This window comes from Electrophorus electricus, chromosome 14 (genome assembly GCF_041902795.1).
Source record: "Electrophorus electricus isolate QZ-2024a chromosome 14, ASM4190279v1, whole genome shotgun sequence".
Taxonomy (NCBI): Eukaryota; Metazoa; Chordata; class Actinopteri; order Gymnotiformes; family Gymnotidae; genus Electrophorus; species Electrophorus electricus.
This window is the reverse complement of record NC_137510.1, coordinates 13,416,902-13,530,070: the sequence shown is the minus strand read 5'-3', so window position 1 is coordinate 13,530,070 and position 113,169 is coordinate 13,416,902. Positions and strand designations below refer to the sequence as shown.

Sequence of the window (113,169 nt, the reverse complement as noted above, 5' to 3'; positions counted from 1 at the left end):
TGGCATGAGAATGGAACATATCCTAACAGGACTGTCCAAACTGCAGACACAGGGAGGAGGCTGACCAGCAATATTGCATTAGTCAGTGTGTGTCATGGTCAGTCCTTGTATGTTTTAAGAGAGAGAGGGTGAGGATATACAACACAAACACACACACACACACACCCACACACACACCCTTCTCTGATGTAACAACAACACAGCTCATGTCTGCCACAGGCAGAGGGGGAAGAGAGAAGTGTTAAATGCAAGTGGCAGACTGAAGCAGTACAAAGGGAAAGTGGATTAACGGGAGCAAGATGTTATTGCGAGCACCTTAGCAACACACTCTCAGTGTGGGCACACACAGAGCTGCTGCACAATGTCCCCAGTATGATGACATTGATGTGTACTTTAGTGGTTTCCTCAGTGCAACTCACCTTGGCTGCAGTTACCCAAACACCATCATTCCCATTTACCCTCACTGCTCATGAGAGACCTAGAATACATGGTGTCCTGAACTAAAGCTATATTTCTGAATTGTCAAAATTTACTTGATCTTATAGCCAGTTTATTTGACAGGTGTGAGTCTGGCTGTTCCACCTATCTGAACACAGCATGTAATGGGCAGGACTAGACTGACCTGTTATCTGCTACATTCTCTCACACAGACTTGGGGAAGAACTGTACTGATGGGTTGTGATAGGAAACAGCATGAAACAGCCTCCAGACTGAATTATAGATGGCTTCCATCTGCTGACAGAGGGCTGGTCTGTCAGGCCTCCTCAGTGTCACCACTCTGTGTGCTAAGTGATCTGGCCTTGTTCGCTGTCACCACCCCAGGAAAAGGAGATCCCCTCCTCTGTGACATCTCTCTGTCCTATCCAAACAGAAGTTACAGGTATATATACAGATGCCATGTGCCAGTGCAGTTTAGCTCACAATAAAGTGACATTGATTTACACCATGGAATTTACACCATGTAAAATCATAACAAACCAACTATTTTACTGTTTTTTCTTCTTCTGTGTAGTTCTCCATCAGCCAGGATTAATTAAATTAAATGACTAATTTAAAGCTCTTAATTGGCACCCTATAATCATATCCACTGGAACTTCTCTTACACTCAAGTGGAAAGTTTATTTTCAGTAATACAGTCTACACTTCCTAGAGGAGAGCCCTTTATATATATATATATATATATATATATATATATATATATATATATATATATATATATATATATATATATGGCTCTATCAGCTGAATCTGAAATTATTTCAATAGGGGACAATCGCACAGGATGAGTCACACATTTAATTAAATAATTAAATATGGCTACTAGAAGTTAGAATTTGCATGGCTTGCCATTTTCCACTTACATTTTCCCTAGAAGCCTCTAGCTTTTGTGACTTTCCTTAGTGTTGTGTTAAATAAAGAGCATTAAATTAATTTTGAGTCTCTTGCCTTGCTTGTTTGGCATTACAATAGCCAAAGCACCTTAAACTTTAGATCAGAACAGGAAAACTGATTTGGAGATATAACTTTTTTTCTCACAGTAGCAACAAAAGGGTAATGGAACAGTGAACTAATGTGAAGCCATCTCGCCGCAGTGGTGAGTGGACTTTAGAGGTAATACTGTAAAGCAGGGTGCTTCAGTGCCATTACTCCTACTCCCCCAGAGTAATCACTTACACAACTGCATACTACACTGCTAGCCTTGAGAAGACAGCCTGGACAAAAGAGACAAATTATAATCTATAACAAAAACAGAACCACTCAGGTAGGTGAGGCGAGTGCTTACATAGGGCTTTTTCTGAAAGTGTGGATCGTGCAGAGTTTCATGTTTTATCACCAGTGCTCTGACAGAGCAGCAGACCTGTGGGCCCGATTATATGCCATAATAAAGTGCAGGTAATGAAACGTAATGGCCCATACTCTGTTCAGAATAATGAGTGGAACAAAACTGTACAGATTATCCCTGCCTGCTCTCAGGAGCTACCTGGGTATTGGTTTAATGTAAAACACCTACTTATGCTGCAAAGAAATCATCCCACATTATCTGCATTACATCAACCTACAGAATGTTCCATCTTACATCTACAACCATGCAGAGATATCTCTCTCTCTTAGGAATACATAGCTAACAGTGGATAAAATTGGCTGTGGATAAAGAACTGCTCAGAATGTCTAATTCTTGTCAAGTATCCGAATCTCCTGTGACCTTCCACCTTCTCAATGCAGGTTATAGTGCCCAGCACCTTTTTTATCCATACTTTGAATCTGTTGCTGTGACATGTAGGAGCAATGTTTATTAAGGTTAAAGCTATAATCAGAAGGCATAGTCCAGTCCAAGGTCAAAGAGCCAGAATCTCGCTAATCAAAACCGGAAATCATAAAGACATGGAGAAGATTACAACAGTGGAAACTCTGGAAACTGCAAAGGGGCTTACAACAACAAAGACTGACAAACTAAGGCAGGAAAATGAGGGTTATATAGGATACAGGGTGATTAGTGGAAAGGAGACACAGGTGGACACAAGCAAGGGTGGAAATATGCAAATCACCAGACAAGGGCAGGGACAAAACCGAAGCACTAACAAAAAACAAAATCACACGGCGCATGGAGCTTGGCGACATGGGAATGACAATGCCCAAGGGGGGAGTCCATGACAATTTCTTCTGATTTTAAAACCACATGAGCTGTGAAGAATGTTCATCTGTGACTATCATACTTCTGAATGGTTTCTTAACATAAAAAAAAAATGTATATAGTTATGGTGAATCTAGAGGGGTTGCTGAATAAAATCCTGAATAAAGCACTATTGAATGTTCTTTAGCCTCCTTTCAGTAAATAATGAAACACTTAATGACACACCTGGATTTTAATTTACTCACTATATGCAAACTTGACCAGATGCATTTTACATATTATATATGACCAGAGTAGTGTGTCATATACTATGTCATATCATCTATACACTCATGCCTTTTGCTTTGTCAGTGCTTTGAACCCAGGGAGTCTTCTATTTTGCATTTCAGCTTGGCTGTGAACTATGTTTATTTATGTTCATTTGTGAAAAACCTGAGGTTTGGAGTGAGTTTGCAAAAATATAATAAATTGGGGCAAATTGTAGCTACAAAGTCAAATTTGGGTAGCTACAAAGCCAAATTGGCTTTTGTAGCTCAGTGGTTAAGGTACTTACCTTGTAATTGGATGCTAGCTGGCTCAAGCCCCACCACTGCCAAGTTGCCACTGTTGGGCCCCTGGGCACTGAGCACAAGTTGCCACTGTTGGGCCCTTAAGACTGAGTTGCATAAGTTGTATTCAGTCATAATTGGAAGTTGCTTTGGATAAAAGCATCAGATAAATGTAAAGTAAAATAGTTAAGACTATACAACATTAGTTTTGCTGAAAGTGGATTGCATGATTATAGCATTATTGCATGTATATAGATCACCAAAATCCATGAGATTGAATAGCTTTCTCACTGTCTCACTGGGCATCAGGCTATACAAAATATCAGAAAGACTGGGTGATGTGTTGAAGCAACTAAATCTGAACTTCCATCTAGTAAACTTTCAGCTCACTATTTAGTAATCATATTACTATTACATATTATTCATAAACCTCTGATTCATTACCTTCTTTGAACCTAATATGAGCAGTATGGTTATGTGAGTGAGAAATGAGAGACTGCACTCACTGGTGGGTTCTGAAGGTTTAAGAGCTTAAAAGTGTGTATGCATTTGATGCTTGTTCAAAAAAACAGTTGACACTAATGCTAACATACTGTGTTTGAACAAAAAAAAAAAGGTATTTTAAGAATAAGCCTAAAAATACTTCAGAATACTTCCAAACAGGACCAAATCTCTATCAAAACCAAATAATGAAAAAGAAAACTTAAAGCACAAACAAAAGAATCATACTTTTTTTTCCAGGTGGTAAAATATGAAAATAATTTTTAAAATTCTGATTTGCATTCACCAAAGTCTTAGGAATGTTTCCTTTTTTTTTTTCCTTGCAGTTTAAAAATGAGGTTATTAATATGAAATTCTATTGTTATCCATCATTACAAGATAAATGTGTGTGTGTATAATGGGGGGATTTTTTTTTTTGTTGTTGTTGTTTTTAAAGATCTTAAACACAACTAGTATACTTTTGGAGTTTATTCCAAATGGTTGTATCACATGCTGGGAGCCAAGCAACAGCAGTTTTAAACAGCTCCCTACTGACAATGCCTCTCCTTTGTGTTTCAATCAGCAGCCAGGTCAGATGTTCCCACTGGCAGCCATTACACATTGTGATTTTCTTAACAGAATGCTGACACAATTAGGAAATGGGAACAGGAATTAGATGACGTTAATTAAAGTAAATGAAATGGACTCAGCATAGCTCTGGACAAGGGTGCCAAAGGTGGGAGTGTAATTTACATGACATGAGGACTTGAGTGTTAAATGCGAAGGACTGGCTGAAATGCTGGGCTCCTTTTTTTCCTCTCAGCAAACAGCCCAGGCTGCAGCGCTGGAGCTACTTTAATATTTCTGTGGGACTTAGATAATGGATAAATTCCAGTGAAGGGCCAGGAGGGAATTTCACTGAGAGACAAATGAGGTGACATGCAGGGTTTCAGGGTGGGGGAATTATTTTCAGATTCTATGTGCAGTGCAGGATGTGTTTATGTGTGTGTGTGCACATTGTTTTTTTTTTTTTGTCTCCAACTTGCATTAAGTGATGGAAAATGAAACTTTTATGAATCTTGCATGCTTCAAGATGCTTCTAATAATAAATAAGTTAAATTTTCTGCCTAAACTTTTATTTCCTTTTCTTCCATTTGATGCTGCTCTGAAATTGATAAATTCACATGCCACAGATTACAATATAATTTCTCACCAAGACAGAAGTGCACTGAAAATCTCTTACAGGCCATTTTCCATGGCTCACTTCAGCATATATGCAGCCCACATTCAGAGAAAATGTTCAGCACCTTACTGTATTACTGAACGCTTCCCAGAGAAGGCTCTTTCCACTAACACTGTAACAACATTTGGCTTATACTCAGAACTGTGTATAGAATTGAGTAAGCCTTAATTAATGTGCTTGAAAAGTTCTGGAATATTTTCAGCTCACATTATATATTACTGTTTTTACTTACCATATTAGACACTTCCTTGCCTTTACACCATGAAACACCATAATTAGGTTGTATATACTTTAATGTAAATAGCATTGTCTTCATCAGGTAAACATGTATATTAGGTCATTACTTGCATCCTGTTTTACCACTAAAGAAAGCCAGTAATGGTAGATGTTTCGTTCTGGTGGGTAGGTGTGGGGGATTAAAGATGTATTCTGGAGTATGATGTGAGCATGATTGATCTAAGCAGGCATACAAACCATCAGAACAAAGCTGGTAAGCAGTTGGTTCCCAATAATGATAAATTTATCACATTTTCAGGAGTGAAATGTTTTGAGTACCATCTGTGACAGAGCTTATGTGAATGATCTCACCAGTAAACTGAATTATTTTGATCAAAGGGTCACCGAAAGGCCATATGCATGCCGGCTTATATAAGCATATCTAAAAATATACATTTAAATACACACAGACACACAGAGGTACTCTATTCTGAAAGCACCCATTCATACTCATAAAACTCATTCAAAGAAAAGCATGGAGAATCCCATGCTTAGCTCTACTGGAGAAGGCTGCAAGCAGGAAATGCAGATATGAACAATGTAAGTACGCTGAAATCCAACTGGTTTATTAATTGGGGATGCTACCTGAGTGCTGAGGCACGCTTCCTGTGTTTAGTCAATGATGTTTAGTCCTCATGCAGCAGAGCATTCTCAACAAGACAGAAAACTTCAGTAACCTCTGAATGAATTAAAGTTGTAATTCATACCAATAATGCTGTGTATTTTCTGAGTAATGGCTTGCATTTTGAGGTAAACGTCACACTGCTGACTTGTATATTCATTTTAACCCATTGTACACATCATATGTAAAAGAAATTATAAATGTTTCTGTATTTTTAAAAAATCGTTTTGAACATATCAGTATAGAGAATACTAGTGTTTTACAAAAGAACCATACTTTTATTTGTTAGACTTTATTTCTATTATTATCTAGTGAAAAGTCTTAAAATTAATTCAGGGCAATATCTTTCATCTCCAGATTGTCATCTACTGACTTCAACATCATTGACATCTGTTATAACATTGCAAAAAGTCCACCAAAAATACTAATTATCTATATTTACTCCATCATTTTATTACTGCCAGTGAGTCATCAGACAGAAAGATATACATTCTGATATGTCCTTTGGCTTGCTCATTAGCAGTCTAGACCTGCTTACTGTAAAGCTGCTTTGAGACAATATCTGTTGTCAAGTGCTATATGTAAATAAGAATGAAATGGAATTGAATATTGTGTGACCTTTTATAATGGAATGGGTCTGCATTCATTCCATAATCTCTTGTTCATTCCCTGCTGATTAAGTGCATTATTTTTAGTTACAACTCTGGGTTCTGGAACATGGATGAAAGCTTCTTCTGGGTTCTACCTTACTTATACATACATTTGTGACCAGAAAACTAGCAAAAATTCTGGTTTTCACAAAGTTTGCTGCTTCAGTTATGGTGGCAATTTGCATTAACTCTAGATTGTGAAGAGTGATCAGATTCCTTGCCATGAAAATTAACTTAATAACAAAAATTACTGCATTCCAGCCACTACATTTCAGCCCTGCAACAAAATGGCTTGCTAACATAATTTCAGTGATCTTCTCATTAGCTCAGGAGATAGTGTTAACGAGGACAAGGCAACTGATATCAATCTGTCATGCTGATTAGAAAAGGAGACTAGTTGCTTTAAAAGGGTGGTGGTGCTTTAGGTTTTCTACTGTTAACCATGGTTACCTCCAAGAAAACATGTGCAGTCATCGTTTCATCAAAAGGGCTTCACAGGCAAGGACATTGCTCCTTGTATGATACCAAAATCAACCATTTATTGAATCATCAAGAACTTAAAGGAGAGATGTTCAATTGCAGTAAAGAAGGCTTCAGAGCGCCCAAGAACGTCAAGCAAGCACCAGAACAGTCTCCTAAAGAGGATCGGGTCAACAACCAGTGCGAAGCTTGCTCAGGAATGGCAGAAGTCAGGTGTGAGTGCATCTCCATGCACAGTGAGGCGAAGGCTTTTGGAGGATGGCTTGGTGTCAAGAATGGCAGCAAAGAAGCCACTTCTCTCCAAGAAAAACATCAAGGACAGACTGACATTCTGCAGGAAGTATAGGAATTGGACTGCAGAGGACTGGGGTAAAGTTATTTTCTCTGATGAAGCCCCTTCAGACTGTTTGGGACATCTGGACAAATGATTGTCTGGAGAAGAAAAGGTGAGCACTACCATGAGTCTGTGTCATGCCAACAGTGAGGCATCCTGAGACCATTCATGTGTGGGGTTGCTTCTCATATAAGGGAGTAGGTTTGTTAAAAAGTTTGCCTAAGAACACTGCTATGAATAAGGAATAGCATCAAAACGTTCTCCAAGAGCAACAATGGAACAATGCTTTTTCCAGCATGATGGCGCACCATGTCACAAGGCAAAAGTGATAACCAAATGGCTCTGTGAACAAAACATTGAATTTTGGGTCCATGTCCAGGAAACTCCCCAGATCTCAATCCCATTGAGGACCTGTGGTTAAGCCTCAAAAAGAGGGTGGACAAACACAGAAACTGATCAACTCCAAACACTGATTTGGCAAAAATGGTTTGCCCAAAAAATTGCCCAGAAGCTGATATCCAGCATACTAAAGCGAATTGCAGAAGTCTTAAAAAAGAGGGGTCAACATTATAAACATTAAGTCTTTGCTTAAACTGGATGTATTTTTCAACAAAAAGTTATATGTTTATAATTGCACTTCACTATACCATATAAACATCTGACAAAAGGATCTAAAAAAAAACTGAGGCAGTAAACTTTGTGAAAACCAACTTTTGGCCATGACTGTACATTGAGACAATGTTTGAGTTTCTGTGCCTAATCATAAGAATATTCTGTTTTCTATTTTGGCAATTTTATAAAATTGATCACTATGTGACTGGACAGTAAACATTCATAGTTTGAAATGTTATATACATTTAGTATGTAACATAGCACTGTCATGGTTGCCCCCCATCTGACAATGAGGTTCCCATGTCGACGACTACCATGTGTTCCCTTATTTTGGTTTTGGTCTTGTTTAACCCCATGGCTCATTTCTCCGCCCCTTATTGGTAATGCTGGTGTCTCATTATTCCGCATTAAGTTGTGTATTTAAACCCTGCATTTTTCTTAGCTTGGTTGTCAAGTCTTTGTATGTGCTCCTTGTCATTGTCCTCTGAAGTTTTCATCTTTCTAGCCTACTGATTGTTTTCATGTTTTTTTTTTACCTTTTTATCTGTTTTGTTCTTGGTTTTCTGTTAGTTTGTCTCCCCTTTTTGGTTCTCCAGTTATCAGTGCTTGCTTTCTTTGTCACTCTGTTGGTTTAGTTATTATGTATACCCTTTGTAATATTAAAGAACTGCATGTCTCAATGTTACAAGTACAGAATGACCAAACTGTCTTAGTCAGAGAATAACATGACATTAAGTGAGAATTCAGCCAGAGCTTAATGGTACCAGTAGGGGTTGACAACACACAGGTTGGAATATCTGTACTGATTACAGTAGTTCATATTGTTTGTGAACAAGAATATGTTTATTATTAGACAGGTTTGTGTGTGTATTCATTCTCATTCATATATATATATATATATATATATATCTATCTATCTATCCACTGGAACTGTGCACACCACTGTGTCACGTCCGCAGACCTGAACGTTCTCCATTTCCCTATCAACTGATTCACTTCCGTGTCTCCTCCCCTTTGTGTATGGCTGTTCTGAGTTTGTCCCTAATTGCATTCCTATGTAAACCCTGGTCCTGCATCTCTTGTTCATCAGTCATTCTTTGTCATTCAGTGTCTCTCATTGTTTTTGCTAAGATGTCGCTCGTCCATGCGCCGCGCTCATATGTTTGTCCAAGCCCCTAGCTCCTGTGTCTCTCATTAGATTTTGTTTGTTCTCGCTCCTCGCTCCTATATAGCTTGTATATTCCTGTTTAATCTCGCATCTTGTTTCCAATTCCTGTTCCCGGCCCTTCCTGATCCAATTCCTGTTCCCGGCGTGGAGGAAGCCACCCATCCTGATCCAGTTCCTGTTCCCGGCCTGAGAGAGGCCACCCATTCTGTTACCAGGTCTGTTCCTGTGGTCGCGCCTCCGGACCCGCCGCCGCTGGACAACGTAGCCGCGCCTCCAGACCTCCCAGACCCGCTGCTGGATGCTGCAGCCATGCCCCTGGAACTTCCCGACACGCCGCTGAACGCTGCAGCCTCGCCTCCGGACCCCCTGGATCCGCCCCTGGTCACCACAGCCATGCCCACGGACCTACAACTGACTGCTGCACTCCTGTATCTGCCATATAATGTTGGAGTAGCACCTCCAGTCCAGCCAGGTCCTGCTTCAGGTGCTACAGACACCTCACTGCCTGGTCCTCCTCATGGATTGGATGTAGCCAGGCCATTTCCCATGCCTCATGTTGGTCTTAGCACCATGGTTAATCCTTCTTTTGACTCTCCTGTGCCAAATAAGGCTGCTACAGGTGGACTCCCTGAGATACCTAGGACTCCTCTGCTCCTAGAGGCTATTTTGTCTGCCCCAGTGATTGCTTCTCCTGTTATTACCTCAGCTCCTGTTCCTGGTTTCATCTATGTTCACATCTGCAGACCTGTCAGTTTCCATGGTTTCTCCTCCCCTTTGTGTCCAGCTGTTCTGAGTTTGTCCCTAATTGCATTCCTGTGTAAACCCCATTCCTGTCTTGTTTGTCAGTCATTCATTGTCTCTGCTAAGATCTTGCTCATCCATGCTCCGCACTCATATGTTTGTCCTAGCTCCTGTTTGTATCTCATTAGATTTTGTTTGTTCTCACTCCTTATTCATATGTAGTTTGTATATTCCTATTTAACCTCGCATCTTGTTCCTCACCCCACGTCTGTTTTCTCCTCACGCTCCCTGCTTAGTTACGCTCACTGTCTATGTGTAATGTTTAAGCAGGGACGAGGGGAAAGGTAGAACGCAAAGGCAAGAGGCTATTAAATAAGCAAGGTTAACAAAAAACACAGGAAGCTAACATACAGAGACAAAGGGAAAACACTGAGGCAAGTAAAACGAACTAAGTATACAAATAAATCAATTGCAATAAACAGCAACTTTACATGAACAAACTTACCAAAATAACCAAACTAGAAGACAAAACACAGGGCTTAAATAACCAAGACAAAATCAGGCACTAACCAGACTCAGGTGAACATGGGAACAGGGGGAACCAAAACACAGACTGGAACGAAGGAACAGACGAGGGGCAGCCAAAACAAAACCAAGGAGCGGAACAAGGAAGAGAAGGAAAAGCAAAGACAAAATAGAGAAATCATAAAACAGGGACACCAGGAGAGTGGCCGATCATCACAGAACCCCCCACCGAAGCGTGCAACACTGGAGCATGCAAAAGAAACCCAAAACAAAAACACAGAACCAGGATATGACACAGACAAGCAGAATGGGTAAGATGTGGAGCAGGGACAAGACCCAGAAACAGAGGCAGGAGGTCAGTAAAGAGCAGGAACAAAAGGGCTGTACAAGGCAGAGACAGGGCCAAAAGGATGAGGAGACAGGATAGGAGACCGACGGGGGGGGACACGCAGAGCAAACAAAGAAGCGGAAGCTGGGCTAGGGGCAGGACTACAGACAGGGACCATATACGTGATACAAGGCCAAACCCTGGACAGGTGCAGGAATCAGGGCAGATTGAGGGATGTAAGTAGGACAGGGAAGGGGAGGGGAGTCGGACCGGCAATGTGGCTGGAACAGGAGGCGGGCACAGAGTCAGGAGAGGAGACATGCTGGTAGCGGGAACAGTTTTAGGAACAGAAGCAAGAACAGAGAAGTATATTCAGGACAACAGACACGGGAACAAAATATACAATTGGCATGGATACAGGTACTGGGATGGGCAGGGTAACTTTGATGCCACATCAAACCCCCGGTGGGTACAGGGGGTCCGGAGGCGTGGCTGTGGCAGTCAGCGGTGCTGCAGGGATATGTGAAGGGCGCACCTACAGGTACAGACTTGACACATGGAACAGGAACAGGCTGAGAGACCTCTTTGGTGGCAAAAACAGGCCAGGCAGCCACCACTAGGCCAAGAACAGGAACAGAACTGGTGGCATCCACTATGCCAGGAACATGACTTGCGGCATCTCTCGTGCTGGGGACTGGAACAGGATCAGGACGGGCGGCATCTCTCTCGCTGGAGGTGGGGACTGCTGGTTGGTTTCCTTCACACCAGAGACAGGGACTGATAGGGAGTCTGGCAGCTACAGCAGGCTATTTTGGTGGAGCAAATCGTGTAGAGAGAACCCTCTGTCAACTCTCTGGAGAAAATCCACCGTTATAGCCTCCTGAGCCCTGTGCTGGAGTTTTATTTCAGCCCATGCAAGCGCTTTACCCTGGAGAAATGTTTTCAAAAACACTATCTTCATAAACTCCGTGGGATTAGGGCACGTCAAGTGTTGAAAGTAAATGCGGCATTGCATGACATAATGTTACTATAGACTTACCCTCCCCATTACACTCACTGTGTGTGGCCATAAGCGAGGGTAGAGCCAAAGGTTTCATCTCTCTAAGCGTAGAGAGCAGGGCCCCGATGTAATCTATGTCCCCTTTCGGTAGTAAACCATTGTGCGGTGGTGGCTGAGCTGACGCGGACGGAACACGACGTTACTTAGAGAGGTCCTCCTGCTGCATTCTTGTGGTTGGTTATTCTTTAATGTTTTAGCAGGGACAAGGCGAGAGACAGAATGCAAATGCATGAGGCTATTAAATGAGCGAGATTAACAAAAACACGGGAGGCTAACAAACAGAGACAAAGGGGAAAACACTAAGGCAAGTAACACACGAACTAAGTGTACAAATAAAACAACTGCGATAACGGCATCTTCACACATGAACAAACTTACCAAAATAACCAATAAACTCGAAGACAAAACAGGGCTTAAATAACCAATACAATCAGGCACTAACCAGACTCAGGTGAAAATGGGAACAGGGGGAACCAAAACACGGACTGAAATGAAGGAACAGACAAGGGGCGGAGAAAACGAAACCAAGGAGCGGAACAAGAAAGAGAAGGAAAAACAAAGACACAACGGAGAAATTATAAAACCGGGATGCCGGGAGGGTGGCCAATCGTCACACTATGTTTCCTTGTTTAGTTCTCTGCTGTTCCCTCGTCTGTAATATTTTCTCTGTATGCTTTAGTTAACGTTATTTTGTCTAACTTAGTCTCGCCCTAACCCTATTAGCATGTTATTGTTCTGTTAGCCTGTTCCTCTTATGTTTGTCTGTTTTTTCTTTTTTTTTCTAGTCGGTATTGTTAGTCTGTGTCTGTTAATAAATACATTTACTTATTCTATCCCATCCATCCCTTATATTATGGCTTCCCTAGTTAGTTCAGTTTCACATAACATCCAACGCGCACTTCGCAAGTGTATTCGCTCTCCACCCCTCCCGCGTTACACACTGCCCCAACCCAACTTTCTTAATTTTATTTTACAGCATTTTGACAAGGTACTATATTCTCAATTTTCTACTTTTTTCTCAGTTACTACTTTTGTCAGTAACTCAATATCTCATTTTAATTTCTACGTTAGATTAAACTAAACCCATCTTTAAAATGATATGTAACCCAAGATTAGAATTAATCTGTGTCCAGAAAAATGGTAATACCAACATTCATTCCTCATCATCATGTATATGAGTAGAACATTATACCTTTATGTCTTTGTTCCTAAGCATGCCATCTCTGTGATAGCTCAGTAATCAATTCTGAGAATAATTACACTGGACTGACACAGGAAAAGAATCATTGCCTGAAAATGGAGCATCAATATTGTTTTAATTAATTAAATTGGCAATGGAGAAAGTGGACATGGCCCTAGCTCTAATGAAACTAATTGAGGGTTATCCTTGAGAGTCAAATAAACCTGCACCCACTATAAACTAGGTCAGCACCCTTTTTATCATACTAAACAGCAGAGTCATGCATTTATTTAACTCTTCACTCACTCATGACTACAACAGCCAGGCTACAACAGCCTTCAATGCCAGAAGCAAATGGAAAGTGGATATAAAAAACAGAAGAATTAATCTCTATAATTCCCAAATGATATAACTCAAAGTGCGAAGAACAGGACCATAGTTTTGAACTAATTGTAGTTAGTGGAACTATATCATAAACCTATTCATTTGAGACACCTGTTCTTGTGGTGTTTTAGATGGTTTTTGCTGAGGTTATGGCTAATTTATTCCAAAGTTATGATCTTAGTGATGTAGTTATAACTTTGCATAAACATTAGTGGGGACTCGATTATCAGGCTTATTTATTAGTGTCATGTCCACAGACCGGAGCGTTCCCCGTTCTGGTTCGATCTCGTTTATTCTCGGTGCTTCTGGTTCGATCTCGTTTGTTCTTGGTGTTTTTGGTCTGATCTCTTTTTTCTCTGTGTTTAGTCCGATCTCGTTTGTTCTCTGTGTTTAGTTCGATCTTGTTTGTTCTCTGTGTTTGGTTACCTTTGCTGCATGTTGCCTTCCTTGTTTAGCTCTGTATCTTCGTCATCAATATTGTTTGTTCATGTTACATTGCCAGGTTCTGTGTTGTTCCCGTTTGTCTGTCTTTATGCTCACCATTATGTTTTATTATTGTTGTTCTCCGTTAGTCTTTCCTTAATGTTTTGTTCCCTTGTTGCCCATTTCTTGCCATTACCCTGTTATCATATTATTTTTCTGTTAGCCTGTTTGTTCTTCATTCTATTCTGTATTGTTAGTCTGTGTCAATTATTAAACTTATTATTTGTTTATTTTAGTAAATCAGTTTGGTTTGTTATGGAGTTACTTCACAGAGTGTGTTCACTTTCCACCCCCTCCCGCATTACAGAATGACCAACCCACTAACACCACAGCGAGTGCATGCCTCTCCGGTCAGTGGTCACTTTGCTGTGAGTTTTCAGAGCAGGACCACCCCGGGCAGAATAACACCCCTGGCACTGAGGGGACAAGGAGTTCTCGACGTAAGTCCAAGAAGTCTGCCAAGGGTAAGCAAACCTGTTTAAACATTAAGGAAGTCGAGACTCCCGGCAAGTGCTCACAACCTTCTGATCATGCTATCGTTAATGATAAGCTTACTGCAGAAGTCTCCAGCAGTGTTCATGTGGCACTTGAATGGACAATTGGACTATGGATTTGAGGATTTGATGAACCGTCTGCAAACTGGGCAGCCTTGGTATCTCCCTTCTATTATGGGCCCTCCACATGAGTACAATGGGGAGGGTTCCTTAAAGGGATTCATTTTACAGAGTAAGAACTATTTCAATTATCTCCTCTATCCAGATCCTCCAGAATTCCTGAAAGTACGTTTTTTATTGTGATTTTAAGAGGGTAAGGCCTTACAATGGGCAGACCTACTCATGACGCATGGACCAAAACAAACAAGTACCTTAGACGAATTTTTTGACCAGTTAAGGGCCAGGTTTTCAAAACCTAAACCCACTGCCATCGTTGACCAGCTCTGTACCCCATCACCCATTACAGCCGCCCAGCTGGTCCCTGCTTCTGGTGTGAAAGATGCTGCCAAGCCTGATCCGGTCCCTGCCTCTGGCGTGAGAGACGCTCCCTGTCCTGATCCCGAGCCTGTTCCCGGCGCGAGAGACGCCGTCCGTCTTGAGCTTGTTCTGGTACCCGGCATAGTGGATGCCGCCAGTTCTGTCCACGCCTTCGGACCCCCTGGACCCGCCGCCACCACTGATGGCTGCAGCCTTGCCTCTGGACCCCCCAGACCTGCCGCCGCTGATCGCCACAGCTGAGCCAGAGGATCTGTCGCTGATTTCTATGTACCCGGACCCGCCGCCGGTTGCCGCAACCGCACCCGAGGACCCGTTGCTGACTGCTGCACACCTGGACCTGACGCCGGTTGCCACAGCCGCACCTGAACACCCGTAGCTTACTACTGCGCCCCCAGGCCCACCACTGCCCGGCACAGCTGTGCCTCCAGACCTGCTGCTGTTGACCACCGCAGCCACACCTCTGGACCCTGCAGCACCACTGAGCAGCACAGCCCCATCTTCGGGCCTCCCGGACCTGTCGCTGGCCAGCACAGCCACACCTCCGAACCTGCTGCCGACTACCTTAGCTGTGTCTCTGGACCTCCCTGCAATGCTGCTGACAGCCACAGCCATGCCTCGGGACCTCCTGGACTCGCCACTGAATACCACAGCCATGCCCTTAGGCCCACCACCGCTGAACATCGCGTCACTGGACCCAGTTGTTCTTAGAGTGGAGCAGGCCACAAGTCCCAGCGCCATGTGCCAGGCCTGTCCCAGCACCACGTGCCAGGCCTGTCCCCATGGTCGCTCTTTGAAACTCCCCTGTGGCTCCTGTAGCTGCTACAGGTGTGCCTCTATTTGGGACTCCCTTAGTCACGCCTCATGGCGAGCCAGTGACCCTTGAGGTCCCTCTGTCAATCACCTGGATGCATATTAACTCCTTGTTTATGCTGGGTGTCGCTCCTCAGCTCCCTGAGGCTGCTGCGCCAGCACCCAGTAATGTGCCCTTGTCTGCTTCGGTGTCTCCAGTTCCTGTGTTGCCTAATCCTGTTCCTGGTTTCATCTATGTTCCTGTTCATGTATCCATGCCTGTTTGTGTTTCTGTGCTTAAACCTGTTACCCTGCCTTGTGACATCAGTCACCCTACCTGTCCCTGTTCCTGTATCCATGCCTGCTGTATGTTTTGTTCCGGTGCCCTTATCTGTCATAGTTCATGTGATCTCCCCTGTCTTTGCTTCTGTCCCGGTCCCCAGTTTCGTAGCTATGCCCCAGACCAGCAGTTCTCCTCTCTCTTCCTCTCATGTCTCCATGCCTATCTGCAGTCACAACCACGTCTTCAGTCCCACTCCTTTCCACGCTTACCACGACCCCAGTTCCTGCCCAGGGTTTGGTCCTAAGTCCCATGCGTGCCCCATATCTTGTCAAGAGCCCTACCCAGAGTCTTGCCCCTGGACCCATCCCTACTCCTGTACCTCCTTCTCACATTGTCTCTACCCCTGTGTCTCCTACTAATGTCGGTCCTTCATTTGTCCCTTGTTGTTTTTCGGTTTCTGGTTCTTCTTGTCCTTCTTTGGTTGGTTTCGTGCTTCCAGAGTCGCACGTTAAGGGGGGGGGGGGGGGGGGGGGGGTACTGTCACATCCACAGACCAGAGTGTTCCCTGTTTCCCGGGCAACCTAGTTACTTCCGGGTTTACGTCAGTGTCTGTGGTTACCTGTATCCTCCCCTTAGTCCCCAGCTGTTTTGAGTTTGTCCCTAATTGTAGTGTTATAAAAACCCCGTCCCTAGGTATCTTGTTTGTTGGTCATTGTCTTTGTCCTAGAGTGTCTCTATCATTGTGTTTCTGGTTCGATCTCGTTTGTTCTCGGTGTTTAGTCCGATATCGTTTGTTATCAGTGTTTAGTCCAATCTCGTTTGTTCTCTGTGTTTAGTCCAATCTCGTTTGTTCTCTGTGTTTAGTCCAATCTCGTTTGTTCTCTGTGTTTAGTCAATGCTCGTTTGTTCTCTGTGTTTGGTTACCCTTGCTGCATGTTGCCTTCCTTGTTTAGTTCTGTATCTTCATCGTTAATATTGTTTGTTCATCTTAGCCAGGTTCTGTGTTGTTCCCATTTGTCTGTCTTTATGCTCACCATTGTTTTATTATTGTTGTTCTCCATTAGTCTTTCCTTAATGTTTTGTTCCCTTGTTGCCCATTTCTTGCCATTACCCTGTTATCATATTATTTTTCTGTTAGCCTGTTTGTTCTTCATTCTATTCTGTATTGTTAGTCTGTGTCGATTATTAAACTTATTACCTTTTATTCTAGTCAATCGGTTTGGTTCGTTATGGCGTTGTCACTTCGCAAGTCTGTTTGCTCTCCACCCTCTCCCGCGTTACAATTAGCTCCAGTAATATGCTTGCATTTGACATTAAGCAGAGGTCCATGTCTTAAGTAAGGAATTAACAAGCAGAGAGCTTGTGTTTGTGTGTGTAATGAATGAGATTAGAATGGATATCTAGCACTTTGGCAAAGGTATAGCACCCCACCACCACCTTTTTAATGCCACTTTCAAATGTTTTCCAGAGCAACTTAAAAATCTGTTTCCCACTTCACTTCCCCATTCAAAAAATATTCATCTTACTATTATTTCTGTGTTTTGTGTATCGATTTTCTGCTTGCTGCTTGTACTGTGGCCAGGCTGAAGGGGACCTTCAGAGCAGAGTAAACTGACCAGTCTTTGCTGCCTCATTATCCTGGACATTGTCAGGGATTTGTTGCTCCTGCTACCATGAAGCAGGAAGTGGCTTTTTTTGCTTTCTGAGCTGCTCTCCCAGATGAAAAAAAAGTTCATCTGCATACTAAACCTTCCACCCCCCATAGTAGCCTCTGTAAACACATTATTTTTCACACAGATATTCTTCATTGGGAACAAAATTGTTGACATCTCATCACACCAGTCCAGCCTGAAAAAGAAAAGACCAGGAATGCAAATCTTTAGGAATTTTTAGAGAAAGATTTTTGTAGGAATTACTGTGAATTATCATGGAATAATGGCAAATTAATGGTAATAATTAATAATTCATTAATATATTACTTCTTTTTTTAACATTTCTTTTATCTCAATAGTATGTGTTGGTCTTCTCACAGGCATACCATACAACACAGCTGACTACAGATAGAAAAGAAGTCTTCATAAATGACTTCTTGATAAAATCAAAAATAAGTAATTTGTTCATAGGACAGAACTTACAACCATCAGGATGGATCTGTCATTAAAAACATGGACCTCATGAGCCAGACAGGTTTGTATTATAATTATTGTACAAGATGACCAATGGCGTCACTGTAAATTATGTGATGTAGCCTATACTTCTGGCACCCATGGAGCAGTTCCTGGCAATAGTTTGATAAGTATCAATCTTCTATTCCGACAGTGAAGCCCCCATTGAGAAATGTCAGCTGCTGTCCATGGTGCTTAATCCTACAGCCGCTGGATCAGCCCTATAGCTATGGACAGCACACGAGATCATTGCCAGTGTGCACTCCCAAAAAGTCAGCACAAACTGCTTCCTTGTGAGCTTCCATACCACCATGGCTGACACACCTCAGCACACCCATTACACACTAATTTTACCAACCTTCCTGTAAGTGGTGTTTTTGTTAATCCTTCCTTATGTGGCATATTCAAATTACTCAAATGGGATGTGCTATTATATTTGTCACAACTAGTTATTATAATTGTGTTAAATAATATAGCATTTGAAATTACGATATAATTTAAATTTTGAAACCCAAGACCTAAACATTACATGTGCTATCTGGAGACACCTAGACAATGCAATAAACAAACTATCTTAAAGTAGCCTATCATGTTAGATAGCTAGCCAAATCTCTACTTGGCCTTTTTAAAATTATATAATCAATTTGTTTTCATAATTCAATCTTTAAAATGTTTTTTTAAATTGTATTTAATTGACCTACTTGTGAGAGATGAAAATAAACTCCACTTATAAACAAATACTGGAATTCGTCTTAATAACCATCAGATGGGGTGTTTCCAGAATTTGCAAAATTTCTAAGAATTTCCAGAAATGTTTCAGAAATTTGCCCTCTGCAACCTAGAGGACACCTGTGAGTACTGTTTGATACAGCAGTGCATAGCAGTTACAGCATGTGAGGGAGAGTGGGTGTCTGATTGATGAGCCAGTAGGTGTGGGACAGAGGTGATCAGAGACCAGTTTGCACATCCCATGGCCTCTGACAGGTGCCACAGGCCAAGGGATCGATACCTCCTATGTGCAGCTAACAAGCGGCTATATTTAGCCCCCAGACAACTGTCAGAGCATAGCTGTGTGGGCCCCCACCTGCAGAGAGAAACAATGCCTATCATATTTTGCTTCCTCTCTAGGGCAGACGCAAATAGGGACAGATCCATTGGGGGTGCGGCACTCTGTCACAATGAGAGAATGTAAAGCAGCACTTTAATTTCAGCTGTCATATTGCCTCTTTGTTAATTTAATTTAGTTCACTTAGAAATGGCTGGTCACATTGAAAGTAAAGCTAATTTATAAAGCCTTTATACGTTAGTTCACAATGTAAAATATAAATATAAGCTAAACACGGAGTGAAACCAGCATGAATGTAAGTTGTTATTATGTTACACAAACCAATGTCTTCCAGTTTCCATCCCAAAGGACCTTCTGCATCAAACCATAAAGTGTATGGGTCCTGGACACTGGTGAGAGATAGTTGGTTTCCAGTAGACAGAGAGAAAAATTATTTTCAGTACTTCCACCATTTACAAATTCTAGTGGCAGGCTTATGTTATATATTGTAGAATCCTGTCAATAATGAACCAATGATGTTTGACATTTTCTAAAATAATGTTGTTATGTGACAGTTAAATATAATAAGAGAGACATATATTTAGCATTCTTAAAAATGTGGCAGGCATGGCCTATGATCATAATGTTGCCATCAGCCCCTGTATTCTATTCACTTTCATTTACAAAGCTTAAATGTAGTCAGAAGTCTTCTTTCATTATATTACACATGCTTATCTAATGTTTGTCATCCCTTAGATCATGTTACTTATCTGGCAGTGACAAATAGGCTTACCCTTCATGCTGCATGACATTCAATTGTAAACTTCAGTACATCAGTGTAAAACAAAACATATATAAAAAAATATTTTATATATAAATATTATTTATATATAATATATATATATATATAAATTGTATAATGTTGCTTAATGTGTCCTGATTTTAAAATATATGTTAAATCCACATTTGAGATCATTTGATGACATGTAAAAAATTATAAAACTACTACTAATGCACTGACTCAGAATGTCTATCTATGGGTCTGTGTATGCATGTCTCTATGTGTACGTGCATGTAAGAGTGTGTGTTAGCATGTGTATCTTTTGTATGAACATAAGCATATATAATCACTTGGTATAGCTCCATTTCTAGCTCCTGTGACTAAGAGGAGGAGTCATTTGAAGAGATGGGGTGAAGGAGGGGGTGTCAGCTGGCCTGCTCTCTACTTCCTGCTTGGTGTGGAATCCGCCCACCTGGGGATCTAGATCTTGCCGGAATACTTGAGATCGGGGAAGACTGTCATGGAGCATTGGCTCCTGTGTTCTGGAACAGCCTGTCTGCTATAATGGTGAAATCTCAGGTTAATCAGCAACACTGTTTAAAACCCAATAGTGGGCTTGGTTTGCTTTACATAAATGCAACAACTGGAAAGCCTTATAATGTACACATTGGGATGTATATTAACATTACAATAGACTATTACATTTCAGTGCACTCTTGTTAGGCAAGACTTTAGTGTCTAATTCCATTATTACTCTTGATAATCTGGACAAAGATCATTAAGTAAAAGTAGTATAACTACTATAAAATCCCTGGTTTTCTTTCACCGGTCATATTTCTACAAATATCTATGCAAAACTCTCAACTTATGACCTTAGTTGTCTGTCAATGTTATTCAAGCACTGTGTGTATTTTACCCCAACAGCAAAAAGGTAGCAGATGGAACAGAAATAAGACTGAATTAAACCTGTCAGTCCTTACAGCAACCATGATCATAAATGTGTAAAACACCCCAGGATTCTGCAAAACAGCATGTGTGTCATACATGAAAGAGAGATTAGTTGAAAAATTGATGGTAGCTTTGAATGTCTTGAATGCTCTGGGCAACAGGGTTTAAATGGATGTTTCTGTTGTCAAGATGTATATATGACTATTAAGCAGAGGAGTGGATGATCTAGACGCCAAGCCAGACTAGTGGTAATTTACAAATTGCACAGGGAGGTGACATGACACAGAACTTTTTTTTCTTTTTTTAGTTTATAAAATGAACCTTCATCAACAATGTTCCAGTTTAGCATTTAAAAAATGCAACTGTCCAATGTTTGTGTGTGCATATGTGTGTGAGAAATGAGCATATGAGAACATTGCTGTCAGCATGAGGGCCATCTCAGCCTTTCGATGGCCTTGGTGAAATGTAAAGCCAAAGGTCTTTTCACTGAATCAGCATGGTTGTAATTACATGCGACAGAAATGGATTTCCTGCCACTCCTGAGGTTTATGATGAGAAGCTGGGGAGCCTCTCCAGCTTTCCCTTTCACAGCAGTGTGTGTGAACATAAAGGCCTACACCTCTCTGCAGACTATCAACTCAAACACTGTACATCCGATCGATGTGCATTAAACTTCCCTTTATTCTGGTTAATTCATTCCTTCCTACAGAGTAACATAAATGCGCCATCTTAGATGGGCATGAACAAACAAGAGTGCAAGGTCGAATGTTTCATTGCTGCACTGGGAGATTAAATGTTCTACCTGTAATTGTTGCTATTTTTTACAGTAACCAACAATTTTAGAAACTCCTACCAAGTACCTACATTCACTGTGCACTTTTTTAGTTACACATATCATAGAACCATTTTATTTCCACATCAAGTTAACACTAACACAGTAGGTTAGAAGACTCCAATACTGTTGAAGAGTGGAAGTTTAACAGGTACTGCTTAGATTTTTACTCATACGTGTCATTACTGAGTTGATAGTCGTCCATCACCCCAAAAATCCACCATAATATGTAGATGAGCTACATATTATTATTATTATTATTATTATTATTATTATTATTATTATTATTATTATTATATGTTTACAAAATAAGGGCATATGATGATGTAATAGGCAGCTGGTTTAAGCCTTTCTTGGCTCTGTTTTTTGATGAACTCAGCATCTCAAAGTCACATTCAGAAGGTTATAATGATGCAGACCTATGCAGCCAAAATCAGTAGAAAGAATTTTTAGTTAATCCAAAAAACAACAAAAAAAGAAAAATCTAAAGCTGGGAACACTGTAAAGATTTAGTGATAGTATCTCTCATTTCCATTCTTTCAAGAGTAGATAATTTGGTTATCTACAAATCCAATTTTTTAAATTAAGGATTTATTTGTGTTGTTATATACTTTTCAAAAGTCTTTATTGGATTAAATGTTTAAATTACTTATAAAAAAGAAATCAAGATGCATTAGCTACCAAGATAAACAAGAAAATAATAATAAAAAGAATGATATACCAAGACATTAGTATTAGTAAACATATAAAAACCTTTCATGTAAATTTTAAATATTTTTAGTCAGTGATGTGTCCTTGGTTGCAAATAGACTGCAATAATTTGATTTTTATTTATTCATTTATGTTGATTTTTGTAAACAATTTATTTAATTCTGGATTTTTTAACCTTTCTGTTCTGACATTAAACGGCATTCCTGTACATTTGTGTACTGGTAACAGCTAATGAGCATCTGGTGATAGCATGCCCATAAATCCACTAGGTAAAAAGAAAAACACATTTAAACATTTTAGTCCTTCTAAGCATTGCCTGTGACCTAGACAGAGATCAAATTACCATTTAAATATTATTTTTCATTTAAAACAAAAATGTCAGTGTCTAGAGTGAGACTACAAGTAGGTATTATTGTACAGATTAGAATTTATAGAGAAATTATAGCCTGGCTTGAGTTTACTCTGATATTGTTTTTGTCTCTGTCTATCAGAAATTGGTGAACTCAGATGTCTGTAACTGGCCTTTAAGCCTCGATTGAGTTTACATATATATATATATATATATATATATATATATATATATATATATATATATATATATATATATATATATATATATATATATATATATACATACATACACACACACACACACACACACACACACACACACACACACACACACACACACACACACACAATGTACTCAAGGTTTCATATATACATGTAATTACTTTTATAACAAAGGAATTCTTTTTGTCTTAACAACCGATTGTTTATAGGTTAATGCGTCCACTCTCCTAACAGGTAAAACACGAGCAAAGGCATCATCTACAAAACCCACAGTTTCCTAAAAATAATGATAGGAATGCGCAGGGCTCTATTAAAAGAAAGTTAATCTTAGACCAGTGTTCAACAATTCAGTTGAGTAAATCTAATGGATTTTTTATTTATTTGTTTTGTTCATTGTCATTATCAGTACTGTAACAGAACTAAACACTGGATACAAGCTGTGACTTATTCTTATCCATGCTGTCTCGCTCTTTATCTTTCCCTGCCTTTGTCTTTCTCTCTCTCTCTCTCTCTCTCTCTCTCTCTCTCTCTCTCTCTCTCTCTCTCTCTCTTTCTCTCCATCTGTGGGTGTTGAGTGCCTCTGAAGTATTTTTTCACTTGGCTACTTATGACACATGTGAACATCACTAGGGATTCTCAGTCTGTGTCTCTATTGTACATGTCTTTTTTTTCTCTAAAATTTCAGCTTTGCTGTGTTACTGTGCACTGTGAATCTCAGTGGCTGCACTCTGCCTTTGTCACAACATGCTTGAGTTTGATCCAGCATCAGCCAGAGGAGATAGGAAACAAGGGAATCAGCCATCGTTCTATGTGTCTGTCTTTACAAGCACCCACCCACATATCTGAATATATATACACAATCACACAGCATGCTATTGTAGTGTGAAGCAGTGCTTTACAAAATCTAGGTACTGTACCATCACAAAATAGTTATAGATTGGCCCACTTATGAAAAAAAGAATAATAATTGGTGAATTAAAACAAATAGAGAAGTGAAGTATATCTATAATCAGCCCTCAGATGTGGGATTTGGGGCAAAGCCCTTTTTTTTAGTTGTGCAAACCTCACTATTTAATAAAAGTCATGATTTTGGATTATTTTAGATGATTAAGAAAAGTGAATTCTTTAATTTCTCATTAGGTGACAGTGTCATTGTGAAGAAAAATAGAAGGCTGGGATTGCAGGAGGGAGAGAAACTGGAACTTTCTCCGCCACCACCTCTCTGTTGCTCCTTCTGACATATCATCCTCCTCTCCGGCTCTTTCTTCTCCATGTGTTGTTAGTCCAAAACAAGCACACTTTTAATCTGGGGCTTTGTTGTTTGGGTTGATGCTAGGATGTCTCAGCATTAATCTTTGAGCAGTTTAGACTGTCATGTGCTAAATAATGCAATATGAGGTCTAACTCTCCCCAGGCGTCTTCACCTTGCCTGAATGGATGATCTCTCAAACTGGCCCCACTTGTCATTTAATGCAGGAACAGGAAAGGGTCTCTGAAATAAAGTGTGTGTGTGTGTGTATGTGTGTGTGTGTGTGTGTGTGTGCGTGTGTGTGTGTGTGTGTACTGACCCAAGCGTTGACCTCTTGCAAACATAATTTTCATACATCAAAACCAAGAGAAGTGTCATCTACAATGTCAGGTCATGGAAATGAACACAGAGATAATTTCTCCTGAAAGATTAGAAGGACAAACTCCTCTTTCCAAATCTTTTTAAAATTATGAATCTGATTAGGACACAGTCCACCATTCAAAAATTAACTGCTCATTTAAGTTTTTGATGGTATATGAATTAATATATGATGACAACAGCAAACTGTGGGCTCTGAAGAACTGGGAAATATATGAATAAGTATAAATAATCCATGAGTTGTTATTTAGAGATGAACATTCTAATTTGTGTGATTAGTTACAAAGAAATTTTAAAATAAGTTATTTTCGGCATTTCATGTTCCCATTCTGTTATTCAACATCCTTTACAACAACATGGCCAGGTTCTATGGTCAGCATAGGATCAATATAGTTAGTTTTCAGTAATCCATTAATTGAGACAGGGTTTTATAGGATGAGGTAGGTGTTCAGTAGGGAATTAGCCACTAAAGAATTTGATAGACTAAGTTTGAGTTCAGAATGAGTTCAGAATTAGCTGAATTAATGTTTAGGAGGTAAAGTTAGAGTTCAGCAGCCATGCAAATCTGTGTTCAGTTTTCATTAGAATATGGCCAATCAGCCTGAGATAATCAGGAATATTTGCATGAAATTCTGTAATCTCAATAAATGATCATCCTAGCCTATAGTAATAAAGACAATTGATTTAAAAAAAAGACAAATATTAGGTAGAGTTTTCCATTGCAGAAGTGTAAGGAATATATACTCCTGGGGCTACACCTATTATGTGTTCGCTCTGCTTTAAAAGACAAAGTGCTGTTAGCCATGGTTCCATTGGGCCTCAATGACTGCCAGTAAAGGCAGTGATGGTGCCTAGCAAACAGCACGGCAGTTACTGCAGCTCAAATGTATTTTCATGGTCAAGCTCTGCTACCTCTCGCTGGTAAATGCATCCCATCTCAGGATACAATCTATAAAGCCCATAGTTTAACTAAATATAAAGGATGCTTTCTATTTCCCAGAGGTTTCACTGAAAAGAAGATGCTCAGAATGTTTGTTTTAACAATAATGGTTACACTTTTAGGGTAACATCCAGTAATGTGTGCAGTAGGCTTGATTACTGGCTAATAATACCATGACTCATGACAGTTCTGTATACTGTATATGTTTTACTTTATATGTTTTATACTGTATACTTTTCTTTTGTACTGACTATCGTAAGCATCTTTGGGTCCTTGAAAAGCGCTATGTATATATATATATATATATATATATATATATATATATATATATATATATATATATATATTTATATATATTTATATATATATATTTTTATATATATATATATAAAACGCTTTTCACACACACACACACACACACACACACACACACATATATAACTCCTTTGTTATAAAAGTAATTACATGTATATATGAAACCTTGAGTACCTTGTGTGTGTGTGTGTGTGTGTGTGTGAGTGTGTGTGTGTGTGTGTGTGTGTGTGTGTATATATATATATATATATATATAAAATGTACAATACATTATTTTTTTTTATTATTATTATAATGTATTAGCTTTTTATCTATAATGTATAGTATAATATATTATTATACTATTAGCATTTTTGATATTTGTTTTTTGCTGTTGTTTAAATTACTAGTATTACTATTTTACACCAAAATTGTTTTTTTTTAAATGATACTATTCTTCACCCCACGTGTTCCAAACAGATAGGGGACACTTCTCAAATTACACTTATGGGGAACCTCTAGTGTTCAAAAGTATTGTAACCATTTTCATTATAGCAAAGAGGATTCTACACGTTCTTCTGCTAAAGTGTGGCATGATGGGAATGACTGATGTGGTATAGTAGTAAATGTGCTTTCTTTCCTTGCTCCTTTCCTCTCCTTTTATTCCACTTAGCTCTCACAAATCCCCACCATTTGCCCCTCATCTACCTGTAGCTTTTAATTAGAATGGTAGGTGATTAGGATTATCTTAGAGAGAGTTTATTCTAAACACCTTTATTTAAACCCTTGTATTGATCCACCCAAATGAGGCCCTGATGCATGGCAGTAGCAGTGTTTTTTCTAAATTCTAGCTTTTGTCAATACCCAGATGTAGACATATGATGATAGTGAAACTGAATGTGACTATAAAACAATTACAGCACAATATTCTTATCTGTGTATTTGGACAATTCCTTATCAAGTTCTTTATACCCTTCTAACACACTCACAGACAGGTGGTATTTCCCTGTGTTAGCGCAGTTAAAATTTAATTCACTGAATATTCGTAAACCGTCAGCACCTCTAATCAATGTCAGACCTTAACTCATATTGTGAGAGGCAATCCTTTTATTTCATTCTTGATCCTTTCTTTATGATGAACATGCTCATTTTAAAAATCCATTTAAATACAGCTGTATTTATAAATAAAATATTTTGACATTCCATATTTTATGTTATTTATTTGTCTGTCTGGATTACTTGTTCCACCTGGATCTGGAAGTATTGTTGAACCCTTTGAGGTTCTTCTCATTTGGACCTGGGCCAAACCTTATTCCTTGCAGACCCCTGTAAGCACACAGGTCCAATAGTTAGGCCTATCTCTGCAAAAAAAACAGACTGTCAGACTGTCCTACAGTTAACACCTGAAAGCCACATGCAGGTTTAAATAAAGGTGTTAAATGTAATAAACTCTCTCTAAGATAATCCGTATCACTTACACTAACTATATGGTATGATATAATCATCTGCACCAAGGTTAGTGGTTGGACAAAAATAATTGTAATTAAAACTAGTAACTATTTGCAAAATCTAAAATATTCATTATCATAAACTATCATTTTACATGTCAAAAAAATACTCAAAATAAAAAAAAAAATACTTTGGTACAGTTATTCCCCTATAATTGTTAGTGCAGTCCGTGAGACCATCTTCCTGATAGTACTTATACACTTGGTTTTGCCTCTCAGCATATTCTGTTATTGCATGAATTTCACATCTTGAAGCAGAGTGCTGAACTCTTTCAGTGCCTTCTTTGCACAGCCTGTACCTTGGGTCTTGTCTGATATGGTACACACCTGTTTCTAGTACTAAGTGATGGTTTTGGGTTGCCTCTGTGCTGTCTTTGTGTCCTGCCTTTTCCAGCTTTTGATAGGATGTCAGCCATTTCAGATATCTGTTGCTAGAGAGGTACATCCTGTCATGCCACATCTGATTGCACACTATCCTATTAGTTGCTTGAGGCATTCTCTTAGCAGCGCATCCTTGGGAACTTGTGACTTAGATATTCTCATGAATGTTTTATGTCTCATTTAGCACAACAGACTTTTTTTTGTGTTTTTTGAACTAGTGTAAAGTTTCTTGATGCTGGGTTTTAAGTGAAGTACTCAATAAATGGTGAAACATTACCAGATCTTAATAGCAGCAGCTTCCACTTCCTCTCTTCACCAGCTAACAGGGTATGTGAAACTGGCTGGGCACAAGTGTTGATGGAATTGATCTTGTTAGTCGAATTGAGGTGATTCTTCATGGATTGTCTTGCTCTGTCGAGGTATCTGAATGTCAGCAATTCCAAGAAGACACAAGATACAACAACAATCCATTTAATTAGGTGAGACGATACAGATCATAGTTCATCACTTTCTGTACAGTTTGTTAACCACCCTCTGCCCCTTTCAACAGTTTCTGACTACAGGTCCATTGATGACTGTATGGAAAAGCAAAGGTGTTTTAGTTATGTGTTGTTCCATATGAAACTGCTAAAGTAACCTAATTTCCCCCCTAGAATAAGTTCCACAAGTTTCTGAAACTTTACTGGAAAATGGAGAATCCTTCTTCAAAAAGATATTCCCTCGACTGATGTTTTGATTGATGCTGCCTAACATGTTGGTCCAAAATCTCCTATAGGTGGTCATTTGGATTGAGATTTGGTAACTGTGAAGGCCATTGAATATGACATCATTTTCATGCACATCATCAATGTCCCTTAAAGTCCTATGGATACTGTCTCTGTGAAAAGTCCACTCCATCAGGATAGAAATGTCAATCAAACAGAATAACTCAATATTGATTTGTAGAGACACTTCCCTGCTTGAAGCCAAGGGGTCCCAAACCCAGTAATCAGGATCTTGCTGATTCAAGCCCCACCTTAGTCAGGTTACCACTGTTGGGCCCCTGAAGAAGGCCTTTAACCCTCAATTACTCAGAATTGTACTTGGTCACAACTGTAAGTCACATTGGATAAAAGCATCTGCTAAATGCCATAAATGTAAATGTAAATTATGCCAGCAAAATGCCTTCTAACATAATAACAGAGCAACGAGACTTCCTCACTGTGGAAGTCAAGCATATGGGCCTATACTGTTCTCAAGGTACTTGCCTCATTCACTTGTCAACAATATGGGGCAGACTTATCCAACCATATCACCTTTTTCCACAGCTCTGTAGACCTCCGGTTTCTACAGTTTTTGCACCAACTCTCAAATGTACATACATCTTTGTACTGAGGGAGCTATGCTTTATGACCCTTTTATAATACCCTTTCTATATAGTTGTTGATAGACTGTTCTTGAAGACAAAATTCTACCCTGACATTCTCATTCACCTTAAGAACAGCTGCTCTTCTGTTTTTCTTTACAATTCTCAACTAATGCACTAGTGTCACATTTACTGAATGGTGCTTTCAGCTACAGTTTTCAACCATATATACAGTCTTTCACCTAGATTTAAATGCAAATGTCACTTTAGTCACTGTGCTTATTGAACCACTAGCCAGTAGAGATGTATTTGTGACTGAAGCTCCTGCAATCCTTCCAATAATAAACACTCATTCAATGTCACTTATTTTCCTCTAAGCATCTTGAACCCAAACCAAATTCAACTGGGCATGTTCATCTTTTTAAAAACTGTATTATGAATTTCACCTCTCTGGAAGAATCTGCAATCCAATTAATGTTTCTCTTTGTATTTATTCAGGTTTTTAATACAAATGAGAGGTATATGTAAGATTCCTGGGAATAACTGCAGTGAACTGTATTAAATATGAAGAGATAGTAAAACATACAGTGAAGTACACAATTCCAGAGCAAATCTGTACTTACTATATATTTTCTTACAATACACACACACACACACACACACACACACACACACACACACACACACACACACACACACACACACACACCTGTAATAAAGGCATATTAATCTAATGGATTATTCTTAAATTTGTTTCTAAAACAAATATAATTTGGGGAATGTGCTAGCCTATATGAATTCATTTTCAAAACACCTAAACACACGCACACACACAAACCCATAAACACAACATTTTATATGCACCTCAGCAAATAGTTTTCTTTCAGAACTTTAGTTTCTCACTTTACAAGTGCTCTGCTTATGTGAGAATGTTTTCAAGACTGATGGAAAAGCATCATACGTGGCTGCCTCATGACGCTGGTTAAGAGAACACCAACTTTGAAGAATCTAGTAACTTTGAAGAATTTAAAATCTAAGGTAGTCAATATCTATTACAATACAAGCACAAAGAAGTTATTTCGTTGGTTGAATACCTTCCCCTTTTTTAATGCAGAAAATAGTAAAAATAAACAAAGAGTAGGTGCATCCAGGTGACTTGTATGGATACATTAACAGAATTTAGCTGACACATTTATCCAAAGCAACTTACAATTCTGACTGAACACAGCTTGAGCAACTGAGGGTTAAGAGCCTTGCTCAGGGGTCCAACAGTGGCAACCCGACTACAGTGCGACTTCAACTGGCAGCCACCTGATTACTAATCAAGCACCTTAACCACTAAGCCAAAACCGCCAGATACTGGTCATGGAGCAATCATCAGCAACCAGTTCAGAGAGTAGACACACTGACCTACCAACTACAAGCGACAACAAGACTTCCTTTGGTGCTGACTTATCAACCTACAAATAAAACTGGCTAATATTATACTTAAACAAGAGACCACATCCCTTTTTAACGATCCTCCACTAATCTCCTACAAATGAGAGAAAAACATCAAAGACATGCTCATGAAGTGAGATAAATGAGCATTCAAATAATAAATGCAGGACTGTGGCTTGGAGAAACCAACAGTCTTGCTGATCGATTTGTTGAACACCTTCGGACCATCAGATTTCAGGATTTGTTATTTCCAATGGCAAGGGATTTTAATATCAATGGACTTTGCATTAATGATATATTTGAATTAATGTTATGACTTTTTTATGACTTTTTTCTAATATAAACTGGTTCCTCCTACAAATTCAGAAACACTTATATATAAAATATTTATTTATTTATTTATTTATTTTTTTCCCAAGCCCTGGAAGTGTGGAATCAAAGCTGACAGTTATCATATTATGGATCGTAGAACAGGAATGAAGATCAGCTAAGGATCTGAAATTCGACTCGCATTATTATTACATGCCAAATCATGTAACTGTCACATAGCCTGCCAGTTACACTTAATGCACATGCAAACATGAGGTCATCTGTTATATTTTGTGGCTGTGTAACTGTAATGGAAAGTAATAAAAAGAACATTACAGTTTTTTGCTGGGTATTTATAACAGCAAATTATAATGGAAAATTTTCAGATAGGGCATAATTTGTATTTCAAATAAATTGGTGAAATGATGAAGTATATAAGTAATATACACATATTGAAAAATGTAATTGTTATTGACATGTTTTTGATACATAAAACAAACCATAGAACAAAAGTAAATTTATATATATATATTTTGCCCAGTGTTATGAGACCGATTCTAAAATGTTCGCTGTGTATTTTGGAACTAAGCAGTTCATAACAACAATTAAACTGTTGAAGATTTATAATAAAAGTATAAAAAATGTGGAGGTGCTTTATTTTCTTAAACATGATTTTGGTAGGATTCTAATTTTACATGTCTGATTTATGTTAGGGGCTACAAAAAATGGAGTAAATGAGAAAATCTTTCTTGATGAATAAATTGTTTGTCCTCCTTTCTCCCCAGGTGTCTAAGGTACATCTAAGGGCCATCAATTTCCATTATGCTATCCAATAAAAGTGATATCACCTATATTTTAACAATGTGCTCACTCCAAGAGGCAAGGTTTGGTGTCATATCAGTGCCCCAGCAAATCCTCTCTTTGGAAATGAAAGCTATTGAATGATTAAAATGCTTGTGCTTGTATTGCTGTCTGGTCCAGAGTGTTGCTACTGGCTAACAGTTGGTGAAGGCAGTCACACTTGCCTGATTGAGAATGTCCTAAATTTTTATATCTTCTTCTAAATTGGAATTTTTACATTGTGCACATCAGTGAATATATTTCAAGTGTGCTCTTTCGTTCATTCACAGTATTCATAAAACCACATAGCATGCATAACGTTGATTACACATTCCTCTTCCTACATGAAATGCAATGCTTTTACAGTGAAGTTAGATGTATTGGAATTTTAGTTGAGAATTCTTTTGTTTATTAATTTTATAGCAAACTTTGACTTTAGACTTACTATAGAAGCTGGATATTTCATAAATATAGATGTGTCAAATATCAACACACCAGATGTTCAGGTTATTGCCGACAGCCTATAAATGCAAGATAAGTGCTGTCAACAGCTGTTTTGCTCTATCAGTAAATGCTCACTGAACAAAAAGTCAACACTGACCACAGAGCAAGCTTCAGCTGGGTCTGAGCAAACATGTGTCTTGGAGAGGGATAGCTTCTCCTTGTAGGCCACACTTTGGTGGATTGCTATTTAATTAAGCTCATTCATAGTCAAGGAGGGTCCATAAATCCTACTTTCGAATGTAGAATTTCAGAAAAAAATCCGCCACCACTTACAGTGGCCTCTGTAAATCAGTTAATAAAATAAATAAAACCCAGGCCCCTGAGATTGCTTCACTGATGCCTATAACGGTTAAGAGATGCTATCTGCTGCTTTTCAAAATCCTTGCAATACAGCTATTTTGACATCATCTAAAAAAATTGTAAATAGCTGCCACACTAAGCGTTTGAAGTTATTGCTTTTTTTCTTTTCTTCAGTAATTTTTCATTTAATCTTATGTGTTCTGCACTTCTAGGCATCAGCATTGCTCTATGTAGTTCAACAGTATTCTAGTTCAATGGTATATTCAACTCTAACCTACCATACTGGCTAGGATACATTCTGTGAGCAAATGACAAAGCACTTCTGTAATATGCTCTGCATAAGAGCATCTGTCAAATGCTGTAAATGTAAAATGTAAATGTAATCTCTAGTATGAAATCAACACAAATGTGTTAAACAATCTCTACAGTTACATATCCTGAAAACGTGTATTTTATGCTCACTATGTTACGTGAACATGAGAATTGGAGTTAAAGTTGTACAAAGCAGGTGAAGATGAGCAAATAAGGGTTAACATATTTAAGTTTTAAAGAACTTCTAAGCTTAAATCTTATGTCATGCCACACCATTAGGGATGAGCCCACACCTGGACTTTGCTATGATTCCCATAAACCTTCACACATTCCCCACCTACGTTTTTCTCTCTCTCTCTCTCTCTCTCTCTCTCTCTCACACACACACACACACACACACACACACACACACACACACACACACACACAGCTGTCACCACTTCACCACTTTTCATATGTTTAAAACCTCTGTTCACATTCCTGGTGTTTCATGTTAGCCCTTTGTATAACTCTACTGGAGATATCACATCTTAAAAGTCAAAATTCAAGGATTCTTCTTTGACTATAATATAAAGGGACATGTGAAACAAACATACTTATCCACCCATTAACATGGGGAACATCAGACAATATCCAAATGAAATGATACATCAGGTTGTTGACCTTTATAAATCAGGGATAAAATAATTAAGAAATTAAATTATACAGCTGGAGGTATATTGTGTACTTTGGTCCCATGAAATTCCAGCTTTTCTGACCTAAATGCCACTAAAAGCCTGTTGTGAGCTAAAGAAGAGAGTCGACAGGTGAGGACCATTGACGTTGCAGGAGGTGGTGAGATTTTGCATTAAGTGATCTCAGATCACTTTATGTATTCTTCCTACCTCATGAAACTTTATAAAATGAGATGCAACTTGGTGATTATTTTGTTGACATGATTCTACTTTTTTTTCTTTCAGTTACTTGTGAACTTGACAACACTGCTAAACTTTGTCTTGGAGTGTGCACTTGTGGAGCTAAACCCAACAATGCAATAACACCTTCAGTTAAGAAACACTAAGAACTGAGTGATAAGGATTTTTTTTTGTTGTTCAACTGGCAAAGTTTCCTACTGCCACATTCACTCATTTTTATAACAAGTGATGCAGTTTGTTGATTATTTTGTTAACATTTATCTGACACTTTTATCCAAAGCAATTTACAATTATGACTGCGTACAACTTGAGCAATTGAGAATTAAGGGCCTTGCTCAGGGGCCCAACAGTGGCAACTTGGTAGTGGTAGGACTTTTACAGCAACCTTCCAATTAAAAGTCACATACCTTAACCACTGAGCTACCAGTGTCCATTTTGTTGACATGCTTCTTCTTAAATTTGTGCAGCCTTTTAATGTCAGCTTAGTATGACCCAAAATGATATTAAAATATGTCAACATAAAAGTCCCCATTTTTGGAGAGTTTACAACCCTTTGGCGCAAGGGAAAAAAATGTATTGTACAGAACTTCTTTGAAAATGTGATATTTAAAATAATATGGTATTTCCAGCAGTATGTTTGGCCAAAGTCTCTGGTAACTAATAACATATTGAGAAGTTCTACATAACAGTACAAGAAAGGGTGAAATGCTAAATCCACTTTTATGTCGTCATTCAATGCATTTAAGGCATTATAGAGAAAAAAAACCCTAAAAACTATTACTGAAAAATTCTGGTTACTTGATAATTATTGTATTTATGACTTCTAATAGATCTGTGTTAAATCTTTGTATAACATTTCTGAATGTCCACCAGAACAAAACTTGAATGTAGATTTTATTGAATTTACTATTCTGTGTTTGTTTACTTTCTCATACCTTGTCATAGCTACTCCAGTAATATTGGCACCACTGATAAATTCTTGCAAGCATATATGCTAAAAAGGTTCTTGGCTATTGGTACATTAAATGCTGCCCATGTCCATTATTTTATATCTGTAATGGGATTTCCAGCAGGATTGAACCGTGTAGATGACACAACACCACACGACAGAACTTGTTGAATGTTTTGGCACTGTAAAACTGTAACATTCTCTAATACAAATGCACTTTTAGGGTCAATGTGCATCTAAAGATATTATTGTCAAATGGGAATTATACTGAACACCTCATCTTACTTGTAAATATTATGTCAAATTATGATTCAAAAATTGTATTAGCCTATAGACTCTTTACATGTTTACAGATGTATTTAGGTAATTAAATGCTGAATTTGACAACATACAAAACTAACACATACAACTTCATGACCATATACTATGCATTACATTTGTGTGCTTTTGTAAAAGGTGTTAACACAGCTGAACCTTGCTCCATTAACTCACCTGGTGAGTTTAGGACAGATCATTGCATATCATCAAAGGCTTTGCTTTTTTGCCAAACAATGCTATGCAGTTGCTGAACTCGCTACATAAAATTCTAAATACATGTCCTGTTCTAAAACTTATTATAGGCAGTTTTTTAAAGGGCATAATTTGTATTCTACACAGTTATTAATATTTCAGTAGCACATTTATAGTGGTTTGGTCATGTATTGAATAAATCATAGCTGCTAATGGTTAGTAATGCATATAACGCAAGCTCTGAAAAAATGTGCTGCTCTTAGCCTTTACTTGAGCCCCAGTTGTCAGACTTTGTACACCATGTGCTCACTCCCAGTCATCTTGGGGCCTGAGAGAAGCAAAAGACCAAGGCTGTAGCAAGATGAAGTACAGCAATGTGGAAGATAAAAAAAAAACTTCAGAATCTGAACCCTGAAAAAATCTTAAATACTTATGGTATGCATTTGGTACTAAAATAGTACTCAAATAGTAATCCACATTAGAGTTCTGTGTGTAATGTGGTTTATAGTAAGCATATCTTTTATAATACAATTAAAAACTCATGTCACTTTAAAATGGGTGGTCATATCTATATTTTTCACAGTCTGGCCTGCAGGGGCCAGGACGTTTGAGGGTGTGGCACAGTATTTTGGCTATTCCTAGGCTTGTACTCTTCTGGAATGAGTAATTCCTGGGATTTGTTGGAGCCTCTCCTTCAGTTTAGGGTTTATAGCCCCAAGTAAGTGTGTGTGTGTGTGTGTGTGTGTGTGTGTGTGTGTGTGTGTGTGTGTGTGTGTGTGTGTGTGTGTGTGTCATGTTTTGCTGGCAGTGCACACCCTTGAAGACTTGAGATGTTGGTGAAAAGAACCTGTGTGGTTGGTTTGAGCCGAAAGTGAAGTATGGTTTAGCCTCTGTCACAAGGTTGGGCTTTGTACCTATTTCTGGTATGGAGAACTGTTTATGTTGTTTCGTTGGTTTAGCTGTTTCTAGAGAAGCTTCACCCCAGCTATATAACCTTCCACTGCCAGAGTAGTTTTACCCAAGTTGTAGATAATTCCAGACCAAATGTGCTCTGAAAATGCACTATCAGCCAGTAGTAAATCTAATTTATGAAGAAGCCGCAGAAAGCTAAAGCTTTCTCCTTAGAATTTGATTACACATAAAAATAAATAAATAATAACTTGCAGATTTTACCTGGCAATATATCACAACTGAATTTATATTGTCATCATCTAAACAGGTGTGTGTGAAGTATTTGTGTTTGTGTGTCTGTGGGCATGTGTGTGTGCGCGCGTGTGTGTGTGTGTGTGTGTGTGTGTGTGTGTGTGTGTGTGTGTGTGTGTGTGTGTGTGTGTGTGCATGTGTGTGTGTGTGTGTGTGAGAGAGAGTGAGAGAGAGAGAGAGAGAGAGAGAGAGAGAGAGAGAGAGAGAGAGAGAGTGTGTGTGTGTGTGTGTGTGTGTGTGTGTGTGTGTGTGTGTTCTCAGATCTGCCCAGGTTGGAGATCAGAGGATTTCCTCAGCGGTGAGGCTTGGGCCACGGGCAGAACCTAAATAAATAGAACAATGAGCTTGAACATAATGGCAGACTTGCTATCGAAAGCATGCGTGCGCAATAAACACGGGACAGAAGTGGTGAAAGATATTACAGATGCCGTGGAGAACTTACGGTTCCATTAGATGTCAGAATGGAATACATGCGTTGAAACCATGGAGTAGGTGCAAAACTGCAATGAAGCGCAAGACACCAAGTTATGAGCACACACGTATACGGAGGCTTCTACTCCTGAGAGTGTTTCGTCAAGTAGTTGAAGATTCTAACTTCGAAACGCATGTAAACACCTTCCCCTATGTTCAATTCCAAATGGTATTGGTTGTTAATGTAGTCATCACCCACGCATAAGCAAAGCGCGCCGACATAACCGCACAGACAACTTGATACAGGCTTCATGACGACAGGAGCTTTGCGTAATGTTGCTCACCCGTTTCTGGCACAGTTCGACCGTTTCCATGAGGAACAGCTTTAAATTCAGAAGCCTCCCACGCCCACCCTGGAACAAGAGAGCCCTGTCAACGCGCAGCTAGCAGGTGGCCGCCCACGTGAAGAACGCGGGAAGAGCTGCGGGATGTCAGAGCTTACAGCAGTATTGTTTTGCTTTATTATCGTCGACACTTTATTAACACACGAAGCTTAAATTACCCCGACCCATATAAAACTGTTTAGTCTTCTTCAACCTAACGATAAAACTTGCTCCAATCGACAACTGTGGCCTCTGTTCTTGAAGAATTTATAATATGGTAATTGTCTAAAAACCTATTTATAAATGTATTCCCATAACACTTAAGTACACGTATTTGCTGTGTAATATATATTTATACTCAAATGCATATTTATAATAACAAAGTCAGCGGTGAGAACAAACACGATAAATATTAGTTTGACGTAACCTATGAATGTACTGTGAAATGTTCATAAATGTTTGTCCCTGAAAGACCATTTTCCTTGCTTCAAACAAGTGCCTCCATGTGTTCTCTCTCTCTCCCCCCTCTCTTTCCGAGTGTCTCGTTCATGACCCACGCGTTGCTCCAGCTCCACAAGGGGGGGCTGCAGGATATATGCTTTTGTGACGAACTCCCTGGTTTCAAAGACTGAATCCAGTTTCTGCGGACAGACCGACGGGCAAGGACATCCTAAAGCCGCGAGGAACTCTCCCACTGCCCTAGTCCGCACAGAGAAAACAAATCAACGAGCGAGCTTGCGCCACTGTTCGCGCGCCTCCCTTGAGCCTCGACTCTGCTTATGCACTTTTTGTGCAAGAACAGGATAATAGCAACGATACTTTGCTGTTCCGAGGTCTGGATTTATTACAGACATTTTGGTGAAAGATAAAGAACATAACAAGGACATGTTACAACAGTAATGAACATTTGAACTGGGTGGGAGTTATATTTTGCTCCGAATTCATGGATGCTTGTGGCTTGTTTGGGGTTCCCTAAAATCCATGGAAGAAAACTAATCTCTTGTTGTGTTATTGTTAAAACAGATAAAAGCCTGTTGTATGACTTATTTAGACCTACTTAGAATGTAGGACTTATTTTGGACAAGATCGATGGGTGGTAGAGTGCTTTTGGAAAGGCTTTTGAACGAAAACACCGCAAATGGAAATGCCAACTTTCCGGAGGTAAATCCCAGGTTTCATTCATGCCTCTTATAAACATATGATGACGATATTACGAAGTGGACTTCGCATACTAGTCTGTTGTGGTGACTCCATCAATTGTAAGTTTAAAATATATGTTTGGTGAAATGACTTTAAACATCTCTAAATACTAATAATACACTGGTGTTGAATATTCGTATAGTTTAGTGTTTTTCATTGAGCGCCCCGCACGGGATTCTCTGCTTTTAGAATTAGCCACCTCACTACCAAGAGTAGCTTGGGAATTATTTTGTCCTTTGCCTTTCTCCTATACCGTATGTTATAGTTTTCAACGAAAAGAACTCAGCATAACAATATGAGCTGTTATTAGAGTTAATATTGCAAATCCATCTTAAACTTTGTTTAATAGTTACATTGCTCATATGGTTTTGCAAATGGGACCAATGGTCGATAGCTGTCCAAGCTAACCGAAGGTTTAGCCTTCTGGGCAAGTTCTTTACATTTAAGATGCCATTTTTAATTTTATCACGCGTGGAATTAATTTTTTTTTTAACATGTCGGGAATGCATGTCTCTCTAAGAATGATAACGCCCATTTAATTTTTACTTCACAATGTGCGCCACAGTTAATTCCTTTCGTATCTCCCTCGTGATGATCAGAGTAGCTACCTTTTATCTGCACGAAGTCTTCTGTTAATCTCACAGTAGGTTGATTTTCCTCTAGCATAGTACATGAGTGACGGGTTATTTTTGAATGACCACATATGCACAATTTAACAATTCAGTTGTTTTGAATATTTTAAGACATTAATCTGTCCAGTTTTTACTCACAAGATCGGAGTTATTTTAGGCAAAAAAATTAAAAAAAAAATACAAAAATGCAGCTACACTTGCAGTTATTGTGCATTTTGAATGTTGCGAGTAAACTGTAACTACAGTATTTTTGCATGAACCGGTTGCGGACAAAACCGTAGTTGTACGTGGTGAGTTGATGATCTATGATTCATTTTTATCTCTTTTTTGCGTGAAACACCGTTATAGAGATTTTATGTTTTGTACATATTTAAAGCGTGGTTAAACGACAATGACGTGCTTACCAGTTTTTATGTAAAAATTCCCCAGTGCCCGGTATGAACATGTTAAGACTTCTGTTTGGGAAGTAAATGAAGCATTCAGTTGCCTTTCGATTGAAAGAGAGGCGGAAGGCCGAGATGACTCGCGTTTAGCCCGGCTCAGTGGTTACATGAGTTACAAGAGTTATCAAGGATGATAACTCTTTTATAGAATAACAACAAGTAAAATCTCTCTCTCTCTCTCTCTCTCTCTCTCTCTCTCTCTCTCTCTCTCTCTCTCTCTCTGTCTCTCTGTGCGTGTGTGTGGCAAATATCAACTGTTATAATTGACATAACAGTCTATATTGCACTCAATATTTTGACAACAAATGAGCATGCATATGCTGCAGTGAAAATGACTGCGAATTCAGGGAAAATCGCCAAACGTTATATTGCACTTACGCTGGGAATTCACGCAGGACTTGGACGTGAAAGTTCCGTGATTGTACGGTAGGGGGGACTATGTAAGCGCTCAATTCCCTCTACTTGAATACGCGAATGAAACGAGTCGGGGCGAGAAATGCCTCACTGCGCACCCGGGAAGAGTCTACCTTGTCCGCTTAAAGTAGCACCTGGACCCACCTGAATCGGAGCACACACGGCATTATTAGATATTGCTAGATAATAACAGATTCAAAACAAAAAATGATCACTTTTCTATATTTTATGGAAATAATAATTATAATAATAAGAATACTACTACTACTTCTACTACTTCTTCTTCTACTACTACTACTACTACTACTAATAATAATAATATAATAATTATAATATAATATCTATTATAATATAATATAATATATATTATAATAATAATATAATAAATATTGTCATTATTATTATTTCCATAAAATATCGAAAAGTGTTCATTTTATTTTCGTATAGTTCGTTTTCATTTTCAGTGTAGCTTCTGCACCTCTTTTACCAACATGGTTCACTGGATTATTTTTCATTTGAAGAGGTGGTACATAGTGCTTTCCCTTTGGTTTAAGAAATTTGGCACTTTGTTTTCTTTTTTTTATCCAAAGCAAGAGGAAAGAGTGATGCATTAGAAGTTAAAATAAGCCATGCCAAAGCAGCCTGGCAGCACGGTTTTAATCACCAAAGGGGATGAGACAGGCCACAACGACACACCGTTTGCTTTTGGAGGGCAGCCATTCGTATCTTCCAGCCTAGATGTCCTGCTTTGTTTTTACCTGTGCTGCCTCCTTAGAATGCTTGCTCACTCCCTCTTTCTCACCTCTTCTCTCTTATCTTCCCAACGTTCGCCATGTTCAGTCTTCAGTGCTTAGGGAGAATCCAGGTTGCTTCGCCCCCGCTGTAAGATGCTTATGCGCAGAACAAGAGAACAGCCCTACTGCCTCTCATATATATATATATATATATATATATATATATATATATATATATATATATATATATATATATATTCTCATGAAACATGCCCCCCCACACACAAACACACTCTCACACCCCTTTCTCATCCTCTATTTTGATCATCACTTTGTTTGCATGCACCTGACACATAGTTACAAAGGTGTTTGAGGTGTTTCCCTTCTTTACCATTTTCTGCAAATGATGTCAGCTCAATTCACACTGGTAAGGCTGTGAGGAAGAACCTCACTGTACCACAGTGCATGACTTAAAATGAGCTAATACCACCATATTTAACCACAATAGACCCCTTGGGTTTAAGACTTACAAAATTGTTGTCCTGTACAATCAAAAGACAGTTTGTTCTCATTATATTAGCTGAGCTTGGAGTCTCAGGTGTCTCACAGATAACGTAGGCTACTCTTGATGACTTTGACTTCTTGCTGAGGTGGCAAGGGTCAGTATAGAGAAAGGACAGGGAGCGTGTGGGAGGGGCGATGGATCCGTGGTTTTGTACCGTAGTAATGGGTTGATTATAAGACTGCAGAGAGAGCTTCATGGCCTGTGGCTACCCTATGTGAGTTCAGTGATCAGGGTTTGACTGGATCGCTAATTAGGGTGTAAATCAGGGTCTGTGGTCCTCTCTAATGAAGCTCAGCAGTTGTGTGGGGGGATGCAAAGATCATCCTAGGTTTAAAGAGGGAAGGAAAGATAGAGAGCATTAGTTGTCCTGTGTCCCTGTCCAAGTCCCACATCTCATCAAAGAACATGATGACTTTCTGCTCAGCTGTCATACGGAGAGGCTGAGATGGATATAAGACCATTTTGTGTGTGAGTGTGTGTTTGCATGTTTGTGTGTGTATGTGCATGTGTGTGTCTTTTTAATACAGCCTGTGGGTGGCTTACTTTATGAAATATTCTTCTTGCCATCTTGCCACATTCCCTTGCTATCCTTTAAAGAGAATATGGTGAATAGAACCAGAGTGGACTAGACCCCAATTAGAAAGGACACTGAAGCTGTTTCTACTTGCATGTGATTTTCCATTAACACAGCTGTTCACACATTTCCTTGTAGTTACTCAACCCCAAGATGAGGACCATTGAAAACTGATGAAGCCATTTGAACATGACTGAGCTAAAAGCCAGTCAGGCATCTTTGAGCTCTGAAGAACAGAGAGGGCCAAAAATAAAGCTGTGAGGATCTCAGGGAAGAGAGCATACCTCTATCACACACTGTTTTCACTCTCATTAAGCAGTGTAACCTCACAAGAGATAGAGAGGGAGATTTCACATCTATAGGCAACAATTATAGGCGAGGGGAGTCGCCAACTATACTTAGCTGCTTATGAGTGATAGAACCAGAATGGGTAATGATAGTGGGGATGCTATTTGCCATTTACCATTGAACATTTTTAAGTGTTTGTCAGTTTGTCTTTGTGCGTGTGTTTGTGTGTATTTGTGTGTGTGTGTGTGTGTGTGTGTGTGTGTGTGTGTGTGTGTGTGTGTGTGTGTGTGTGTGTGTGTGTGTGTGTGTGTGTGAGATTGTGTCTCCTTTTCAACCAGTGGATTCTGTTTGTTGGCGGGTAAATGGGAGGACTGCTGATGGCAGAGATAACAAAGCAGGGCAGTGAACAAGGCCACCACTAAGATCAGGCTCGCTCACTCTCTTTGTTCTCTGTGCGGCTGCCTGTTCAACACATGCAGTCGATAAGCACTGATAACTCACTGCTATTAATGAGATGAAAATGAGCTCTGGAGGCATTTGTTCAAATCAACTCCTGGCTTATATTGATGAGAAGCAACATGCAGGAATTAAGCAGGTTACAGTTTCTTCCATCTATGAAACATCTATTGTAATTAACTTTGCAATATGAGGTCACCTAATAACTGGGGCATTTCCGAAGTGAAGCAATTTTTTTATTTGTCCACAACTGTAGTTTGTCTCAGTGGAATATTTTGTCTGAAAAAAAATGGCACTAAAGTTTTTCATTTTGCACCTCAAGAATTATTCTTTCAGGCCTTACAACCATGCACACACTCAGAGAGTGAACGAAGCAGAGAGAGACAGAAAGAAGGAGAGTAAAAGTAGGATATACTGGAGACTTAAGATGAGTAATCTTTTTCTGTCATTTATCTTTTAAGGGTTTCTGACTCTCCATTTGCACACAGAGTTCTTTAGAAAATCAGCACTACAAACTGGATCACTTTTCTATCTTGTACAGTATATTTAATTACTTCTCCATATGTTAGTCACCTGTTAAATGGACAGGAAATTATTCATGCTATCAATGTTTTCAAAATGATGGTCTCTCTCGACTACCATTCATGCTAAATCATTACATATTGGAGTGCCTACACTATTTTATACAATAAAACAAAGCCTTCCTTATGATTCCCTTGTTCTGCAGTGCCAGTATAAGACCACCTTGTGTACAAAATTCAATCACAGCAGCTGTAATAGGATATGAATGAAACATAGACATTCTTTTCACACAGTGTTCTCTTGCGAGAACAAGAGTGGCTTTGATCTTAAGTGCGTGCATAATCCTCACTATCTGACATGACCATCTCCTTCTGCACATAAATCCCAAAAGATCTCAGAAGGTCGCTACCTCCAGAGTGTCATTGTTCACTCTTCTGTTGCGTAGGTGCAGCAGCTGTGATGTCAAACTGAATGGCTAGCTGTCAGAGCTAACGTGACATGGTGATATATTTAAGCCTTTGTCACAATATAATTGTGTTATGGAGGGCCATTTTGGTGGCATTGGAATTAATTCATGTCATTAGCTTATTCTCCCTTACTAAGGTTTTGTTGTTTATTCTGTGTTTATTGATTTCCTTATTTTCGAGCTCATATGGTGCTTTTCCCCTGTTATGCCAACTATTGTTGCTCTCCTGTGCTGCTTTTCATGTGTTGCAGAAGAACAGATGTACCCTAATATCGTTCATCTGGGAATCTATCCTTCTCTAACATGCCAGTATAAAAATAGACTTTTAAACCGAATACATCTGCCAGTAAATAGGCTTGAATTCATCTCCTTGTTTTCCATAAATATATTTTGCATGTTTTTCCTTCAATAAAAGCGAAAAGGAAAAAAAATCAAAGAGGAAAGTGAAAGCAGCTGGTTGCAAAAATGCAGCCTGTCTAATCTGGTGCTGTCAGCGTTTTGTGCTTCACTTGTCTGAGCCAGTGCGACCTCTGTCTTTCCATCCCATTAAGTCTCAAATTCTGCACAAATGTTGTTTTTCTTCAGGCAAACTGCAGCTGCATGTTATTGTTTACTGTGCACATTTGATGCTGTGTCTGAATGTGTGCGGGTGAAAACAATTGGAAGTAAGACACTGTGTCTTTTCTGATCTGATGCCACTGGCTCCCAGGACCCAAGAGTTGAACACACTTCACCACTAACAAGTTAGAGACTCTCTATATCTCTTGCTTCTCTCTCGCTCTCTGTATATATATATATATATATATATATATATATATATATATATAGAAAGAGAGAGAGAGAGCGATCTCTCTCTCTCTCTCTCTCTCTCTCTCTCTCTCTCTCTGTCTCTCTCTCTTTCTCTCTTAGGACTGGACAGTTTGATGGATAGTATTGGTCGTCCCTCAGTTGTTGACAGTGATACCCTGACTATCAGCCCACAGATACTGCTACAGTTCTTACCCGTCCTTCTCACCCATATACCAATGCTGAGGTGACACCCCTGTCATTGGCGCAGACATTTGACAGACAGGGAAACATGACATCTTAGCTAATTTTTCCTGATCTTGTGATGAGTTAAGGATATGGAGCTGATATAAGGATAAGCAGGCCATAGGTGCATGCTCCAATCCTTCAGAGACCTTGCTATAAAGTGGTTGTGTGGAGAAGTAATTGTTGACACTGGGTAATTGTGCCCTGCAGGCCTGTCGTTTTTTATTCTGCTTTGTGACGAGCAATTGCATCAAACCCTTCCATCTGCCTGAGGCAGAATGTAGACAGACAGAGAAAGAATTAACGTGGTTGTCCTTTGAAGTTTTACACCACTGGTTGAGGAATACATGTATGGCTAAGCATTTAATACTTTGTGACCCAAAGCATCTTTAAAATTGCCTACACTTTAATTGATCCTTTTGAGGATGCAACACATGACCTAAAGTAGCCCAGTCTCCTACAAAGGCTCCTAGTGTTGCCTTCTTATCTGCTGCTACAGTTCTGCACTGAACACACATCCCTTCTTATTTATGCATTCATTTATTCCAGCCTGTATCATTAGAAGCCGTTAGCCCATTGATGCAGTGTGTAAATTTCCCCTATTGATTACTAGTAGATATGGATTTTCCTACTCTTTGTATAGCGGCGGGCTAAAATCGGCTTTGTTTGGTGGGCTGGGCTCATGTAAATCTGCCTGTGACATTTTGATAGCAGGCCGATGCGCCAAGGAAAAGCAAATATCATTAGCGGAGGGCAGGATTAAAAACTGTCACTCAAAGTAAGCGTTATCAGGCAAGCAAGAGCACCACAGTCAGAGAGTGTGTAAGACAAGTCACGTGTGTTAGAGAAAAAATGAAGGAGAGGGAGAGAAAGAAATAAACTGGAGAAAGAAAGTGGTGAACCCATGGTCTTGTCAGTCGGGGTCTCTTTTGGTAAACAGCGAGTCGTAAATATTTTAGCCGTCATGGCAGAGTGTCGACAGCTGTTCCCATCTGCATGTTAACGAGGGCAGAGGCGCAGAGCCCGGACTCAATGGCCTCCTTCAGCTCCGCTTTCCCAGAGTTGCTCTCCTGCTCTCGCTTGCCCTCTCCCTTTCTCTCTGTTCCCCGTCCACACTCTCTGCTTCTGTCACACTCTCACGTCTCTCTCGCTCTCTCTCTCCGTTTCTTAGTCCCCTCTTCTGTCTCCCCGTGTCTCCCACAGAGCTCGCACTGAGCTGGCATTGTGCTCCCGGCACCCCCCGGACCCCTCACACCCACACACTTGAACACTTGTTTTGTGCCGAGCTGCAGGGAGGTCACTGGTGCTCCTTCAGGAGAGACAGGTGCTACTGGAGGGGCTGGAGAGCAACTCTGAGCCCGAGGTCAAGTGAAGGTGAGTTTATGATAGTGTTTTCTTATGATTTCTGGGCTGAGAAATTCCCAAAAGCTGGTGGTAGCCTCTGTGAAGATGAAACAGCTGAGGTCAGCACAATTTAATAGTCATGTTAAAGTGAACACTGCCCTAGCAAACTGAGGAAATAAAAAGTGTGTTTGTATTCACTGACTACTAAATTTTATTTTTGTGTGTGTGTGTGTGTGTGTGTGTGTGTGTGTTGAGGTAACTGGGGAAGGGAAAGATGAACAAGCTCTCTCTCTCTGTTGAACCCCACTGTTGTTAAAAGCTGATGTAAGATCACGGATGTCCGTGAGGGTTCCTCAACTGGTGCGGTCAAGCTCTCAAAGATCAGTGTGTGCAAACACACAAAGATTCACATAACAGATATTATCATAGTACTGAATGATTATCAATGTAAACAAGTTTTTATAAGGGGTTTTATGCACAACATAACATCTAGTTGTATGAATCCAATGGCAAAAATGTTGTCTTCAGAATGGCTGATATTATGATTGGATCATAGTTTGTGGCATACTGGCACATCTTAAGATTGTCTTCTTGGCCTAACTTGCTATTTAATGTGAGATGGCAGTGATTTGCCACAGATGTACTCTAGGGAGCAGAGGGTACAGCAGCAGCACACAATACCCTGGAGTCCTAATCCTTTCCTCTGCTTTTATAAATGAAATGAGCTTCCTGGCTCATTTGATCTGAATGTGATATGGTTTGATTTGATTTGCTATCCAGTGCAATTCCCTCTCATATGTATACGACCAGGCTGTGGCACAAAGCACTCATTATCTGTGGTGTAATTTCTGATGGAGAGAAAGGATTTGTTTTGACAGTCTCCTCGCCATCTGTAACATCCCCTTTTGCAAGATGTATGAATTATGAGCAATTAGCCATTTCATCTTCAAAACTCTCCCCAATTCAGAGACACACACACACACACACACAGACACACACACACACACACACACACACACACACACACACACACACACACACTCCCAATGTGTGTCTAAATCGCATTGCCTTTTCTGCTACCCTTGATACTTTGTTATCAGACAGATAAACTCAGCAGAAAGCATCCCTGTTTTCTAAGTGGCCATGGCTAAACACCCCTGCAATGAATCTGTTTGTCATTAATAGCCCATAAAAATGTTTGCGAGGCCACTTCTGTAATCTGCTTTGTGCAGTTCCACAACAATCCAAGTTGCAGATAAATTCTGCTGGCATGAAACCCAATTAGGGTTGTATTAAATGTTGCATCCATTTCAAGCCTCATGAGGGTGTATTATGCAGGAGATAATTGCTTTCATTCCTGTGAAGAGACAGTGCCACTGAGCGTCTTCCACAAATGGTTGGACAATACAGGCCCAGATGCCGGGCAAGGATAGAAGGATGTATTCACTTAATGAACTGGTGGTTCACACATGTAATCAATCAGCTAAGGTAATGAAGGGGACACAGTATCAAATCTGTTTGTTGTAGCTGCTCATGAGAAGAGCTGAAAGGAGACTCGTTAAGCACACTGTCTCACAGTAGAGAGACGCTTATGAGAAGCTTCCTACTGAATAAGGTGGTGAGACCATATGGGTCTATTTTCTGTTTGAGGTGATTATCATGAAAAGACTTGAAAAACACCTTTGAGCACCATAAAAGCTATATATTTAAACATATATTAAAAACAATTAAATTAAACATCAATTAAATACAAAGAATAAATGGAGAAATAATAAATAATGATAGATAGATAGATAGATAGATAGATAGATAGATAGATAGATAGATAGATAGATAGATAGATAGATAGATAGATAGATAGATAGATAGATAGATATAGATGTGTGTGTGTGTGTGTGTGTGTGTGTGTGTGTGATATTTCTCTTGAGAATATATATTTGTGTTGCATGTGTAATTAAGGTGAATTTTGCTACCTCTTTTTGCAATAGTATATATATATATATATATATATATATATATATATATATATATATATATATATATATATATAGTAATTTGTCTTGTAACTATGTTTTTACTGATACACAGAGAAGAGTAAGACCGAAGAGATGAACACAGATCAGTGCACCATGACTGGTCCCTGGAGTAGAAGTGTGGCGGTGTAGAGAGGCCACCTCCCAGTAGTATCTCCCCAACACTATCCATTTCTTCAGACAGTTAGACATCTAATTGAAATTAACGTCAGGTAAACAGCCGTCTGGGTTGTTCATGACAGCGAAAACAAACTGAGCTGGGTTGCGTGTGCTGAGGGGGAGGATGCGTGCAGATACAAACTGTTAGATCATTTCAGAAACAGATGTGAAGATCCCTCATCTCTCCTCCCATCCCTTCCAGCCTGTCTGTCCAACTCCCCATTTACCACTTGCCTCTCTCTCTTTTTCTAAACTCTCTCTCTACTTCTTCACTCTTCTCTGTGGTTCTTGTTTGTATATGAACTGTTGCATCTGCTCAGTGGAAATTAAAAATGACTGAACTATTCATGCACTAGGCCAATCTACATAATCATACCTATGATATAGACAGATTGCAGACAGTGTATTACAAAGCAATGGTGATAGAGCAAGTGTGGATTTCTGATCAATAGGTCTTTCAGATTATTTACCTCTGCCCTGTAAAATGAGGTCAAGGCATAGAGCATGCAAAGAATAGTGCCAAGTGCAGAATACCAAGATGGAAGCCTTACATCTGGCTCCATTTGGTTGATTTTATTTAGGCTAAATTTCAACAATGTGCACTCCAGAAATAGATTGATACCTATTTCAAACACTGCTCATTCTCCAGAGAAGAATGATGGCAAGAGACTGGCAGAGGTTGGCTAAATTCAGAACAGCAACTATTCTATCCTCACAATCACAACTGTGAACACAACCAAAGGAAGAATATGGGTGTGAACGTCCTGCAGTTTAATTTCACAAACATATTCCTGTGGAATGGCGAACAGGCGAGTCAAAAGAGCAGGCAGTGCAGCAAAGAAACAGCTTCCACACATGACACAAGACAGACTGTGACACCTTTCTATAAGTTTAGCAAAACTGACCCCTGGCATGTGCAGGCCATCACACTGATATGGAGAGGGCACACCATACTGGGAAACAATATGGAAATATGCCTGAAGCTGTCATCTAAATTATTAAAATTCATAAGATAAACAGAGCATCCTCTAAAGGAGAATGATACCAGTGAACTGTTACAGGGAATCCCTTCAGCCCTACCCAGGATTTCTCTAGGGAAATATCACTTATGTTAGGAGAATGTTGCTCCAGTCAGTCCACAAGTCTTTCTCTAGCTGTTTTCACTCTTACCTGAAGGTGATAAAAGAAAATAGGAAATTCTCCTGTGGCACTTTGGAGAAAATGGAGTGTGTGCCAGCCTGCCACAAAACACTGACCTGTAAGATGTGAGGTTGGCTGAACACCACAATTGTGCGGATGTCATTTGTCATGTTAAGAAGTTGAAGTTCACATGCATTAAAAGTAACTGTACATTGGCACAATGAACTGCATTCATCTCTCTCATAGTGCAATCATATTGGGAGATATCCCACCCCCCCAAAAAAGTGCAAATCTAGTGATGTTGTGGCAAAAGTTGTCTGTACAACCATATATAACAGAGTAGAATATCCACTCAGTATATATCAATACATGTATATATATATAGTCACATATATGTTCACAATATATATTCCTGATTTTTAGTTTAACATGATCAGTTTTAATTTTAGATATTTGTGTCCCAATTGTTAATTTTTAAAGTAGGTGATAATGCCAGTGTTTAGGTGTAGGCCCTCAGAAGCACTGGCAGTAGCTGCTTACCAGACCTGGGAAATAAAGCCAATAGCAATTAAGTGCTCTAAACACTCAGTCACCTTGTTTGATTACATCCTCCTTTTACTCCCAACTGCCTCTTCTATTCCTAAAGTGTTAAGCTTTTTTTTTTTTTTTAAACATAGCCTATTATCATGGAGAAGTCAGAGAAATCTATACCACATCCATGAATACTGGGACCTAAAACATTTCCCTTTGGACATTTTATTTGCTCCTACCACACTTGTATTAAAATTAGGCTAGGAAGGCATATTGTGATTGGTTTGGCTAATATTGCCCATTAATTTTCTTCACTCTCTGTTTTTCCCACTAATTTCTGTTGGACCACTTGGCAGTGTTCTTGTGTCCTCCATATTAATTGAGCCTAAGTAATGTTACTGAGTCAGATGTGAGATATACCAGACTGGATAGATGATAAATATTTTATTCCTGGAAGAAAAATGAGGCAGCATTCGTTAAGCTGTTGTGGATATCCTCTTTGTATCTATTCTCACCCATTAACCTCAGCATTGTTGTAAGTTACTCTTTTGGAACACCTACTAAAACACTAAAATATGCTAAAATCACTGCATTCACTTCATCACTATCCATTTTGTGCACCCCACCATTATCACTGGGGGACAACTATTACCGAAAATTATTTCAGAGGCATACATACACTACATTAGATGATCTGTCTAATGAATCTGTGTAATGCAACTGGTTTGCGCTTATTTCAGTTTGTTTGAGTTTTTCTACATATTATATTATGTTTATATATAGTTTGTGTGAGTTTTTCTACATATTATGTTTATATATAACATAATATGTAGTGGAATAGCAGGTATCTAGTGTTAGATATCTAGTGTGCTGTGTGGTCTTTGTGACATTTTTTTTTTTCTTTTAATGGTCCACTGTAATGTTCCCTCGCGTGCTTACTTTTGAATGGCTTAATAGTTCTCATTCACTCACAGGGGCACACATAAATATATTCCAGATCTGTATTTATTCTTTAGATTGAAAACTTTTGATTATGGCTCTTCATGAAAGATTATCTACTAGATATAGTCAGAGAGGCTATGCTATGATCACCAGAGTGTGGATTATTATAATCGATCACACTGTAATACATACTGAAAAAGAAACTTCACAAAAAATGTTCTGAAGATCCTTCAAAGGGACCTTTGTTTTACAATTCATATGTTGACCAATACAACTACCATTACACAATCTGAGATTCAGTTATGAATCATGTAGTTGACACAAGAAGGTTGACACTTGGACTTAATGGCTTTTTAAAAATCACGAGTCTGACATACAGCACGTACGTGTGTATTGTAATGTATTTTAGCCTAGGAGGGAGTAGGAGTACTTTTTCAGCTGATGAAAAAGCCCTGGCATTTAGCACTGTAAACACATTCATCACCAGAGACAGATAATTATCTCTTTAATTCCACAGCCGTGTGAGGCCTCCCATACTGGTTGTCATAGGCAGTACATTGCAGATAGACAAGAATGTGAATTGTCTTGAAAAGGGGCATGTGGCTTCTTGCTTTCTGTTTGTTCAAATAACCTTGCTCACTGGAGTTGTCACTGGAGTTCTTTAATTAAGAAAGGAATATAAAGAATGAACAGGATTAAGTTCAGAAAAGAAGATGATGAATGAGAGAGAGCACCCAAGGGAAACAGCTGACAGGTGTGTTACTTAGTTCTGAATTCCTCCCTCCTACCTATAGTCTATCTCTTACACAGACACACAGACGCACACACACACACACACACACACACACACACACACACACACACACACACACACACACTTTCTTTCATTCTGGTTTGATTGCTGTTGATTTTGACATGAAAGCTAACAGCAAGCACCACTGGGGATACAGAAAGGGGCATGCTTTTCCAGCTACATGCTGAGAAGCCTCATGGAACATTTCATAACCAAATCCTTTGGTCCTCAGATCTGCAGATCTCAAGAACATGATTATTTCCCTTCTCTGTTTGCCTCACGAATATGGATAGCAACCCCATTGTAACTGCTCTAATCATGATTCCAAATAGGACTTTGTGACGTGAAACCCTTAGAGATGTCACACACACATACACACACACACACACACACACACACACACACATGCTGACTGAGTCAGTGTGAAAGCAGAGGCAGGTGAAGAGCACCACATCTCTGCAGTGACTGAGCTATTGCTAAGGGATACGCAGAGAGCTGTGGTGACTAACATCCTGGGAATGTGTGTGACTCAACCTGCCATTTTCTCATGCCAAAGTGTTGTAGCTTTGGTTTTGTATAATCTGTATAGAGTTTAGAACTTTTGTTTGAACAGAGGTTGTGAAGTCAGGGACATTCAGTCACTCTTCTTTCTGTTCACCTTCAGCCTCCAACATGCATGACTCAGATGTAGACACTGGTGGCCTGTTAGGAGAGAGTGTTGCCTGGGTGTCCTCAAGAACTATATACTGCAGAGCAGGATAGAACAGTAAGGCAGTTAACATGTGACATAGCATTCTCTGATCTTTATTATGATTCACTTAATAGCAAAACATTGAGATTACTTTACATTTTTTCAGCCTGATGTTATACCCCTTAATCAATCTTCGAGCTTTGAGAACTTTTTCATACTCTTACAGTTTGACACAAAGCATAAAGAAGTGGTTTAGAGGAAGTGGATAGCTGCTCTTACTGAGCCACGCCTGATCCATAAACACTCCACTCAGTGATGAGTCAAACATCATATAGTGTCAAAAACCCAACCAGACCACGATGGGATTGCAGCTTCCACAAGGGATCACAGGCTGGCTCTTTGGACACTACTGTAAGTCTGTCATCCCATTAGATGCACATAAATGTTCATGTTGACAGAGATGTCTGGTGCTAGGGGTTGTCATTTCCTACAGATGCCAGTGGCTCCAGTCTCTGCTAACTCATGTCCAAGCTTCAGAAGACTATCTGCAGCTTTAGTGTAGGGATGTCTTATACTGTACTGTGTGTGTAAAGCATGAGGTGGTTTTCTTCCTTCACCTACTCATTTGCCCACAAGCCTCCACAGTGAGCACACAGAGCTCAGCTCCGGCAGGACTTGGCTGAGCCACAGCACTGTGTGTGAGGGGGTGTATGTGGACAGGTGCTGGAAGCCATGCTTTAGTGCCAGTGGTACTGAGGTGTTTTACATTCTGCGCTCTATTAAAGCTCCCTGGGAGACATAGCCACTAACGAAGCAAGGCAAGCCAAGAAGCAGTGCTCCTGCTCAGGCACCTTCAGCATCGCTGGAGCTGCGGCCCCCAAAGCTTCTGCCCATGCTGTGTCCCCTCCGCTGCACATGGGCATGGGCTCCCAGGAGCCTGCTTGCCCTGCCCCGTGTTCATAGTTGACTGAGGTACGCACTGCATGGCTGAGGCCTGGGGCTCAACTTCCCAGACCTGCTTCTTGCTTATCTGGGTAGGGACCTAGCTTCATCACTGCATTCAAAAATATTATTGCTTTCTTGTGTGTATTCACACTCAGTATATTTTCATAATTTCAATTTATTACATCCCATAGATGACCACCAAGGAATCCCACTTGTCAAATGATTTAAAATGTTCATTGATAAACAGTCAAATAACAAAGAACACATCACTCAACTGTGAGTCTTCTCATCCTTCTTTGTCCTTTCCAACAATGCCCTTTTCTTTAATGCGTTCAAAGCTGCATAATGCAGTTCCTTCTTTTCTCTCTGCCTATCTCTGTTCCACTCAGCTCTGCACACACTGAGGGAGTAGGGAGGGAACGTAAAGCTTTTAGATAAGGCTGATTAATCTGGAATGGAAACCCACGTGGTGTTCGATGACAATAGCTCCTCACATGCTTGCTGGCTTGCAGACAGTGGCTCTTTGGATATCTGGCCCTTGTCCCTGCATGCTCACAGCTAGTATGGTCTCCATTACATCTGCCTACCTCACTCTGTTGTTACTCATCATACATCATATTGAATTGTCAATGGAAACAATGGTACAGAGGCGTGGAGAGCAAGTATGTTTGCTTTTAGCTTAATGATTCACTAAAATGGAGGCTATTGATCATTTTTTCAAGCAGAAAATGCACTGGTATAATGAATGACTGCAGGTGTTCACATTTTTGTAATTAATTGCCCTTTAATTGGACAAATTGTCAGACTAAGATAAAATATGAGAAAACGTGTCTGATCTGTAGGAAAAAAGAATTCTCATAAATAACTAATATGCTGACATTGTTGCTCTATACAGAAGTGTGTTTCACATTACACTTTTTTTTTTTAATTACTATCTGTACTTTCTGCAATAACCCTGTGGCCGTATCATAGTGAAATGATCATGTTTCAGGCCAGGTTTGTCTGGTCTTTTCTAAGTGGTAATTTCACTGCAGTTTTCCTGTTTGGCTCATGTGACTTCTCTTGTGTGCTCTGATCTTGCAGATCTTTCTGAGGGCCTGAATTGTCATGGGCATCAATCTGGATCAATGAATCAAAACCTTTTCTCAACTGGTGCACTACGTTCAGCAGGCTCCAGCACGCTTCAGAGGAGCTCCAGTTAGCATTAGGAAGAGGCAGTTGACCTCAAACCCAAAAGGAGTTGGAAATAGAAATAGAGAAATAGAGCTTGCTCTTCAGTCCTTTGGAATAGCCTTTATGACCATGATATCCAGCATCATAAGGACCTGTACATCTTCAGTCCAGCTTGTGCCTCTCCTGTTGCTGTTGTGGATGGCTGGGCTCAGTGCGGCCCCCTCTGGCCCAGAGTCAGACACGTGCTCCACACTTGTCCAGAACCGCTTTTTTGGCTTCTTTTTCTCCTCCTTTGTCTTTCCCAGTTCCCCCTGTTCCTGGACCCTTCAGAACCCAGACCCCAGACGATACACCATCTTCATCAAAGTCACTAAGCCCTCGGAGGACTGCATGCCCCACCAACACCGCACCTTCCAGTACGACTCCTTCCTGGAGACCACCCGCACCTACCTGGGTATGGAGAGCTTCGACGAGGTGGTGAAGCTGTGTGACCCCTCCACCCACATGGCCTTCTTGGAAGCAGGCAAACAGTTCTTACAGATACGGAAGGGGCCACTCAGGGTGGGCTCTGACAATGGGGAGGGGAGCGAGGAGTTTAAGGTTGAGTATTTAGTGGTGGGCAAGCGAAACCCTAGCATGGCTGCCTGCCAAATGCTGTGCCAGTGGTTGGAGGACTGCCTAACCTACAGCAACTCCAACCGGCCTTGTGGCATCATGCAGACACCCTGCCAGTGCTGGGACCCCCCTACACTTGATAAAGAGGTGAGCGGCTGCTACCGAGATGGAATCTTCCTGGAAAACTGCCTTCCCACCATGAACGAGCCAACATTTGACACAGACAACAATGGTGAGTTGTCAGCTTTTAATGACTATTGTGCCTCTTTAGTGTGGCACAGTGGCCATTAAGGTATTTCTCACCTCCATGTGCCCTTTGAAAGACATTATCAAAAGAAGGCAGTGTGTAGGTTCATTTATTAATACTCTGGAGTTGAATGAGATATGACATTGCAAACCAGTTTCTTTTCCATGTAGATGCATTTTAATGCAGTCTTGATTTTGTAAGGATATATTACCAGAAGTGTCAGATACACACCCCTTGATTTCCACTAAGTGCTGAAGAAAGTGCCAGTGAGTTGAATAATAAGCAATCTGGTCAATAGGTGGTCTTCTAATAGAAGGCCAGCATCTTTGAGCTTTGGTCTTCCATTACTGCAGTGTTGGAGATAATGTTATGCATTATGTTAGTTATGGTGATAATGTTATATAATGTTATGCATAATGTTACAGATGTTATGATGTTACAGATGTTATACAAGACATCATCATAGACCATATTAGCAGAGTTCAACTACTAAGAACAAAAGTAAAAACAATTTTTTATATATCAGATGTATCATATTTACATATAATTCTTAAGTATAAGAGCAGGAATTTACACACTTAGCAATACCTAAACGTTTTTAAGACAAAAGGCTTTGGTACTGACTAAAAAGATATTTAATCACATTTCACATGCACAGGTCTATTATGAATAATATAAAATACATATACTGTGTCGAGTTCAAAACAGGTATTTTCTTGATACAGACTATTGTGAATGCGGAATGCCAAACAAGACAATTTTTTTTTTCTTTTGAGTCGCAAGTATTGTTTTTCATTCTTGTGAAAGTGGCCCCTTTTGTTTAGAAATAAAATGAGCTATTGTCCAACTAAAGGGGAAGACAGAAGTCAGATAAGTGCTCTGAGGTGGAGAGAGGGAGTGAGTGAGAGTGAGTGATAGAGAGGTTTTAGATTTCAGCTGATGTGTCCTGACTGGGTGACCTTGGCTGCTTGGCGCCATGCGCTGCCTAGCATGGGTTCCGCTGGGGATATCGGGTGGACCTGTGGGAGGATCCAAGCAGACAGCGTTCTAGACTGATCTGGGATGGGGATGTGGTTGCACTGCGGGATTTAGAGATGGGAAGGCAGGGCTTGTCACTGAATCCTTCGCTATGCTCTGATTTCTCCTAAGAGAATGGACACGGTCTGGAAACCCAATCTTTTAGTTTATGCTGCTATCAAGATCATGGAGGATAGCTGCCCTCTGTGACCTCCTGGGGAGATGTTTTATTTCCTTCTCATGTCATCTTATCTCTCTATTTATGTATACTGTTCAAAAATGAAGAGCTTAATGGGTCAAACCTTTTAACTAAGCTTTTATTATATTATTGTGTGTGAAATAAGATAAGTAAGTTGAATGATCTAGGATGGATGGATAGATGGATGGATGGATGGAGTCAGAGAGAGAGATGGAGAAAGAGCATAAAAGAAAGAGACAATGAAATAATACATTGATTAATTGTGACTATGGGTGGAAAGCCATAAGGGTTTTTCGTAATGAGGGGCTGCAAGAGCCTGGGTGATGACAGGCGAATCCTGTATGTCAGGAAAGTGCAACCCCTTGGCCCTTATGTGCAGCAGGTTTGCTTAGTTGAAGAAGGAGCAGAAGCTGAAAGGAGTAAGGGAGTGCTATGGTTTTTACAATGGAAAAAGTGTGTGCATCGCATGAGTGTGACCTACTGCTCAGAGGAGAGGCATCGGGATGACGAGTAAACTCCTTCTGCACTCATCAGTTCATAGCAGAGACAGATTGTTGCTTATGTTTGAGAGGCTGTATAGGGGAAACATGGGTTTGTGGGGTGGAGGGTGAAGCTGGAAGAATGAAATGGGAAGTGATGATAGGTCTTTTCATCTGTATTCTGTTCAGAAGTCTTTGTAAAGGATGAGGGATTATGTGGTGCTGATGTGTTTGTGGGGCAGGGTGAACTTGGCTTGGGTCTATATGGCTGAGCCTTGGGTTTGAAAGGATTTAAAATAACTGTCCCTAAAGAGCTGAAGCTTTAGCATTGCACCTACACACACACAAACAAATGCACACACATACACACGCACACACACACACACACACACACAAATTTGTGCATGCATGCACATACACATTGAGCCATTTCAGTGTAGGTGGCACAAAATGGTTAAGAGGGCATCACTCAGTCTGGAGGTGTACGTTGTGTACGTGTTCAGCCAACGGGGGCACTCTGTGGGCTCCATCAGTGCAAAGCTTGGACAGCACGCCGCCGCCTCCTCAAAAAGGAATGAGTCCAGCGCTTATCTCTGCTTAATGGAGAGCTTCTCCCCCTTCTATCACTCAGAGCAGGACAGTATTCTGAAAGAAGATGCCTCTGTATTAACTTGCTATCTCATTGGACTTTCTCCAAACCCCAGGGCTGATTAAAAATTCATGTTTTAATTAAGTGATTTTACTGCTGCTTCTTTACATCTGATAATCAAAGCCACAGGTCTACTATGTGTGTATTGCATGTGTGTGAGGGACTGAGAGTGTTCATGTCTGTGCGTTCTGTGTGTATTATCAAGGAAGCTATTAATTTTCATCCATAAATAATCATTGGACAAGGAAAACAGAGATTTAACTCCTTCAGATGTTCCTCTTACTGTAGGAGCTCATATTCATCTGTGGTTGGAGGATAATAAGCTGGTAGATCTGTGCTTAAATGCTTGCTTGAGGAAATGGATGATGATTTCTCTCCCTGATTAGTAGCTCATCACTGTTTATGGCTCTCTTCCTCTTTCTCTCTTGCTCTCTCTGTCTCTTTTGTTCTTTCATATGGTTTCACACCATCATTTCAAGTTTCTCGTTAAATTCTCAAATTCACAAGCTCTTCCACAGGACATTGTCATGAAAGTAGCGTCATGTCACGTACATTCTATGTGTTAGTTTCTGTACACGTATTCATTACTGCATTATCAACACTAAGTCATTATAAGCAAAACCTTATAGTTGTCACGGTATGGTCCATCCTCCCAGACATCTCAGTGTGTGTGTGGGTGTGTTCGTTTGTATGGCCACGCCCTCCCCGTGTATCACACCCTTTCCTACACATGTATTTAAGGGCTCGTCTAATTGTCTAACGTTAGTCTGTGTGCCACATTTTCATATGTTGTGTGTAAATAAACGTCACTGTATGGCTCGCCTTTGCATCCTACCTAGAATCCCAGTATTACAATAGTATACAGGTCATCACTGCATTCAAAACGGCCTCCTTGTGTTAATGGCAGGGTCTACTAGTGGTGCTTTGAAGCATCTCAAAACCTCCCTGTGGGCTGTGCCTTATCTACCCAGCCATTTTCTGCCATTTGTTTTCTTATTTACATCATGACTTGTGAAAAATAGCCCGTGGACTCTTAGCAGTGCATGACTGTGACCTCAGCCTGATTCTGAAGAAAATAAAATACTTGGTGATGTGGTGCAGCATAAAAACCTCGGTTTTTGGGAAAAGCGGGGAAGAAGCTGAATCTTTAGAGCTCAGCAAAGAGGCTGGAAGACAAGGGTGCACTAGTTCACAAGGCTTGGTCTCACCCCTGATTAAAAGGCAGAATAAAGTCCTGCTGCAATAGCATGTCCTCACTTCCCATCGATAGATGAATGTTGACAAATTGTCAGTATCTGCCAGTGGATAAATCAAGCCACAGTAAAAGTGCTCTCTTCTCCTGCGGAATAACAGTCAGAAAAGCGAGCCCAGTCAGAGGAGCCTGCTGCACACACATACACACACACAAAAAGAAACAAATACAAAGAAACACACACACACACACACACACACGCATGCTACTGCAGCAGCACTTAAGCCTGGCTGAACTCTACTAAACTGGCCCTAGAGAGCAGCTCATTACTGGACACATGCCCCCTCCCTTCTCCCAGATTGTCCTGCAGTAAAAGCTTGCTGTGTGATTGTGTATGTGTGTACATTTCTTTATTCTAGTGTGTGTGTGTGTGTGTGTGTGTGGTATGCAGTTGTATATATTTTCTGTGCACATGTGTATATGTCTGTGTGTCTGTGTTACATGTGTATGTGAAGTTGGGAAAGATGGCAGAGCTCTCAGGGCACCTAGCATGGGTGTGTGACCTCGGCATGAGTCACAGCTCTTACCGCAGTCTAGAGGAAAGTCATGTTTTGCACACACACACACACACACACACACACACACACACACACACACAAACACACACACACACACACACACACTGCTCAGAGCCCTAAGAACAAGAGAGAGAGACAGCAAAAGAGACAGTGTGAAAGACAGAGGGGTCAATACAGGGTGGGTCAGGGATATTTGTTTGTTAACACCAGAAACGCTATGCAAATTGGCATATAGGAGTGTTGCAACTATCATATCTCTGAAACATACAAACAGAGCCCCAGTGGTTTCCATAGGAACACTATTTTTACAGGTATCATAGAGGATATAGACATTGAAATCTATAAAATTTGGTCAACCTTACCACACAAGTGACATTGTATCAGGTTTTCTTGTCCTTTTTGTTTATTTTCTCTGACTGTGTGACCATGTGATTGTGTCTCTCTCCACCTTACACACACACACACACACACACACACACACACACACACACACACACACACACAAACACACACACACACACACACACACACATGCGTACAGCATACACATTTGGACTCTCAGCTCAGTCTCCCTTCAGGTGCATATGAAGTCATTTGGATTCAAGCCATTATGGCTTCCACAATGATGTCTGGATTAGGTACAGTTTTAGTATGGAATTAAATGGAGCAAGTCTGATTGGTTGTGCACAGCATGCATAACAAATAACAACAGAAGAAGGTGTGACTCAGACCAAATATTAGTGGTGGACTGGTTCTAGAGGGATCAGCTTGACCGTTCAGGTCATAAGGAAAGCACCAGGAAATCATGGCTACCTACTGAATAACTGATTACCAATTTGCAGATATGTATGCACAGTATTTTTATGGCGTGTATAGCAACATAGGGAAGTGTTTTGCCACCAACCCTATTTTCTGTATCATTTTGTGGTAGTACATCTTCACTTTAAGTGCATTTGTGGTCTTGATATTACATGGTTCTTTCAAGAGAAATTCTTTCATGGGGTACAGTTTATATTTTTGTGACAATATTGAAGTGGATTAATAATTAGGTGTTTTTATAGTTCTACATACTTATTTTTCACCCTAATGTATGAATTGTTTATGATTGCAATTTATAAGTGTCTAAAAATATTGATCTTGAACATGCCACAACTAAGTATTTGCTGTAGATGCAATTTGGAGAGGGGGGGTTGTTGTTTTTTTACCATGACGTGACAATGATGATGATTATTCTTATTAATTATAATGAGTATTAATTATTATTAGTAGTAGTAGTAGCAGCAGGGTATTACCTTTAAAACCTGTTTATTATTAATGGTCATTAAAGTTTCTTGCAGTCCCCTTACTTGTCACTAAAAAGCACAATATGGCATTTAGATCCTCTGCTGTGTCAATTAACAATAAGAACTCAGGCAGGAAACCAGGCAGCACTGAAATGCTAATCTCAGCAGTCATTAGATTTGTCATCCAAGCAACTCCTGGCACAAAAATACATAGTGGTCTAGGTTAGCTAAAGAGGATCCATTAGAGAGTGTTTAAGGTGTATTTATCAGCAAATATTTCTCTGCTGAAGATTGAAATGTGTGGAGAAAAAAACAAAACTGTTATTTTGCTACTCATCTCTGGAGCATGGAATGGAGTAGCCCTGCCTGATCCCTTTAGTGAAGGTGCTTTTGATTTCAGCTGATTTTTCCTTTTCATTCCTGCCGAAGAGAGGCATCCATCTTCGAAATTGAAATGTCGACTTGCCTGACCCACACCTGCAACCAAAGAATGCTTCACCAAACACCTGCTTTTTATTGCCATTTTACTTTTTATCTGTTTGCCACAAATTTTGTAATAAAAAGTGAGGCAGAATATTTTTAAAAGCAACTCATTCATGAACTCCATTGATGAGTTTGATAATATATTTCTACAAAGATCTTCAAAGCGGAAAATATTGATTACTTTTAGGGGAAAGTATTCATACATCTTTGTATTTATATTATAGTATTGTAAACTAAATCCAAGCCATAGCACACAGGACACACTGAAGTCTACAGCCCAGGAGTAAACTCACTAAAAGCACATGCATTTTGATTTATATGTTTGCCTGCAAGCTAAGAAATAGACTTGCATGATCTGACATGGCAGTTGAACAAACCAAAGAGTTGAGGGAAGCGCTCGGACTGGCCTGCCTTTAAAATGAGCAGGCAGTCTACAGCGGGCCTGCAGTGTTTAAGGAAGCTGCAGAGGGAGGCAGAGGGCAAGGAGAGGGCGAAGAGAGGCCAGGGAGCAAGGAGAACAGACCCGAGCCGTGGTTCCTGCCCCTGGAGGGAGATTAATCGATGGCATGCGATTGTGTGAGTGCAGCTGTTCAAATATTTATCCTGAGCAGGATAGAGACTGTGGGCACACACACAGGGAAAACAGTGGATTAGAGTGCTGAGATTTTGCCAATGGAGTCTGAGAGAGAGAGAGAGCGCAAGCGCTTAGGTCTTAAAGTGAAATGCAGTGTAGTTTAGATACTTCCAATGAGAGATTTAAAAAAAAAAAAAAGAAGAAAAGAATTGATTTTGTTTGTTATTTTTTTTGTTGCAAAATAGGAAAAAGCTCTTGAAGGAATTTCACATAGACGTATGCTGGCATGGTTGCAATAGATTGTGTTTGATGTATTCATTTTATTTTGTCTATTGCTTCCCATTATAATTCATTCTCCCTTTTCCTTTCCCCTCATTTCTTGCTCTCACTTAACCACCTTCTACACCCTTCTCCTCTCCTTGTGTGCATGGTGTCTCTTTCCTTGGCAACAGCATGTGTGCAGTAGACTCCTACTGTCCTCTTGGTGTCAGCACTAGCCGTGTGATGGAGCGACTCCCACTCCTTGTCTCACACCCCCCACTCTACCCACACTGTGCACACACAGGCATTTGCATAGACACACCCGGAAAAAATTAGTTGTCATCACATGCTGCAGCGAAGGCAGGGGTTGGCTGGTGAACAGCACTCTGCTGAAGTGTGCTGGGCGCAGGGGGGTGGAGGGGGCCAGGCAGGCACATGCACTTGGGGAGGGTATGAGTGAGGATGGAGCCAGTGCAGTCCGTAAGCTGAGCTTTAGCCGGAGTATTCAGGCATACTCTGCCAGACGCCATACGGGAAGCAGAGGTGACTTTGACAAGGAGGTAACTCTCAGCAGGATGGACACACATGCACACACTTGCACAGGCACATGAAAACCATGAGCAGAATGGCCCACACTTCTCACAACATACAATGAAAATGCTTGAGAAAAGAAAGAGGGAAGGTTGACATTAGAGAGGAACAATGGGGCAGAACATAAGTTTTTAAAGATGATGAAATATCCATTCCACATAGCCTTAATTTGCAAGAGTTACTACAGCACAAATGACACACAGTGAATTATTGAAAGTATTATAAAGTGTCCTTGCAGTGAAAGAAAATGTTTCATTCTTCTTCCTTCTGATTACTAAGTCAGAAAAAAGTTCATACTCACTGGCCGTTTTTCACGCGAGGAGAGAATCTTATCTCCAAATGGATTTTTTCTCTCCCTTTTCTCCCAAGAGCTTTCATTTGACAGAAGGCCTTCCCCTCCTCGTCCCTGCTATATTCGCTGGCTCTCTCTTATTCTATTCATAAAGCCTATTTGTTTTAAATAAGTCTGAAATCACTTAGGAGAGAAGCTGAAGGTTATTTCACTTTTACTTCATTAGAGCTCCCTGTGGCGATGTGACAGCCTTAAGAATGTGCTCTCTAATCCACATGTGATTGGCCAATCTTACTGCTTATTCTCTAGGCCATTGGTTAATGGAACTGTCAGACTTTGGGTGTGGCTCATGGATGGTGCTAATCAAGGCAGCAGCTGGGAGTTGTCTGGGTTCATTTTTGCTTGTAATTGTCACTGGCTGTATGGATTAGATGTTTTGTTGTGCATTCAAGGCTGGGTCACTTTATAGATTGGGATCAATTATAGGGTGTGGCAGGTGAATTTGCCTGCAGCGAACGCAATTTGAGCATCATGAGTAAACAGCATGCCTTTAATCACTCCTCCTGTGCAAACAAATAGATATTGATGCTGCTTGTCAATGCATGTTTAACAGCCAGAGGCCAGTTTTCCCAAAGCATCATAGCATAAAGAGCATCTGCAGAACATAGTCAAGTGAGTATCACTTTCTTTATTAGATGAGATGCTATAAATATTTCCCTGTTTTTGCAAGACTGGACCTAGATAAGCATCAGTTCTTAGTGCGTATCTTTCATATTCATTTCAAGAATCTCTTAATAACAGTTTAGCATGGTTACTTTCAATAACTGATCTGTAAATCTAAACTTTACACACATTATCACACACACATTCTCTCTATTTCTTTCTCTTTCTCTCTTTCTGTCTCTGTCTCTTTGCTTTCTCTTTATGGACAATGAAGGTGTATTAGAAAATCAGCCCCCATCCTCCCACACAATTGATTTGTGTGTAATTAAAAATGTCCATGCCTGGACATGGGCCAGCTTCATGTTCTATTCATGCAGATTAATACATATTTGTCGGGGCCTATGGGAGCAGACAGGCGGCAGTGTCTGCTATTAAACATTCATGAGGGTGGAGGACACAGAGAGTCACATTCTGCTGGTATTTATGGGTCCATTCTCACATCCTTATGCTATCATAATGGCTCACAAAATGGGAAACATCATTACTAAACAGGGATGTTTAAATCACAGTGTGATTTCATTCATGTAAATTAGAAAAAGAAAAAAAGAAAAATTAATGATTGCTATGCAAAGACCTTAATAAGCTGCTAAGTGTAGTGTGTGTGTGTGTGTGTGTGTGTGTGTGTGTGTGTGTGGGTTTTATCACAGGAGGCTGGAGTAGCTGGGGAAACTGGGCTGCATGCAGCAGTGAGTGTGGGGGTGGGGTTCAGACCCGTACGCGCATGTGTCAGTCTCCTCCAGAGGAGGCCTACCTGTGTGACGGGGTACTGGAGGAGGGCCGACCCTGCAATTCCCAAACCTGCATCGGTGAGCTCTGCTGCGTGTGCGTGCGCGCGCACGCGTGTGTGTGTGTGTGTGTGTGTGTGTGTGTGTGTGTGTGTGTGTGCATGTGTGTGTGCTGGAGTGATTACAGATGATTGTTTGTTTTTCTTTGTTTTTTCTTTTTACCTCCATTTCTCTGTCTCTCCATTTCTCTTGTTTTCATTTATCTCTCTCATACTTTCTGACATGCCTCATCCCTTGTCTCCTTCATACTTCATATTAAAATAAAGGGTTTTTGCCTGCTGGAAGCTGAGATAGAATGATAGCAGGAGTTTCTCTGTGTCCCTCTCATTTAACTTGTAGGCTACAGCCAGTACTCCTTTAAAGGAAAGGTTTTAAACATTTTGAAATATAATGGGATGGAGGACACCAAACTTGGTAAGGAGAATATGGGTGAGTCACTATGAATGTGGCTCTAGTGCTAAGATCCACACTTCATTGTGAATGTAAGGCTATGGATTGATGGACATCTCCATGGTGCAGATCTTCATTTATGACTGTTCTGCATGATCTGACATCCATTGCTCACCTCATTTGACCCCCTTCCCCTAGCCTTCCTATACACCACTGTGCCTTTGAATCAGGTCCTTCTCAGATTATGACTGTACACTCTGCTAATCACATAAATACACACGAACACACACACACTCACAGAAGGAGAGTTAGACAGAGAGAACAATGGTGAAGAGCAAATGCTCTGATAGCTATATAATGCAATATATTTTTTAGAATGGATACAGTTCATGTCCCAGTTATCATCCCTGTAGCATCTCTTCATGAACCAGTTAGCATCTCCGTGTCCTTCTGAGTCTCAAAACCCCAAGCATGGCTGATGCTGAAGAGCCCAGCTCACTCACAGCTCTCTTCAGTAGAACGTTCAGTCTATTCGCTAACCCCGCCGCATCCTGCAGGCAAAGGCCGGCATGGCTCACGCAGCCAATCGCTGCGATCGGTGGATAGCCGCAAACGAGAGGACGTGGACAAGGAACCTAGTGGACAGCAGTCTTCTCAGACAGGTAAGAACATAGGCATCAGCCTCCTGTACAGCTTGGGCTCACACACACACATACTTGCACTACTTGCACTACTCATACCTACAATCACTGGACATGCAACTGTATTGGACAAAGACACACACCCACACACACCCACATGCACACTTACACACACATACACACACACACACACACACACACACACACACACACACACACACACACACACACACACACACACACACACACACACACACAGGGGTGTAGATTGGAAGTGCATGTGGCTATGGCTTCATCCTGTAATGTTTTGTGAATGTGAGTGGGATGTGTGTGTCCTGTGATGTGATGTGTCTTGGCATCATTCACAGTGGGATGTCAGTTTGTGTATGAATCATGGACTTCACGCCTCAACACATATGAATATTGTAGGTAATTTGAGAGGCTGTTAAGCCAACAGTCCTACTCCAAAACTAAGAAGCCAACAGAAAACATGCATACCTTACAATGTTCTCCTTGGTCTTCACATTATTAGAAAATATAGATTATAAAATTTGGAGTTTCTGTCACATTGGTGGTAATTCCGTTGGAAGTGTCTTCATGTGTTCCAAATGGTCTTTTGTGTATTAAATGCACTTAAATACACAGATTTATGTATTAAATAAATTAAATACTAAGATTTTGTTTCTTTTTTTTCTTTCTTTATAACCATGTCAGACAGAATGGGTGCATGACAGCAACAAACTTTAAATTCATCATAAATGCATTATGCTATGATGATGTGGTGATAATTTTAAAAATACTGAGATTTTGATATGAAATGGTTGAAGCAGAAGTTTATTTATTTATTTATTTTATTTATTAATTTAACTCACTTCAAATCCCGATGACCATTCAGGAGACTTCATTTAGAAACTGGATTATTCCCTTTCCAAGAGTTGCTTTCTTGCTAGTTTTCTGACAGCCCATCTCTTCCTGTTGGACAGCCGTGACACCCCAGTTCTTCAAACTGGATGGTCATGACAGTCCAACATTTCCTACTGAATTCCCATGAAAGCCCCTATTTCTGCTCTACACTCTTACAATCCATCTGTGCTTATTGGACATGGAGATAACAGTCTGGGGCTGCTTTATTGAACAGTCAAGACTGTTTACTCTTTTGCATGTGATTACTTTGATTTTCTTGCTTCTCCAAGTAGACTCTGTCAGGCCTGCTTTTCATCCTGGCTAAAAGCCACAGCTGTCTCACTGTTCTACTGGATAGCCAAGTTAATTCACCATTTGCCTATCTTGAATAGAAACCTGATGTTCTATATGATATGGAACCAGGCCTGAGAGTGTTGACGCTCCTCCCTGTTAGCACAGAAAGCTCTTCCTGCATGCTAAATAGTTTTGGACTTTTTCCTGCCCACCCCTTCCAAACCCTGCTTGCTCCACCATGCCCCTTCCCTCTGACTCCGTCAATAGACTCTCCATCAGGTGAGGAGTGGTCTCCATGGAGCGTGTGTTCGGCCACGTGTGGCGAGGGCTGGCAGAGTCGCACACGCTTCTGCGTCTCCGTCTCATACAGCACACAGTGCAGCGGCCCGCTACGTGAGCAGAGGCCCTGCAACAACACCGCCGTGTGTCCAGGTAAGCAGAGACCACCCTTGGCCCTGCCTTCCCAGCTTTCCTGCTCCTCCTCAGTCCCGACCCCTGAGCTTCACTGCAAGCTGACCACCCACTGCCTGCTGCCCAATAGTGACTCACTCTCCCTGGGTCCCAGCATGTGGCTACTCCCCTCTGGAAGCCCAAAGGAGAGATGATCAAAGGTAGAGCAGGACATGGACCCATGCTGCATTCCTTTCCTAGTCCCTTCCTCTCTCTGTCTCTTATGCTTTCCAGTTCTCTGACAGAAGTGTGGTGCATCTGAATCTTCACAGCTCTGTGGTATATATAAATATAAACCAACCCACTGGAGAGCCTCACATGCAAGAAATAATCAGAATACGTCTCAATGCACATGCAATCATGCCTCACGTATTTAAAACCACTTCCGATTCATGGCCTCTGAATCCACCATATGTGGCAGTTAGAATGCCATACCTTTGAGTTTTGGCATAAGTGCTCTGCAGTGACTTTGTATGTGCTTTGTGTTTTTATTTAAGCAGATAGTTGTGTATGGAAGGGTGTCTTTCTCTCTATAAATCATACCCTAGCTGCTCTGATTGCAGTGCATGGTGCGTGGGATGAGTGGTCTCCATGGAGTCTATGTTCCTCCACCTGTGGCCGTGGATATAGGGACCGCACACGCACTTGCAAGCCACCACAATTTGGGGGATATGCATGTGTGGGCCCAGAGAAACAGACCAAATTCTGCAACATTGCTGTCTGCCCAGGTGAGGATCTTCAAATAATGAACATTTCAATCAGCCTTAATGATTTCCATCAAGTGTCATGTCAAAATTAAAGACAGAGACTGTAGGGAAGGGACAGACAAAAATTAGGTTTTGTTATGCACACATACATAGAATTGGTGACAAGGAGAGCTTTTAAATCACTGTACAATGCACTAAACTAAACAAAGCTCTTTTGCACTCTCTTTCACTCCTCTTGTCTCTCTGTCCCTCTCACTTACTCACAATCTCTCAGTCTCTCTCTTGTATGTCAGAATTTGTCTTTCTCTCTAAAATACCAAAAGCATAATATATAATCTGTTTTTACTTTTCAACATAAAGATTACATAATATTTTACTTCTTTCTTTCTTTCTTTTCTCTCTCCTTCTCTCTGTGTCTAGTGGATGGTGTGTGGAATGAGTGGTCCAGTTGGAGCACCTGTTCAGCATCCTGTTCTAATGGCACCATGCATCGCACACGGGAGTGTAATGGCCCATCCTATGGTGGCTCTGAGTGTCAGGGCGAGTGGCTTCAGTCTCGTGACTGCTTCCTGAGAGAGTGCCCTGTAGATGGTCGATGGCAACAGTGGACTTCCTGGTCAGGCTGTACCAAGACTTGTGGCGGGGGGAGCCAGCAGAGACAGAGGGTGTGCTATGGACCCTTCTTTGGGGGGGAGCAATGCCTAGGAGACCGTGAGGAAGCACGCTCCTGTAATGAGAAAAGATGCCCAGGTGTAAATGCCAGTTATGCTAGCCAACACAATTAACATTTTCTGGGGTTTTTTTTGTTTGTTTTTTGAATATTAAATGTTCTCATATTCAAATTTTTGACAGAGCCCCATGAGATTTGTGATGAGGAGAACTTCTCTAATGTTGTGTGGAAAAGAACTCCGGCTGGAGATACAGCAGCTGTACGCTGTCCACCCAATGCTGTGGGTAAGACCCAATTTACTGACCTTCATGTGCGCGCACGCAGACACACACACACACACACCCACATACAGTAACACTCTTCTCACACCTAAAAACCTCAGAACTGTCAATATTAAGGCAGCATTCTGATTCAGTACCATGGACAGCTCCACTCAAACAACTGGTTCAGCAGAGCATTATTGTAGGTGGTATGAAGAATACATAGCATTAACAGGCAGTAGTCATGGAAACTCAATGTCTGTGGTACTGATACAGGCCTCATCCTTCGCCGCTGCTCTCTGGATGAAGAGGGTATCGCCTACTGGGAGAGTCCTACATACATGAAGTGTATCTCTAACGACTACCGCAGCATCCAAACATTGGTGAGCACTCACTCAGGCTACTGTAATGTATCAACTCATATGTAATACATTTTACTATGAATACCTAAATGCTTTTTGGTGAAAGTCAGTTTATTAATCAGACTATCATTTCCTCAGACCCGTGAACACCTGTCAAAGGCACAGAGGGGACTTGTAGGAGATGGAGTGTCTGAGGTAATGACCAAGCTGAGGGTGATCTCCAGTGATGGAACCAGCTACAGTGGGGATCTCCTGGCTATAGTGGATGTATTAAAGAACATGACAGAGATATTCAGAAGGTCCTACTACAGCCCAAGCAGTGCTGACATGAGGGTTGGTGTAAGCACACATAATGAGAGAAATATATTGGAAGAATGCCATATACTGATATACCTTATGAAATGTTATTGTTTCCTTGTTTGGCCTGTAGAACTTTGTTCAGTCTATTAGCAACTTGCTGATGGAGGAAAATAGAGACCGATGGGAAGAAGCACAGCTGGTAGGTTCAAGCTCCTACACCTTTTTACTTATACACCTGACAAGTGCATCTTCTTCTGTTCATGGATTTCAACCATAAGAGAAGGGTATTTTTTCAAAATCCTTTTTGATCATGGAGTATATGACTAATACACTATTACAGTTTCCATATTGGTTATTACACTTCTGTTTAGGAAAATATGCTAATAAATGTCAGTCAAATGTGGAGAGAGAGAGAGAGAGAGAAACAGAGAGACATGTGTGTGGCATATATGATATAGTAGCCTATTGATGCTGGAAGAAGAGGGTGTATATTTAGAGCAATGGGATTAAAATTCTCATATGCCTTCTTGTGCCACCAGCTCCTAAACATCTACCCTATATCATCATCACATCAGCAAACCAGCACCACAGCGCACATATCCACATATACTCAGAATACTCACACAGAAACGGACATAGGGCTATAATTTTGTGACTGGCCTGGGGCATTAAATCCGCATAATATTGCATTTACACATTTCAGAGGGTACATTTACATTTATCACCATTTGTTAAGGTAGGTGGAGTGAAGCAGCAGGGGGTGTGACATTAAAAATCAGCTCTTGGTGCAAACACAAGTACAACACAGTATTTTCCTCACTTCAAACAGGCACATAAAGACCTGCCCAATTTGTCAGAATGGGATTAAAATACATCTTCCAATATAATTTTTAAGGAAAAACAATTCTATTGTAACTATTAAATATAAATCAGACAGCTGATGACATTATGCATGGAAAATTCTATAATTTAAAATAATTTTTCATATGACAATTATGTAAATATTAATTTTAGTCTTTAGTCTGGTTAACAACAATAACAATAATACTTCGAGTAGTAAATATTTTGGCAACTCTGTATTTCCTTGACTTCCTTCCGTGGAGCGATAGTGGGTTGGACCCAAGTGCTGAGAAGAGCGAGATATATTAGGGGCAAATCCAAAATCATTCATTAAGACAGTCTAGAGTTAGTGAATGCAAACAGCTGTAGAATACATAGTAGAAAGCAAGCAAAACATAAACTAAACATGGGAAAACCAGAGAATGAAACAAACAGGCAAACAAGCACACAGTACACGGGCTTAGCGCATAAGACAGAATCTACGATCAACAGAGACTTGGTACAAATGACCAGCCAAGTAAAACAGAAAACCGTGTGTGTGTGTGTGTGTCACACACACACACACTAACAGGAATGAAACCTCTGACAGGTGAAAGAAAAACAAACAAGGGGGCAGAAAAACAAAAAACAAAACAAAGAAGCACTTGGAACAAAAAACAGGAAGTAAAAAAAAAACAAAGCACAGGACTAAGATGCCAGGGAGGGGCCAACTGTGACATTGACAAGCATGTCTGTGAATTTTTGTTTGCACTGCCATTCCAGCACATTCGCTGCCATGATGACCTTTTACAGGGAGTGATAGGAGTTAATTTGATTGGATATTGCAGCAGCACGCCAAATCACAGCTGCGGATTATGTATTCAGTCTAACTCAACCTTTTTTGTAATTGCGTAACTCTGTGCCAGACTAGTACATGTGCGCTTGTCATGAAAATAGCAAACATTTCTCCCGTGCCTACACGTGCCTGCATAATAGTTTTATCGTGTGTCCATGAAAATAGAGCTCTAACTGATGCTGAAGTTGTTACATAAAATCTCATTCACAAAGGTTTCATCTCAACAAACTGAATGGCACTTATTGTGCCAACTGAATAGTCACTTATAGTGATTATTGGCAGTATGTACAATATTAGAGACCTATACTTTATTAGTTATCTATTTCATATTAACTGATCAACAAAACAGCTCTTCCTGACATATTTTACACACAGATCTCTCTTCAAAGTTTTCAGCAGCATTTAAATTACTGTGCTATTTTGAAATTCTCAAATACCTCACTCCTTAGCTTTACATTTGTATCTTTCAGCTGGGTCCTAATGCTAAGGAGCTCTTTCGTCTGGTGGAGGACTTTGTCGATGTCATCAGCCTGCGAATGAAGGACTTTCAGGATACATATGAGGTCACTGACAACCTTGGTTAGTTTGTGACCATATTCTCTTTCAGTTGTACCTATTTCTGTCTGTAACATAACACCTCACTGTGTGCATATACATGAACAGTAATCGATTTACATCCCATCCACCAATGAAATAATATTCCAGGAATAAATCTTTTAGCAAATGTAAATTGTTGCAAAACTGTTCCAGTAAATCCTCAGCACTCCCTCTACTATGAATGAAACATTCTCCTGTGATGTACTATGTGCTGTTCTCCTGGGGCCAGCAGGTGTAGACATAATCTACCCAGCACTTGTAGCCTGGAGCAATCGAGAGGTCTGTGATCCACCCACAGGGCCCTAGTGAGAGATATGCTTTACTCACATGCGCACACTGCCCAAGACAGGCAGGAGATGAGCTGTTGTGCAGTGGGCCGCTCAGGGGGGGAGGCATGGCAGAGCTGGAGAGGAGAGTGTGGGAGTCCGGGGGCCTGAGCAGTTCTTTACCACTGCTTCTCAAAAGCACATATCCTCCCACATAGCTGTCACCTGTCTCCAAGCAAATGACCACTCACAGTCCCCCACATCACAAGTGTGCGTGCCAACACATACAGTAAATAAGCAGGTTTTTATATTCATTTGGAAATTAAAGGTGTTGGGCTGTAAAATCTTGAAAACAATCTGTGTGAACATAGTGATCTAATGGCAATGGAGTGTTTCCTGCAGGTGATATGAGGGCACTGTGCCTGAGTCATCTCCATTCTAATGGCTTGGCTTTTGTTTCCCATCAGTGTTGAGCATTCACAAGCGACCCATGGCAGGCAAAGCCGATATCAACTTTCCCATGAAGGCCTGGAGGGGCATGGCAGACTGGGCCCGTAACTCAGATGAGAGGGTGACCATCTCCAAGAATATTGTGTCATCGGGTAGCCCAGGTGAAGACCTCCACACCCACCGGGCAGACAAGACATGTAGAAAATACTCATACATAAACAGGTCTTGAGACACATACTCCAGTGCAAGATGGGTGAAAGCTACTGATCACATAAACTGAAAGAAAAAATTACCAAATTAATAGCCTAATCTATACATGCACACATATACAAATGTACTCAGCAGCCATTATTTTAGAAAGAACACTTCTATTGGCCCACAACCATGCTATTATGTCCATTTTAATTTTAAGAACAGTTTACTACCCAAATAGCCAGTTTGCTGTGATGTCACAAACTGACCAGTGATGAATGGACTAAAGGGTGACTGACAAATTCTGCATGCCTGCAGATTATAAAATACATCTATTAGGTTGGTGGTGGTGGTGGTGTTTTCATTTATCTTTCCTATAGTCATTGTCATTTATTTATCTCTTTTTTAAAATTTAATTAATTATTTTGTCATTTATGTTCTTCATGTTTCTTTTCTATGTAAAATCACTGTGAACTACCTGTGCAGGAAAATTAGCTTACCTTGGCTGTAAGATTAGTGTGTAAGGGTAGGTACAATGTATATATTTCTAATAAAGTGGCACGAGTTTATGTCCAAGCACCTAACAAAAGTTGCAGATAATGTAGTGCTGAATAAATGCCTATTGATAAGAAAAAAAGGGCTTTGAGGGTTTGGTTTGAAAAAAAAGGGGTTGTAGAAGGACTAATATTTGCTAGCTGTAGTCTCTGTCTAATGTTTGTGAGGCCCAATGTTACAGATCATTAGAGAAGTTCCCTCCCCAGTGACTATGCTAATAGGGCAGTTGCTTCTTAATCAGGAGTCAACAGGAGCCAATCAAAGGCAATTAGGCCTAATTTCCACTCCCATTGGGAACTTGGTTTCCATGGCACTTGGAGCAGATTGACATGGAGTCAAGTTCTGGACCATGCTGAGAGTGGTGCTTATATAAATATACTATATAGGATCTTTGAAGCCTCCAGTGGTTACAAACAAAAATGATTTACACTAATTTGAATGTTAAAGTCTATTGACTAGCCATTTTTGTAGTTGTAGGTTGTAAACTATAGTTAAATATATGTGCACATAGACAGACACACACACACACACACACACACACACACACACACACACACACACACACACACACACACACACACACACACACACACACACTGAGCAGCCACATTATGGGGTGTTGCTAGTATACAGTGGTTATCACCTACCATAGCCTCAGACCAGTCAGACTGCCCATGCTGTCCCTTGTTCACAACCGAACACACCAAAAGTTGTATTGGAATAAGGTGACCTGTGCGTTGCTTACTTGGGGATGAGATGAAACTATGGGAAGATGAGAGTGTGCACTATGGGAAGAAAGAAAGCAGTGTGGAAACAGTGTGATGCTCTGGGCAGTTCTGCTGTGAAACCTTGAGTCCTGGCATTCCAGTGGCTTTTACTTGGACAAGTACCACCTACTTAAACATTGTTGCAGACCAGGTGCATCACATTACAGCAACAGTATTGCCTAAAGGTAGTGCCCTCTTTCAGCATTCTTTCTTTCAAATATTGTTCAGGAATGGATTGAGTCTGATCCATGGAGGCCCTACCTTGCAACTTGCAGGACTTAAAGGAACTGTTGCTAACATCTGAGGTGGCCTCTGGTACCAGATACCACACCACACCTTCCAAGGACTTGTGTAGACTAAGCCTCAATAGTTAAGAGCTAGTTTGACAGCAGAAGGTGGACCTGTGGTCAGAAGGTGATGTATAGGGTAACGGGTAGTGTCTGACTGACCCACTGTTTATGGCATCAAAACTATAATTGTACAGCTATAAAATGCACTGGTAAGAGAGGAAAACCTAATATAGAGGCCAGTGATTGTAGATGCAGGATAAATGATTCTAATAAAAGGGCTCGTGAGTGCATATACAAGTTTGCACGCACACGTATGCACATGCGCACATATGTATGTGTGAGTGTGAGTGTGAGTGTGAGTGTGAGTGTGTGTGTGTGTGTGTGTGTGTGTGTGTGTGTGTGTGTGTATGTATGTATAAATATATATATATATATATATATATATATATATATATATATATATATATATATAAAATGTGTGTGTATGTATGTATGTATGTATAAATATATATATATATATACACACATTTTATATTTATATATACATACATACATACATACATACATATACACACACACACACACACACACACACACATATATATATATAATGTGTATGTATGTATGTATAAATATATATATATATATAGTATATATATATGTATAAATATATATATATGTGTGTGTGTGTGTGTGTGTGTGTATATGTGTATGTATATATATATATATATGTATATGTGTGTATGTATGTGTGGGTGTATATACACTCATGAGCACTATAAATTTATATAGTTTTGTATCTACTTCAGGACAGTGGCTATGGCAGGTATGGTATCTCTTTCAGTCTCTGTCTCTGTTTGTCTCTCTCTTTGTCTTTCTCTCTGTCTCTCTTTTTTTTCTGCCAGCCAGGCCTGAATCCACATGTTTTGAGTTGAATCAGTATAACAGATGGAGCCTTTTTGTTTGTGCATATGTACGTGTGTGTGCATGTATGCATCTGTGTGTGTCTTCCATCCCTGGAGGCTGTCCAATTCTGCATCTTCTTTTGCAGTTGTGAAGTGTGACTGTGTCAGTGGCTGGACTCCTGGCCAATGTTTTTACATGCTTATTCCTCTGCCTGCTCTTCATATTAATGTATTAGATTTGGTCATTTCAGACCCAACGTGCCAATATGTGCCATCATAGCAACCTGTGTGTGTGTGTGTGTGTGTGTGTGTGTGTGCGTGCGTGCGTGCGTGCATGTGATTAAAGTTGTGTGTCTTTGTGTATGTGTACTGTATATATAAGGTGAATAGTCAACTAGGCTGAAGGGAGATAAAGCAAGAATGGGTGACAAGCATATTTCATACATATTCACTCTGAATGCACTGACTGAAAACACTACTGACAGGCACAAGCACGCGCGCGCGCACACACACACACACACACACACACTCTTTCTCACTGAATTCTTGTGATCAGTCTTTCATTAATTACTGTAATTCCCACTCTGATTGCAGGGAATATTATTCATATTGTTTCCGTGTGTGTGTGTGTGTGTGTGTGTGTGTGTGTGTGTGTGTGTTGCAGATGATGACACTTCAGCATTTGTGACTGGCATTGTCCTTTATCGAAACCTCGGCAGTATACTGTCTCTTCAGAGGTGAGGTTCAGAGTTACAGCCCTCTGGTTTTTCATTCCTATTCAGACTCCTTGACTAATCTCGGCTGCCCTCTTTATACTTTTGTGAATACAGGTACAGATACAGGTGCCACTTGTCACGATTAATCCATCCCAGCTTCCGTGTTCCATGTTTTCCATCTTGTGTATTTTAGTTCCATGCCATAGTTTCATTTTCTCCACCCCTTGTTTGATTTTCCACACCTTGGTATACCTGTAAGTTTGTACTCCGCGTATCCTAGCCTTCATGTTTCTTAGCCCCGAGTTTTCCCTAGTCTTTGTCATAGCCTGTTTCCCCTGTTTGCCATAGTGTGTTTTGTTTGTTTGCTCATGTATCCACGTACCCTCCGTGTTGGCTCTATGACCCTGGACTGCTACAACTCTAATTTTGGATTTGCCCATAATAAATCTCGCTCTTCTCCGCACATGCGTCTGCCTCCTTAACGCTTACCATTATACCACTGTGATACACAAAGCTTACTGTCATTTTTGTAGGTAGTTATGTAGAATGTTTCAGGTGAGTTGTGTTAAGAATAGATTAATGAGGCACTAATAACTTTTCTATTTTTTCCCATGTGCTATAAATGTGCAGACAGATTTTTGACCAGTTTCTCATCCTTTGCTGTTGCGCTTCCTGTCCTTTAACATTGATTTATTTTTTGTAAGGTATCAGTTCTCAGTTTTTTTATCCACCTGAATGTGGCAATGTGGTGGTGTTATCAGATACACCAGGTGACAAACACTCATCTTGACTGATTATGCAATTGAAAGTACCAAAAGTGTGTGTGTAACTATACTTGTGATGTCCAAATGTAATGTAAAAAAAAAACTTCCTTGCAGTTCCTCACAAGTTTACATTAACATTTTCCCCCTTACTTTCCTTTTCTTTCCCTAAGTTGTCTGTGCGTAGAGTCTGTCCGAGGATGATTGGTTCCAGTAAACTAAACTATGTCCTCCAAAGTGTGTGTGTGTGTGTGTGTGTGGATATCTGAATATGGTATGATAGTATGTTCAATAGATATGGTTTTGTGTATAAAGTTGCAGATGAAATCAAATGCGGTGATACTTCAATGCATAATGTGCAGGGAGTAAGAAGCTTGGCCTGAAGGTCATGTTCTGCTTCTGTCAGTCATTTTTCACCTTCTCTTCTCTTCAACTGGTCTATCAGAAACAACACAGTGCTAAATTCCAAGATGATTACTGTGACGATCAAGCCCACCCCCAGCTCACTCACCGCCCCAGTGGAGATCGAGTTCTCCCACCTTTACAATGTAAGCCAGGTTGCCATCTATTCACTTGAAACAGTCAAGGTGTTGCTCAGCTTATGTATATTAAAATGCAATGACAAATTATCAAACAAAATTGCTCTTAAACTTTGAAAATGTTATTGTTGGTACAATGATAGAGCTATCCATGTTGAAAATCGCTGACCACTTTATTAGAAACATCAAAACGAGAACGTCATACAACATTTTCGTGGGTACACTTACACCTGCCTATGGATGTACAATCACAGCCCATGTGCTGCCATGTACAGTTTCTCAGCCACCACCTTGCTTGTAAGGCACTAGTCCTTTTCTGACCACACGAACACTGCTGACCCTGTTTTATGTGGGTGCTGGACTTTCTCAACAAAGCAGCATAGGAGTGGCATATTTGTGTTACACTGAAACACCTCAATGTCACTGCTGGCTTGGGAGAGGCCTGCCACCTGGAAATGTCCGTTTCCAAGGACGCTGAATTCTAACCATATATTATTCATATTATGTCACTGACATGGTAGTGGCATGCTAATTAGGGAGTTGTGCTGATAGAAGTGTAATATGCACAGCAGAGTTGAGCTGAGCATTGTCCAACTTTCAAAACTGTAGACAACAGAGAAACTGTGGTCAGGACTTGACCATTAATGAAGGACTAAAAGAATGGTCATAGGTGAGCTATTGACAAGGCGTGCATTTCTAATAAAGTGGTCACTGAGTATATTATCTTTATTTGTAATAATAAGATTCATTTATATAGCATATTGCACCTTCACCATATACTTCAGACATACAAAATAGTAATGATGAAAATTTAATTTAATGCAGGAATAAAACCTTAAGAAGGAGCTCCTTAAAAAAATTATAAATTTTCATTGCCTTAAAGGTTAGAAGCAGAAATTCAAAACCCAGCCTCCTTAATTCTTTTGAATCACTTTGAATTGCCTTGTCATGCCTTCTGTCAGAATTAGCCAGGAGTACATTTCAACACTGCCATGCTAGATTATCTTAAACACTGTTTCATGACATAATGAGTCAATCAGTCTGAAAGGTACAAATTACTTGCTTTAAAAACAAGTATGAGAGAGATCCTAAAGGAAACAAGTGTAATTTAGCTCCTGAGTGTGTGGAAGTACTCTGCCTACTGTGGTTGAACCAGGTGCAGTCACGTACAACGCTGTAAATAGAGCATTCAAAGAATCTGCAGAGATGGGGGTGGAAGCAGTTGGCAGAGGGTCATATTAATGACCTTATCAATTTGTGACTTAGTCATGACTTCATGGTTAGGCTCTCTTTGCCTTGCTTTGGAGGACATTTCAGGTTTTATCCTTAAATTGTTATTCATTCTTAGGATTAGTAATCATTATTTATTGCACCACTACATAGACAATTCACCTATTGCAGAATTCAACAGGTCTAACAAATTTGTGTGTGTAATTATAATGATATGAAAGTAGACTGGTAATACGGTCCTTTATTAGCCAGAACCAATATAATAAAATGTATGAAGAATCAGCATTTAGTGTTTTAATACTGTTCAGTGTCAAACTACAATAATTGTCTCTCCCTTTTACACAGGGAACAACCAACCAAACCTGCATTTCCTGGGATGAGAGTGACAGGTAAGAGACTAGCTATAATCGATCTGAGGTCTTTTCTGTTATTTAGCTGTACCTGCTCTGAGAGTTTATTGCTGAATGTCCAGATGGAGTGGGGAGGGGCAGGGTGATTTTAGGAGGCTAGTATCATAGGATGGTGAAGCAGACAACAGTACACCATAGCTGATGTGTCACTGTGATGTCAGTGACAAATAAATGTGGGTGTGGAGCAGTGCGGACAGTTCTACAGTGAAACTCACCCATCCTGGCCACTGCATAGGAGTCAGCAGAGGGAACAATCCATATCACACTCACCCCCTAGCCTGCTTCCTCCTGCACACACACCAGATGCCAGAATGATGAGAGTGCAACCAACTCATACACTCACGTCACAGGACCAGAAACAGGAAAGGGTGGAGAGAAAAACAAAGCAGGTGTCAGAGAGATGGAACAGGTGACCAACTGACATTAAGTGAGAAGGACAAAGAGAATGAGGCAAGCAGAGAGAGGTCGAATCATCTGGCATAATTCCGCAGCCTGCGAGGGCTTGTCTGAGTCACACTGGTACTTCCTTCCCTACACGGCCATCTGTTTAGGTACTCTTTGTCTTCTGATGGGGGGGTTGGGAGTGGGACGTGAGAAGTGAGGAGGGTGCATGAGAGAGAGAGTGAGCAGACATGTGAAACATTTGCATTTAGATGGATATGCTCAGTGTTCTTTTTCCCACTTTCCGTCAAACATGGAAGCAAAATGCATTTCCCTTTTTTCCTAAAAGAGTGGGAAAATAAAAAAAAAATCTAAAATGTGAGTTAAGTAAGAGGATGGCAGGAAGAGTGAGAAGAAACAAGTAAACAGAGCAAGTGAGAGAGAGGCCAGAGCAAGGAGAGAGAGAGAGACAGAGGGAATGAATAAGAAAGAGTGAGGAGAAAGAGAGACAGTGAGTGAGGAGAAAGAGAGTGAGTGAGTGACAGTGAGGAGAGAGAGAGAGGGAGAGATGAAAACACTAAAATGTAATCTACATGTACAGTGACAAGAAGGGAAATGGGGGGGGTGGGTTCGGGGCAAAATTAAAATCCATCTTGGACAGCTGCTATGATTAATGAGTTAATATTTGGGGAAGAAATTGGAATGTGAAGAGGCGTCCTTGTCACTGCGGGTTGTGTTGATAACAGCTTGAAGGAGTGTGGTTCTTCTGGTGGCTCACACTTCAGTCTGCACAATCAATATGAGGTTCCACCTCCAAGGCAGCGATTCCACCACATACAGTACAAGACTCTTCTAATTTATGCATGTTAAACATGCAGTGTGGTTAATCTTCCTCATTTTGACTGGCTTTTTTCTCATGCATGTGTTCTTGCAATGTTCCACTGTTCTTGTTTTATATATATATATATATATATATATATATATATATATATATATATATATATATATATATATATAATGTGTGTGTGTGTGTGTGTATATATATATATATATAATGTGTGTGTGTGTGTGTGTATATATATGTATGTATGTATGTTAAAAAAAAAAACACACACACATATAGTTACATACATAGTAATGCAATTACACAAAGGTGCTTTGCTGTCTGTAAATGTTTGTGGTCAGCAGGGAGGCCTGATCAAATCATCCACAGAGACTCTACAGGGGGTGATAAGCACCATGTCTGAAATCAGCTATATTAACACAGAGCCTTCCCTTGGAGCTACAGACCTGCCAGTCCTAGGGCACTCTGACTGCCATAGTGCACCACGGCTACCCCCAGCTCAGCTTTAGGGGTGTATCTGTACATTACGGCTATCCCCAGCTCAAGTTTTGGAATGTATCTATGTACAACGGCTACCTGCAGTTCAGGTTTTGTAGTGTATCTGTGCATTATGGGTACCCCCAGCTCAGATTTTGGAGTGGTCTGTTTTGAGTGCGTAGCCCTGTGTCAGTGCTGCTCTTAGAGGATGTTGGGTTGTGTTATTTGGCTGCTACACTGGTGCAAAGTGTAGGATAGCCTGTTAAATTGACCTGCATTGGATGCCACTGATGGGTGATATTGTATGACATCGTAAGGGATAGAATGGGTTTTCATAATAAGGTTGCTGATCATGGTATCATGGTCAAGTCCACTCTTAAGTGGGTTTCTGCTTGATCAAGTTGATCGCATTTGTATATGCAGTACATATGACAAATGTATTCAGGTCCTGGGTAATTGGATATGAAACCAGTGTCATTTAAAATCTAAGTTGGCAAATAGGTTGTCTTGGTGCATTAAAATGGATCCCAATTTTGGGTGTCTCCAAAAACAAAAAATTTTAAAATACAGCTTGACATTAGTTTTCCATGTGGAATTCTTGATACTAGTCTCAGGATTAAAATATTGAAATTTTAGCCATTTAAATGCTAAAACAGAAAATAAATAAACAAATAATAAATGTAAATACGAAGGATTTCTTTTACTAATTTAAGGTTGCTTATGGTGAGTTGTCAAATATATTATATATTATATATATATATATATATATATATATATATATATATATATATATATATATATATATATATATATATATATGAGAGTACACTGAAAATGTTTAGGTGCCTTAATTATTAGGAGATACAGCTACAGGCTAGTAGAACTATTATAGTACTAGTAGTAAGTAGTAGTAGTAGTAGTAAACTTTAGTAGTAATAGTGAAACAGTTGTCTTATATAACGTCTTAAGCTTTTTTTCCTTTATATTTTTTTTTGTCGCATTTTCATTGCTTTATAGCTAACCTGGCCATGCAGAAAGTAGAAGTGCACAGTGCATCACACCGTCTGTACAGCTCCATTTTCAGTCTGGTTTCCTGTACTCCGGCTCGTTACCGTCTGAGATCGTATATCGGATTAGGAAAATAGCACTGGGGATTTGATCTTGCTTTTCCTGTGTCTGAATCACCGCATCCCTTTCTCTTCCTGCTGCAGCGCTTCGCTGCTTGGGTCCTGGTCTGCACGAGCCTGCAGAGCTGTGCCCCTCGACTCATTCAGAACCAAATGCGTGTGTGACAGGCTGTCCACCTTCGCCATTTTAGCGCGCCTAAATCTTGATACGGTAAGTCCAGCTTCTCTCTTCTCACTTTGATGGTAAAGGATGTGAAATTACGCGTTTGTGTGATTATTTGAACGTATCTGCCGTTTGTGGGATATAGGCGTCATTGTCATTCCGTATCAACAGATCCCTCTCGTGCTCCCTCCCTCTCCCCCTCGCGACATGCCAGACTCATAAAGAGGACTGAGCGCTTTGATGTAAAGAATTTTGGCATATTTCTGCAATGTACAGGCTGATGAAGTGTCTGTGTTGATAGGAAATGTCAGCCTAAGCAAGTGGTTGTATTAATGAAGAAAACATGCATGAAGAAGCCATGTTCCCGTTCAAATGCATTTGATTTGCATACATTTGGTACTGAATCAAAAATGGTTACAGGTTCATGATTTGTAGGTTGAATGTTTACAGTATTCTAAAATTATATATTTTGCACCTACCTGCATTATATGCTATAAAAATGCAAATAGCTTAATATCCTCACAAGTGTATTGCCACACTATGCTATACTATTTTCTTTACTGTATTACTGTATTTGCCATTGCATGATTGGAGAACATATCTTTTTCACCTTTATGAAATTGCCCAAAATTTTTAATTCACCTAATGTCACTCCAGTTCATTTTGGCCCAAGACATCTTTGCATAAATATTCTGTATGTTTACCCTAAAAGCAATGGCTATCCTATGGATCTTCATTTAAATGACTCCAGCATACTACATTTTAATGGGGAGAAGAGTATCGTCTTTGTGTGGATTTTTCATTCAATGCGATTAGTTATTATTAGACTGGAAACTGCCTCTGAAGCAGTTTGTTCAGTAGTTGCCCTGGTAACAGCATGGGCAGCAGAGGCTCTTAAAGCTATAGAAGGCACTATAACATTCCTGTTGTGCTTCTTGGCCCAGATAGTCAGTAGGCCAGAGAGCCTTGGCAGGGAAAGAAAACCCACTAACCGCCCGCTCCCATCCTAAATACTTACAAGGACTAGCTTCATAATTCATGAAGCTAAAAAGTTTTGGATTTGTTCTGTGAAATGTACAGTTCATATTTGTATACTCAACAAAGTAAGTGAAGTACTTTAAAGCAATTCATTTATTTTATTCAGATCACTGGAAATGAGGCCTTGGTCTCAGCTGGGTGTCACTGAAAAAATTGGGAGGTTTGAAGTGGATTCAGCAGTGCTTCCCTCTCAAGTACAGAATGCAGACACCAGCTTGTATTTCAGAAATTTGATTGATCTGTATTTGAGGTCAAGCTGGGTCTGGGGTGTGATGTAAACTCACACTGTCTACTCATACTCATACAAGAATGGTTTTCAAACCTGCACGTGACAATGGTTGCTATGAATCTCCCAGAGAGCTTTGCTGTCCTTGAGTGTGGTTCTGTTTTGTACTCCAGACGTCCATGTGGATTCTCTCCTTTTTGCTATGGCCTGTACAGTAGCAGGGTGCTAATCTCACTCCATGTGATGTCTGCCTGGTCCTGGAACAAGCCCTACCTGGGCAGATGGCAGCAAACTCAGGGAGTGTCGCAGTTAGCTCGTTACGTTCCTCGTGGGAAGAATATTAGGGTGATTTGATTGGTGGTGCGGTGTGCCAGCAAAGAAGTCTGCCCCTCCTGTCCTCTCTCTGGCGCTCCATCCAGACCCCCACTGCCACACTGCTAATTATTCCTGCCAATACACTTGCCACCTTCTGAATGGCCCATCCGATGGCCCCTCTGTCTGCAACTAGCCTCCTACAGCTTCAGAATGATAAAGAGCCAGAGAAACAGGCCATAGTCTCCTCATTCAGACTTCCCTCACAATGTCTATCTCACTCTCCCTTGCACTGTCTACCTCTCTTTCTATCTCTTACTTCTGCATTTCCTTACACGCATCATTCGGATTCTGTGTGGTTTGTATAATACAGCTGCAATACATAGGCAGAGGAAAGGCAGGCTGTGTCGCAGCCATTTTAGCTGGTCATACTGTGTAAGCAATGATCTCAAGGGTACTAAAGGAAAGCAGTCTTCATTTAGTTTTTTCAGTCCCATTGTCCTAAACTGTTGAGTTTTAATGAAGTTCTTGACTTTATGGTTGCATATATGTAAGGTGTCACTGAGTGGACTGAGGTCACATTTGCTTTTTTAGAAAGGGACTGTGTGAGATTGAGTGTTTTTAAATAATTCAATATTTACACATTCTATTAATGCACGTTCAGTTTGTTTTCTTGTGTCTCTTTATTTGTAATGAAATAATACAGTAAAATTCAGCATTTGCCTACGTTTGTTTTGCTACCTGTTGTTGCTGGTTCAGAGCATTGATGTTCTGTGGTTACTTTGCTGAAAACCTGGAAAAATTAATAGGAAGGGAAAACTCTATTTTCAAGAGTGTTGAAATATTCTTGGCTGCATTATTAATACAGTTGTAATGATGCATTACCTGAAATTATGCTTTGATTAGAATTCCTGCAAATTTGGCTGCATTGATCCTCTAAAAACTCTGTTGCATTAAATTGTCCTGAATTGTCCTAAATTGATTTGGTTAATTTGGTGAATTGCTTTTTATAATTGAATGACCAGGGATTTTTAGCACCAACATTTTATGCAAGACAGAAATGTCACAGTAAGTTAGTACATCTACATTATGTGATACATATAAAGTTTGCATTATGTGATGTTTAGCACCCATACATGAGATAAGGGCAGTTTGAGTATGTTTGTCTTCTCCTTGTTAGCTCTTAAACCCATTTGCTAAGTAAACAAGAATGGATGGGTTCCAGCATTCAGTATTTGAAGTTATACTGGCAAGTTTTTAATTACAGAATCACTGTTGTTCAGAAATCTTCATTGCTATCCAGATGGAATATAGAGAATAGGCTTTGGGAACACTGAAGTTACTTTACTCAAGGGATGAACAACAGTAGCTAAAAGTATATTAGGAAGACCGACTAATTATTGTATGTTTTCAAGAAAAAAGCCAAGGCGAAATAATATCTACCCAATTCTGAGTATTTATTTTTAACAAATGACTAACAAAAGCAAACATCCCCAAGAACATTTACCAAGTGCCTGCAGTGGGACACAAGGCACTTCATAATGGCAAACACCAAAGACAGCTTATCAAACTCAACACAAAACACAAAAATAGCTAATGAAACAAAACACAAAAGATGAAACTCGAAAGACAAAACTTCTGAAACATTAAACTGCTTCTCTGGACTCAGGAAGGCTCTAATATGCTAAGAGAATGTTAGGTTGTAGGAAAGGTTGTTAGGTTATGTCCTCCTCTTGTGCTACATTGGGAATAGATTGGCACTGTCACACTTGGCACTGTGTTCTGTAATGTTAAATGGGTCTTACTTCCTGTTTGAGCATGTAGCCTCAATATTCAAGTAATAGTTAATGCCTGAACCCAGAAAGCCAAATCAAAGGAATCAGTACTGCTATTTAGAGAAGGGTACATGCCGGTTATTTTTGATACAACAAATCAAATGAGCAGAGATGTGGGGTGGAGTTTGCTGATTTTTAAATTTTTTTTGCACATGAGACAAGTAATTAATCAGTATTACCTTACTCTGTTGCACGGCAAAACTGTACTGAATGCACAACAGAACCCATGATACCTGGTACTTATTCAGTACTGGTGTTTAACAAGGGCCGGTCTGCATCTCGGAGGTCTGGGTTGTGGTACTGTTACTAGGGTGACCATCTTTTGGTTTTCAAAGAAGAGGAACGGGTGGGGGTGGAAGGGTGGTAGTTGGATAGATATACATAACCATGTTTAACAAATGTACTTATTTCACTGTACCTACAGTACAAATAACAATTGCCTTCAGAGACTATATGGCCAGAAAATGTTTTTGTTCTCTATTCAGCTGTTCCTTACAAAAACATTAAAGTTCCAAATATATATTTTCATGATCAAAGAATAAAAGAAAATCAGCTGCCATAAAAATCTACTACTCCACAGGACACTTTTTAGTGCATGTTTCCAAGTATACTTTAAAGAATACTTTCAATCTGTTTTGGATACAAAAATGCCATTTTAATAAGGCAGATGTGCAATCCACATGTGGGAATTTAGTCTAATACAGATTTCCACTCAAACTACTAGCCACCTCACATTTATAATTCTGTCAGATTTGTTTTTAATTTCTGTTTTATTAGACTAAGAAATGATTTAATCCAAGTGTGGTGTGAGCGTAAGGAGAATGATTTATGTAAAATTTCCTCTATGCATACTGTACGCAGACATTGTAGAAATCACTGTCAGGAAAATGTTTTAGGTCCCAAGAAGAGGACATGTCCAAGAAAAAGAGGATTATTCTTTAATATGAATGTTCACTTCAGTACTATGCTACTCTACAGCTATGCCGATTGGACGGGCATTAAATTTTACTGTCAGTTGTAAGTGCTTCACCACACCTTGCACCTTGCACCATGTGAATCTTTTGCCAACCTTTTTCAGCCTGTTTCATGACAGTATTTAATTTAGTATATTCTATGTTTTTATATGTATGTATGTATGAGAGAGAGATTTAAAATTGTAGTACACAAGAAACAGGTGTGTGTGTGTGTGTGTGTGTGTGTGTGTGTGTGTGTGTGTGTGTGTGCCACAGCACATGTCTTTGTTGAAAAAGTTAGGACTGAAGGACAGCACAGAGGAACTAATCTTAGGAGGACAATATGGAGCACTAAGCTTTAGATCACTCGAAGCAGGTGTATCAGACCAGACCAAGATACTGACTTTGAGTAGTAGAATACAAGGCACCAGTAGGGAAAGTGTATGCAACCAAGTGACAAGGTTCATATACAGGACCATATGCAAGAATATGAGATGGACCCCCCCTCCCCCAAGTCCAAATGGGTGGAACCAAAGAGAACAAAAAGATAAAGGTCGAGAACAAGTTTCTAACCAAGTAGTGACAAACAAACCAGACACTGTGATAGTTGATGAGATGTATAAAGGAGCAGTGGTAATAGTTCCAAAATCCCAGGGACTGAAAGAAGAAATGGAGAAAAAGTGGATACTTAAAAGCAAGGTTGCCTCAGTGGTGATGGGGGCACTTGGAAAAACTGCACTGAAAAAATAAGGATTTGTTGTTTCCAGTCGCAAGGCATTAATACTAATGGACATTGCATTACTGACATGCCTTTTTGCGTGTGTGTGTCTTTGTGTCTTTGTCTTTTACTTGCTTGGTGAAAAGAGAACCCACTGCAGTACTGATTAATCAGAGATATTTAATTAGGTTCTGCATGGCCATCAGACATGGAAACAGGGAAGGCTATAAACTCAGCCAATTATCTCTCTGTGTGTGTGTGTGTGTGTGTGTGTGTGTGTGTGTGTGTGTGTGTGTGTGTGTGTGTGTGTGTGTGTGTGTGCTCTTATATGTTTGGGTAGTCTGCAGACCCATCCACTCATAGTGTCCTGTCATTGCTACAGTCTTCTTGCCACACCTCTGAGAGCATGAGCATGTGCACAGTCCTCTTGGAGCACGAGTACAATCTTCACTTTCCCACAGGGCCCTTCTTTAAGACATGCACATGGGGCTTTTTGGGTCAGTCTTTGGGTGTCTTCATTTTCTGGACTTCACCACCGTATCAATTCGTACCTTCTCTCTTTCTGTCTGACATGATCCCTTTGAGCAAATGCAAGCCTTGTGCTACTATGTAAACACACATACATGAGTTCATGGATGCCTGCACACGCTCAGCATTAATACTGTAGTTTGCAGTGAAAATGGCAGCCATTACTGCATCCAGCACTGGGTACTGGGTTAATACTGCATCCACTACTGCAGTGGCCGCTGTTGCTCAGCTGCATCACCATGGCAACTAAAGCATTGCCTCCACTAGCATGGAAACGGCGTGATGGCTTATGTTGGCAATCTGGGCTCATGTCATTCTCTCTACATGTATCTTTTACTTGCCCACCTTTTTTTGGTGGATTTTGCAGCAGGTTTGTGGCTCAGGGATGGTGTGGTGTGCCTCTCTTCTCCAGGCTCGGGCTGTCCTTTCACAAGCAGCTCCTCAGAGTCACCTTGAGCTCCCCAGCCAGAACCTCCCAGACAGCAGACAGATCTCTCCAGCTGTCCGAAGTGCAGACAGGGAGCATCCCCCGAGTAATCCCCCCCCCCCCTCCATGAGCACTCACCCCACTCTTCTTTTCTTCCCGACAGAACATGGACCCATCCAAGAGCCAGCTGCCCTCAGTGACACTGATTGTTGGCTGTGGGGTCTCTTCACTCACTCTCCTCCTCCTCATCATCATCTACGTCTCTGTATGGAAGTAAGGAGCTCCTACTGGTCTCCTGCAGCATTTCTGCAGAGAGACCTGCACCATGTCTATGACAGTGACAGTGCTTCACCAAAGCAGTCACAAGCCTAATAACACACTCAGATGATGTGACTGTTGCTTTCATTTCATATGATAGACTGGACACTGCCTAATCAGATTTCTTCTTTATGGAGTCAATTTAGAAATGTGAAAGTTATGCAGCAAATGATTTTAAGAGGTTTTTAAGGGGCTACACAGTACATTGTATAGTAATTGTAACACTATTATCCCCTGCAATCTGGTAACTACAGTAGAATATACTTATTACATAAAATTCTACATTGTAAATTGTACATCTGGTGTATCAGAAACAAGCATTCCTAGTTGCCAGCTCTCTCATGCTGACCAATATCATATTACTGTCGAGGGCTCTGTGAGTGGGTTAATAAACCTCAGGCATACGGAGTCTGACAAATGTGCAGTCATTTTTGTCAAAAAGGCTGCAACCTTATCTGCAACCATGTCACAGTGAAATATTCTTTCAACTGACTGTTTTGCTTTATCCCATCATATCACAGCTGTGTTGTTACTGAAGTATATGTCTTTGTCCATATTTCTAAGGGCAAACTCTCTGGTGTCAGGGTCTCAAGCAGGCGTTTTACTTAATTCTCTCAGAGCATATTTTTAAACTTCATTGTTGGGTTTCTTTATTAAAAAATAAAATTGACACCTCAAATAAGATCATATTAAACCCACTGATGCTTTCAACATGGAAACTAAGGGAGTCTAATACAATTTTATATGAAATCAACAGATGGCTGGATTAATGGGACAAAACCCATCCATGATAGGGTCTTGGCTTGTGAAAGTGAGTGTGTGGAGTTTGGAGTGTGTTTTGCTAAGCAGAGTCTCACCTTTCTTCTGCAGGTACATTCGCTCTGAGCGCTCTGTCATCCTCATCAACTTCTGCCTGTCCATCATCTCCTCTAATGCCCTCATTCTCATTGGACAGACTCAGACACGCAACAAGGTAAAGCAATCTGAAGCAACTTCTGCACACACACACACACTTTCCTCTCTGAAAATCCTTAAAAGCCTGCTGTCTAACTACCTCTTTGGCTGTCTTTTAACTGTTATTCCCCTCTCACTTTCCCATCCTTATTCTCTTTCTTTCTCTCTCATGCTCTCTCTCTATTCTCTCTCACCTGTCCTTCTTTTGTGCTCTCGTCATCTTTTTCTTTCTTTCTTTCTTTCTTTCTTTCTTTCTTTCTTTCTTTCTTTCTTTCTTTCATAGGTTGTATGCACCCTCGTAGCTGCATTTCTGCACTTCTTCTTTCTCTCCTCCTTCTGCTGGGTTCTAACAGAGGCATGGCAGTCTTACATGGCTGTGACTGGCCGCCTGAGAAACCGCATCATACGTAAACGCTTCCTCTGCCTGGGCTGGGGTGAGGCTGATCTGCCTGCTGTCTGTTGAGCTCTCTTTTTTTCAGTTCTTTCTGCATTCCTGAAGTCCTAAAAGCATTTTTTTTTACACACAGTTTAGGCCTAAGACATGAAGTAGAATAATTTTAACTCATTTTACAACTAGGCTTAAACTTTCTTTTATAGCTGTCTTTAATGATTCATTAAAGCTTGCCTGTTTATAACATTCACTCTCTCCCTTTGTCCTTAAAGGACTACCTGCCCTTGTTGTGGCTATCTCGGTTGGATTTACCAAGGCAAAGGGATATGGTACAGTTAATTAGTAAGTATGTTTTCTTCAGGCAATGCTTTGCATTTTGCACACTTCACACTTTTTACACTTTCCCCATGTCATGTGGGTTCAGGATTTATGAGTTTTGAGAGGTACACTATGCTGCCACTTTGCTAGATCTCATAGATCTTCTGATTGAAATTACATTTCTCTGTCTGACCTTTTTTCCCCTCCAACCTTGTCTCCCTCACTTTTTTCACACCCCCCCAACTACTCTGTCACTCCCTCTGTCCTCTCTCCATGTCCAACTAGCTGTTGGATGTCTTTGGAAGGTGGACTCTTATATGCATTTGTGGGACCAGCTGCTGCAGTAGTCTTGGTACTTTCTCTTTCTCTGCTTTCCAGTAGTAGAGGGGATGGATCTTCCCAGCTCCTCACCCATTGAGATGTGGTGCTAAATAATGCATGTCTGGTTCCAGTTATTTAAATACTTGTCACTACACCTCATATGCAAGCCCTTAAGGCATTTGCAGAACATGTGGCTTTTGCAGCAAACACTTATTGCAAAAAATGTATATTCAACAATCCATATGTTGCCAGCCACAATTGTTCATAGCATCACTTAAAGTCCTAATTCCAGCAGACCTGCACTGTGGTGTGTGCTGGCAAACACGTTTGTACTTGGATATCTGTTTAAGCATAAAAGCATTGCTTATGGGCTTTGGTCACAGTAGTCTACTCACAGCGCCACTGCAGAATGATTGGTGCTGATCTCGGGTCTGGGTGATGACATTTTTTGCCAGCACTTTATCAGCAATACTTGCTGACTGTTGCAGATGTAGCACAGTACATATGTTCAATTCACCCCTCTGTTCTGTCTTCTCCAGGTTAACATGGTTATCGGGATTTTGGTTTTTAACAAACTGGTGTCGAAAGACGGCATTACTGATATGAAACTGAAGGAGAGGGCAGGGTATGCCTCATACTTCACATCCATGTGACTGGTTGTTCTGTAACCAACCTAGCGCAGAGACTCAGTAGCCAGGCCTACCCCTCTCTCCCCACACAGACTACACATAGGAAGATTAGTGACTAATCAAAACAAGGAGAGGTAGAGAAGAAACAGGAGGGACAGAGAATAAAGTGGAGAAAGGTAGTGAGCGATGGGAAAGAGGCAAAAAAGGTTATACCAAAAAAGCACATTATTTGTTTTAGCAAAGCTATGATCTAAATAATTTCAGACAGTTTCTAGAGCATGAAATTAGATCGAAGACAACAGGGAGTAAATGAGCGACGTATAGCTAAGGGAGAGATTCGAGAGGGCTGGCTATTGGTCATGTCAAAAGCAAGATGGCACAGCTGTGCTTATTTCATTTGACTTTTGTGTACTCTACCATGCGTTGTTTTTTGTGTATGTCCACAGCTTGTCCTGATCTCTGGGTGTTATGTGCAGTGTCTTTTGTAAAATTGAATATGTCCATATCATTTTTTTTCATATTGGAAAGTGTTTCTTTAAAGGAGCCCAGCAAAGGCAAAATTTATATATGTATTTCATCTATATGATCGATATTGCTCAGCCTGAGTACATTTCCAATTTATCTCCATTGATTTTAGTTTTAAAATCATGTTAACTTAAAGGTTGTCCAGTTGTCATAAGAACTGAGAATAGTGATTATATACCAAAACACAGCACTGAATGGATCACTAATATTTTTTTTAATTGTGCTTTTACAACCATGACAGTTATTCTATTGTAGTAATGCTAAGTAATCTGATACTCTCATAATTTGTTTCACCAAATTGTAGCATTTATTCATGACATTCTCCTGAACATACCAATGTCAAATGGCATGTGTGTGTGACCCAAATGTGACCTCGTATTTGAGTGTTTCCTTTGCTGGGCACCTGCTGTGGCCTCCATCTCTGTTGCTTCTTCATCCAACAGCTTCATATCCTCTCCTGTCATTTCTGTCTGAATCTGTTTCTCTATTAGAAGAACAGTATGTCTGCCTGTGTGATGATCTCTCCTTTGTTTTTGTTGTTGTCAGAGTTACCACAGCATCCTCCTCGCTCCCACTCAGGGCTGTACTCTCTGCTTCGCCCTCTGTGTGCTAAGGGCACAGACGTAGGCCCACACCAACCATCTTCAACTTTCTGCTAATATCTATTTTCGGTCCTCACTAGCACCCAGCTGGCAAATTTAAAGAGGTTCACAGGCTTTTCCCACAGTCCATATTAAGTGACATTTGAGGCTTTGATTTTATTATTCAAAGTTTAATGTGAATTATTGTGGAAATGAGACCCGAAGGAACATTAGATTCAATTTTTTTTTTTTTGTGTGTGTGTGTGTGTGTGTGTGTGTGTGTGTGTGTGTGTGTCTTTGTCTGTAAATAGAAGTGGGAAGGTTTGGAAGGGCAACTCTTCTCCTTAGCACTCCCACTCTCTCTTTGTCTCTGCCTTGCCCTCATTCTCAAGGTTCAAACACATGGCATGTTTAATTAAAGCAATTAATGTGTGCTGTTTCTAATTAAGCGCAGTGCAGCATCTGCACACAGCTAGAATACCATCCCCTTTGAGATTGGTTGTGCAGGTGGGGGATATTTTATGAACTAGATAATCACAAAAGAGGAAAACAAAAAAGATCAGACTAATGATATGCATTCTATAGATATTCCCTATATGATACCTTGCAGTGAAAGACAAAAGGCAGCTTCAGAGGCAAGGTGGACATGTTCCAATGCAAGACAGGACTCCTCATACCTGAAGCAATGAGAGCAGGCATTACCCCAACCTCTGAAAGGCAAATGCCAGAAGCCTGAATCCTGCAGTAACAGAATTCCACCAAGCAAATAAGTTTGTTGTTATTGTTAGCTCATGTATAGTAATCCTTTTCGGTTGATTGAGTAATGGTAGATATTTGACATGCTTACCAATACCGTTTGCAATCCAGAGGCGGAGCTTGCATTTTTAGTAAATGGGAGCAAGTGAGAAAGCCTAGATACAAGTTACAAGATACAAAAATAACATAATTGCAAAATTACTGTAAATATCTGAGAAATCATGCAGTAGGAATCATCTAACCACTTTGTAAAAAGCAACAACAGTGAGGATCTATGAACATCAACATGCATATTTATTTTTGTTGTTCCAGAATGTGTTTACTGTGATGACAAGCAGTAGCTGGATGTTTTTAATGTATCAGACATATTGTGACTCTTTTAAATGTGCCGTCTGATTCCAAGAAAATGACCCATTTAGCCTAAGTAGAGTGAGTGGTGAAATCTTTGGAAGCAGCACAACTGCAGATGTTTTACTTTTAATGAATGAAAGTGGAAATGGAAAAAAACACAGCCATTGTGTATAAATAATTTATTACATGTAAAACGATAAGTTATAAGTTATGGTTTTCCAAATACTGCTTTGTGGTGGTTTCTCTATAAAGGGCCATGGGTGTACAGCACCCACAGCAGCCATTGAAGCTATACTATAGATGCAGTTTTTTATGCTGTAAGCAACCAGAGTGTGATTCTATAGACCTCCTCCATTAGCCCCATTTGACTCAGTACAGACTAGGAGTTTTAATACTAAACATTTTTAGTTTTAGTTCTGCATAAGCCATGCTGAAGCTCGGACATGGTTATTATTGATTCAAATATCACAGATTGATTCATATGATGTTAACTGGATGAACGTTCTGTTGACCCCCTTAACCAAGACGAGAGGAATTCAACTCTGGACTTGGAATCCAAACTCCATTCCTAGATTTTATATTTGTTGATAGCTAATATTTATGAGATTTCATATTCAAATCAGAGCCCTTGAGGTCTAGGCTCTATAGATTTAATACCCACCAATTATCCAACACTCAGATATGACAATTACTTACATTACCTATTCAGTTAATTACCAGTGATTACAAAATCCATGCCCAGATATAGTGTTTGAGCTCTGAAGTTGAAATCCTTTAAGGTGGAGCAGTTTTGAACTGGGGGAGCAACTGGGTCTAACCAAAAATCAGAGTAGCATGGAGCAGATATCATCAAATCAAGAGTTGTATGTGCCTGTGCTGGAGTGGCTCTTCAGTGCTGTACACCTCATCTTTGGAAGCCCCTCTGGCATCCAGCTTACAGACTAGCAAAGTGACCTTGTAATTCAAAAAAATGCTGATTGCTTTTTAATATCACTGCCCACAGCCAGCATTTATTGGTGGTATTGGCCTTTAGTGTGGAATTGAATTTCTGATATGTGGATTTTAATCTACATGTCTGCCAGCTGCAGGATCGATCCCTTGACTTCAAGGCTAGTCATACTGAGCTGAGAGCTTTAACTGGTATTTCACAAGCAAACAGTTTGTCTCTGTGCACAGGTACATGCCTTGACAAAGGTAATTTTGTGGAAAGTTTTTTAAAGTATGATTGTGCTCTGCATATGAGCTGAATGGCATTTTAAATTAAACTATGCAACTTATTTTTATGTTTTAGTGAATGCCATAAATTTTACCGTGTGTGTGTGTGTGTGTGTGTGAGTGTGTGTGTGTGTGTGTGTGTGTGTGAGTGTGTGTGTGTGTGTGTGTGTGTGTGTGAGTGAGTAGTATGGTTTTAGTGTGGCTGTAGGCATGTATAAGTATGGGTTACAGTGCTCAGTTTCTCATCCTATGTCCCTCTCTAAGACAGATGTGTGAGATAGATAACAACTACATTCAGCTCTAAGCAAACACAGCTGTAGTGTAGAAATAGAATGGTGTAGAAATAGAAACATGTAGACTTTAATGTGACCAACATCAAATTAAATAAAATCTAACCTAATGCTAACATAACAAAAGAGCAGGAACATTGGGTTACACTGGAGTGATTATCTAGATTGTTAATTGCTAATTCTCCAGTAGTTTTCTGTTCTCAATATCTGACAGTATGTCCCGCTTGTTAAATTAGATATAAATGAAGGAATAAAGTGGAAGTGGTGTGCTCTCAACCCTGCCCCTGTGCATATCCCATAGCCCTGACAGGGAGCTTAAAAGGGGATTCTGTGGCCAGTAGTACTGTGTGTGTATGTACGTATGTTAGTGTATGTGTGTATTTTCAGTGTGTTGATTTGACTTTGCAGTCAGATGACAGTGCCACTGTACAATATGACGCTCAAATGTGCCAAGTGCGGAGTTATCTCGTCGGCCGACCTTTCCACCACAGCTACCAGTAACGCCATGTTAGTGCTGCTAATTATTTACCAACTCTTTACTGCTCGACCTTCAGTCCTCTCCTCCTCTTCTGCTTATTTCTTCACTCCTTTTTTTTCCGGTTTTCTCCTGATTCATCCCCTGCTCCAGACCCCCCCACCCCCCACCCAGTCCTTCCCCTCAGAGGACTTGTGAGGCTCACACCCCATGGCTCATGTTAGGTGAAATGTTTAGATTTAAACAATACTATAAAAGGCTATTCATTTATATCAAAATAAATAAAAGGATATATTATTGTTTACAGCATTGTGTGTGTGTGTGTGTGTGTGTGTGTGTGTGTGTGTGTGTGTGTGTGTGTGTGTGTGTGTGTATGAATGTGTATAATGCTCTACAATAGTATTGAAAAGTTAAAAATATATAATATGTGTCATCGAAGAGTTCTCTTGTTTTGAGGGAGGCCATTGCTTATCATAACATGGGATTGAGTAGTATGATTCTTAATCTATTAATGCAAGACAGAATAATGTACATGGCTATGAATATGGCCTGACCACTTGGTACTGTGCGAGTGTTTTTGTGTGTGGGTGTTTCTATTGAGGATTAAAAAGAAACCTGTTTGAAGTGATGGTTGACACAATCCCCTATATGTGGATTTATCTTTGGCTTGTTTTTATTTTGGTGGGTGTGTGTGTGTGTGTGTGTGTGTGTGTGTGTGTGTGTGTGTGTGTGTGTGTGTGTGTGTGTGTGTGTGTGTGCACGCGCTCATGCCTACAATATGTAGATGACACTGAGAATACATGAAAACGAATTGACTTTGTGTGTGTGCGTATGTTTGTGTTAGTGTGTTTGTCTTTCAAACAATAATAATATAAATTAAAAGATCACAAACCAAAAAGTGAAATCTGAGTGAGATTATCCAGTTGTGGCTAAGGACAGAGAGCTCCTCTCTCACACCCATTACTGTGTCCGTTTTCCTCTGTCTTCCACTTTTTCATTTGTCATCCTCTTCTGTTCTTCATTGTTCCTTTACTCACATTCACTCCTCTGGTGCTCCTCCTCCCATGTTTTGATACAGCTATGCAACTACATACAGTATGTATGTCAATATGTCTGTATAAAGATATGACTGAACAAACTGTCCCTGAATATCTCTGTAATACATTCCTAGAAATTAGCAACCTGTATATCTATACACATTATAGGTATATGGATATAACGTTTTGTTGTGATTAATTAATAGCGGACTTGACAGACTCATATTGAAAAGTACACTAAAATTTATATTTCACTAAGATTAGCTACAAAACTGGAATAGTGCAAACTTTCAGTGGAGAGAAATACATAATGAATGCTTAACTGAAGCAAATAGAAAAATAAAAACATGTAAACACAACTTGTCAAATAATTATTAGATTTTCTTTTCCCCATAAAATTCTCATTCATTTATTTATTCATTTTTGTCTTAATGTGTGTTGAGGACTGAATGTAAATCTTCTGCCATCCTGCAGGGCATCACTATGGAGCTCCTGTGTGGTGCTGCCACTGCTGGCACTCACCTGGATGTCTGCAGTGCTGGCAATCACTGACCGCCGGTCAGCCCTCTTTCAGATCCTCTTTGCTGTCTTCGACTCACTGGAGGGCTTCGTCATCGTCATGGTGCACTGCATCCTGCGCAGAGAGGTGCGGGGAGCTCATGATCATGTGGCTCACTCTACCTTTTGGTAAAAGAGTGTGTGGGGAGGGGTGTGTATGGGTGTAGGTGTAAATTCATAATGTCATTTATATTGTGAATTGACCATGATTTTTGTGTGGACCTTTAGGTTCAGGAAGCAGTAAAGTGTCGAGTTGTTGATCGCCAAGAAGATGGCAATGGTGACTCAGCTGGATCTTTTCAGAATGGCCATGCTCAGCTTATGGTAATTAAGTTGGTAGTACCTTGTAATGTAATTATATGCAACCCAATTGCCTTTCTCTAGTGTCATTATGTTATGAATTCCTGTACTTCCCCACTAAACTGGCCTCTTTGCATTTCCTCCAGACTGACTTTGAGAAGGATGTGGATATGGCTTGTAGATCAGGTAGGATACAATTCTTCTATTATTTCTATGCCTTTCATGGAGTAAGAATTTCTGCCTTTTCTCAAAGTGCTTCACATACTCTTCACATACTCCATGTACTGTTTCAAGATACAGCCATTTGTTTTGACAAGAATCATACTGCTTTGTATACATCCATGATGAAGTTTTTTTTTCCTGAAGATTTTGAATCTGATGTCTGCTGCTGAGTTGTAATATTCAGATAAATTGGGCTGTTGGCTCACTTGCTGAGCCCCAGATCCGCTGGCCACTTCTAATTAAGAGCCTCCCAATGCTTCGCAGCCAACAATGCTCTGATATCCATTAGGGTTGGGAATCTGATTCTCCCTCTAGACAGGATATCATGCCTGCATCTAGACACATAGCATGGCTGCGACACAGCAGCCTGTCAGCAGGTTTTAACGGATGATTTTCACACAGGTGTGCCTGGGTATGTGCACATGTGTGACTTGAAGCCTGTAGATAATAAACAGGTGTACTCTAGGAAAGGGAGAACAATGAAATCAAATTCTACGATACTCTGCCAGCTTCTGCACAAGATGGTTGCTTTATAAATAGTGTCTTAATGAATGTGATGCTATGATTTTTCTCTTTTCCAGGCACTATGAAGCGCTCCTCCCTTCAGGGTGAAGAGAAGTTAACACCTCAGCAGCTCACACTCCAGAAGGGCTCCAACTTCAACACCATGCCAGCCAGCATGGCCAAAGTTCACCTGCAGAATGTGGCCGATTACTCCAGCCACACACTTACTCTGCGCCGAGAGAAAGGGGCCATCGCTGGGGTCAGTACAGAACTGCCTGGAGCTAAGTCCATCTACATCTGCGATGGGGAGCTCTTCAAGCAGCTTGATGGGGATCTAAACCGAGGCCCAGGGGACAGCACCAGCTCTGAGGGAGGAGGGGTGGCTCAGGGTTACGTCATCCTGCCCAACAACAACATGGCCACTCTCAGGCCAGCCAAGGCCTGCAAGGAAGACCAGGCCAGCAAATACAATATCAGCATTGAGCAGCTGCCCCAGACCCGACTCATTCACCTGACCAATTCCGCTGGCACAGAGCCTGGGGTGGCCTTCGGCCTGAAGCCCCTCCCGTCTGAACGGGTCAGCGTGTCCTGCTCAGAGAGAGACTCCCCCGTGAAGACAGTGCAGAACATCTCTAGTGAAGTACAGATGACCAACAGCGCATGCGAACCTGGGGACTCTGGCACTTCAGGCGTGATGTCAAAGAGTGAGACTGTCTCTACACTGTCCATGAGCTCCCTGGAGGTAGGCCACTTCAGAAGGTTTATCCTCTAACCAAGGAATAGACATGGCTATTTATTCAATCAGATAATAGGATGTGCAGAGCTCATTGGGTTTAAGCTTTACCCCTTGTTTTTGTGCCTCGGCTATCTGATGCTACTGCCAGATTTTATACCACTGAAATATGTCACAAGAACTCCCTAGTTTTCATAATTTAATTGATTATCTTTATAAAAACTTTAAATCTCAAATTATGCACTTGGAATTGTACACATCCAAACAGCAATATAGTAATATAGAAAGGCTTCTAGCATTAGATAATATGAATAGATTTCCTGCATATTCTGCAGAGAACTGCTAGAAATGGTAGCAAAACAGTTCACTACCTATAAAATCTCATCTGTTACTGAAAGGTCATGCTTAAGCAGACAGAACAGTAAAGGAGTGCTAATCAAATTCCGTGTATCAGTGTGAGGCTACCTGCAGGCTGTATGGGGATGAAGCTTAGCTACTGCGACACTGTTTGTGTGTATCTTAATTAAGAGAGGATGCTCTGTTTGAATTATTCATGTTGCTGGTGACGGGGTTGTTTTCTAAATGGCTGTCTATAAACGCAACATGCCAAAAGGCACTATCAAAAAGACTAAACGTTCGGAGTGTTCAGAGAAGAGGTGGCATTAGTTTAACTCAGTCTTTTCCTGGTTTTTCATTCTATTCTGTCCACAAATCACTTCGTCAATGTTTTTTTTCTTCTTCTTCTTTCCTCTACACTTTTCCCAGTGCCACTGCTCACTAATGGATGTCACTCAGCAGTTCAAGGAGCTGTAGCGCAGTTTGCTTTTTGAGTTGGAATTTCATGTTAATGTTTATTATGTAGGACATGAAGAATAAGAGTGAAAGAACATGTCTCAGAAGAGTGCCTGAGATGAAGTAAGCATTAGGTTTCTCAAAATCTCAATAACACTCTTTGGGAAAACCGAATGGTGGAATACACACAAGCAAAAATGTAAAATCTGTCATTTTGCAAGCCCTACTCAAAAGCTGAAAGGCATCAGAAATTAGCCTCTTTAGCACAGGAGGGGGGAACAGTCTCCTCCAAAGGTCAGTCCTTGGTCACGTTTTGAACGTTAGCCAGCAACTAGTGTGGACAGCTCAGTGACCGTGGTGCCCAGACCCCGGCCTGCCTCTTCTGACCTCAGGCCAAACATGCTCCCAGAATGCCGTGCAAGGTGGCATCTGTGCTGCTGGCGAAGCAGGCAGAAGGTCATACTCTCCTCCGACGGTTTCGGATGGGCTAACGAAAGGCCATGCGGTCACAAGCTGTTTACTGCACATTCATGCCAAATTCTCAGTGAAAACTACTATTCAGGCATAGCCCTTGTCTACTACTTAGTCAAAGATTTTTTCTGATTTCACTATTCTCTTTATAATTTTTTCTGATCCAAAACTATTTTATGTAAGTTTTTCTCTAACTAATCAAAAACAGTGAATGGCTTTTTTATTACTTTCTCCATGCAGAGAAGAAAATCACGCTATGCAGAGTTGGATTTTGAGGTATTTGCAGTCTCCTTTTACCCTGGCTTGTGAGAATCATGATGTTGTGCAGCTATGTGTCTGTGGTATTATGTCGTTGGTACCATTTGTTTACTCTTAATTTGCTTTTGCAGAAAATCATGCACACACGCAAGCGCCACCAAGACATGTTCCAGGACCTGAACAGGAAGCTGCAGCATGCAGAGAAGGACAGAGACTCTCCCCCAGTGGACAGCAAGCCTGGAAAGAGATGGAGTGTGTCATCTGGAGGCAGTGATAAGACCAACCTTAGCGTAAGCTTTTAAGCATATTTTTCTTCATTATTTTTCAGCTTCCTGTCTCTCTCAATTTCCATATTTCCTTAATTTATCTTCATCCATGCAGATTTCTCTCTCTTTCTCTGTCTGATTTACTCTTTCCTCACTGTCACTGTCAGTTCATCACCGTCACTGTTACTATATTCTCATACCTTCACTTTCCTCCTCGAACAGGACAAGCAGCAGACACCCAGCAAGCGGGCATGGGAAGGCATCAGAAAGACCCACTCTCCCCCATCATGGGTGCGCAAGGAGCTGGAGCCCCTGCAAGCCTCCCCTCTAGAGATGCAAGCAGTGGAGTGGGAGAAGGCTAGTGCAACCATCCCTCTGGTGGGCCAGGAGATCATGGACCTGCAGACAGAGGTCTGAGAGGCCTCCGGCACTGTACATAGGCTTGGAACAAACTCCACTGGCAGGGAACAGAGAAATAGAGATACAGAGAGAAAGTGAGAAGTGAGGAAGACTGTGTGTGATAAATACAGAAGAATATGGAAGAATGGCCTGGCAATTTTCTTTGGTGTGCAATTTGTTTGATGTTGATGCTGGAATGGCCTTTTCCTTGAAGCCGAGGGGAATCGTAACACATGGAAAATACACTATGAACATGCTACTGTAGAAATGGCCCAGCATTACCCAGACTGAGCAGGTGAGTTTTGGAGATTGCCATGTGAACATAGGGACTGACTAACCAAGGAGGTAAAAGGAAATTCAGGCTGTGATTGAGAGGAGCCTGAGTGTGTGGCCTTCAGTTTCTTACATTCTTCTTGAACATACAAACAAACCCAGACACACAGACAGACACACACAAATTTCTCTACACAACAAAGGTTTAAGACCAGTATGGATAAGGATATTTGGATTTCTACACACAAAAAGCCTTCTAGCAAAGGTCTAGAAAGCCACAAATATACTGGAAAACCTCATTTCATAAGCAATCACTCAATATTCCTGTAATCATGATTCTGATTAATTATTATTATTATTATTATTATTATTATTAATGTGCCACAAAACAAATACCTATGCTACTTCAGCTTTGATGGGTTTTATGGTGGTGGGGTCTGCACTACCCAAGTACAGAGGCCAAAGCCATCCGCGTATGACTGTTAATGAGAGGAACACCTGCTCCACATGCCCTTCCACACTAACTGAACGGGGGATTTGACCACATGACTCTACCAAGCCAAAACCACCCACATTAGTGCCACATGAGTGCCGCCCACAGCCCAGCGTCAGCCAATGGGCCACTGGCCACACGCTAGCCATCCACGGATGCTTGGGAAATATCTGGGCAAGGCTATGATCTTACAATGCCATCAGTGAGGGACTCTCCCTCTGTGATCCTGTTGGTGTATTCTTCACTGCAGACAGGGCATGACTGCTGGATCAGAGTGGCGAGCCCATCTGTGGATGTGCTGCCATAAAAAGGATGACTCTGTTCACTTCACGGTGGCGCCTTGACACGCTCATTGGGACTGTGGAAGATGCTGATCACACTAAGGAAGAAAGTTAGCCTTGAATAAAATGCAAGCTGATAAATAAATGCACAATTTACACACACACACACACACGTGTGTGTGTGTGTGTGTGTGTGTGTGTGTGTGTGTGTGTGATATAAATAGATACAAAAAAACAAGAATTTGCAATTTGATTATGTGGTCAGATGATGGTTGCACACAAAGAAAGCACAAGGCTTCATCCTCAGAGTCCTGTTGTACAGCATTGTAATTATTTCCAGAAGAGTTCTACAGAATTAATTTTAGCCTATAAATATCTTTCTTACTGTGCTTGGGGAATATTGTTATTCTTATGAAGAAAAATCATTGCGATTATGAGATCCCCAAATCTCGTCAGGTTACTGGACTATATGAGTGTTCTGTAACTTCATGTAACAGTGTGTGTTTTAATATCACTGACTGTCACTCCAGAAGATCTGTACTTGTCTGATCTCCCAATCGAACAGCACCACCCCCTCCCTTTTTTAGTTAACTGGGTCTCTTTGTTAATGTACAGTTTTCAGAGCACAAGATGAATGTGTCATATTTCTAATAAAAAAATCTATATAATCATTTGTAATGTGTCATATACCTTTCTGCCTATCTGTCCTTGCTGTCGTTACATTTTGTAGAATCCTCCCACATACTTCCTATATGAAAAAAGAATGGCTTGTTGCTCTTGCACAATCCAAGACAAATTATGTTCTGTGTATCTAATGAAATTTGAGTTCCTAACATAATTGAATGAACGAATGAACACACAAACAAATTAACAGACATATGGAGTAATACACAATGGGCGCTTAGATATTTAGGTGTAGCATTACATACCTGTGATTAGACAAAGGAAAGTGGATGACTGAGCTGGCTTTGGAATTACTTGTACTCTCAGAGCATAAATCCAGTCTGGACAGCAAAGCAATCTACTAATAAAGATTTAAGTAGTCATAAATAACAGAGAAGATAAACGTCATGTGCATTGTTATTAGATTTGAAGAATGTAGCAAGGTGAGAGTAGCAGCACCCAAGGGAGTGTGAAGCAAGCGCAAAGCCATTTTATGTTAGAGCAGGGCTGCCCATTGTCCTCCCCATAATTCTTCTAATTATTTTTAATTTCTTACAAAGCACATCAAAAAAGAGGAATTTAATAAAGAGTGTTATACTATGACAAACAGTTTCACAAAATGTTTCTAGCTTCAATAACATTGAGGTCAGAATTTTAGAACGTGACTGGCAGTATAATACTGCAGAAGAGTGGGGTCTGTGAAGGGTGCTAAACAAGTGGGGCTAACTGGAGTATGACTTTCAGCTGTGTGAGGCTCTGATAGTTATGTGTATGTTTTTGCAGTAACTGGCAGAGACTCACACTTAAGTGAAACCCAAAGAGCCTCTTGTTTAGCAGGACTCACTCTGGCCCCTTCTGGCCCAGGGCTTACTGGGTTTAATTTTTAATGTTTAGTAGAACTGTTATAATACTTTAAGCACACCAACAAAAATTTTTGTGCACTAATTTCAATGCACATTATTTTCAAATCAGATCTAATGTAACTATATAAAATTCAGGACAAAGCCCTGAGGTTTCACACTTACATGCACATAAACACACACAAACACAGATAGTTGGATCAAATAAAATCACAGAATGATATAATAATAATAATTAAATAAAAATTTCCCTCTTGCTTTCTCATATTTTAATAAGTCAACTATATTGTTTATACTTGATTTGTTAATGTATGTGGACCTCTATTTCCAGAGATATTTCCTTGTTTAGTGAAGACCAAGCTGCTAACTGTTCTGAACAGGGTAAAAATAAAAGTCAGGACAAAGGCCTGATGTTTCGCACTCCCATTGCACACACACACACACACACACACACACGCACACACACACATTCATTATTATATACAGACATCTGTTTCCAGAGATCACTTGCTTAGAGCAGATCAAGCTGTTAAACTGTTTAGACAGAGGGCTGTCCTGGCTTTTGAGTCTGTATTTTATATAGCTTAAATTGTCCTATATTATTCTGTTGAACTCACAAAGGTCATTTAAATACTGACTCATTTAACTAGATGAGAATGTTATTTATACATTGTTGAAGACAACATAAAACAAGCTGGGAGGAAATTAAATCAGTTTGAAGGAATTCTGAAGGATCACTGTAAAGCAATTAAGAATCTATATCTTGAGGTAAAAATTGTTTCTCAGGATAATTTGTCCAAAGTATAGACAATAGAAACTTTAATTCATGGTTAGCTAAAGCAATTAATTTCAGAGCCTCTAGTCAATTAATGGCTGTCCAAAGCTAACTCAGGCATCGGACCCTGGATAGCAATAATGAAAATCTTTACATTCTTTATATCCCAGTAACCGCTAATGTCTTTTATGGGTATTTTGTTGTTGTTTGGTTGGTTTTTTGTTTTTGGGAAAATACCTGTTTTTCCTTGTGAACTACAATTTTGACTATATCTGTTACACAAATAATTAAATTGAGAATTTGTCAATTTCAACTCTGTGTGTGTTCCTGCATCAACCTGATCAGGTCAAAGATTCAATATGTGCAAACACACATACGGATATACATTCTCAAGCTCAGTAACTGAACAATTAGTTTTATAGCTGTGTTGGTTGGATTAGATAAACAAAAGCTATAGCAAGCTAATATTCAGATTTTGTGGAAATTAACAATAAATATTAGTTGTATCTTTATGGGACCCAGAGCTTATACTTTAACCCCTGACTTAATAATTATGTGCGCACACACACACACACACACACACACACACACACACACACATTTAATTAAACTATTATTTGTCTCCAGTTCTATTAAGGTCCAGGTATTTATGCCAGGTATGCATACAACATCCTTTTTCACTCACATGACCTCTAAATGAAATCTGTCACAGCAAAAGCCTAGTTTCTTATTATTTTCAGAAAATAAGACAGAGCTGAAATCTCTAGAGAACTTCTGCCTGCACAGTAATGGCCTAGAGCTTATCGCCCGGCTCCGGCTGCAGCATTGTTGATGGAAATGCCAACCCAAAGTACAGCAACCTTTGATACTTATTTTTTTCCCCACTGTTAAACAGTTAGAAAACACCTTCTTGTTAAGATAATGACCATGGCTTTTCTTGTGCATCTAAGCAGTTAAAAATATTTTCATGTTGTGCAGGTGTTGATACTGAAGATTTTTGATGCATGTAATTCTGTTGTTAACACTTTATATAAAACAATAATAGAATTTCTGGTATTGTTTTGTTTAAAGACCTTCTGGTGGGCTCTTTTATCATAGGCCTCTATAAACTACATATTGTGTTTTGAAGAGCTTGTCTTGGGGTTCTGGAAACGTGCTTGCACTCAAGCCAGATGAGATGACTAATTAAATGTAATCTGGATTCAATTATATTGAAATCACTCTTCTCAGTGCATCTGCTATGCAATTATGCGCCGCGTGTGTTTGCTCATCAAGTGAAATCAACAAGATAACTTTGAAAATACTCACCTCTGCCAGCTTGATTAGATTCCATCTGATGGTGAATAAAAAGAAGATATTCACAGTCCTAATAAGCATGTCTTCATGTCTATTGTGTATGATTCATTTGGAGCATACATGGAAATATCAAGATAATCTTTCACTCCTCCTATGACTTTAAGAGCAATTGAAATTCACACTATTAGGTAAAAGTATTTTTAAGTAAATACTTAAAAATGAATTTTTCCACATGATGAATGCACCCACAATGTTTGTATACATGGTTGCGGCAATTTTAGAATTATGACTATATAGTATACTTTAAAATTACTAGAGACTTCAAAATATTGTTCTTTCTTAGCATTGAAAGCATTTGGTATTGCTATTGTCTGTGTTTTTACAAAACAAGCAAGCCCAGAAAATAATGCCTTAAAAAAGACCATCCCCCCCACCCAAAAAAAAACAAACAAACAAAAAAAAACAATTACCAGAAGTTTACACATTTAATCACATTAATTTACACACTCCCAAAACCTAAATTTGACAGTGGAGAATAAATACTTGCTGTAAAGTAACACAAATTATGTGATAAATATTGACATTAACAAATCGATTAATCTTGCTCACAAGCATAAACTGTAGTATTTTTGTGGTTAAGTGGATATTATTTTTAGTTCTTCATGATTTATGAGGTTAAATGAAAAACTAATTAAATGTAAGAATGCAAAATTTTAAATTTCTATGATGAGACAACATGAAAATTTATAAATGCAGACATGCTTTTTGACAGTTATTAACTAATAGAAACTGATAGTTTCAGCTCTTTGAAACCTCATCTAATGAAGTTTCCTTGAATAACCCAAAGGAGAATTTCCTTCTATTCTACTCTTAGTAATAACTCAGTAATAGCAAACCTCTGCACCACTATATAATACAGGCATAACAAAATGCATTCCCATTCACATTTGTTATGACAGATTTGCATTCTCATTTATTTTCATTTGTTTAAGAAGCCAATGTCAATCCTCTTAAGGACTATAGAATAGGCAGAAAATTGAGAGCCCTCAAAGAGAAAAAGGTTTGACTCTGGGGATTTCTCCTCTCCTTCTCTTGGTTTTTTTTTGTCCTGACCTACCTCAAGCCTCCTGGTGTACACTGGTGGTAATCCCTCTCCGAACCATCCAGGGAGACAGCTGAAGACAGGGCCTGATTTACAACCTGTCAGTCTCACTCTGTATACTGAAGTTCTAGAGAGGTCTAGCCTCAGCCCATCCACAGTGATCAATGTCTGCTCCAGTATGTGATTAATGTTACCCCTGTTTTAAACGCCTATTTAAACTCTTGCACACAAATGTAGGCACACATAAACATCTTTAGCTACATTTTGGCATGACATACATCCTGTCTAGCACAGCTTTCTTCTAGTTTCTCCTTAGTTCTTCTCTGACATACAACATTTCATCTGTGTTATAATTCACAAATCCTCCACTGGTTTCATTACTCAGGGTGTCTATGAGGTCTGTTCTTTGCCTTCTCCTTTTCATTATTTAAATGCTTCCCCTTGGCCAAATTATTTACCGCCTGAGCTTCAATTTTAATTATTATTGCAATGACACATGGATTTATATCAGTACCAAAGCCATGACAGCCTTGTTACTCCCTTATTGACAGCTTTATCTGTGCTGAAAAAGAACCAAATTAGCTCAAATTTTCTTCAACTTAACACTGAAGAAACCAAACTTCTAACTTCTCAAACACTTGTCACTAGACATTCAGATCTGAGAACTGATAGAGATGTCAGACCCTTTCAATCATTCTTAACCCTGGCATACGTTTTGGCAAGTAAGTTTTTTTCAGCAAAACATCACATAGCCCTATCCCCTACACTATATAAAAGATGTAAAACATTTCTGTTCATACTGTAAGTTCTCATTTTCATTACTTTAATGCCCTTTTTATTGGTCTCCCTACCAATATTCAAATAGTCAAACTGTAACACATTAAACACTCAATAGCTAGAGTTTTCTTATTACTCCCATCCTCCATCAACAGCACTGGTTACCCATCTCACTGAATTTAATATAAATTACTTCTCGTGATCTACAAAGCCCTTTAAGGTTTTTCCCAATACCTTAGAGATATTCTGCAGACATTTCCATCCTTCACTCAGGTCCTCTCGGTTTGGCCCTCTCCTCTGTGGGTAGAATGCCACTCAGACATTAGACCTTAGAATTTACTCCCACAGAGGTTCAAAGACATATTATTGATCTCACTCCTCAAGGCAAAACTACAAATCACGGTTTTGTGCACAGTGCTCTTGTTTTTCATTTTGTTCTTCATTAGAAGTTATGTTTATATATGTGTAATGCCTGTATCTTCTTGTTGAATGATCTTGTAAAGTGACCTTCAGTTCAATCATACATAATCAGAAATCATTTAATCATGAAATACATTTTTAAAATCTTATTACAATTTCCTTACAATAATTACACAAAATACAAATGAGACAATACTTGCAAGAAGGAAAAATAATAATAAACAGGATTGTCAAAGTGTTTGTTTATATGTATAATTTTTTAAGTGTCTGAATATAGATTATATCAAGTTGTAGATACAAAACACTAGCCAGAAAGAATCAAGGTGATGTCTAACCTCAGAGCAGGACTCCTTGTGCACCAGCAAATGTCAACAATAACTTCTAATAGATACCATTGCTTGCATAATTGGAAAAGCCATTAAAAATAAATCAACAATCGTGCTTAGCTCTGCAGCCATAACAGCCAGCCCATCAGCTACTCATTCATTTGAGACCCAATATTGGGGGAGTGTGCAACCATTTCACAAGACAAACAATGCATCTTTTAATCAAAGGACTTTCACCAACGATTCCTGATTGTATCTTTTCAAAGCCCCAGACCATTTTATAATATATCATACTTTAATAACATCAGCAGTAATGCACTTTACGAATAAAGTTTTTATGGTGAAACAGCACTAAATCTACTGTCATCTTTCCTCATCACATCACTAATTCTGACATTTGTCAATTTTCTTTTGATTATTTTTAATGCTTGTTTTTCTTTTGGAGTAAATTCTACTTTTCTTCTGCTGTTTCATTCAAGAAACCTAAAAGAACACAGGATATCAGTCAATTTGACTGCTGCAAATATTTAAGATGTTCATTTACCAACTTTTCTATCTGAAAAACTCAAGTAGCACTTTACATCCAAGGCCAAATTCTTGAAAATCAAAATAAAATGCAGAATATACAGTCAATTACAAATAATGGCATCTGTACCATCCCTGGATTTTTTTGCAGCATGACCACTGAAGCTACAAATGGATCCCTTTGTGAGGTGGCTCTTCTAGGAGCAGAAGGTGCCAGAAAACCTTTCATGCTAATAAAGCAAAGTGGGGCTTGATTTGACTGTAGAGATGACTCACGGGCACCGAGGCTCCACTAAAGCAGACAGACGCATGGCGTAATAAGGAGAAGCAGAGCCAGCCTATTGATAATGCACTCCCTCCCTGTCAAACCCCCATTTCTACCTGGCAAATGGGAGACAACTTAAAAGGAACTTCATAAAACAGAGGGATTTTTCATTACTCGCCCCTCTTTAGTCAAGAGAACACCAAAATGTGCCAATAATCATTTTCACCTTTTAGTGGAAGAGTGTACGTCACTATATACAAACATATACTTCACTGCTTTTTGACATTTTTGTGTAATAAGTACTGAAGGAAATGTAATCTTTGTGTGTGCCTTTTGAATATACTTTACAATATCCTGTCCAAAGGCCCAGTATTTAAAAGAACACCACCAGTTGCTTTTGCATAAATGTTGGTTTTATGGCCTGAATAAAAAATGTCTCTTAAAAAAACAATCTGATAAACATCTCAATGATACAAGATACAGTGCAGATCATGCTATAGCACTGTAAACATTGTCAAAAATTTGGCAATGAAGAGACAGGAGATGGTGTTGATCTTCAGAGTATGTTTGTTTATTTGCACACGTATTTATTATTCGATATTATTTGATACTATTTATTATTTGATATTGTTTGATACTATTTATGGAATACCTTTAGATCAGTTTTGTTTTTTTGTTTTTTTTTATCACGAGGGTGCTTATCCAACATGAGGCTGTCAGTATAACTGTAATGGTGATTGGTAAGGAGAAGAGCGAGATTTATTACAGGCAAATCCAGAGTCATAATCGTTGGAGAAGTCCAGGGTTATAGAGCCAATACGGAGATTACGGGGATACATTATAAACAAATACGAGAAGGCATACAAGTGAAGCAGGCTAGAACATAGGCTAGGACAACAAAACAGGCTAACATAAGCGAAGGCTTTGCAACACAGACATTCTTACACATTGAACAGCCCAAACACAGCGCATCAGACAGAGTTTAAATACATGAACTTAACAAGGTAGAAACGAGGGACAGGTGTGAGCAATCAAATGAGGGGCGGAGAAAACAAAACTACGTCATGGAACTAAAATACACATGACAAGGAAAATATGGAACACGGAAGCTGGGAGGGACTAATCGTGACAATAACAACACAGGAGTGCAGTCAAATAGAGTTCAAATATGTAACTTTTTTTAAGTTAATTGAACAAATGTTCATAGGAGGTAATTGCACATTTTAAACTTAGCACTGATATGTGTGACCAGTGATTATATGTAATTTTAATATGGAAGTTTACTGTTCCTTCAATTGATTGCAACAACTTGAACTGTAGGCATTTTAATATTCATCTTAATTGATCTGTTTAGACTAGTGTTAATAGTTTAAATAATTGAAATCAGATATTCAGATTCAAGTGAGATCACTTTATTTACCTTTTAGGAATGTTATGCTTGCAGGCTTGGTTATGTGTTTTCTGGCATTGTATGACATACTACTATCTATAATCATACATAAAGAAACAAAAGAATTTTTTTTTTTTTGAGAAATCCAAGGGTTGCTTGCTTTTGTTCACCCAGGCTTTTCATTTATTTGCCTCTTACTTCAAATAGGCAACTCAGTAAAGTATGCACTTTATGCAGGGTTGTGCTAAAAATGGACTGAAGTTAGCATGTTAGTGCTAATCAAGGATGTGCTGCTTCAGTGCATCTTGGAGTGGAGTGTGGTTATTAGTGCAGATGTCTGCTTTTGGAGATTGATTAGTTTTCATTAGCCCATCTAGCTGCTGTCAATGTGTTGATGTGGCCAGACGTCAGCAGATAAAATTCTTTACAATCCCCTGATAGTTACACTGCCCCTTTCAAAGGCCGAACACTACAGTAAAGCATCTCATAATGGCTTTTCAGCCAGCTTTACTGGTCTGCACATATACCATACACTCAGATTGTCTACTTTTAAAGCACATTCTCAAACAGCTGAGCCTGTCCACAATCCTCCATTCACCTTACTTGAGAGTGATTGTTTCACTTTGTCCTGTAATTGGAGGCCATTGTCAAGCAACCCTCAGCTTCTTCTTTTTTTTAAAGAAAACTTCTCACCTCATCTGACTTTTAGCCTCATCTGTCCTTCAGTTGTTTACAGTACTGATTACTTGAGCTTTGTGTTCCTGACAGACAGTGCAATATTTATAGATGCCCTTGTGCAAAACTCTCTGATACTAATAAAGGAGTGTTATGGAATTCAGGTGAAATGACTGTGCCACAGCATAAAGCTTTTTGTCATTGAATGGCAGCATAATTAGATGCATAATTAGAATTTAAACATGGAATACACAAATCTGATCCAGGTGATTTACCTCACTGTAGATTTTAGTTTTAACCCTAATCAAACACACCTGAACCAGTTAATTTAGGGCTTTAATAGCATCTGAATATTAAAACCAGATGTTTTGGAATCAAACTCTGCAGAAAGATGGATCTCCAGACCAGAGTTAGGCACCCGTTCAGACTCCCAACAGATGGCTGCTGTTCAGGAAATCAGACATGTTCACTAAGGACACTGATAAACACTAGCACTGACTTCATCTCAGTATATCAACAGACATTGCATGTTGTTTGTAATGGTTTGTTAAGGGATGTGTGTACACATGAGAAAGATAAATAAGACAGACAGACAACTCAGAGACTGTCATGGAAGGCACCTTTGCAGGTTTTGCAACTTTGGCATTGCCAGTTGTTCCTTCAGCTCCACCTTCGCACCACCCACTGATTATACACACCTGCATCTAATAATGGGCTCAGTGGGACTGTATAAGTACTCATAACTTAGCTACTTTATCTGGCTATTTTCTTGTGTACTACTAAGCCAGTGTTTATGATGCTTTTTATAGACTAGCCTGTTTTGGATCTTTGGCTTGGTTTTAATCTCTTGATTGTGGATTTGCCTGTGGTTATTACCAGTTTTGCCTGCATTTTTGACCTACTGTTTGTTTTAAAGATATGCCCTTTTATAAACTCAAACTTGCATTCTACTAAATATGATTGAAATGTTTAGTAAAATCAGAATTTCCTCTGATATTTCAGGAACCAGTGTCTTTACATATGTTGTAGTTGAGACCGTGTGTATTAGATTTAATTATCTCTTATTTTGATAAGTAATACTGCATATAAAAATCATATCCTTGTGCCATCTAAAATGACTTTGCTGTTAAATTACTTCTCCCCATCATTAGGGACCTGTAAAATGCAGTTAAGGAGAAACAGTAATTGAAGGTTTAGGAGAAAGACCACATCAAGAGCTTTTACAGTTTGTTGTTATCACAACAACTGTGCCAGGGTAGCTGATGTTAAGAATTAATCTACGAATGACCTACATCTGATTACTTCTGTTATCTGTAAAACTGTTTGAAAAGCTTCTATGCCCCTCCAGTGAACGTTGTTGCCTCTGTACTAACCTTCCATAAATTCCCAGCTTCACAAGCACCCTTTGCCAGCTTCCTGACCCAGGGCTAGTCTGCCATAGTCTGTGTTTGCAGAAATCTCTTGATACAGCACTTAAGGGTCATGGCTGTACTAAAGTTATTAGTTCAGTTGATGTTTATTATGTCTAGTTAAGGCTGAAATCACCACAATGCACCTACCACAATTACCCTTTTCTGTCTGTTTTTTGTGAATTATTGACATGGTTCACCTATGTATACTGAGTGGTATTCTTTTGTCTCCCTTTGCCATGTTCTGACCAATTTTTGCGACCCAGCTTCTAGCCAAACTTGTTTTGCTACCCAGTTTCCCAACTTCATTTTGACTTTCCCAGTTCGTATCCTTTAGCACATATCCTACTGTTGACCTGTGCCTGTTTTGATTATGATTGTGTTATTCCCTTCTGTGAATAAAACCATTTTTATTCACTGTTAACCACCAGGATCTGGTCAATTTTTGTCGTGTACATGTGAATAATGTGAAGCACAGCCTGAGAGAGAAACCTGACAATGAAATTCTACAGTGCTGCCCAATGAAGACACATTTCCTGCTTGCCTCAGTGATCGCCTCTTCCCCAGCAGGAATTTTTGAAAGCCAAGAGAAGTACTTGGTGCAGCATCCTCTCCACAGTCCCACTCTTATATGGATCCCAGCTGTTATGAATGACTCACCAAGCTGCTAAGCCAGACAGAGAATACCACCACCCCTTACCTTTCCTGTCCCTTTTTTGGGTCTTTTTTTTCTCTCACACCCATGCATTTTTATGAAATCCCTGTCTGAGCTGCTAGTGCTGAGTTTGCCAGTCTTTTATAGCTAGTAGTTCTGCTAGTGTTTTCACCCATGCTCTTTCCCACACCTGGCCAGATAATCGACTAGCTTCTCTTTCAGCCATGGCACACATTGTCCAGGTTAAGAAAAGGTAGTCCTCAATGAAGAAATGTCAAGTATAAGGACGTCTCATGGCCATTGTGGCCATTAATGCCAAAGAATGATTCTATACTGCCACTGAAATAAGCAGTGCCTTATGATGGTTTAGATGACAATACCTGACTAATAACTACATTGATAGATAATTTGGTACCCTGAAAGCTGCCATAATACCACCAAATGCCTCTAGATCATTCACTATGTGATACCTAAACAGCACCACCATGCCTTGCATCACCAGGTGGCCAATAGGTCAACATAGTGCCACAATTTTCTGGGACATCTCTTCCTGGTGCTATGGAATGCTGCCAGGTGTCCATGGAGGCATTGTTCAGGAGAGGCTATTTTGGCGATTACTGCCACCCAAACCTTTCTTCTTTAGATTTGGCCCAGTGACCATGCTTTGCCTGGTTGAACCTAGGGGCTGGGCTCCAAGTGAGAGATGTATAACATCCCACATACCATTATATACTTGAAGATATACAAATGAAGTGCTTGATCACAAAAATGGGTTTTATGAATTCAAACCTAAATGTAATTTAATCTCCCTTTTGCCAAGTTGAGCAGGCATTCAAATTATCTGAAGTAATTGGGAAGGTTACATTGAAAGAGTGGTCAAG

The 113,169-nt window shown here is 40.0% G+C and overlaps 1 protein-coding gene and 2 long non-coding RNA genes across 20 annotated transcripts; 1 reads left to right on the top strand and 2 right to left on the bottom strand.

Annotated features, from left to right (window-relative positions):
- Positions 1-8,795: 8,795 nt before the first annotated feature.
- LOC113573047 (uncharacterized) lies at positions 8,796-12,586 on the bottom strand. Its single transcript, XR_003410175.3, has 3 exons — positions 12,078-12,586; positions 11,679-11,882; positions 8,796-11,567 (listed from the first exon to the last, which is right to left on the bottom strand). It is a non-coding gene; the product is annotated as an uncharacterized LOC113573047 (long non-coding RNA).
- A 14,282-nt stretch (positions 12,587-26,868) lies between these two features.
- LOC145651128 (uncharacterized) lies at positions 26,869-36,992 on the bottom strand. 2 transcript variants are annotated; one of them, XR_014116837.1, is made up of 5 exons: positions 36,857-36,992; positions 36,684-36,741; positions 35,309-36,564; positions 27,893-28,038; positions 26,869-27,052 (listed from the first exon to the last, which is right to left on the bottom strand). It is a non-coding gene; the product is annotated as an uncharacterized LOC145651128 (long non-coding RNA). The 2 variants fall into 2 exon arrangements; XR_014116836.1 differs by lacking the exons at positions 26,869-27,052; positions 27,893-28,038 and having other exon boundaries at positions 34,423-36,564.
- Positions 36,993-37,037: 45 nt separating this feature from the next.
- adgrb1a (adhesion G protein-coupled receptor B1a) lies at positions 37,038-101,823 on the top strand. 17 transcript variants are annotated; one of them, XM_027001776.3, is made up of 34 exons: positions 37,039-38,196; positions 51,968-52,069; positions 52,221-52,405; positions 52,780-52,966; positions 54,023-54,959; positions 63,943-64,101; positions 65,028-65,132; positions 66,576-66,740; positions 67,307-67,486; positions 67,886-68,215; positions 68,318-68,419; positions 68,672-68,778; positions 68,896-69,090; positions 69,188-69,256; positions 71,203-71,311; positions 72,063-72,206; positions 75,419-75,491; positions 76,677-76,779; positions 78,346-78,389; positions 81,324-81,450; positions 87,603-87,712; positions 88,628-88,730; positions 88,995-89,145; positions 89,375-89,444; positions 89,706-89,772; positions 90,281-90,366; positions 94,497-94,595; positions 96,075-96,246; positions 96,387-96,482; positions 96,605-96,644; positions 97,262-97,926; positions 99,421-99,456; positions 99,570-99,728; positions 99,927-101,823. In XM_027001776.3, the coding sequence occupies exons 5-34, from the start codon at positions 54,236-54,238 to the stop codon at positions 100,119-100,121; spliced, it is 4,785 nt and encodes a 1,594-aa protein (XP_026857577.2). In that variant the 5' UTR covers positions 37,039-38,196; positions 51,968-52,069; positions 52,221-52,405; positions 52,780-52,966; positions 54,023-54,235; the 3' UTR covers positions 100,122-101,823. The 17 variants fall into 17 exon arrangements, with proteins under 17 accessions (XP_081552003.1, XP_026857577.2, XP_081552000.1 ...); XM_081695874.1 differs by lacking the exons at positions 51,968-52,069; positions 52,221-52,405 and adding an exon at positions 45,565-45,735 and having other exon boundaries at positions 37,039-38,294; XM_027001793.3 differs by lacking the exons at positions 51,968-52,069; positions 52,221-52,405.
- The last annotated feature ends 11,346 nt before the right edge of the window (positions 101,824-113,169 follow it).

Coding starts and splice junctions, on each gene's coding strand:
- adgrb1a (XM_027001759.3), top strand. CDS start 54,236: ATGACCATGATATCCAGCATCATAAGGACCTGTACATCTTCAGTCCAG. Junction 81,451..87,602: donor CGCGCCTAAATCTTGATACG/GTAAGTCCAGCT, acceptor TCTTCCCGACAG/AACATGGACCCATCCAAGAG. Junction 94,596..96,074: donor ACAGCTACCAGTAACGCCAT/GTTAGTGCTGCT, acceptor GCCATCCTGCAG/GGCATCACTATGGAGCTCCT.